Consider the following 137,614-nt stretch of genomic DNA (forward strand, 5'->3'; position numbering starts at 1 on the left):
GATTAGGGTAGCATCTTGACCTTGGATCCATCTATATTCCCATATATGAATTTTGTTGCCTTTACCAATCTTCCAGCTATAATATTTTTGGATATTAGTGATACCTTCAAGAATCCCTTTCCATATTCAAGAGTCATTTTATTTTGGTATAGTGTTCAATCTTATGACTTCTGTGTTGGGAAAATGAGCATCTTTCATAGAGAAACTCCATAGAGAATCAGGTTCAGTAATAATTCTCCAGACAATTTTTGTGATCATGGAATTGTTGAAGAATTCCATATTCTTGAAGCCTAATCCTCCTAGTTCCTTAGGTTTGTTGACATCATCCCAGAAAATATATTAAATACCTTTAGGCTTGTCTTTATCCTTGTTCCAGAAAGTCCCTTTGAATAGCATTTATTTCTTTCCAGGTGTCCTTTGGAAGTTTGAAGCAGTTCATTTGGTAGATACTGGAAGTAGAAGTGACAGATTGAATCATACACTACACCAAATTCCAGGATTAGTAACAGCCATTCGTAACGGCTTATGAGCCGTTACAAATTTCCCGTTACAAATGGCCGTTACGAAAAATTCGTAACAGGTGGAAGTCGTTACTAATTTCTTAAAAATTTGTAAACAGGGGTAAGCCGTTACGAAATTTTTTATACGCGTGCCAGTCACACTTGGGTGGTAACACCTTCAAATGTGCGTGTGCCATTCACATGTGTGGCATTATGTTTCCACCCACGATGAGTTATACCAGAGGATATTTCCTCCCATGTGTATGCGATTCACATGCGTGCTTTTGAGGATATCTCGGCACTTAGCCAAATCGAGATTTCATTTTCAGTTTTTTCTTTTCTCTCTTTTTCTCATGTTCTTTCTTCTCATCTCCTCTCCTCTCGTCTCCACACTCGTTAATCTTCTGACCTTTGAAGAACTGTGTAAGATTAACGAGTTTAGGTTTCGATTTTAGTTTCGATCTGCATAAGTCATCATCAATTTTTCGAATTTAGGGTTTTATCATCTATTAATCAGATTTTTGGGTATCATCTGATACCAATTTTTTTTCCATTTTATTTTAGGGTTCGTCGGGTTGGAGCTTTCAAGAACTGATCTTGAATCTCAGCTTTAGGTATATGTTTCTTCTTTTTGTCTGTTATATTTTCTCTTCCTTATATTTTTGTCTTCTTCCCTGTAGAATCACATCTGTTAATCAAGTTCAGAATTTCAATTTCATCATCTATTAATCGAGTTTAGGGTTTCGATTTCGATTTCATCATTTGTATTTCATCTGTGTAAGTCTTTCGTCATATGTTTTAGGATTTGGGTTATTTCGATTTTAGGGTTTCAGTTTGTTAATCAGATTTAAGGGTTTCAGTTTGTTAATCAGTTTTAAGGGTTTCAATTTGTTAATCCGTTGGAGGGAGTTTCACTTGTAAATAAGGTTTGTTTATAGGTACTGATTGGTTTCGGTTTTGTTATACCAGGGTTGGAAATGATATTCCTAAAATTGAAGTGCGATTTGAGAATTTTTCGGTGGAAGGGGATGCGTTTGTGAAAAATAGAGCACTTCTTACTTTGTTCAATGCTTTGTTGAATGCTATGAAGGTAATTTTATTTCAATTTCTGCCCATTATCGATGCTTAATTGTTGCACTTCCACTTATTAGTATTAGCCAAATATGAGCCTGCCTTTATTTATAGAAAAAGAAAATGAGTTTCTCTTTATATATTTGTATGCAACTCACTTAGGAAAGAACTCGACTTAATGTGACAGGTCATTAAGGAGTGTGTGGAAGCAGAAGCATGGTTGAGAGAGAAACAGCAGCAGGAAGACTCTCTGCCTAAATATGCTAACCTAGTGTTGTTGTCTGCTGACGTTAATAGGAATGTAAAGGCCCTTGATAGGTATCAATTTACACTTGGTCAAGAATTAAAGTTAGCAGATGTTGTTGTATTAACTTATGCATGTGATAGACCAGCCACTCTTGATGGTTTAAGTACGTTTTGGTTACCAGAACTTCGTAAATTGGAGGTTTGTGTTTTCTTTTCTATTATTTTGATTTGATTGTTCTGGAATTACTGTGTTGAGTTGGATTTCATTTCTAGAATCATTCCATACACTGTTCTTATGGCTAAATTTCTATGTTAATTGTGACAGGTCATTGATTACTGTACTCTTCCTCTGGAACACCCAGTTGTTCATGGACGGCGTGCCATTATTCGTAATATGTGGACTGAACGTATACAAGGAACACAATAGAATGTAGAGGTGGATAAGATTTTATTTTCCTCTCTGTTTTATGATTATCTTTTCTCCATTTCAAAGATTTATTGTTCTGAAGATGTGAAATTGTTTGAAACTCTTGTAGTTTGGTAATCTGCGATTGGTACTGCACTTGACGAGTCTCGTGATTCGTTGAGGTCCGCCATTTTATTGGATTGGTATTTGTTTGAAACTCTTGTAAGCAAGTTTGGCTTCGTGATTGATTGCCTCATCCACTTTCTCCTGAGTGATGAATATATTTTGTTTGTTTCGTTGGAACAGGTTTTGCAGGCCAGTGATGACGAAACCCAAGCCAGCAGCGCCAAAGCCACCTACTCCGGCAGAATCACCATCACCTCCACCACAAAGCACAGCCGAACCCCAAACTGATGGTGCTTACGTCGATGCGAGCGCAGGGAGGGTGAATTCGCTGCAGGCGAGCCGATGGACACAGACAAATCTGGACTTGCTCCTAGTCCTGCATAAGTTTTACATATAGTCCTGGGTTTTTACAAACTGGACAAGGTCTTGATTCAATCTCCACTACATTTGAAAAGGTTTGCAAACTCTTAATTATTTTAATTTTTGATGTGGGCAATCATGAACTGATTTCAAAATCTTATAATAAGTTTAATTTATGTATTGACAGCCTGATGTGATTGTGAACTGTGCTGCGTTGTCTCTACCTCGTGTATGCGAAACAGATCCAACAACAGTCATGGATATAAATGTACCATCTTCTGTAGTGAAATAGTTATCAAACTTTGGTCCTACAAAAGGAGACCAAGTATGCACATCTAATAACCTTGGTCCTTGTTTGAGTAGTTTCAGGGGTTTTAGTCTTGAGTACAGTTATTGCAATAGTTGGACTTATTTTTATTTTTAGTAGTCTGATTATTTTTTGTGTGTATGTCACCTTAAGGGGATGTTCCTCAACGTTATGTTGATGCTGGTCCGCGCCAAAGGGCTCAGCTAGATTATGGGGAAGGTGGCAGTGCTTCTCATTACGGGGAATCTTACAATGACAGGTTTGTGAGTTCCATCTTACTGCTAGTAGCTGTAGTTGGTTTATGTTAAGCACCTATTTATAATACCCCGCTATGATTTAGGCTTGGGAGATCTCACCTGGGTATGGTGCTAGCAGTAGAAGTTCTCTCTTTTCTCAGGACTCGCATGGGATTTATGGCAGTCGTCAGAGTCTAGGTTATAGTGGAGGTAGGGGGTTTAATTATTTATTTTTGGTGTTGTTTCGAGTTCGAGTCTTTTCTGGGTGGCCTGAGTGTTTACCAATTGTGTGTATGATTACTATTTACATGAATGATATGGTGTCAGGTTCTTATGGCAGCAATGATGTCGGTCGAATGTACACCAGCTACACTGGTGATTATATCTCTCGTGGACCTGATATATGCATTAAATCTTTTACCGGTTCTGTAGTTTAAAGCTTTTCTCTTGACAACTTATATTTACTTGTGTTTTGGTGGAAGGTTGGCAATAGCTCTTACTCGTCATCACTATATTCCAGTCGCAGCTTGGGTGGTAGCAGTTACCTTGGAGGTGGTGGTAGTAGTAGTGGTTCTGGATCATATTATTAAGGTAAGTCGATCCATTCCGCATTATCAGTAGTTTGTTTTGTGGATTGGTACCTAAACCTTAGCCGATTTAGTAACATTGGAAAAGAAACCTAAGAGCTCAAGATTTTTCCTTGTCTTATATATTTCGTGATGATTATGTATGGTGGTATAAGACGGTGCTCCTTTGTAGCAGTCCGACTGATCACGGCAATATAGAAGAGCTATTTGGTCACGTGAATTTGTGTATGGCAACAAATTTTTACAAGAGGACGATGTAGGGCGTAGGCTTTTCAGTTATTTGAAGTTTGTGCGTATGAGACCAAAGTTATTTTTTATCCTACAGTTTTTGACAAAAGTAAATCTTGTTTTTGTCTTTATAATGGTTTAACATATCCTATATCTTATTCCAATTCATTGCTTGCTGATTCAGAGTACTTTGAGGAAGTTTTCCGTATTTATAGACAACATCATGGGTTTTATTTTAATTTTTCATTTTACTTCTGAGGTCCATAGGGCAGCGTATAAAGGTTTCTGGATGCGTACAGAGGACGGCAAGACAAAGAGGGTATAATCTTCTTTATTATTTTTATCGTTTTTTTCCAATTATAGTTTAGGAATCACTGTGATTATTGCATTATATATTTTAGGCAGTCCTGATTATAGCATGTCTGAGGTTTAGTAACCAGATTTCTAGAATTCTTGTTATCATTTTACCTTGATTGTCTGTAAAACTTTGTTGTCAAGCTGTTGATGGCATTTCTTCCCTGCCATCTTTTCTGTTGGATTAAGATGCATTGATCACTCAGCTCTCTTTGTAGGCTGCATTATCCTCTACCATGCATAACCATGGGCTGTTAACTTGTTGGTTTGGCTCAGAAAGTGTTTGTGAACTGTTTTTCATTGAATTTGTCTAACTGATATCATTTGAAATCGTTGGCACCAGTTGGACGTAACTTTGTTCTCTTTTTTTAATTGGCTTAGGTACCAACTCATTTCCTCTAGGTGTTGAGTCGTATTGTTGGAGCAGGTGAGGCGAAGTGCTACAGATTTGCGATAGATACATTATGCAAGAGAAGGCGACTGTTATGTGAGTTCTGCATTTGTTAGTTTTATCTTATATGCTCTTAAGTTGTGAACAAATGTGTATGAGCTTTAGGACGCACATAACTTAGGCATTCAATTAAGTTTCTAAGCAGATGATGGATTCCCTCGAAACTTAGGAATTCTCTTAAGTTGTTGAAAGAATAGAAAAAGTTATTATTATTATAAAATGCGGACTTATGCAGCTAATTGAATTTAGAATTCCGGCTTATTTCAGGCAGAAAATTAACTGTCAGTCAATGTTGACCTATTTTGACCAGGTCAAGGTTGACTGACAGTAATTTTTTTGCTGTTACAAAAAAGATCGTAACGGCTTCAAGCTGTTACGACAGCGTTGTACAAAAGAAATTCGTAACGGCCTGGAGTTGTTACCTGGTGGCAATTTCGTAACGGCTCAGAGCTGCTACGAGGGCCGTTACAATAAAAATTTGTAACGGCCACAAATCCGTTACAAAAAAATGTAACACCCACATTTGCAACAGGAAGAAACCGTTACAACCAATTTTAGTAACGGCTTAGTTCTGTTTCTAATCCCAGAATTTGGCGTAGTGATAGTAACTATCCTTGTTGTCGATAGTTTTTTTTTCCGTCCTGCTAACTTGAATTTTTAACTTCTCAATGCATGGTTTAAAAGATTGAATTTTACTTTTGTCGGTGAAGAGTGGAGAGCCCATATACTTTTCCTTGATATCAATTTTTTGAACTTTCATTGTGTTGCTGATTCTGTCAACTAAATCAACATCAGTGTTTTTGCTTAAGAAGATACCAGACTTGTCAAAGTTGATCATTTGTCCAGAGAAAAGGTTGAAGTCTTGCAGAATGCTCATAAGGTTGATGGACTCCTCCATGTTTGCATTGCAAAAGATCATACAATCATTAGCAGAGAGAAGATGGTTGATAGAGGGAGCTTCCTTGTGTAGCTTAATACCATGTATAAGATTCTGGGATTCATTTTGAGAGAGGTATGTGGAGAGAGCTTTCATACATAAAAGAAAAAGATATGGATATTTTTACTTTGGGTCACAACAAAAGTGATCAGAGATGCGTTTGGGTCACGAATAATATTTAATTAGAGTTTGGATCACAGGACCGTCTTGACAAGTAGGAAAATAATAATTTTTTTAATTAATTTGTATTTAGTTAACCCCGTTAGTGACCGTTTGCATCTAACGGCCTGAATTAATCAATAAATCACATCTAACTGGCGTGGTGGTAGAGCGAAAGTCTTATTCAGGCCTCTCCCCAAGCACCTTGTGTGCAAAAAAACTGATGATCCAGTTATGAGCTTGCTATTAATTTCCTAAACCCATTTTACCTCCTTCCTTACACCAGATTCAAATCGATTACAAACCAAACATTTTTGACCATTCACGATCCCTAGACACTCCATTAACTACCATCTTTTGTCTCCTAAATGAATATCAACAGTACCATGTAGGTATTTATTTTGTTTTAAAATTCCCCATATTTGATGAACCCTAAATTTAATTTTGAGTTATCATGTTTTAAAACCAAATTCAAATGGACCTTAGCTTCGTATTCTCTTTTTAGATATTCAAAACGAATTACTTCAATGTTGCAGTCAATTTCTATGATTTATATAGTGGCCTTGAAAATGCTCAAAGGAGAAGATTATGAAGATGAGAAGGAGGAAGTCTAAATCACAGGTTAGAGCTCGTGTAATGGGTAGACATTATGAAGCTCGGGTGGGTTCCATGTGCTTACTGCTTTCCACGAACCATTGGTTAGTCTTCCTAACTTCGAAACCTTCCTGGAAGATTAACTCAAATTAATAACTCAAATACACATAAAACCTTATACATTCAGTCATTCCTCGCCATGAAGAGATACTGCAAATGTTTCCTCACTAAAACTTGATTTTCTCTCAGTTTGCTTTTATTACTTTCTAATGGAGAATGAGATGCCCGGAATACAGAACGAGCTGATGATGTGGCGTTTAATAGAGTATAAAAGGGTAGAGTTAGTAAATAGATTGATGACATTCATCCCTAGGTTTTAATCGGCCATTTCCTTATTTAACTGAATTTCCTAACTGTCAACGCAGTCAATGACAGTCTTGTGACCCAACTCTAACTAAAATTTATTGGTGATCCAAACGCAACTCAGGTTGCTTTGTTGTGACCCAAAGTCAAAATATCCCAAAAAGATAAGGGCATAGAGGTTCTCCTTGTATGATGCCTCTAGAGGGTTTGAAAAATTTGCCAGGGAATCCATTAACCAGCACTGCAAGATTTGTAGTAGAGATACACTGGAGAATCGGGTTGCACCATTGTTGGCTGAATACCATTTGAAGCATTATTTGTATAACAAATTCCCAGCTTACTCTGTCAAAAGCTTTAGCCATATCTATCTTGATTCCCATAATACTATTGCTACCTTTCCTTCATTTTTTGGTGTTTATATAATAGATTAGTTCATCAGCAATGGCTATGTTGTCAGATATTTGTCTTACATGAATGAAAGCAGATTGAAATGGGAAATGAGTTTGGGTAAAAGAGGTTTGATTCTTTGAGCTATGAGTTTTGAAATAATTTTGTAAGTGGTATTGCAAAGAGATATGGGTTTGAAATGAGAGGGGGTAGTAGGATTATCAATTTTTGGGATAAGGGAAATAAATGTGGAGTTCATTTCCTTGAGGATATGACCAGTAGTGAAGGATTTCTGCACCATTATAGTAATATCATTATCAATAGTATCCCGGTTGGCCTGAAAGAAATTAGGAGGAAAACCATTTAGGCCAGGAGCTTTATCCCCTACCATGCTGAATAAAATGGATTTGATCTCAGCAGTATCAGGGATATTTAGGAGTTGAGAATTTTCAGAGCTAGTGATAATTGAGGGTATAAGATTAATGATAGACTGGTTTATGGTTATTGGTTCAATAGAAGCCATAGCAGAAAAATGAGAAGTGGAGCAAGTAGCTGCTTCAGCACTGTTATGGAGCCAATTACCATCCTCCTGTTGGATGGAAACAATCTTATTCCTCCTGTATCTCTTCTTAGCAGCATTATTTTGTCTCCTAACTTGATGAACTGATCTGTGCTCTTAGTTTTCCAAAAACTTTCTTGCACATTCTGCCAATGTTCAACATTTTTCTTGGTTGTCTGTATGTCTCTTCCTCTATGCATGTCAAATTTATTTTTAGTGATCCAATCCAACTTCTGTAAACTTTCCTCTATATTAGTTTTAATGTTACCATAGACTTCCGTATTCCATATTTTAATCTTAAACTTAACATCTCTAAGTTTCCTAGCTATTTTTATAGCATGGGGCCACTTATGATTTGTTTTCCAATACTCAGCAATAATGTTTTTACAATCTTGATAGTTAAGACAAGGTCCAAAGAATTTGAAAGGGATATGACCTTGTTTCCAGTTAGGATTGGTATTGAGAAAGATTGGATTATGATCAGAGCCAATGGCTGGGAGGTTAGAAATGTTATAATTGGGAAAAGTGTCCAACCAGGGATCATTTTCTAAACCTCCATGTAGTCTCTCCTCAGTGAGATGTATTCCTTGTCTTCTATTGGTCCAAGTGAAGGGGAATTCAGTATATCCTAAGTCTGTTAGATTGTCTTCCTCAAATTTATTTATAAAAATATCAGCTTATGAGGTATTTATGTGGTATTGACTAAATTTTTCATTTTCAAATAATACTAAGTTTAAATCCCCCATAACAAGCCAAGGGAGAGTATTATTTCTGCTAGTAGTTTCAATCATTTTCCAAGAGTGATTTTGTTAGAGGTAGTATAGGGCTACCATAATAACCTGTGAATAACCAAGGATCTCCACTAATGGGATAACCAATAACACTAATATTATTATTGGAGAAATCTTGTATATTAATTCTAAGGTTAGTCTTCCAAGCTAAAGCTAGACCACCTGCAGTATTAATCTTACCATGTGGTTCAACAAACCAGAAATTAGTGACTCATATATGGCTAAGGATTTTATTAAGATTTCTACATCGTTATTTAGTTTCTGACAGAAAAAATATATCAGGATTATGTTTATTTAGCAGGTTATTTAGGTGTATTTTGGTGTGATGTTTCCCTATGCCTTGGCAGTTCCAAGCTAAAGCTGTGAAAAACTTCCAAAAATAGGAGACACTAGGGTACATGAAGATTAATATAAAGTAAGCACCGTTGGTCTGAGTGGATCTAATAATCAAGATGTGTAAGTACTAATGAGTAATAAAATTATGTAATTTATCATTCTTTAAAGATTGAGAGATTAAGATAGTGTGAAGATGGATGAAAAATGATACCTCATGGTTGCAAAAAGGATTAGCACCCACCAGAGGACTAGTAGTCATATTCATTGAGTGCTTCACCTCCATATGCATGTCTTTGTAGATACTTTTCTTAGGTGGTGGCAATTGATCCCATATGTAAACTTTTTGGTCAGAAGGGATAGAAGTCAGCTAATTCTTCCTCTTAGTTTCGAATTGAATATTTGGTCTAAGTTCAGTGACTGATTTGTCTTTAGATTCCTTCCTCCTCCTGTCCCATAAAAGCTTCTTTTGATTGTTAAATTCTTCATTGATTTGTTCCTGAATATCAGATAAGGATGGTGTTGAGCGATATGGGTTAGGGATAATGGGAATAACTTGTGGAAAAACGTTGATAGGATTCATAGGTTGGTCTTCCTTTGTCCCTCCCTCTTGTTTTGCATTCTGGATACAACTTTGATGTTTGTACTTCTCTTCTTATTCTGTTGTGGATCCTTGCTCTTGTAGGTCTCCGGGATCTTCCTATGCTTCGTCTGATAAGCCAAAGCATCAGGATTTTTAGTTTAAATGTTCCCAGTCGTTGGATCTTGGAGGTTAGCTTTGAATATGACATAATCAGGGAGACCATCAATCTCTTTAGTACTATTATGGATGAGAATCTGTCTTTGAGATTTCCTCATTTTGATGGAAAATTCCTCAGCAACATGTTTATCAGAGTAGTATCTCTTTCTGATTATGGGGGTAGTGATTTTGGGAGAAGAGTTGTTACTTTTGGGAATAGTAGGATGTGATTGTTGCTAGTTATGAATAATACTTTCTTTTTTTTCTTCATATAGAGCGCCTGGGTGGTCAAGGATTCTGCAAACTATATAGAATGATATACCATTTAGAGCATATGCAAACTTCATCCGGGTGAGAATTTGTTGGGGTTTCATAAGCATCTATGCCAAATTTGAGAGCTCTATTAATATCTATATTCAGAAGAACTTTCAAATTCTTTTTTTCATCATCTATGCCATATGCTCTTTTAGCATCTTGAAAGATACCAGCTGGTCTGAGTATGTTACTAATATATAGGATGATGTGTCTAGGAACCTTTTAACAAGAACCCAAATCATAACTGAGTAAAAGTTGGCTTCATCAATATATTCAGGACCAAGTGGTGGAATTTCAGTTAACACTATTAGCTTGTCGAATATACCTCTTGTGCCTCCTTGTATAAATACTTTATAGTCTTCAATGATTCCAAGTCTGATTGAATTGTAGTTTCTCTTTTTGTTCCATAGACTGACTTTAACATCAATTTTTAGCTTCCAATTTGTGTTGATGAATCTAGATATAGTTCTAGTTTCATGGGAGATTTTGTTGCGATATCTTCCAATGTGAACCCATTTCCAGATGACTGGTTTCTTTGGAAGAATTTTTCAGAGTTGATGACAACCTTTTGGAAAACGTCCTCAGAAATATTGAGAAAAGAGTTCATCTGATCAAATAAATTATCAACAGATTCATCTTTTTTAGTTCCATTGGAAGATTCCATATATGGGAAGAGGAGGATCAATGTGAAGGTATAATTTGGTAGTGTTGATGATGGGTTTATATTTGGATGTTATTTTTTTAAGACTCAATTTGATATGCATGGATTCTTTGTTTTTGCAGTTTATGGTTGGGAGGTGATAAACATGGTTTGATATATGGTGAGGGTTATGCTGAGAATTCAAATTCCAAGTAGAGATGAAGTACAAGTCTCATGTGATGTCTGATGGAAGCTTGAGAGAAGTTAGCAGGATTCCTCTGGCTAGTTGGTGTTGTTTGACTACTAGTACCTCTTGTGTGAGAGATCTGTCAATAAGCCAAAAGAATGAAAAACAGAAGTAGCACAGGATAGCCAAAAAATTATGTTGTCCGTGAGTTTTACTTAAGGTAAGGGTTGCACTAAGAATTGTTATCTATGTTTTGTTAGAAGTATACTCTATGGTCATTCTATCGTCAATGAAGTTTGATTTTAAATTAAAGTGAGTAAAATATTTCAGCGCTATATAGGGGATAAATAACATGATAAATTACTTGTGAGTGAGAGTACGGATTACCATTTTGCTTTAAAGAATTGAGAAGGACATAGCTATAGCAGGTACCCATTTTTGTCTTGAGGTGGTTCCAATCTTTGGTTTTTTGTGCTATCTTTAGAAGGCTCAAGATGAATCATCAGTCCAATCAGCAACATAATAAGTTGCAGTTAGTCTATTCAGATTCTGAATTGTTGGCGTGTGGGAGCAGCGTGTGGATTCCCTGTCATAAATGCATGTCGAATACCTTCTTATGCCAAGTGTATCCTCACCCAGAGTTCCTCCACCGTCTGGCAACAATGTTATGCAGTTAGTAGATTGAGTATACGAAAAGGATTTTCTCTTGAGAGCTAGGCAATGAAAGACTAGTTGCAGGAAAAATTGAAACGGCAGAGTATGGGGAGAGATGTTAGATATGTAGAGGTTTTCTCTTCGGGATTCGATGTTATTTATTGGTGAAACGACCCAATACCAAAGAATGAAAACTCCTATAAGAACTCATTTAATCGCCGATGAGACTTCTAATTTTCCTTCCTCTGTTACTGCTTTCCTCTCCTTTCTTGAGAAGTTGCTGAAATTTATTTTGGTTCCATGGATGATGATAGGAAAAACATTGATTGGAAAGGCAAGCAAAAGGTATCAGAGGTTGATATTGAGCCTCGGATTCATTGGTATCCCTATGAGTATGATGTACCTCGATTATCTTATGATATTGCGTTTCCTCAGGGGTGTGAGTCTCCATACTTCTAGGAGAGTTTTGGTTGGTATTTGGATGATTTGCAGCACAATGTATCCGTGAAGATCGAGGAATGTTTGCAGCAAGATGCACCGCCTGGGATTGTGCACGAGTTGTTGTTTGATTCTCCAATTGAACGTTTGGTTCAGTATTTCAGTCAGCCAAAGCCTGCTCCAATCAATCAGGACACAAGTAACCCTTTTCTAAGACAAGGTGACGAGTTTGAGAGAGGTGGAAGTAGTAGGCCTGCTAATGCAACTGTTGATGGGAAAAGCAATTTTTCTGAGCCTGAGGTGCAAGAAGATGTTGAGATGAGATGAACCAGATAGACCATCCCCCTTTGTGAAACCTCGTCGGTCCGGTTTCGACGATGATGATTGGGTATTTTATGCATATCATCAAAGATATGGGATTTTTCCAAGTGCACGAGGGTGTTTCCATTGTTGCAGATCGATTTATTTTTCGGGCTTGAGTAAGGTTGGCTTTCAGTCTATCACTCTTCATGCAGAGGCTAGGTATATGGTTCGCCAGTTGGCTGCACGACCTTGGCGACATGATGAACCGATTCATTTACAGTGATGGATTCCCTTTTTCCTGTAACAGGTAAGATTTGTCGAACCATTTTTGCCGGAATTCCACCTCCTGCAACCGATCCTTCTTCTGATCCAAATCAGCCACGGTGTAGCTCTGACCATGGGGTTCCAACAACTGTTGTACCAGAGGAAGCTGAGCAGGATATAACAGGTGAACCAGAACTCGATGATCCTAATGGTGTACAACATCCTCCACCACAGGTGAAGCGAACTCCAATTCCTTTTGCACGATTGACTCGGAATCAGACTCGGATGAAGACTCGTCAACAGAAGTAAGTAGTTCTATATGTCCTCAATTTCCAAATTCCTTTGCAATCTTATGAGTGGGACATTCTTTTTGAATTTGAAACAAGAATATTGAAATGTTTGGAGTTTTATATGGTTTCTCTGTTAAACATATTCTGGGTATTTTGTTGATTGTTGGATTTTGAAAGGATAAGTGTGATTTATGTTTCTGGTATTAAGTACGTTTATTGAATTATAAAGGTCTTGAATGAATTGGTGATGCAATTGTTTAGAAATATGCTGATTAGCTTTCATCTGAGTGTTGATTTGATCATCCAATCCAATAATACCCGAGATAGAGGTGAAATAAGATATTAGCTGGATAGGTAGGTGATAGTAATGTACAACACTGAGAAAGTTGGGTTGATTATTAAAGTATTACTCAGGGTCACTAGAAATACCAATGAAGTACTCCCTCCGTTCCTTTTTAATAGGCTGGTTTTGTTTTTAGAGAAAATTAAGAAAATTAAGAGAACCGATCATTGAAAGTGGTCCTCATGACACTTGTCAATGAAAGAAGTGAAGTGAAATGCCCTATGACACTTGTCATCAAAAGAAGTAAAGTGAAATGGTCCACATGACACTTGTCATCAAAAGAAGTTAAGAGAAAAGTGGTCCCACAAAACCAAAGTAACATTTGACTTTCCCAATTAGGAAACCAACCTATTTTTTTGAAACATTTATTTATAGAAACCAGCGTATTAAAAAGGAACGGAGGGAGTAGATGGGAGTTGTATTAGATTGAGTAGTTCTATCAATTAGATAGGGATAATCATTCAGAGAACTTCTTAGGTTGAAATTGAAACTTGTAGAGATGGAAATATTGATTTCTATGGGGATTGAGGGGTATTTCTGTTCAATAGTCTCTGTAATCTCTGTGTAATTTGTGATTCTTGTGATTCCCGATGAGTCTGTGATTGTTAGGATACCTGTGAAATTTCCTAATGATGAGTTGAGATAGTTGCAGTAAGAATGGTGATTTAAGTTAGTGTGATCCATAACATACTAGAAAAGGAGATTAGTAGGAAATAGAGATTTCGGAAATCATGAAAATAGACAAAGAGGAGAAGTGGTGGTATTTTCCGGCTTATGGAGCAGAAAATTCCGGTGAAAAATAAGACCGTTAGACATTAAAGGACAGACCTAACGGCTAGAAGTCGCTAGAGAATGAGGAAAAAAGCTGGCCGGACCGAAGGAATCAGGTACTAATTTATTTGTTGAAATTTTGATTAGGTGCAATCAACTAACGTTGTCCCCTGGAATAACCCTCAATATATTGTACAAGCCATGTGTAAACAATCCTCCTTTTATTTTTGTCGACAAATGTTTTCTTGATGTCGTGTATCGAAGAACAGAAAAAGAATTTATTGTGGTCATTGGAGTGTTACTATTTCTAGCCATTTATATTCTGGTGGCCTTAATCCAAATTACTGGTGTTTATATCACAAAGACATAACGAATAAGTTCATTTCCAGGTGGTTAGTCCTCGAGTGATTTGTGGGGAGTTGAGTGTAGTTGGGTTTTACCCGTTAGTCATTAGGGAATTTCAGGGAGTCACTCAAAGTTCGCGTTAGTCGTGGGAGATGATGGCCAAACAGGGTGAACAGAAAGTCTCAAATGGGTCGGATTGTAGTTGTGCAGATATTTATGCTTATCTCCTAACTCACAATGAATTAAGGTTAGTACTTTTAACCGAGTCTAGAAGACATACTGATAATAATCTCCACAAAATTCAGAATTTTTGGAGTGACTGAAGTATTTTTTTTGAGATTTTACAAAGTTCAGTCACGTTGCTGAATTTTTCTGTAGACACAATTATTGTAGTTGTGCATGGATTTATGTTTATCTCCCAACTGACAATGAATTTGGGTGAGTACTTTTAACCGAGTCTAGAAGAAATGCTGATAATCATCTCCACAAAGATTCAGAATTTTTGGAGTGACTGAAGTATTTTTTTACAAAGTTCGGTCACGTTGCTGAATTTTTCTGAGACTCTATAATTACTACCGGTACAGGTATTTTGATCCAGTACCGTGATGAACTTGAATGATAAATATATGCATATATGTTGACTTATGTAGACTTAGTAGTATTGGTATATGATTGATTATCTAATGAAAAGAGTGATCCAGAGAGATGCATATGTTAGTTTAAAGATTCTACCCAGGAACCTATTAGTTCTTTGATTTAAAAGGCATTGTTCAACTTGCATCCACTTACAAGTTTGTATTTCAGTACCTTGTCATTACTTTCTTTCTTGCTTTGATAAGTTCTAGTCTCAGTCTAAGTACTAATGTAGCTAACATGTCACACCATAGAATGGACAGTTCCATCCAACCTGCTGAAAACAACAAGAAGAAAAAGAATGTTAGGAAGAATAAGAATACGGAACCGGATACGGATATGAATACGAGTTACAAACAATGGACAACACGAGATACTGAGAAACTATTGGAACTGTTAGTAAAGCTACACTTGAGAAGAAGAAAGACACTAATGGATGTTGTAGCGCCCCCTAAGCTAGCAGCTGACTAATCCATTAAATTAGCTAAATAAGAGGCACTAAAAATCTAAATCATTTACTTAAACATTTAATTAAGATATCTGCTACAAAACTTAACCCAAAACTAGCCCCGCTCAGAAATATACATATACAAGAACTTCTCTCAAATGATACATATACAATAGTCATTTGGTTTGCAAACATAATAAATATAGCAAAAGTTAACTAATTAACGAAGTCAACTCCTCGAAGCTTCCGCTGCGCAACTCTGATCTGTCTCTGAAACTAAAAGTGGGAATCGGTGAGCACATCATCCCTAAAAGGGGTACCCCGTAGGAATAACATTAACTTTCAAGTAATCATTGGCATGATTTGGAAAACAGTACATGTTTTCCCAAACATTAGAAGACAACCAAACCACTGAAATAAACAATCATGTATATGGACCTAAACTCCTTCTTTAGTTTCTGCGGTGAGATTTACACACCTGATAACTTTCTGTGGCGACATTTACACGCCGTAACATTGATGGCCGTACCACCTACATAGTCTGTGGGTGGATGTACACACCTGTAATATTGATGCAAATTCCACACCGAATAAAGCATAAAAGTAAAATAACGAAGGAGCGTATCCGATACACCAAAGTTGGAAATTCTCATTTACAATCATAAAGACCAACAAATCCTTACAATTTATTTCCAGGCAATGGAAAGATTAAAAGAATCAACAGTACTTCCGGAATTTAAAATAAACAGTGCATAGATTACACAATCAGGAAATGCATGAGTTTGTTAAACAATGACTTTTATAAAAGAAACAACAACAATGGTCGCAAAAGAGTTAAAGTATTCCCACCTATTTTGATGACAAGCCTCGCTTACCTTGAGATCCTCAATCCACCGGTTCAACCTTTGATTCGATCGTTGTTAATAAAGACTAACTGTTAATCACACAAGAAGTCTAAGAATCTAGCCAAAATGGCTCACACAAGAATCATACAATTCTAATTAAAGATTCTAAGCCCACTTATGGTTCCATAATCCATTAACCAAGTCTAATGGCTATTTACAACTTTGTAGAAGAATCCCAAAGACTAATTCGGACTACAAGTGCTCTAACTCATCAACAAAGAACTATAATTTTGGGCATACCAAAATCTTCCAAGGCATACTGAATGAAGATAAAAAAGGTTGTGAAATAGCAAAATCAGATAACCCCTTAACCCAAAAAAAATTTAATGGAAAATCTGCCCTTTACGTATTAGTGTTAATAATCTTGATTAGTGATTAAATATTTTGTTTAGTGATTAAAATAATTTTCAGAATTATAAGAGTTGTTTAGATGAAAAATTTGAGGAAAAAAAATCAAAGTTTTGGTTTGGTTAAGAAGGAGAGAAAGAGAAGGAGAAAGTGAGAAAATTCTAATTCTTGATTCAAGGAGGATGAGGAGGGTCATCATTCATCTAAAAAACCTAGGAAAATACATATCAACTACAACAATGATCCAGAAATGGTTGATTTCTTAGATTATGAGAATTATTTTACACCCACTCAAACTCAAGCTCAAACTCAAACACAAACTCAAGATGATGATTTTTATGAGCCAAATCCTGATGATGAAGACATTGATGAGGAACCCAATGCTTCTAATACACAGGTACACTTATATCATATACTTAATCTCACTTCTATAGCTCTCAATTATCAAAAGTTAGGTTTTTTGAATCATGGTTCGGCGAAATAGGTTGAGGTTCGGCTCACATCTATGAGCCGAATCTACCAATTGATGAACGGTTCGGCTTACTGAATCTGTTTACTGCATGTGCCGAACTGTTTGCTAGACACTAGTTCGGCTTATATGAAAGTTTCATAGTAAGCCGAACAACATCCTGAATAGCTCGGAAAAAAAATAATTACCGGTTCGGCTTATATTTCGAAAATCGTATGAGCCGAACATCAATTTGTTATTTTTTGGGTTAAAATATTGTTATTGGTTCGGCACATATTGAGAATATCGTAATAGCCGAACCTCGTTAATGTGCTAGGTTCGGCACATATTATGATTATCGAATACGCCGAACCCCCATGCATCTCTATCTGTGACTAGGTTCGGCTTGAAATTTCATGAAATTTCATACCGAACTGTTCATATACACTTACAGGAAGCTTTTGTGAAGAACATTTCGGCTAAAAACGCAACTCAATTTTGAGCCGAACCCAACACTGTAACCGTCATTTAATCGATGAAAAACAGCAAAATAGGAGATTGGGTTTGTAAAACTTGCTTTCTTATCCTCATTTCCTGAGTTGGAGATGCAGTTGGTTCAATTGGTGGTTGATTTTCAGTTTCTACACCTTCATCTTCAATTGGTTCTTCTTCTTCAATTGATGGATTAGAAGACGATTTGGTTTGCCTAGTCCCTGCTTTTCTTTGTACGAGTCATTATGTGGTTGAGTTTAATCGACGATCAAATTTTTACGAATCGACAATTAATCACGATGATGAATTTTTTTTTTCGCAGGAGGGGGAAGAGTTCGGCTAGAGGAGGAGGAGGAAGAAGAGATGGTAAGGGAAACTGATTTTGATTTTTTAGAAAACTGATTTTAGATTTTTGTATTAAGGGTATATAGGTAATTGAACTACCCATAGGTACCCCTTATAAGGTCACCCAAGATGGGACTATTGTTTTGTATGCCTAGAAAGATTTTGGTATGCCCAAAATCAGGGTTCTTTTTGAGGTCACGCAGGTCCAGTCACTCGGGAAACTTAGGGGCAGGCCCAGAATATTTTTTTTCTTACCCTCAGGCCCACAATTAATTTCTGCTACAGTCGCATCCAGTATTATTTGAAATTATTTTTAACGTGCGGAAAGACGTTAACACCCTCAGCCGTTCCTACAGTTATATTAACTCCCAGAAACAGTCCGCACATTTATTCCCCACCAGTTTCTTACCGTTCTTCTTTATCTATTCCTCTACTCCTCCATTAAATCTTTCATCCATTAACTCTGTAACGGATCTGCATAGATTTTCTTCTCCATCATTCAAAGAAAACAATCATCTGTTAGTTTATCAAACCCTATAAATCAATTTCAAATAATAAAAAAATCCTAGAACTACTTACTGTTTAACCCTAGAATTCAGTTTCAACAAAAATGGATGAAACACCTTCGAATATGCGTCTTCAGAAGAAGAACCAAAAGAAATCAGATATTGAAACTATTTTTCATCGATGTATTATTGCATGCATTCAGGTATTGAAACTAGATTTGATTTTTTCTTTCGATTTTAACTTTTGTTCTTGATGTTGAAGACGAAGAAGGAGAAATTCAGTCGAAGAAAAAGAAAAAAAATGGTGAGATTTAGCATTTACTTCATCTGTTAGTGTTTTGATTTTGTTTTTACCATATTTTTTTTTTAAATTTTAAGTTTTGTTGTACCAGAAGCCGATGATGAACCAGAAGCCGGAAATCCCCAAAAGAAGAACAAATCTAAGAACAAAAACGTTTCTAGTGAAATTTTCATCCTAAATATGTTTACCCATAATTTATTTTTCTCTATAACTTACCCACTCTTTGATTTTAACATCAATTTTACCTGATGATGTTGAAGATGAAAAAGGAGAAAGTGATAGTGACCGACCACTGGTGAATATGAAAAAGAAGGCAAAGAAAGATGTTGTGAAGAGAAAGGAAATCTCTGGTATGCATGCTCACTAATTGATGTATGATTCTACATAAAAAAAAACTGCATAAAAAGTTGTTTGAGTGCATAATAGGTTATGCATGACAGGGTATGCAGCATCAAAACTAGTTATGCATTATGCATGACAGGTTATGCAGCATCAAAATAAATGTGCATAACTTGTTTTGCAGATGCATGACAGATTATGATTTAAAAAAATACTGCATAACACCCACTTTTAAGTGTTACTTTTTCATTTTAATCTATTTAAGTGTTAACATCATTGTTACCTGCTAATGATGATAACCTAGAAGAGGGAAAAGCGGAAACTGATGGTGAACAACAGCAAAAGGAGACGAGAACCAACGTAAAGTCCGGCGCTGCCAAGAAGAAAAACAAAGTCTCTGGTATGCATTTATATTCCTTCATGTGTCTGTGATTCATGTTTGCATAACATTTTATGCAACAAAACAAATCTGAATAATATGTTATGCAGAATAAAAAAAATGTGCATGACTTGTTATGAAGAAGCATAACTTGTTATGCTTACCAAAATTACTGCATAACCTGATATGAATAACTTACTTATTTCTGTGTCAATAAGATCCTGAAGCAACCACTCCATCAAGGAAGTCGCAGAGATTGAAATATAAGGAATCACCTAGTTCACCTAATCCTGAAGCTGAAAAGAAAACAAAGACTAAAAAGAAAGCTGCACCAAAGGAAATTTTGGGTGATGATGATACAGAGAATGAAGATGATAACACAGATGATGAGAAGGAAGTAGATGATCACAAGGAAGTAGATGATGAGAAGGAAGTAGATGGTAAGATTTTCTTGTGATATCTTTTGTGTGATATATTGTTTCTTTAGTGTAATTGATTTGTTTCAATATTGATTTGGTCCGTTTCAGTTAGGAAAGATGTTGATCAGAAGAAGAAAAGAAAAAGACATGAACCCAAACAATCAGAAGACCTGAAAAATATGAAGAAGAAGAAGAAGCAATCTGAAACATCCGAAAGTGAAAGGGAAGAAGAAGAAGAAGAATCTAATAAGCAATGTGTTGTCTATAAACAAGGTGCGTTGAATTCCTGTTATGCATCAGTTAATAAAATTCTCTTATCATTTACATGCTTATTATATTACGTACGCATGATATGTTATGCACTCAACTGTGTGTTTATGTCATTTTAAGAAGTAGTGCATTATAGGTTATGCATGGTACACATAACCCTGCTTAACACTTTGTCATTTTTACATAAGGCATAACTAGTTATGCAATTATTTATAAAGGTGCATAACATATTATGCACTCATATTTCACCAATTATTTATATTGCATAATTGTTTATGAAGATGATTGAGAAGTAGGCATGAGTAGTAATGCAGTTCTAAACAGCAGTTCTAAAAATGCGTTTTTTTTTGTTCTTTTGTTTACGCAGTAAAAATCTGCAATTCAAGTAGGTAATTATAGAGCAGGTTTTCTAAGGGTAGGTCACTTGTTTGACAAGATAAGAGAAAGAGGTGGTTTGACTCCGTTGCAGGCTAACATGATGAATGTGTGTCCATTTGGGAAATTCTATTACTGGTTATATGCTGCAAACATGGCGTACTTGGATGGGAAGAGCAATCAGCTGATGGATGAAGTCCTTCTATCATATGACCATGATAATTTGAATCAACATTCATTCAAGGTGTCCGAAAACACGTCGATACAGTCAACGTCTAGTGAGCTTGCAGTTACTTTTCTGATTCCAAGAATTAAGGAATGCAAAGGAAATGATATTCTGACTTCAAAGAAGGAGATGGACCTGACTCAGTCACATGCCCTCGTCAAGCAATTCCCATTCAAAACAAAGGCAGGTTATATCAGTACAGATCCCAAAGCACAGGTGACAAAAGTGTGGATAGATGATATTGAAAGGATGGTGTTGGAAAAACTTGATAAGAAAGGTCATGAAGAGGAAGTTGTCTGCCTTTACATGTTATTCGTATTGTTCTTTTGTAGTTTAATGGGAGACAACTTGGACGTCTCGTATGTTGGTTTGGTCAAGGATTTGGAAACCATGGACTCTGTATCTTTTCCTGATCTTATTCATGGACACCTGATGAATGGCATAAAGACTGTCAAAAGAAAGAATCATCGTATCAGGAATTGCAATTGATGCACTATATATTCTCTTGTGAGTTAGTTTTTTTTTTACTCTCTTAATAAACTTGCATTGTATATTAATTTACAGAATATCTTATTAGTTACTGTTTTTCGCAGCTTTGGTTGGCTGAGCACTCCAACATGGATGAGATATCATCCAACATCGTCAAGGTCAGTCCCAATGCTACACCAAGAGCTGCAAAGTGGGACTTTGCAGCATGAAGAAAGCAATGCTCAAGAAGCATATTACAAGATTAGAGGTACTTGTTTATGAACTTAAAAAATGAATGCATAATAAGTTATGTTAGCAAAACCTGAAAGTGCATAATAAGTTATGCACCTTAAGAAAATAATGGATAACGTCTTATGCAGCTCAATTATGAATGCAGGAGTAGTTATTCATTGTTAATCAGGGTTGTGTTTTTCAAAAACTATGAATGCATAATAAGTTATGCACCTTAATAAATCAATGCATAACATCTTATGCATCTCAATTATGAATGCAGGAGCACTTATGCATTGCTTAGAAATGAAAAAGTGTTAATCAGGGTTGTGTTTTTCAAAAATTATGAACGCATAATAAGTTATGCACCTTTATAACTCAATGCATAACATCTTATGCAGCTCAATTATGAATGCAGGAGTAGTTATGCATTGTTTAGAAATGAATAAGTGTTAATCAGGGTTGTATTTTTAAAAATCTATGAATGCATAATAAGTTATGCGCCTTTATAACTCAATGCATAACATCTTATGCAGCCTAATAAAAATTCATGACTAATTATGCATTGTTTAAACTAGCTGCATCACATGTTATGCATATAAAAAATGTTGTTATATTATTTTTGCATTCCCTTTATGAGTGTTATAATCATGTCGCAGTTTCATGAGAACTTTAGAGATGAGTACAGTGCAATGGAGTTGGAACTCTGTGAACCAAGAGAACCAAGGAAAAGGTCAGTGATACTTGAACTCGTTGCAATAAATCTTGAAGAGAACGGGAACAAGTATGAAGAAGCATTTCAGGATGCAATGAAGATAATTGAATAAGAAAATTATCCCGCCGAGAGCGCAGAAGCAAGATTGCAGATCATTCAAGCAAAGCTGAAATACATGAAGCAGACTCAGGAGAGGAACAGACAGATTGGAGGAGACTTCAATGAAAAGTTGTATGATTACGTGAAGGAATAGCTTGCTGATTGTGGGAACGAAGAGGTGAAGGTGGATTCATCAGTTGGCCCTAGCGTTGATGTATCATCAGCTGATTCAAGCGTCCCACTGAGCCAAAACTTGCCAGGGAATGAGACTCTTGTTGAAATGGTATCTTCAACTGAACAACCTACACAAGAATCGGTGCCAGAATTCATCAGACTTGATATCCAAGACCAAACAGCTAGTCAAGGAATCCAATCTTCACCTTTCAAGTTCATGGACTTGGAAAAAGATGTTAATCTCTCCAGCGACGACAAGGAAACAGAAACTCAATAGGAATTGGAGACAACACCCAATATACAAATAACACAAGAAAGAAATGAAGCACATGAAAAAGATTTTCTGGCCGGCGGTGATGATGACATTCTTCCAGAAACTCGGAAGAAAGCAGAAGAATTTGAAGTGCCCACATTTAACCTGCTGTTGATGGTGGTTTTTAGCTTAGGGTTAAAATCGTAAAACCTTACATCTGACATGACGTCACTACAACCACTAGCGCATTTATTGAATCATTCAACATACCGATGTAAGAATTACCAGGGTACCTTTTTTTATATACATGTGTCATGTTCCACGACAGAACCCTTAGTATTGACCGACATCATCTTCGTACATACCAAACCCTAATTCGCATGCTACCGCGCCAAGGCATGCCAACCATGCCAGCCGCACCACTATGCCAATGGAAAACCATGCCAGCCACATCTCCGCGCCAAGGCATGCCAACCATGCCAGACGCACCACTGTGCCAATGGCAAACCATGCCAGCCACGTCTACCGCGCCAAGGCATGCCAACCATGCTATCCGCACCATGCGCCAATGGCATGCCAAACCCTTGGCCCCACCATGCCAAGCCAACCGTACCTTGCCTTGGCCCCACCATGCCAAGCCGTCTGTACCAAACCCTTGGCCCCACTATGCCAAGCCATCCGCGTCATTGGCCTTGGCCCCACCATGCCGGCCTTCCCTATGCGGATACCAAAACGAAGGTGTGCGACGATCAACGGACACCCTTCCATCCTAGATGCAAATCCTAGCCGTCCAAGGTCTCCAAACAACTCATGGTAACCTTTGGCCCAAAACCCTAGTTTTGGCCACGCCAAACCGCGCCAAGGCATGCCATGCCACATGTGCCAATGACATGCCAACCACATTTCCGCGACATACCATGTCGGCCTTCCCATGCGGCTAACAAAACGAAGACGTGCGACGATCAACGACCACCCTTCCATCCTTGATGCAAATCCTAGACGTCCAAGGTCTCCAAACAACGCATGGTAACCTTTGTCCCAAAACCCTAGTTTTGGCCACGCCAAACCGCGCCAAGGCATGCCATGCCACATGTGCCAATGGCATGCCAACCACCTTGTCGTGCCATACCATTCCGGCCTTCCCCATGCGGCTACCAAAATGAAGGCGTGCGACGATCAATGGCCACCCTTCCATCCTAGATGCAAATCCTAGCCGTCCAAGGTCGCCAAACAACGCATGGTATCCTTTGGCCCAAAGCCCTAGTTTTGGCCACACCAAACCGCGCCAAGGAATGTCATGCCACATGTGCCAATGGAATGCCAACCACCTTGCCGCGCCATACCATGCCGGCCTTCCCTATGCGGCTACCAAAACGAAGGCTTGCAACAATCAATGACCACTTTTTCATCTAAGATGCAGATCTTAGCCGTCCAAGGTTACCATCTAACGCATGGAAACCTTTGGTCCTAGTTTGGTCGCGCCTAAACAAAGTCAAAACCCTAAATTTTGGCCGCGCTTAAACTGGGACATATTAAAGCCATATTGATCATACTTTCATGCCACTGGCTACCAAACGAAAGGTTTCAATAATCAACAGCTACCTTCTTCTTAAGATGTAAAATCTCGACCGTTGAAGGTCACCACCGAGCCAGAAAGTCTCACAAGCTCAACTTTCCAGACAACAATAACATGCTACATGTTTTCCACGAAAACACTTGAGACATCAACACATGTCACAAATTTGGGGATGCTCATTGGGTATTGGTTTGGCGGTTTACAGCGTGCAGCGTACACTGCGCTCGTTATTAGAAAGTGTCATACGGATGAGGCGGTTAGTTAATACAGGGAGTAATGGTGAAATGCTTTCTTTTATGGAACATCAATTCCAAGCGTTACCGTTTACCACCTCCTCTCATTTACTCACCCGTTTTCCATTTCTTAGTGAGACCAGAGTACGTTTCACTTCGACTTGAATAAATAGGCATTACCTATTTCCACCGAACAACAAGTTCTGGTCAAGAGCATACAACAATCAGAAAACGTTTGCTAGCTTTCCCATTTTTTAGCTTCTCACTTTCTGATACAAGTCACAAAACAACTACTCTTCCAGAATCAACTATTCTGGTCTCAACACTCTCTTCGCTTCCCTCCCCAAAACCAACCCTTCTCCTCCACTTTGTGACCGAAGCAAGTCTGGAACGGCCATTTATTGGTTTAGGCCGGACTTGTACACATTGATCTCTCGAATATAAAGTACTGTACATTGTTTAGGGTTTAGATTTTTTTCTCACCCACATCACACGAAATTACCGAAACCAGCAAAAATTGTTTTCACCCTCAAACAATTGGCGACCACAGTGGGTGCTTGGTCTTTCAGTTAAAATGTCAATTTTCAATCCTCGATCTCATACTTCGACAGGGATGTCAGGATGGTAGAGGAAAACGATCCGCTCAGGGATCGACGACTCATCTACCAGACGGCCCGATACGATCCGCTCAGGGATCGACGACTCAGTTACCAAACGACCCGATTACTAGTCATGACATGGCAAGGGGCGACTGGGGACTTCCCATAGGTTAAAAGCAAACGATCCGCCCATGGATTAGCGACTCGATTATCAAGTGACTCAGGGACGATTGGGGACTTTCCACAATTACGGTGCTTCTCACAAAACTCGGACTTGCACCTGACTCATTTTTCGTTAGAAGATCCAAAAAACCGAGTAAGTCTTGCTAGACAAAATACATGGTTTATTATTTCAAGTTTTCACAAGAATGATAAAACTGATAGCCATGTTGTGTTTCATCCCATGTCATCTACCGACACGCAACGTTCACGGTTCCATATCTTCCCTGGGTTGTTTGTGTCACTTACAATCATAACCAAAAACGACATCATCCTAAAACAGTTCATCCTGAATAATAATCCGAAACCCTCATAGGTAACACTTGTCTATCAACCCAAAAATCCAGAAAATAAAAACCATAAAGCAAGGTGTTTCATTTGCCTTTCAAAAAAAAAAACGAAACAGAAGAATTTCAGAAGACAGAAGTGCATTCAAAGGAAGCCATTCAACGGTGTTTTGCTTTTCTTGAAGAAGGCGTCCTTCGTCATTTGGAGGACCGCCTGTTTCAGCTCCAACTCTTTGGACAACCTTTAGACCTCCGCTTATTGTTGTTTGACCACGTCTGAAGAAGGACCTTCGGTCACCTTGTCCTGCAAATTTGGATCTCAGAGAAACCCTAACGCCCAGTTCCTCGTGGAATCAGTCACCTACCCGTACGTACTTACTTTGCATAATAACGATTACCAGTCACTATTCATGAGGTAGCCGACGCTACTACAGTGATATTCGAAGAGAAGAACAATATTTCTACAGATTCATGGAAGGCATACCTATGGCTAGGATTTGCCCCAAAACAAGAAAACAAATTGAACGAGAAACGTTGGAGTACATAGCTGGAATACGCTTTCCCACTTTACTGCTACCGCTAACACCAGGACGTGAGAACAAAGATACGAGATAAAAAGGAGAGCCAACCCCTTTCATACGCATAACACTTTTGGAATTTGAATAAGGAAATGATTTCCTGTTTGAGCTACGTATGGAAAGAGGCAACTAGGCCCGCAAGAACAAGTGCGCATCGTTCCAAGCCAACAGTCCGCGCCATGCCCTGCCAACAGTCCGCACCATACCAAATCCAAGCCCGCGTCCACGCCAATACAACGCCCATTCCAAGCCGATCTAGCGCTAACAATTTGCATCTTTCCAGCGCCAACAGCTTGCATCCTTCCAGCGCTAACAGCTTGCATCTTTCCAGCGCCATCAGCTTGCATCCTTCCAGCGTTGCCTTTTGAACGCCTAGTAGAAGGGAATCAGCAATCTAATTTCATCACACGTAAAGATCAGGAACGACTTCTCCAAAATTGAAGCAAATAAAATCAGCAACCCCCCTGAGTTCACAAAGACTCTCTTCCTGTCAGGAGCTGCATGATTTCCCGGGACTTCGCCCACAAAATTGTGCAGTCTATGATGAAACACTTATGTGAGATTCTGCAGGCGCAGCGTCAAGACATATTCGCAGCCCTCAACCGCACTCATCAGGGAAGCAACTGTTTCCAACCAGAGAAGCCGTTCCCAAACCCCAACCTCTCCTGGAAATCACGATTGATATATGGAACTGGGGACTAATAACCATTGTTCGCTTGAAGGGTGTCCAGTTTGACAGCACACTAATTAACGTAGACGCTCCGCTTCAACGTTCGCTCCAACAGCCGTTTCACTTCAACGTCCTCCAGCAGCGGCTCCGCTTCAACGTTCGCTCTGATAGCTGCTCCGCTTCAACGTTCGCTCCAATAGCCGCTTCACTTCAACGTCCTCCAGCAGCGGCTCCAATTCAACGTTCGCTCCGACAGCCACTCTGCTTCAACGCTCGCTCAAGCAGCCACTCCGCTTCAGCGTTCTCTCCATAAGCTGCTCCAGAATCCGAAGTCGAAGCTTCAGCGTTTGGCTCCTTAAGTTTCAATATCCTTTCCAAGAGCCGAAGTTGCTTCAACGTCGTTTCTTTCTGCAAAGGGTCGTACCATCACGCTCCCCATGTCAAGGATCATGATCACAGCCAGCCAACCTTCGTAGTCATGACCGCCTTTTGATCCATCTCGCCAAAACTCGTGATCATGGACAGTTTGTTCGCTTACGCGTCCAACCAATCCTTTTACTTCCATGGATGCCCATACAATTCCAGCCAACCTACTTTGTTACCATGACAATGTAGTCTCTTCTGATTACATCTGCTATCAAGAACTGTTGCCGCTCATTTGTTGATATCATCCAGAGCTTCACCACAGCAGTAATCACTACAAAAGTAACCTGTACTCCTCCATATTTTAAGTTCCACGTGGAAGAAGTAACAAAATCACCAGTACGAACGCACGATGGTGATATCTTTATCATGGTCAACCCACTGACCATACAAGATGGAAACATGTAAACCATACTTTGGGACTGAGGATATACACGGAATCCCTTCACTGTCAAAGCTTAGAAGACACGTTCAACCAAAAGGTCATAGACACAACAAGGTCATCTACTCTTCAAGGGTGCAGCGCAAGAAAATCATCACCTATCTGTCCAGAAGATGCCTTCAACACTTTACAACGCCGCGGAGGATCCCAAGCCTACTCAGAGGAAAACAACTTTAGGAACTGAAGAAAAATGCGACTGGGGACTGCTCATCGCAGTCCATCCCGACGACCATCAAAGACTCATGAGATAACTCCAGAGACGCGGCTGAAACATTTTCTTGAAGAAACAGAGGGATCCATGATAAACAACATAACTCTCTCATTCCCACCATTTCACTATCCAGGATATTTTATTATGTGATATTCTGATCACCCCAGCGTCACATCCAGAAGAGTACGATAAAGCTTATGTCAAATCCTGTGGATGTGGATTCAAGGCGATACAATGAAAGTAGGCTACACATGGGGACTACCAACATGGGACGCTTTCACTCCCCTCAATCAGGTTATTTCTGATTTCAACATCATCACTGTCGAAGTTTTACGAGCCGCAGGAATTTCTCAACATGTAGCCGTACATCAATAGTGGTGCGACAAATCACATTTGTTGCTCCATATCACTTTTTACTTCTTATGCTAAGGCACCATTAGGAATTAATGTTCAACTTCCTGATGGTAGGTTATCTAAAGTTGAGTTCATTGGAATTGTTACATATGCTCATTTGTTGGTTGCACTCAATCCAATGATTCTCAAATAACTAATTATGTATCTTTTTATGCATTTTTTAATTGTCATCGAGTTTTCCTAACTAATGTTATCACTAACAATGAGCCTACCTCTTTCAAAGCTACAGTAAAAATTCTTGTTTGGCATACTACAATGCAAAAGGAACATCGTGATTTAGAACCAAATGACACTTAGTCTAAGACAAATCTACCTCCTAATAAGACTGTTATCCGTTGAAAATGGGTTTATAAAATAAAATACAAATTCGATGACTCTATTGAACGCTATAAAGCTCGCCTCGCAGCTAAAGGTTATACCAAGCAAGAAGGTGTTGATTTCCACGACACTTTTGCTCGTGCATTATTATGTATTGCTTCAATCAATGGCTGGACTATTTTCAAATGGACGTTAACAATTCTTTTCTTCAGGGTGATTTATTAGAAGAAGTATATATGCAATTACCACCAGGCTTCTCTGATCCTGGTGACAAGCGTGTATGTCGTCTTCATAAATCTATTTATGGTATGAAATAGGACTCTCGTTAATGGTTCACTAAATTTTCCGCTGCTTTACTCGGTGAGGGAGTTCCTCAATCTATGTCGATTACTCACTTTTTACTTATCATCGTGGACCTGTTTCTCTTTTCGTTCTTGTCTACGTCGTCGTCGATGATATTATTATTACTGGAAATTGTAACTCTTCGATTTCTTCTGTAGTTGCAGGAAATCCTACAACTAACACCCCATTAACAATTTCTAGATCTAAACTTATTTAACATGAAAATGAAGATAAAAATGATGGAAATGTAAAATAAGACACAAGATTTACGTGGTTCGATCAATGTGATCCACATCCACGGGGTTAGGGTTCACTATGATTGTTGATGTACCCAGGATAAAACAGCCGAGAAAAACTCTCTTTCGATCTCTCACGCACACAATGAGAAATCGATCACTTTTACTCTCTCTATTCTTGCTCAGTATTTTTGGTCTCTTGGTTCTCAGAAAAACAATAGTGTAAAAATTTGTACCTTCTTTCTGTTCTCAAAACTGTTTTTATAACCAGGCACTCAATGCAGATTAATGGAGAATAAATTGGATTAATTGCTGCAATTAAAATGCCATTAGAAACAATCAAAAAACGGGAAAATAAATCATGCCATAATTAGCGCAATTAAAACATAATTAAGTGCATTAAAAAAAGGTTTGAAAAAATCTTTTAAAAACAGCAAAAATACTTTCCAAATTCAAGAGACCTCCCAAGACCCCACTCCCGGACTAATGTTATATATATATATATAATAATATATATGCACAATTAGTAGGGGGAGGGATTCGATCCTGAGACCTAACCCTTCAGGCCCAAAATGCTTAACCACTGGGCCAAGCTCGAATTGTTGATATAAATGTATAAAAGAATGATTTTGAAACATATATCCCAACAATCCTCCACTTATATTTTTAAAATCATTGAGCAAGATTCGTATAGTTATGTGCATAACCAAAGGTATCTTTCGATTTTGAACCTTTACATAGTATTAAATCCTCTGAACTCTGTCACAGAGTGAACACATGTCATCGAACTCTATGGAGAGAACAGATTACTTAACACACACACAACTATACTAAGAGTAAAGTCTTAAATGCCAGCATATTACGGCCCTGTGCTTATCCTGTTTCAATGAATGTTCTAGAGAACTGCCCATGTTCTCAATGAAGTAAGATCATTCGAAGGAATGAAACCACTCCCAGCTGCTTGAGGAGCGGCAGGTAAACCTAGAAAGATTTTAGTTGCTGGGATTAGTGTAGTCCATTGCTTCCATGCGTCTTCGAGATTAGCAACATTACCAGAAGCATAATTGCAAGGTGGGTTATTAAAGAATTGAACCCAAACATTATCAAACATGCATGTGTTTAGTGCATCTCCAATCCAAGCGTCAGGGAAAGGGCATTGTGGTGCCGCAGTTAAGTATACATTCTTACCTTTCCTACTGTAAGCCTTAAGATATTTTGCGAGCTCACCGTAATGCTGATTGCTTCCTCCTTCGATATCAAAATCTATTCCATCTAATATGGCACCTCCTAGTGGACGAGAACTAGATTTCCCTCCTAAAAAGTTATTCCATAGATATATCGCAACTTGTCTAGCATCCTCAGATGAAGCAAGACCATAACTTCCTGAAGCCCCTCCAATTGAAAGGATAACTTTAATACCTTTTGCTTGACATGACTTTATGTCATCACTTAGAGTAACACAACCGTTTGAATATGGATCACAATGACCGGCTAGGTTGAACATTGGATTTCGTCCATCGCCAAATATGGGCAAAAAAGCTAAAATCACAAAGGCGTAATTACCCGTTGAACATGTCTCAGATAATGTGCCTTCGTTTCCTCTTTGACCCCAGTAAATTGCAATACCTACTGCATTAGAGCCTACCACGAACATAAACATGAGTCCCAATTTTCTAAATTTTTAGTTTTTGTTGATTTGTGACGCCAATCATTTTAGACATTAGATTGAGGGGGCTTCCGAAACAAAGAGTTTTCTTTCTTTTTTTATGCCTATCTTGATGTTAACAATTTTGTATTACTTTGTGCCCGAATAAGTAGTTGATCTTTTGGCGCTGGGAGACAGTGGGCACTTGGGTATACTAGTAGGATACAGAAAACAACAGGTAGGATACAGAAGAGAGTGTTGTGCCATAACCGAACCGAACCATACAACTTCGTTCAGATGGCTGGATGCCTTTCTAGCTGGTATGCTCACATCTTAATTTGATGTTGAGAAAAACGAAAATACATAAGGTTCGTCATGGTCTTATTCAATACTATTACGACCCTTTAATGTATTTCCGCCATTAATAACTCTGCAAAGATAATAACGACTCTTTTATATGTCTTAACGACTTTTTAGAGTCGTCATTGTTTCAATGACGACTCTTGAGGGTCGTTTTTCAATCATTAACGACTCTTGAGGGTCGTCAATGAAACAATGACGACTCTAAAAAGTCGTTTTTGAAATAGTAACGACTCTTGAGGGTCGTCAATGAAACACTTCACCTCCATGACGATTTTTCATACAAATCTCGGCAAAAAAGAAAAAAGAAAAAAAATTGCAAACAAAAAATTTGAAAACAAAAAGAAGTTAAAATCGGATTAAGTAAGATTAACAACTAATCAACTCAATTAACACTAATGATTTGGGGTAGTTTAGCCATTTTAAAAAAAAATGGGATAAGGAATAACCCCAAATACTATTCCATGACCTTTTTTGTCCTGTAGCTAGGGGCCCCTAATTATTTTCCAGGACCCCCAATTTAGCGGTGTTTTTTTGTGTTTGAAGATGGCGCTGATAGGTTTTTAGGTTTTCCAATTTTGGAATTAGGGTTCTTCAATTTAGTTTTTCCTAGTGAAGTTTTTTTTTTTTTTTTTTTTACAGATTTGGCTTTATCAATTTCATACTTTCTTTCAAATCTATAAAGATAACATTATTTTTTCTCAATCTCTTTACGTGCCGTATACAGGGAATGCTCGGAAAACGCAATGGCGTAGTGGTGCCGGAGAAGGGGGAGAACTTGTGGTGGTATTCTCATAGAGTATTTTGGGAAGATTATGAAACACGTGTACAATTTATGCCACGTATGCACAGGTGCTGACTCAACTAACTGAGCAATGGATGGAAAAACTAACGATGGGAAGAAACACTAATTTCAATCTTTTTGGGGAGGAAACGCTAATTAGCGATCTTGGCAGGAGAGGAAACGCAAAATAGCTCTAAATTAAGATTGTTATCTATGTACGTGGCTATTAGTTAAAACAAACGTTTAGGCAAAAATAAGAATATTTCGTGAAAACAAAGCTCCTTTTACAATATTAATTTAATTTTGTTGAATCATGAGTACATGTGAGGTATTGAAGAAGAAGAACCAATTGAAGATGAAGGTGTAGAAACTGAAAATCAACCACCAATTGAACCAGAAATTGAACCAACTGCATCTCCAACTCCGGAAATGAGGATAAGAAAGCAAGTTTTACAAACCCAATCTCCTATTTGCTGTTTTTCATCGATTAAATGACGGTAACAGTGTTGGGTTCGGCTCAAAATTGAGTTGCGTTTTTAGCCGAAATGTTCTTCACAAAAGCTTCCTGTAAGTGTATATGAACAGTTCGGTATGAAATTTCAAGCCGAACCTAGCCACAGGTAGAGATGCATAGGGGTTCGGCGTATTCGATAATCATAATATGTGCCGAACCTAGCACATTAACGAGGTTCGACTATTACGATATTCTCAATATGTGCCGAACCAATAACAATATTTTAACCCAAAAAATAACAAATTGATGTTCGGCTCATACAATTTTCGAAATATAAGCCGAACCGATAATTTTTTTTTCCGAGCTATTCAGGATGTTGTTCGGCTTACTATGAAACTTTCATATAAGCCGAACTAGTGTCTAGCAAACAGTTCGGCACATGCAGTAAACAGATTCAGTAAGCCGAACCGTTCATCAATTGGTAGATTCGGCTCATAGATGTGAGCCGAACCTCAACCTGTTTCGCCGAACCATGATTCAAAAAACCTAACTTTTGATAATTGAGAGCTATAGAAGTGAGATTAAGTATAGGATATAAGTGTACCTGTGTATTAGAAGCATTGGGTTCCTCATCAATGTCTTCATCATCAGGATTTGGCTCATAAAAATCATCATCTTGAGTTTGTGTTTGAGTTTGAGCTTGAGTTTGAGTGGGTGTAAAATCATTCTCATAATCTAAGAAATCAACCATTTCTGGATCATTGTTGTAGTTGATATGTATTTTCCTAGGTTTTTTAGATGAATGATGACCCTCCTCATCCTCCAATGAATCAAGAATTAGAATTTTCTCACTTTCTCCTTCTCTTTCTCTCCTTCTTAACCAAACCAAAACTTTGATTTTTTTTTCCTCAAATTTTTCATCTAAACAACTCTTATAATTCTGAAAATTATTTTAATCACTAAACAAAATATTTAATCACTAATCAAGATTATTAACATTAATACGTAAAGGGCAGATTTGCCATTAAAAAATTTTGGGTTAAGGGATTATCTGATTTTGCTATTTCATAACCTTTTTTATCTTCATTCAGTATGCCTTGGAAGATTTTGGTATGCCCAAAATTATAGTTCCTCAAAAAGGTTGGAGGCCCAGAAAAGTACTCTTCTTCAACCTTTCGACTACACTGTTTTTTCAGTTAGAGGGTCTCAATAAAAAATCCTCTCCAGATTCGAAAAAAACCCAAAAGAAAGCTGCAGACAATCCTAATTAGGTTTTCCCTAAACCACGGAGGGTTTTAGAGGAGTGGAGGAAAGTATGGAAATAGCCACAGATTCAGGTAATAAAAATCTTCATCAAGAAAACCTAATTTTGAAAGAACAGTTTCTCTGAACCCTAATTATATTTGTCAGATTTTTTTCTTCTTCTAATTTCTAGATAATTTGATGAATGACATGATTCGTGATTTCCTGATTATGATTTAGTTATTTTTGTTATGGATATGTGTTTAGGTCCTAAAGATCTGGATCATGAAGATGATCAGTTATCATCGCCTCCAGTTCATATTGTAACAGAAGCATCACAGCTTCCAGTTGAGTTCTTGGAGCCCTCCCCTGAAAACCAGCTGATTATTGGTTTTGATTGTGAGGGAGTTGATCTTTGTCGAAATGGAAAACTCTGTATTATGCAGGTACAATTTTAGTACATTTTCTTTGAACTCTCTTTATATGAATTGTATTTTTATCTACATGGGTTCAAATGAAAGGCCTCTTTTGTGAAAATTAGGCAATTGATTTTTACATCACATGAGACACTTATGTACGCCAACTATACTCGCATTTTGTGATTTCTAATAATGGTTGTAAGCAATGAATGGAAGAAAGATTGTTGGCATAAGTTAGAGTTAGTCTTTGTAAATGATTATAGAAATTTTGGAACTGATATCTTTTAACCGATATGAAATATGATGAGTCGAGAAATTGATGCATGAAATGAAGTTATAAGGGAGGTTTCGTCAACTCTGGATGTTCTAGACGTGCTTCTACAGTAACAACATGCAGGTGTCAATTCAGTGAACCCAAAACCAATACCAGAACCAGATATTTGAAGACTGTGTTTACTACTTATATTAGAAATAAAATTATATGTTGTTTGGCCATTTGTACTTTCTTGTTCATCTTTACTCTCGACATTGTGTGTGCAGAACAAGCTTCCATAGTTGTTTTGTCCTTCTGACTGCTGTAAGTTTTGCTTAATTTTGTCAGCTTGCCTTCCCAGATGCCATATATTTGGTTGATGCTATTGAAGGTGGGGATACGCTTATGACAGCCTGTAAGCCTGCACTTGAATCTAGTTACATCACAAAAGTCATTCACGATTGCAAACGAGATAGCGAGGTCTCTAGTTATTTTGGTTCTGCATGTTAGCATTTTCGAGTAAGAAGTTGGATCACATGTTAATGATTCTTATTTTGCAGGCATTATATTTCCAATATGGCATCAAGTTGAATAATGTGGTAGATACCCAGGTAAGACAATTATATCTTTGACAATTTGTAAAATGTTAGCATTTTATCGTGTGAATGGAATATTGTAAAATGGCCTCTAGACACTGCTGCCTCATAAATTTCATAGAAGTACCCCTACGACAGCTTAGTCGGTTTTGCTCTTGCTCATCAGTGGCTAAATTCTAGGCTGTAGCTTCATGAAAACTCCATCACCTCTACTTAATGATCTGAAACGAGTAACTGAAGTGATAACCTGGTTTTAATCCTATTTTGACAGTTAACTTGATCTGCACAGGATAATTTTAGTAACTTTCATGCTTTTGCTTTTTAGTGCACTGATATTGGAGTTTTAGGTCTACCGTACTTTAAAGTCAAATTGACATGTAAATGAATCTTTTACAATTGATTTGATGTGTGAGTTTGGTTATTTAAAAGGTGGACTGGTGGAGTGCTTGAAACAAAATTTTGAAAAGTTAGGTGAAGTAAAGATATTGAATAAAAAAAACAACGATCCATTTCATCTAGTAAAACATACATGTATTGTGTCTGTGACTTTAGTTAAGATTGATTGAGATTGAAACTGGAGCATCCATACAATTTTCTCTCGACGCAGTTTTGTTCTTAACCTCTTGACTGGTTGTGTAAGGGATTCCTATGCTTTTAAACTGACATTACTTTTGATCTTCTCATTCAGATAGCTTATTCTCTGATTGAAGAGCAAGAGGGGAAGGCGAGGACACCTGATGACTACATATCATTTGTAACCCTCCTTGCAGATCCACGTTATTGTGGTAATATATCAGTTATATGCTAGTAGTTGTATCCTTATTGGTTTTTAGGTTTTCCTCTAGGGCTGATAGCTTTCATTTTGGTTTTAAATTTCTGTATGTAATTACAGGCGTGTCGTATCTTGAGAAGGAAGAAGTGCGAGTTCTATTACGGAAGGTCGGTGTTAATTGTCAACTGTCTTTTAATTTTGATTGTGTAGTTACCTCTCTTTCTTTCAACCAAATACTTAAGTAGAATGCCTTGATTTTCTCTAGGATCCTAAATTTTGGATATACAGACCATTTACCGAACAAATGGTACGAGCTGCTGCTGCTGATGTTCGCTTCCTTCTCCATATCTACCACAAGATGATGAAAAATCTGAATGAAAAATCTCTGTGGCATCTGTCAGTTAGGGGAGCACTATACTGTCGGTGTTTCTGTGTTAATGATAATGAGTGTGTAGATTGGCCGCCTGTCCCTCCCATTCCAGGTACTTATGCTTTTTGATAAGCCTGTAGACTTTAATTATATATGTTTGATTAAGTAAGTACCGCATTTGGATATTTGGTTTAAGATTACGCTTCAAGTTGTATAAACAGAACAATGATTGTCTATCTCTGACTTCTTAAAAAGCGAAAATGCTTTGATAAGAAATTGTTCCGATTTCTTGGGTTGTTTCAAACGATAGCTGATGACTTCACCTGCCACTTAAGTGCTTGATGAAATGTCATCTTTTCTGCAGATAATACATTCAAGGAAGGGGATATTCCTGAGGAAGAGATTCTGTCTGTGTTGCATGTTCCTCCTGGAAAAATGGGACTTGTTATTGGAAGAAGAGGGGCAACTATCATGTCAGTCAAAGAATCTTGCAAGTAAGATCTTCGTCCCTCCCTTCTTCCCTCTCTGCTCTTGGTTATTGAGGGTAGTAACTGTTTTTTGTTTTTGTGTTTTACTTTGAATGTGCAGTGCGGAAATTCTCATGGGAGGCTCTAAGGGGCCACCAGACAAGGTCAGTTAACATTTTATGGAACTTTGAGTTCGCATGGATAAAGTCGACCTACAGTATTAACTTTTAAATCCTCAAATTATTTGCAATAAGTTCATAAGCCGTGGTTTTATGTAGGTATTCATCATTGGACCTGTGAGGCAAGTTAGGAAAGCAGAAGCCCTTCTAAGAGGGAGGATGTTAGACATACGTTGATCAAGCTTGCCATTTTTTTTGTTGCCATTTCTTCCCTTGCATCTAACATGATTTTGAAACTATAACAACATACTGGGGGTGTCCAATGTGGCATTTTCTTTTGTTACAAGTGTATACATAGTGGTGTGGGCTTTGCTGGTTGTATCCCCAGAAATTTTCCTTATGAAAGTCCTATGGGGGCATTCAGTGAGGTTATTGCAGGTTGGAGTTTTTTTGTCAGATCTCATAACTTGTCACCTGTTTTAACTTTGACTGCCAACCCAGTTCACTATACAGAAAACCTGAATCGAACTACTTTGATTCTACTCTTCTAAGGCCTCTAACAAAGAATCGAACTACTTTGATTCTACTATCTTGATTAATGAAATGGTAGCTTCATTGAATACTGTGTGCATGTCTCAGTAATTTTGATTGGCTCTTAGCTACTAAAATCCAGATTTTAGCCTTGGCAGATCCGAAATTTAGCTCATTTAAGATGCCATGTGCAAGTCTCATGTCATTTTGATCGCCTGAGCAACTAAAATCCAGCTTTTAGCCTCCATAAGAACCAAATCTAGCACAGTTGAAGCTCTAGTAGTCGAACTTCTGCAGTTTTTTTTTTCTTTCTTTTTTTCCCCAAATCGCACTACCAACTGTTCACGAGGTTAAAATCTGGGTGCATGAATGGAAATGTAGAGAATATGATGGTACAGAAAGAAAGGGATAAAGAAGATAGAGAAAGAAGCTAAAAGGTCCCCCCATCCATAGAAGGGAGGTTGGGGATTGTTGTTGGGGGCTAAATGCCATTGAATGAGACGAATCAAAACCATTGTCTATAATGTAGTACTACATTCATGAACAAACACATGAGAAACAGTGTCGCCTCGTTTAGGAAATGAGCATATGAACAGTTCCCCTCTATTCACTCTGAGGCGTCACTGTACTGTTCACGTTTGCTATTAAAATCTTGCCTTATAATACGACAACATCGGGTTATGTCTTAGAACCATGAAAATGACCACGGTACGTGGGTGCTTGGCGTTTCTACTTTTATATCTGTGGGTTCTTCTCCAGTGTTCCCAATTGGTCATGTAACTTAAATGATCTATCCCCCAAATGTCGTCATAGGTTACTAATGTATCTAAGATTAAACAAAAAAGTTAACTAGTTAAAGAAAACAAGACTTGGCATTTTACCCTCTAGTGCTTACCAAAACCTATTAAACTGCACTGATGAAAGTCATGTACTAGTAGAGTCGGATTGTTACAATGGGATCGAGCTGATATCCACACTTCTTGGTTGGCTGTAAAAGTCATGTACCAGTAGAACCCGACCGCAGAACTCTTCTACAAAGAAAAGTTTGATACCTAATATAGGATGCGTATGTATGTCGGCCGTTATAATCTTACAGTCAAGTTGTGGATGCGAGTTGCCTAGTTGCATTGCATCAGATTATATGGTCAAAATTCTAAACTCCCACTTGAAGAGATTCTCCTACTCCGGCATCCCTTGAGTCCCTTCCTTCCATTCCAAGTGGACTTAATATTAATACTAATGTCGCAGGGAAGACAAAAACAATTGTACCCCAGATAAATAATTAAGATGATACGATATGATTGATATCCCAAAAATTCCAATCAAAATAATTAACAAAACTAAATATATATACTAGTATATAATAAATGTGATTGAAGAACTAATGTTTTTTTTTATGATCAGATCTTCCAAAGAATGAAATAATATTTACGACAGTTGACAATGATTCTGCGAGACAGAATTCTTTTGTTTGTGTGAAGATAATACAGTAAGATTTTCAGATGAGATGGTCCCTAAAGAAATCCAGCTCTACGCAGAGGAGTTGATTACTGTACATGTCATCGGATAGTCCCATGGGGAGACGGTTAGATCAACCAACTACAGACAGCCACGTATGGGTGATAACGTTTACTTCACGTGTGCCCTTTGATTACACTCACCCAAGTACATTTATTCATTCACTCGTTATGTTGATTTTGATTTCGATTTGGTTGAATCGCAACAACAACAGTTGGAGTTTGGGGGAAGATTGAATCGTGGGGCCCACCTCACTTGCATATTCTGAAATGAATTTGGCAAAAATGCAATACAAAAATGGGACCACGATCATCATGATCATGATCATCGTAATCTAAGTTGATAGCTAGATATATAGATAGCATTGCATATAGGCTCGAAGTCTTTAATTCGTTTTTGTTTTTAGCTCTTTTGACCTTCAGCCGTGAAGAAACAAACCCACTATCCAACTGTCCATGCACCAACAAGTTAATATGGAGTGAATACTAATACTAAAACCGGGGGAGGTTAAAATAAATGGACTGAGGCTCGAACCAGAGAGTCTGCCTATCCCCTCTCAGGTTGAACCGATCGAAGACGACCCGTCTAGGTAAAGTTGAGCCGGTTTCTGGTTGAGACGATAACGATTAGTTCCATCCAGCGATTCTAATTTCATTCAATAAACATATTTTTTGATAAATCTCATAAAAATTTCATTTACGATATGATAGAGATTACATGGACTTGAAGAACATCAAGATAAAAGATCGAAATACAATTGAAAGGTACTGGCAAAAACGAACTACCAACAAGAGTACCAAGCAATCTGAAGATTGAAAGAATGGTTTTGGGATTATAATCCAACAATTTTGATAGGTTTTTTCTTCTTAAAATGGAGATGTTTCCATAAATATATGAGAGTAACATGTCCAAAGTCTCAAATCTTGATCTCTATAGTTGAAACTCCACCTAAAATCTCCATTAAGATCACAAAGAAATTCCATGAGAGCGCATAGAGCATCTCCATAAAGGAGAAGACATAAACAAAAAGATCAAAACGCCCACAACAACCCATAAAAATCTCCTAAAATGACGAAGATTGAAACAAAAACTTAAACAAATCTAACCTAAATGACTAGATATCTAAGAAAACAAGAAAAAGATATGGGTTTTGTGAAGATTTTTGTGATCTCATTTATTAATGCATAAGTACAACTTCCTTTTCTGTGATGCTCAATGGATCTCCTTGTGAAGAATTTCATCCTACAAGAGGAATAAACAAGGTGATCGCCTTCCATCTTATCGTTTTATTCTGGTAGTGGAGTTTCTTTCTAGACATCTCATTTCTACTCAACAAAATAACACCATCAAAGCTATTAAAGTGGTTGCTCATTCTCCAGCCATTAATCATTTGTTTTTTGCAGATGATTGTTTGATATTCACTCAGGCAACAATCTTCTTGAACTCTTGCAGGACTTCAGTTCTCAATTTGGTCAAGTTATCAACTTTGAAAAATCTTGAAGTTGTTCATTTCATCAAATATACTAATTCTGAAGTTACTGAAACTCTAATTCAAATTATGGGAGTTAAAAAGAATATCTTATAAAGAAATTTATCTTTGTTCTCCACTCACTCTGGGTTACTCTAAACAGGAAGCTTTCAAAACCATTGAAGAAAATTTCTTGAGTAGATACTCCACATGGTCCTCTATTTCACTACTCAAGCTGGAAGGGCTACTATGATCAAGCATGTCCAAAATTTTGTTCCTATTTCTCAGATAGGTACTTTCAAACTACCAACCCAACTTACTGACAAACTCACTTCTATTCAAAGAAAAAAAATTGGGGTCATAATTCTAATAGAGGTGTTAATCCAATTGGTGGGCAAAAAGTATGGAAACCAAAAAAAATGGGAGGGTTGGCTTTTAGAAATTTGAAAATGTTGAATCTCACATTCATCACAAAATTAGCTTGGAGATGCACTGAATCTGATTCTCTTTGGGCTTAAATTACAGACAACAAATACTTTAAAATTAGAGACATTCTTCATTAAAATCATAAAGTTTAATTAAACTTGAGGTTTAAGCAAATATTTTCTCAATTTAGATGGAATTTTTCATTTAAGCATGTGGGAAGTTTGTCTTGAAATTACATAGAAGATATACACTATGTTTTCAGGGTACTGGAACCGTGTATAATGATGGGTTTTGACAAATATGTCATATGAACTTATACGCATCATCGTGTTCATTAACACTCAAGACTTAAACCTATTAGGAAAGAAAAGTTGACTATAAGAGACATTGGTTCTGAAATCCACTCTAAAGTTTAATTAAACTTTGAAACTCATCTTTGCCTTAATGATGATTTGAAAAAGGTTCTGATGGATCAACTCGATCCTCCAATTTTTACCATGAAGCTGTCGATTATGTTAACCTAACTAGAATTTAATTTAGTATTCAAGTCATAAATCAAAATGACTTTAGAAGTCAATATAATATTATTTATAATATAAAATATTATCACTTTTAATAATATTTATTAGAATTAAAATTTTCAATTAGAATTAGAATTTTCAAAATATATTGTTAACGCGTGTGTCATTTTTAAAACATGTACCTATATGTATATAGTAAATATTTCGACCGAGCTATGGAGAAAAAATCTCGGCAATATAAAGAATGTTTTTCTCACTCCATGTGCACACTTTGTGAACATATTTCTTGGTTGAGAAAAACCAACTAGAGTTGTGACCTAATGAAGTAAAGTAATAGCATTACAGTTTTTTATCAAGGAATTGAAAGTTACTGTTGAAGATAATATTTCTCAAGAAAATTTCAGTTTATATCTGGAACACTAAAAGACGAGTGGCTAATATACACATCTTGAAGGAAAAGTGGCTTCCTACACTAAGAAATATGGTTGTTAAAATAAACGAGACATATACAGAAATTTCCAAGAGATGACATTTGCAGGAGAAGTTTTGTTAAATGATCTTGGATTGTATTTCGATAAATATGGGATACTTCTCAAAGTAAAGATATTGAATTTCATACAGCAAATTAAATAGGCCAAACATGGAACAAATATTGAATTTCTTACCTTTTATATCATGCCCATCATACCTTGAATCCTTTACCGAACCTTTGTGTGAATCATCTCTTGCTCCTGTTGAGTCAATGACTCAATGCCTATATACACAATTTATACCTCTTATACTGTCAGTTAGAAGTTACACAATACAAATACAATATATATGTATATATATATATGTATGTGTGTGTGTTTGTGGGGTTTTTTTATTTTAGGTTTATGAAAAAGTAATTACCCATGTCTTATGAGATTTAAACATATGATATTTGTAACTATGATGTCCTAAGAACTTCGCCTCACAAAAATAGCAAGTTCCAATAACCTTCCAAAAAAAACTATCTTCAGAGTACACAATCTACTGCCAAAGATAACCTACAGAATTAACTATTTTATTAACAAACATGTGCCTAACAATCCTACTGTCGCCAGAGGTCCATATCTCAGAAACTTCAAATGGATGATGCTCTATGAGTGGAACATCACTCTGCGAATCGACAAGTTGAACACTGAGCATCTCCATCCAGTCACCAACTAAAGCATCCGTTATTTAACAATTTCAGCACCCACAGTGGCAACTCTCACTGAAAATATTCCATCTATCACCAAATCCGTCAAATCTGCAATGAAAGAAATTTTACACCAAATAACAAACAAAGTCCTGCGAAAACAAGGACGAGAAAAACGGGTCTCCCGCATCTCTTCCATTGTTATAAGATGTAGTTAAAATTTTGATTTCAACCACCATAAAGGGTCTATACTATTTAAAAATTCGATGCAGATCAGCGATTTTGGAGATGAAACATATAGCATTGTAACTTCCTGGTGTTGGAACTTGGAACAGTTTTGATCCTCTTACATAACAAATTTGAATTTATTGTTAAATCAATTGAAACTGACAATCATTTAGATTACATAATTTGAAGACAATATTGAGCTTCACAGACTAACTAACGAAATTTCATGTGCAACAGTATATAACTTATGTGGAAGTGTACAAAAACTGAGGACAACCATCTCATACAACCACACATCTTTTTTGTTCATTAAGTTTCATATCTTTCTCAATCTTTGCGAGAAGAGAAATTTTACCAAGATGAGACCTCATTTACAAAATGAAATCAAAATTTATTATAAGAAATTAAAATCTACCCTAATAGACTTGATTTTCTCTCTTATGAGAAAATTTGAATCATATTATTGAAAGTTAGTTTAAAATCCCCAGCGTCTTTATCAGCTATTTTATTAAGTGGTATAAAATTTGAAAAAAAAAAAGATTAGGTTATTAATTACTCGTTGAGGTTGCATAGTTTGCAATCCATGAGTTTAAACGGTTTCATGATGGAGAAAAAGAAACTTCTACCACTAAACCAGGAAACAGTAATTGGAGCCTAAATGACTTACTTTTGGATTGCAGATGTGTGTGTGCACTTTTTATTTTTCTTTTGAAGCATTGTAAATGTGTATATGCAAATTAAATGGGGATTTTCAGAGATTTCTGCTAAACAACGTAGTTTTGGAGATGCAAATTACTTGATTTCCTTTGATGAAAACGTTTTCTTAGTGCATTTACAACTCCCCATAGGAAAATCGATTGGTTATTTTGAGAATACTACACATTGGCTTGAAATTTCTCTTTAGTTGAAGTCTTTGTAGTTTACTGTTCCAACACTTTGTTTTTACACATTGACAATATTTCTTTTTCATTTTTTTTTGAAGAAAAAGGTAATCCTCTCAATTTAATTGATATAATAAGATTGTTTACATCATTTTAAGATACATCATTGAAATACATAATAAGATACAGATTTCTTGTGTAGGAAGTAAATAGTAATACAAATGTATTAATTACATGAATTTCAAAAAGAAATTTGATGGTACTTGAGAGATGGCCTCTGAATTAAAATTCTGCCATTTTGGTTTGAAGAATTTATTTTCTTCTTTATTAAAATGAAATTATCCGAAAAGGGAGTAAAAATACAAAATACCATTATCTCAATCAAATCCAGTAGCCATTGATCTTCATGAAATTGTAGAATCATGTCGCGCCGGAAGATATAGTCCTTGATGTATTTGAACCAATTGTAACAATCATCAGAAAAGTCTATAAGGCTATGAAAAATCTTTGATCGGTTACCATTAGATAGTTAATGAAATTGAAAATGCAAAACCCTATAAATCGCATAATAACGATGTTTTATTTAATTAAACTACTAATAAATATATTTACTTATTGTATCCAAAACTGTTTGGAAAATCTGAACACCTCAGATAATGTCCAATATATTTGGAGTACTATAATTAATTGATAATCAAATATTTAAAAAAAAATTTGAAGACTTTTTTTTTTTTTGAAAAAAAACGATAATGTAGGATTTTTTCAGATGTAATATACATGGTACCAACTATTCATAATTTTATACAATTCATGGTAGCAAATAGTAAAGGTGTAAGACTCTTGAAAGATAATGGCTGGATAGAAGTTTCTTGCAAGACTTATCTAATGTGATATACAAAATTGTTAAAGAGAAGGTTGTTACTGTTGCTGAGATGGTAGACAAAAATGGGTGGAGATATACTTTCAAGAAGGATCTAAATACAAATTAACAACTTCAATGAGACTTGCTCAGAAGGGGCCTTTCAAACATTCCTGAATTAGTGGAAGAAAAGGACAATGTGAAAATCATATAGAATTCCAACACTCACAAATGTTATAAGATGTTGGCCGGTGACTTGGGTGTCTGTATAACTTTGAGAAACATGTCTGGAAGAATTATATTCCTCATAAGGTAATTTTTATTCTTTAAGCAATCTTTCAAAATTCTCTCCCTACAAGAGACATGTGGAGACATAGTGGAATTACCATTCATAGTGAACTGTGTGTTCTGTGTAATTCCGATGCGAAAGTTCGATGTTATTTGTAGGCCATATCGTTGTCTAAGTGTTAGATCATCGCTCTGTCAAACTCACAAGTTTTGGTATGTCAAGCTTGTTGTCAAACTATGTCTTGAGTTATATATATATATATATATATTCTACAAAAGTCAGTATCGGACTAGGATTAATGCATGGTTGTTGAGTACCATAGTTCACATGTGATCTCATTTATCGATGCATAAGTACAACTTCCCTTTCTGTGATGCTCAATGGATCTCCTTGTGAAGAATTTCATCCTACAAGAGGAATAAGACAAGGTGATCACCTTTAACCTTATCTTTTTATTCTGGTAATGGATTTTCTTTCTAGACATCTCATTTCAGCTCAACAAAATAACAACATCAAAGGTGTTAAAGTGGCTGCTCATTCTCCATTCATTAATCATTTTCTTTCTTTTTGCAAATGATTGCTTGATATTCACTCAGGAAAATCTTACTTCTATAAACAATCTTCTTGAACTCTTGCGGGACTTCAGTTCTCAATCTGGTCAAGTTATCAACTTTGAAAAATCTTGAAGTTGTTTATTTCAGCAAATATACTAATCCTAAAGTTACTGAAACTCTAATTCAAATTATGGGAGTTAAAAGAATGTCTTATAATAAAGAAATATATCTTTGTTCTTCACTCATTCGGGGTCACTCTACACACGAAGCTTTCAAAGTCATTTAAGAAAATTGCTTGAATAGATACTCCACATGGTCCTCTATTTCACTCACTCAAGATGGAAGGGCTACTATGATCAAGCATGTCCAGAATTTTGTTCTTATTTATCAGATAGGAACTTTCAATTACCAACTCAACTTACTGATAAACTCACTTCTATTAAAAGAAAAAAAAATTGGGGGTCATAATTCTAATAAAGGATCTAATCCAATTGGTGGGAAAAAAGTATGAAAACCAAAAAAAAATGGAAGGTTGGCTTTAGAGATTTGGAAATGCTGAATCTAGCATTACTTACAAAATTAGCGTGGAGATGCGTTGAATCTGATTCTCTTTAGGCTCAAATTACGGACAACAAATACTTTAAAATTGGAGACATTCTTCATTAAAATATAGAGGATAAAAACTATTCATACACTTGGAATGGTATCACCAGAGGTCTCAAGATTGTTCGGAAAATTTTCTTTATGAAGGTCAACAATTGTAGAAAGAAAAAAAAAATATGGCTTGATAGATGGATTTCAGGTCTTACTGAGCCACCTGTTCCAATGAGTGATATTCTTAAATTCTACCAGGAAGTGGTGAAAATTCTCATTCCCAACACTAACTCATGGAACATTAGTCCACTAGACCAACTCTTTGATCCAAATACTTCTCTTAATATTCAGAACATTTATATGGATATCTCCAAAGAAGATGTTATGATATGGATGTCAGCCAAGGATGAAAAATTCTCTGTCAAAAGCACCTATAACATGCTTACTAAAAGCAACATGGATACTCAGGTTAATAGCAGAATCATTCAAGCTAATGTGTGGAAATTTTTATAGCAGAGTAATACTGCTCACACGATTCAACTTTTTGCTTGGAAATGCATTCATGGTATTCAGTCGACTAGATCTAGGATGGCCATCCACAATAATAATATTTATACTCGTTGTGGAATCTGGGAATGCTGAAGAAACTATGGAATATCTGATGTTCGAGGTATGGCAATCTAGAGCTGTCTAGAGAGCAATGAACATCAACATTGATGTTATTTCAAATATCTATAGTAGTGTCTCTGAATGAGTGGAAAGTTGGTTCACAATTAATTCTATTAATACTGATGAGAAAGGATTATACACTCTTATAATATGGGTCTGGGCCTTATTGAAGGATAGGTATGACTCAGTGTTTCAGGGAGTCTATCTTAACCCTTTTACTTTGCTCATAGAATTAAGTATTACTTAAATTCTCATTTTCATAATAATGACATGCATGCACCTAATCCTAGTGTTGTTAAAATATCTCATTGGAAACCTCATCTGCAAGATTTTTATAAACTAAATGTTGATGCTTCTTTTAATCATAATACTAAACAACTTGGTATGGGCTCCGTGATCATGCAGGTACTAGTGAAGGAATCAAGGAAAGCTATCCTTATGTATTTCTAAGTCCAGAAGCTATAGAATGCATGTCTATATGCGAAGCATTATTATGGGCTAAGGAGTTACAACTTCCCAATATACATATTGAGACAGATGCTAAGCTAGTCATTCAATCAATAATACAGAATAGTCTTCTCATTCAGTGGAAGAACATAAACATCCTAAAGGACATCAAACATTTAAGTTTAAGTTTTGTTGTTTTACTTTTGTGAGTCGAGATGATAATCAGGTTGCAGATAGCGTTGCAAAATATGTTAGAGAAACAACATCATCTGTAATCCATCGTGATAATTTTCATGCTCATATCTGTATTCTCCAAGCAAGATACCTAAACAGTACTCTTACTTAATAATAAAACCATTATTTTATCCAAAAAAAACAAGAAAAAGGGAAGAAAAAAAAAACTGCTCAGATCAAGCCCAAAATGGACAAGATCTGAGCGGCAAGTTTTAATGGTTGTAAGAGTTTTTTAGGTTTTGAGAAGGAGATAGAGAGGAGAGAGAAACTTAAAAGATATCATTTTCAACTCTAAAATTACACTTTCTACACCCAAAATTTCTTATAATCTTAAATAAACTCTTAATATCTAAATCAGAAAGAAACAAATTCCAAAAAAATGGCAGGTTCATCACATACACAAAAATACTCCAACAAAAAATGTTTCATCATCAAAAGTTCGCGGTCCAACGTATATTCTAGGTGAAGATAACGCTATTTGCAGAGGTTGTGTAACATTTATACATGATAATATCAATCGTACTTAACAACAACATAATACGCTTTGGGGGAATATTCATAAGCATTTTTAGTCAGTAAACTCGGAATATCCGTATGCTACCGCATTGTCAGCCATTTTAATATAAACAACAAAGACATGAATAGTGGGTTCGCTTTGGTGATGGAAATGAATTGTCAAAGAGAGAACGGTGATACTGAAGTCGATGTGGTAAGTCGCATATCAAATTGATTAATTGATTTTTAAACTTTTTTTTTATTATAGTAACTAATTTATGAATATTTAAACTGCAAAAACGAAAAAATCGAGAGGAATGAAAAATAACAAGAACTTCGAGTTTCAAGCAAGAAGCTTGTTTCCACATTATCAGAAAGCTGAATCTATATAACCTTGATATGTCTAATGGATATCAACTACCGAAGGAGTCACCTTGCTAGACTATAAATGCTTTTCAAGGATCTCCTTATTCTTCACTAGAAATAAACTCAAACCCTCAACCCAACACTAACAAATCAATTCTACCTCATAAAAAAATTTAAACAAATCAAACCAGAAGAGATATAAATATTTGTCTTGTGGATCACAAAGTATGAGATGAAGAGAATTTTGTGGTTTCTATCAATCAAGTTTATGATTTAAATTTTTGAAAACTTAGAAAACCAATAATAACAAGATCCAGATAACAAGAACTATCAGTAAAAGATAGTCTGGGCGGGCTTCATGAATCCCTTAGTGAAGTCTTTCAAAGTCGTAACCTAATACAGTTTCTTAGAGGAAACCTAGGTTTTTAGAGGAAGACTCTATTTTTCAACTAGGACACAGAAGTACCGAGATTGAGTTTCTAGTGTGCAGAAAATCCTCTATTTATTTGATGAATAATGCTAAACAAAAAGAAGGTTTGTGAACTAGTTTTCTTGTTTACGAATTGCTTTGTATTCAAGCAAGCTAAACTTATCCATATTGATCATGTATGAAAGCATGTGAGAAATTTGATTTAAATTACAAAGAAGATGTGTGCAAAAATAATGCACCAAGAAGTTTGCCAGACCTTCCAAAAGAAAGCAATTTTCTTAAATTACAAGACCGAATCAGTTCGTGAACTGCCAAAATCAGAAACCTTGATTTGAACAAGTTCGCGAACTATCAAAACAATTTGTGTACTTGGAAATAAAAGGTGTACAGGAAACATTCAAAATCATCTACTTCGCGAACTGTCAAAACAGTTCATGTACCTTTGAATTAAATAGTGTCCAGTGCTATCTCAAATTCAACTAGTTAGTGAACTGACCAATTCAGTTCTTGTGCTAGATTAAATATCAAGTCTTTATATCTTAAAAGTTTAAGTTCGTGAACTGATATTTGAACTTTAAGAACTAACATGACTTACTCCTTACCTTGCATTCTTCTTTGTAAACATTTATCATAATATTAAAGTCACACGACACGTCTCAGTAGATAATATGAGTAAATAGGATAGTCAGGCTTCACATACCTTTGTTGATGAATCTCTCGTTGATGATGGCTTCAGTCTCCAAGGTCGATTGGTGGATATTGATACTCAACTAACATGCTTTATTCCTAGTCTGAGATGTCTTTAATAGACTATAAATCAAGACATAGTTTTGGTCAACTAAAAGTGAATACAAGCTTGACATACCAAAACTAGTGAGTTTGACCAAGCGATGCTCGAACAACATCATTGAGAATGGCAGAGATTTGAGAGATGTCCCCCACTGATGGGCATTATGCTGAACAACATACTTGTCGGGATTGTGAACATCCTAATTAGATTCTCGCGAAACAAAATTGAATTGCACATCAGACAAGGAAGTTTGCAGGTCTTGAATCCTTTCAATAATGCGTAGAATCTTTTTGGTTATTGTAGCAGTCTGGCCACTGTGAATGTTGATCACTCTCCTACATTACCTTCAACAATTATATGATTATAACGTTCTTTTCCTGTCAACTGCATAATAATAAAGAATTTATGAGTTTCAGCTATGAGAGGGATCTATATCAGAATATGCCATCCTCCACTTAAACAAGAATCATTTGAATCAGAAGAAACTCTTGCACAAAAAGAGAGATTGTCTTTAACAGATTAATCAACAATAATCTTGGAGAAGTTATGCGTTGGAGAGATCCATTGACTTAAGTGAGTTTGTCTCGAAGATTTTGAATTAAGTGGGAAATTTTAACTATAAAAAAGAATTGAATTATATGCCATTTTTCGAGAAATAATCCATTTTAGCTAAAAATAAAATAAAATTGGATCATGATGTAGATTTTAAATTACGTTGTAGATTAGGAAACCATCAAATTTAGGTCATGTAGGTAGATTTTAGGTCGCTAGACAAATTTTATCAACTGATGCAAATTTGAGTCATATGATAATTCTTGAGTAGATTTTGCGTCACGCTGTAGATTATGATCCAATCAAATTTAGGTCATAGAGGTAGATTTTATGTCAGTAGAAAAATTTTAGCAGATTAGGCAAATTTGGGTCACATGGCAATTCTCGGGTTAATTTTTTTTTGAATCACCAGGTAAATTTTGAATTACGTTTGTACATTAGGATCCCATCAAATGTAGGTAGATTTTAGGTCACTGTACAAATTTTAGCATTTCAGGAAAATTTGATTCACATGGTAATTCTTGGGTTATTTTTTTTTAGATGACGAGGTAGAGTTTGAGTCACGTTATAAATTAGGGTCCCATTAGATTTAGGTTATGAAGGTAGATTTGAGGTTAATAGACAAATTTTTGCATATGAGGTAAATTTAGGACACATGGTAATTCTTGGATTACATTTTTTTTTTTGAATAACGAGGTAACTTTTGAGTTATATTGTAGATTAGTATCCCATCAAATTTAGGTCATGGTAGTAGATTTGAGCCAATTTTTAGCTTATGAGGTAAATTTAAGTCACAACAGCTCAAATGATTGATCATGGATAAATTATAAGATAGTTCCAAGATCACAATGCAGAATTTAAATCACAGTTTCTGGTTCACAATGCCGAGTACTAATGACATCTTTATCTATGAATCTTTTTATTTTCGTCTCATTATACATTGCTTTGATTACGTTTTTTTCTTATTGATAAATTTTTTAATATTGACAAGTTTCAAACTCATATGACAGTGATCTTGACAGTTACACAATAACTTATGAAAGAGATTTTAACTGGACTGGTTAAAAGTTACACAATAATTTATGAGAGAGATTTTAACTGGAGTGGTTAAAAGTAACAATGCCTTTGGCAGGGTGGGTTTCTAAACTAGTCTTTGGTTATCAACAAAGGCAATAATTCTTCTCTTCTCCGTTGACAGGGGAAATTGTTGACCGGGGTCAAATGAGCACAGACATAAAGCCATTGTTACATTTATTCATGAACAATCTATGGAGAAGTTCAATAAAGTGTTTGATTCAAACCACAAGACAATTTACCTTAAAACTCCAAGTTACAGATGGAAACCTGTAAAGGAAAAGAAAATCGCATTCAAGTCAAACCTAAAACGAGTGGATGGAAATCCACAGCCGACATCTCACATCAGATTTGGAGAAGTAACGGTTATCGTTATTGATGGTGTGGAAGAGAAAAAAAAAAAAAAAAAAAAAGGTAGAAATGAACCCCCACCCATCCACGAGAGCAAAGCCAACAAACCATTAAATCTTGTCAGAGAGATAGATAGAGATTGGGTTATCTAATTTGTCGTTCTTCAAACATTTTACACCCCACACTCTCTGATTAACTTGCTGTTCGGTAGTGCTAAGGTTATATCCCTGTACCATGTAGGCCAAATGTTGGCAAACTATAGTGGTACTGCTAGAGTCGTGCATGCACATATCTTTTCTCCAAAATTTCACCTCTCATTTAATGCCGGGTGAGGAGGAACTATGTCGAGCAGAGCAAAGAGTAAATATCAACTCCTCACAATTTGGTACTATGTCTAGCTATCAATTCTACAAGATTGTAAATTATGAATAGTTGTACTAGTTAGAATTGCCTTTGCCACATGGTTATACCCTTGCATAATCTTTTTTTTTAATAGAAAAACATAGGCAAGTCTAAAGAGCTGTCACTGCTCCTAAGGGAGTACAAGTTGGAGCTAGCGGCTAAAGAGCTGTCACTGCTCCTAAGTTTAAAGTTTCAACATGGCAAAGCTAAATAGAAACACAAAATTGGTTAAAAAAACTAAAATTAATAATTTTTTGGGTGAAACAGACGGGTAAGTTTTGATACTGTTTAAACGGACAGGAATAAAAAAAATATACTTTTCAATTATCCATTTTGGATATTTCACCCAGAAAAATAAAAATAAATAAAATATCAATCACCTAAAATACCCCTTAACCTATTAAACCCTTTTGTTTCTTTTCTCAGACGCGAATTTTCAGAACTCTTCTATACCAATAGTGGACATGCAACTCACATTCTCTTTCAAATACAAGCATACTGAGTACATTTCAGCCTTGCACTTGTAGTTCCCACCTGCAACTACATTCATACACAAACAACATCTGCAGCTAACATTAAACACCATTTCATCTTTGCACTTGTAGTTCCCACCCAAACTGTACTCTAATCAAACTCAGCACCACCAGAGCATCCCTGCATCGTTCAGCTCAACTGCAACCACTTGAACCATCATCTCATACCAACCAGTAAAGCTTCACAACACCAAGCTGTTGCAAACAACCACATTCACTTTCTTGTTTACCTGAGTCAATTAGCAGTAACAATACACTCAATTAGCAGTTCTCCATCTCGGGTATGAGTACTGACCTAACCGTTCATGATGTAACTGTGCAAGCTGCGCTTCAGCAGAACCTAATGTGTCAAGGCAATCATCGAAGGCAGTACTGCTAGCTGGTCTAGAAGGATGTGCAGAGACAGAGGGCGCACACCCAACATCATCCTGCACCAAAACCCTTCTTAATTTAATAGAAGCCACGAACGTAATAACTCAAATTTTTAAATTCACAATGAGAAAGAAAGTAGTAGCCCACATGGAAAGTAGAGAAAGCAAAACAATATGAAGATAACAACCCAGCAAAAAAAAACATCATGAAACGCCAAAAAGATGAGACATTTTCATGTCCAACAACAGTCCACCTACTTCAACAACCACCATTACTTCATGTCCAAAAACATCAGAAACTTATACACAAGATATATCAACAATTTATTACTCTAAAGCACTGTCATCCATCTCAAATAATCCATACCACAAGCAGTTGCAATCTAAACAATTTACATCATCACAATTATCTCGAAGAGTTAGTAGAGAAGCAATTCTAATCATTCATTTATACACATTTCCCACAACTACTAATACAACATTATTAATCTTCTCATGTACTTAAGAAGTTGTATTGGCGCACTTGGTTCATTTGCAGGAAGTACCTAGTTTCATTGTGCATATTGTGACGAAAATCTAGGTATATCGCAGTTTAAAACTAGATGAAACTGATTTCATCCTGCATATTCTGATGAAAATAGAGTTATATCATAGTCTAAAACTAGATGAAATTGGTTTCCTCCTGCATACATTGAAGAAAATACAATTATATTACAGTCTACAACTAGATGAAATTGGTTTCATCCTGAGTATTCTGACAAAATTAAGGTATATCAATATGTAAGTTATATGAAACTGGTTTCATCATGCATATTTTAACAAAAATACGGTTATATCAAAGTCTACAAATAGATGAATTTGGTTTCTAGCTGAGTATTCTGACGAAATTTAAGATATATCAGTGTATAAACTATATGAAACTAGTTTCATCCTGTATATTTTGACGAAAACACAGTTATATTACAGTATACACTAGATGAAATTGGTTTCACTCTGAGTATTCTGAAAAAAAATTTAAGGTATATCAACGTGTAAACTAGATGAAACTGATTTCATCCTTCCCACCAAATACAACCCAAAAAACCAGTTTCATCCATGTTAAAACTTTGATGAAAACAATTCCAATTCTATCCAAAACAGGATGAAACCAGTTTCGTACAAACAAAATTCAATCAATTTCAATCTAGATTTTACACAAGCTTAACCCAGATGAAACTAGTTACATACAAACAAAATTCAATGAATTTTAAACTGGATTTTACAAAAGTCAAACCAATATGAAACCAGTTTAATCCAAACCAATTTTAATCATGTTTTAAGCTAGATTTACACATGCCAATGCAATTCGTTCATAAAATAGAATTAAAACAAAATTAGGGTTAGGAGACTTACGTGGATTATCAAGAACTAATCCATATTTCGATTCCCCATGTTGTGAATTGGCCGATGTCGACGATGGTAACAGTGGTTTCGATGGTTTTTGGAGATGGATGAGTTTCAGAGATGGCGGAGAAAAGTGGAGATAATATCGAGTTTCTTTGTGATGTGTAGAAGAAAGAAGAATCAGGGTATAGTGGTCAGTTTCAAGTTAACTTATTTTCCCGTCCATTTGACCCAAACAAAATCTTACTCATCCATATTAACCTGGTTTTGAGTGTTTCTGGTCAAATGACCCATTTTCTGAGATAGAAAGTACCTAGTCTTTGGGTAAATTCACTCCTTCCGTCCTAAATTATTAATCTGTTTTGACTAAGTCAAGATACTAAGGAGACTGGAGGAGTATACAAAATTACCCTATTAAATGCTATGTTATTACCAAAATTAAAAAAACTATATGGATTATTGAATATGTAAGAAGAATATATATTCAATAATTTTATTATTTATAGAAATATTTAAATAAAAGATAAAAAATAATAATTATGGACTGATTTAAGATTTATTTCCTATTCAGAAAGATATATTTAAGATTATAGATTTGATTATACTTAAAAATAATTTTATAATTATAAAAAACTGAAGGATATATTTGAAAGTTTGACTAAAAAATATGACTATAAATAGAAGTTGGTCAGTATTTTAGGACTGACGAAAATAGAATAGAGGACATAAATTTTAAGATAGAGGGAGTAACATTAATGTTTGTTGCGTTGTCCTCTTTAAATTTTTTTTTACTTATCTCATGGTAGCGTGAAACTGAACCTTCAGTCGCACCTTAAATCTGATAAAAAAAAATAAAAAAATAAAAACCTTTGAGAATGATATATCAAACAAATAAAAATCTATTGGAAAAACAAAACACAACTTGTTTGTTTCTAAGAGCTCAAAAGTTGGAAGAAACATGCTCTTGTTTAATGCGCATCAACTATCAAGTGCACTACCCTGATGATAATTTCAGAAGAGATCTGGCTTTTGAATTTAGAATTAGGGAACACATTGAACCCGTATGAAAATTTAGAATTAGGGGACACACTGAACCCATATGAATAGTGAAAGTTGATATGATTATTGGCTGATGAGACAATTTTGGTGAAAAGATTTTTTGTTGTTCAGCTTTAGGGCATCATATTGTGGTCATAGCCAATGAAAGGGCAATTTTATTTTATTTTCTTGTTTTTTTTTCTGTTCTTGTTTTTTTTTTTATATTTAGGAGGTGACAAATTAAGAAGCAGCAAAAGCAATGGCAACCCATTCGCTGACCTGTACGCAGTATCCCCAATAATAATGGGGGTGGTGGGCATGTGCTAAAGAAAGTCATCTTCATCCCCAACTCACTCTTTTGCACATCTACTAAAAATGGAGAGATGATGATAGGGATATATGTATACAAACCATTTAGATGTGCAATAATAAACAAGACAATATCTATAGCCTCTTCCTAGGAACAACTTGCATATTATCTTCCTATCTCTGACTATTCTTGCCTGCCAACTCCTTTTGTTTCTTTTTTGTTTCACAACTTTCCTTTTTCCTTAAAAAACCCCAACACCCCACCGTAATATATGAAAGATATGATTATCAATACTTAGACTAATAATTTATACATCATCATAATCTCGTTCTCATATTCAGTTCTGATTTAATTAATTTAGGGTTAGTTTAATATAATTATATTAACCTTGTACTTCGATCATACATTCAGTTCAGAGCGCATTCAGTTCAGAGTGCATCCAGTTCAGTGCACACGTTTTGCTATTTTTATTGTTTCCTACACTACACATACTATCTACAATATTTGTTTTGATTTCAGTTGGCCATGCATTTACATATCCGTCTACTAAAAAAAATTCCTTAATTTTGGGTCGCAAAGTAGGGAGCTGCAACTGCAATCCGGAATAAGGCTGTCTTAGCTCCTCATTCGTTCCCAAGAAACGCTCATCTAAGATTGCTTCTCCCTATTCCAGTATTCCTCCATCCCCTTGCACTCGTATTGGACGTAGGTATATTCTCGGTCCTTTGTTTTTCTAGCGATTTGCATTTACGGATATTCTCCGTACCTTGATGATTCGGATATCACGTGGATATGCACCAAAATGAGCGTGCATTCTCTTCACCAATAGGCTCTATTTACTCAGAAAGTAATCGGACTTGCTTTGCCCTTCTCTTGCCTTGCCACTGGTCCGTCAGAGTACCCTTTGTATTTGTTGTACTTGTATGGAGAGATGGTCCGCCGTAATAAATTAGTGTGTTGTTCCCTTAAAACAGTAAAAGTTTTCTAGTATAATTACCATCTTTGGCCTTCTATGTTGTACCCGAAAAACAGTAAAACCTTTTCTAAAGTAATTACCATCTGGGCGTTCTCAATTTGCAGGCACGTTATAGCATGGGAAAATATTAAATGTAGCTTAAGAAACTGAACTCAAACTGAACTGAACACAACACTGAACTAATGACTGAACTCAAACTGAACTGAAATCATAATTAATAGTGAAAAGGTTAATATAATTATAGAATGATTAAAACTATCATTTTCTTGATGGTGGTGATTCAAAACTATGATTAACTTATGATCAACTTGTATACTGTCAAAAACATAAATACTGCAAATGTTTTACTCAAAATCCTCCTCCTGGAAATTTTACAGAGCTTGCAGACCCAAAGACAAGGGAGGGCATAACTTATATCCCCCACTTATAATTAAAAAGATTTGATAATTTATTTTAAATTAAATTTTTAAAAATGCGTATTATTGTAGTATTCAGAAACTGCCTTTTCTGAACTCTCATGCTCCCCATCTGCAAATATACTTCCACACTTCCGCCCATGTCACCTAAAATGCTTCTTTTCTTTGTTATTTAATGTAATAGATAATTAATAAATAACATATCCCAAATCCTATTTATTTTAATATGTAGAAGAATAATATCAAATAAGCTAGTGAATTTTGTCTTTGTCTTTGAAGGAAGAAGAATATTTCTTACAATGTATCATTCTAAAATCATTAAAATCAAAAACATAAAATCTGGTAATCCCTACCCAACAAGAAGTTACAAAGGAGTATACTATATCCTTCGCACAACAATTACTATTTACTTTATAGATATCATGTGCTCTTAGTGTTAATGTTTACGCTGTTAACAGTGTTTTATGTTGTCAATAGCTTTATCAGATTTCCATTCATTTACGACATATTAAACATTTTAAGTTCCCCTGAAACACTTTCACCACCAAACTAAGCAAAATAAAAAGTAAAAATGGAGAGGAAGAAGAAAACCTTTTTTCTGTTTTCCTGCCACATTATTATGCGGAGTTCAATAATTGTTTACATGTAACAGTGTTTATTTGAAGGTACTACAGCTAGCTGTTTTGTAAGACTGCAACACTCCAACTCTGGTCCCAATTCTAGCACACCCATCATGGGCTCTAGACAGTTATAAACCAATGGCCCATGTCTAGATACAAGATTGTCCACGTGGCACACAGTGGAGACTTTGATTTTGATTACAATCCAATTCCTAGCCAAGAGGAACACATGTACTCCTCAACTCATCCTACATATGACTCCTCTCTCTGTCTTTCTATCTATATATAAAGGACATCTTTGAAGAAGTACTGTGCTAGTAAAATATTGCTCTCCGTTCCATTATCATTCAGAAAAGCATATAAATGGAAGAAAAAGCTGTTTCTTAATCTTCAATCATCACACCCTTTTTCTTCTTCTTTTAGTCTGGAAAATAATTACATAATTATATCACATTTCAACTTCCAACAAGAATATCAACACAAAGTTGTTTTCCTTTTTCTTACTGCTTTTGAGTTTTCTTTGTGGAGACTAGTCCTTGATTCTTCTTCTTTCATTGATACATAATCGAAGCTTTTCTCCATCCAACATCTTTTGTAAGGTAATTATTTGAACTATTAATTATTTCTACATTTATCATAGTTGTTGAGAGTTGCATTCACAAGTTGGATCTACACTAGTACTGTTATATTGAATCTGAATTCATGTTTTTGAGTTTAACGAGTTTCTCTCTTCATTTGGATATGCAGGTTGTAATTGTCTTCAGCATTGATCTAATGGATATTCTAGCTGGTTGGGATAATCTGCCAAGACCAGTCACGAATGCATCGAACGTGCAACCGCGGTTTTGGAGCAGTCAACAACATGATATAGGAGGAAATAACTCTATGGTTTCATCCAACAACATTGTAGGTGGTGGAAATATGATGAATAATCAAGGTGATGGATTTTTCCATCCAAATCATCCTCATCATCATGAGTTACTCCAAGGAATGAAAACAAGCGCAAGTAGTTTGCATTCAAATAGAGTGGTGCAACAATTAGCTCCAGAATTGGATTCGGTTAATGTTGTTGGTTTGAATTCGTCGAATAACTTAATGATGAATAAGCAACAAGAACTGAGTAATGTTGAGTTATGTTCTTCTCCAATGATGAACAGACCTTACAATGTTATCAGTCCGTATAATGGTGTGTTCACTGCAACCAAGGTCGGGTCTTTAATGGAATCACTTGATTGTTTAATGTCCGTTACCAAAAATACTGGAACCGAAAGAATAACATCCGTAGAAGATTTATGGGATTTTGGTTCTGGATCTAGTGTTGTTTCGTCAGGAGAATCTCAAAATAACAAAGCAAATGAAGAGAGCAAATGGCAAGTAAACGAACTTGATGAAACAGTGTCTCAAGGTTCTTCAAATCCTAATTGTGTTAACATTAATGGTGTAATATCTTCAAATACTAATAAGTCTAATTCTTTGAAGAGAAAACAAGGAGATGGTGTTCGAGATAACGGGAGTTACCCGTTATTTGATATTAAGTCAGATTGTTTTACAACGGAGGCAGGTTTTCAACTTGTGACGGAGAACCTACAGAAGTCGAAAAGATCAAGATTAGAGCAGTCATCCAATATTAATTTTCAGCATCCGGATTCATCAGTGTCTTTCACTGATGAGCCTGACACAGAAGCCATTGCACAAATGAAAGAAATGATTTACAGAGCTGCAGCATTCAGGCCGGTGAACTTAGGATTGGAAGTGGTGGACAAGCCTAGAAGAAAGAATGTTAAAATCTCATGTGATCCACAAACAGTAGCTGCAAGGCAAAGAAGAGAAAGGATAAGCGAAAGAATCAGGGTGTTGCAAAAGTTAGTTCCCGGTGGAAGCAAAATGGACACTGCATCAATGCTCGATGAAGCTGCAAACTATCTCAAGTTTCTCAAGTCGCAGGTCAAAGCCCTTGAAACCATAGGTCAAAAGCTGCAGTCTACGAATCCTACTACACTATCATCACCACAATTCGATATCAACAGTGTCTTTTCCATGCAAGCCCTTTTCCAATTTCCAAAACCATAACCATATTCCCACCCTAAAGTTAGAAAGGAAAAAGAACAATTCATACACAAATCAAAGGAGCGAAACTCAGACAGACCACGTGAGATTTTAAATATGTGGATGTGTAACGTCAATGTATTTATCGATAGTTTTCGGTCTTTTTTAGTCTCTATTTCTTTGGATTCATATTTTTGTGTTAAAAGATTTTACTGACCCTAGTGATCAACAAAAATCATTTTCTTCATCATTACTGAAAATCAAAAGGCCATGATCATAGTCCCATCATTTCACCATCCACATGATCAAATCCAAAAAGAAAAATACTCAAGTTAAAAATATTGACCCTAATCCCAAACAGTAGAAACTTTTCATTTTGATCTTAATTAGGGTTTCAAAAAGTTTTTAAGTGTACTAATGGGAGCATCACTAGGCATCACTTAATCATCACTACATTAGTACACCCATTATAAGCCAAAGTAGAATATACAAGAAACAAAAAACCACACTAGTTAAAAATTTTAAACTTTTTTTTAAACCAAAAAAAGTTTAAAAATTCATTAGAGTCCTATGATTGAGATTGTTAGGACTAGAAAGTGTTGATTATCACTTTCTCTTGTTTGTTTGTTTATTGTAATATCTTGGGTTTAGTGTTTTGTAGTACTTGATCAGCATGTTTTATTGCTTTGGAGATCTGTCTGGGGTTTTCCTAAATCCAGAGACATTCTTCTTTGGGCCTGTGAAGCTCTAGTCAGTGCTCTAGTCAGTGTGTTTTGTCTCCTTGGTTTTACCCAAAGCGTGCTCTTGATATCTACTCCACTGTCAGTGATTTGCACGTTTTGCCTCTTTTGTTTATTTAGTCTTTGACAGCTTGGTGGTCTTCCTGCTAATGGTGTTGTAAAACTACGTGTTAACATCATACAGATTTCTTGCTTGGTCTTATGTTAACAGTTTTCTTGAACCCTATTTTGTACTATTGATTAGTTTCTTTTGATGATTATATGGATTGGTCAATCTTGTTGTTGCATTTTCCAAGCTGACGACAATCTCACTGGAATCCCATCGAACTAATCTGTTTGGCACTTGACGTGTAGTCCTATGATGTCAATACTACTTCTTCATAGTAGTATTTATCACACAACCTTAGGCTAGCTCTAATATGACTAATTTTGGCAAACCTACGTAATAACCCAACGCAACAATATTTTTAGGTACATTGTTGTTGCATGGAATGCAATTCCATTTGCCAAAACAGTGTCTGCAATTTGGCTAAGCAAAACTCAGACGATCTGTCAAAACAAGACCAAGAACAGCCCAACAATGTGCACGCGCATCTGTTCGACCTGGTCAATTAGTGGCCTTATCAATATAGTGCAAGGCCTATCAAAACTTCGAAAATGTTTTGCCCGGCACCAGAAGTTCCTCCTCCATTGAAAATCTAGAAAAAGTTGATGATGAAACATCACAGAAATAAAAAATTCCATTGCCGGGATTTCAACCCGGGTCGCCTGGGTGAAAGCCAGGTATCCTAACCGGGCTGGACTAGAATGGAAGGGTGACAATGTTTAATCCCCAACTAATTAGGACACTATTTTGTTATGTTTTCCTACCCGCATTTCCCCTCTCGCCATGTTTGGATGGTAAGGACCATTTCCATGAATCATATTCCCGATTAGTTGGGTCTAAATCAACCATCCTTTGTGAAATTTAAATTCTCTTAGTTTCGAAGAATTTTCAAAGATATGTTATTATATCAACTAATCTTGATATAAACAAAATCTCTAGTTACTCTTCTCCTAGTTATTTCCTAAGAAACAAAAGAAATACAAGCGAGTTTTGAGTAGTCTAAAACTCTCTCTCTAGTCATGAAACTTTTTTACGCGGATAACAGGATACTTTAAATTTTTTTTCATTTTAAAACAAATAAATAAATAAATTCATACTCCTTTTTAATAAGGTTTCCCGGTAGACACGTTACACAGCGGAACCGATATGGATGTAGGGACATGCAACGGATGCGGATTAGGAGTCACCCGCGTCTAATCCGTCAAAATTACGGATTTGGAAAATCCAACCGCCTCTAGTCCAATTATCTGCGGATTTGACATCGACGGATTAACGAGTGATGCGGACCTGATACGGATTAACCGCGAAAAAAATAAAATAAAAAATAGCATGTCTTTAGCTATATATATACTTTTCATGTATTGTTTTAACATCGTGTGATATTTTAACACGTGGCACCAGTTCAATGACCAGAGCCTTAAACGATGACCCAGCCGTGCCTACATACAACGCAAAAGCCTCCTCTCCTAAGACAATACCAGAATTGTTACGTTTAAAATGAAGCACGGTAAGTCAGTTACTAAACTTCCTACTAATAACTAATTTATCAGGGTAAGGCTAATGAAAGAAGTGTGGGAAAAAGTGGAACATGGTTCCGTTTTATTATTATTACTGGGTACTTCAAAGTGCACTTTACATTAACCTGGGAAGGCTATTTATCATGGATAAATTGGGGCCTATGTCCATTAATTTGGGCTTATGACTACATGACAAAAAAGGTTATTGAAAAATAAAAAAACTCACCCCTTATCCAATTATTTTAAAAATGACTAATTTATCCTTTGATTAATTAGCGTTAATCGGGTGATTAATTGATGTTTAATCAAATTAAGTTAAAAATTAACTAATCTTGATTCTTCATCGAAACGTGAATTTTTTCTTTTTTTGAAAAAAATCAAACCAGAATCGGTATACGTTCGTGTTCTCATAAACCGATTCTGGGTTGATTTTTTCAATTCACAAAAAAAAAACAGAATCTGTTTTTACAAATGTACACAAAAAACCGATTATGGGAAAGAAAAAAAATTAAACATAATTTAAATCATACTCGATCTGAAAATGAGTATGATTTCATACTCGATTTCAGTTCGCGTATAAATTTCATACTCATTTTGAGATCGAGTATGAAATCATACTCGTTTTGAAATTGTGTAAAATCATACTAATACTCATTTTTAATTCAGGTATAAGCAGAGTCGGTTTACACGATGCACATATAAAAGTCGATTATTGACATTGCATAACAGGAATCGGTTTATAAAAGTGCTCATGTAATCCGATTATAACAAAAAAAAAAGATATAGAAAAATTAAGAATTTTTTCTTACAACAATCGGTTTACTCGACACACATCTAAAATCTGATTCTAGCATTATACATCAACAATCGGTTTTTATAAGTGCTAATGTAATCCGATTCTGGTTCAAACTTCTCGAACCAGAAAAGATATCAAGGACAATCGGTCTTTGTGGGCATGAACATAAACCGTTTCTATGTGCAATCGGATCACATATACATTAACGTTGACCGATTCTGATAAACCAGGAAAAATTTGATTTCAAAATTTTCAATTTTTGAGCGATTTTATGTTACTAAAACCTAGTTTATAGGATTGAGTTGAGAAGAAAGAAGAAGAATCAGTTGAAGTGGAGCGATTTTATGTTACTAAAACCTAGTTTATAGGATTGGGTTGAGAAGAAAGAAGAAGAATCAGTTGAAATGGAGATGAAAATGAATTTGATTTTGTTTTTAATTTTATGATTTTAGTTTTTAATTTTTATGATTAGAATTTGATAGGGACAAATTAGTAGTATTAATATTTGATAGATGGTAAATTGGTAGTTTTGAATTTTTTTGTCCTGTAGTCATAGGCCCAAATTAATGGGCATAGGCCCCAATTTTTTTGTCATGTAGTATTAATATTTCATCCTTCAAGGTTATTTTTGAAACAGAACTTCATTTAACTAGGATTAAGTACATAACTTCAGATGAGCTATATCTTCCCTTATAGCTATACTAGGATATGACCCATACCGTGACGGCACGGCCTGTTGTTATTTTCTTAAAATGTAAATAAAAAATTAGCCACCTACACTGGTGTAAAAGGAAAGAAAAAAAGAAAAAAACCTTACAAATCTTACGAACTAAATAAACTAAACTAAAATGAAAAGAAAAAAACAAACAAAACCAAACACCCAAGTGTGGAATAAATTTTCATAAAAAGAAAAGAAGAAGAATTTTTATTAATATAAACTATGTTTTGTGTCAAATAAAAAAATATTACATCTGTAATCTTCTTGCAATCCCGAAAAAATATTACATTTACAATCTTCTTGCAACCTATAAAAAAAATTAGAAAAGAAAAATTGTATCAGGATCCAATTATACCAAAATAATTGGCATTACTTGGGAGGGAGAATCATTTTGGAAATAAATTACAGAAAACCTACATAAGCACATAGATATGGAAGATGAAATGATGGAGTTTGTACGTACATAACATGCGTCTTTTTCCAAACTCTTTCAAGGGTTTTTCTACTTTATTTGTGAAATCCATAGCCCCATAGAGAAAAAAAATACAAACATGATTATAATCTCGAAACCATTCTGGCAATCTTCGGATTACGTGGTATTCTTGTTGGTAGTTTGTTACTTCTTTTCACGAATTACTCTTTTGTTAGTACCTTTTAATTATATTTCGATCTTTGATTTTGATGTTCTTGAAGTCCATATAATATTTTAATTTTTTATGAATGAAACTTTATGAGATTTATCAGAAAAAAAAAGGTTTGACCCACATCACTGAGATTATAGTTTGGCTATCAAAAATATAATCTAAATGAACAATTATATGGTGTTGTTGAACAAAAAATCCTTTGTGCGACAGACTAATATTTTTGAGCATGTCGTATCACATTTAAACCAAATGTTGGCCACTTCTTTATCAAAGATTCAAAGTATTGTTTCTCAATTCTATTCATGGTTTTCAACACTTCCTTAGGATTTTCGGTTGATAACGAAGAATTAATGGATTGCACAGTCGTTGGAATCAAACTAAAAAGTGTACCATATGTTCATGTTTATTGTCTAAGTAGTCAACCGTTGAACCATATTTTTTTATTTGTTTGAATTTTCAGTTTGTTTCTTGTATCCCTTTTCTTGAGCTTACACTTTTCGGGTTCTACTTGTTTGTCACATCCATTCGCTAATTTTCTCATATTTTCCGAATAAGATTTGAGTGCTTTCGTTTTGCTTTCCATTTCCTCAACATTGTCGTTTTAGAAAAGTCATTCGAGTGTTTCTTTTTAGGAGTAAAAGGTCTCCCGGTGAGGATCACATTAAAACTAAGACATAGTTTTTCTCTCAAATGGCTCCTTTCGAAATAGTATTCTCTTGAAGGTAGTTCAAATGTATTCAATACCCGTTCCTCTGTGATAATTCAATCTTTTGATAAAATTTTGCAGTTATCTAGTGCCTTATGAAAACGCGGGAGTACCATAATACACCACCACTTTTTCTTAGGCAATCTGTATGGACAAACTCAATACAAGCTCGAGAGTTAAACTCAACCAAGGAATAGTATATTAGAGTTACATCTCTATCTCTTGTGATTAGAACGTTTACAGAATTAAATCCGTGAACCTAATCACAGAGAGATAACTTGGACGGTACCAAAGACCAATGTCCAAGAATCAATCAAGTCGTATCCAACAAACTAGGTCGGATGTCTCTACTATAATTGATCAACGCACAACCATTGATATTTCAATTATAGAGATAAACAATATAATGCGGAAAGAGAAATAACACAGACACCACAAGTTTTGTTAACGAGAAAACCGCAAATGTAGAGAAACCCCGTACCTAGTCCAGATTGAACACCAAACTGTGTTAAGCTGCTACAGACAGTAGCCTGCTACCAATAACTTCAGACTGGAATGTAGTTGATCCCTAAAAGGTATCCCACCGATTAAGGTACAGTCGCGCTCCTTACGCCTCTTGAATCCCAGCAGGACTCCGCACAATTGATTCCCTTAGATGACGTCACACCAACTAAGAGTTGCTTCAACTCAATTGAAGACTTTAAACCAAATCTTCCTCCCACAGATTAAGCCTATATAATTAATTTCCTGATTACGATCGAAACATATGATCAAAATCAAACGTATGAGATGAAAACCGATAGCAATTTGACAAAGTCTATATATCCTCAAAATCCGGACTTATGCAACCCGAAGTGCATCCTAGATTATTATTCACCTCACAAGTATAAAACTTGTTGAATCAACAAAGTCTGAGACGAAGAGAACTTCGATGATTACTATCTATCTTGATCGTTGGATCAAGCTCTACAAACAATCAAGATCATGATAATCGAGTTATCAAGGAAAGATAACTGGACTCGGCTTCACGAATCCCAATGAAGTCTTTATAGTCGCTAAACCCTGAAGGGGTTTATTGAGAAGATGACTCTAGATACAACTAGTACTGGACAAAAAGTAGTGTTAGGATTCAAAAATCCCAGTTGCTTGGAGTTCCCATTTTATAGACATTCAAATCATAGGTTGCTTTAGGTTTAAGCTAAGATAGCTTTGGAACCAAGCAAACAATATCCACCGTTAGATGAATCTTTGAATCTAATTTACATAGAAAAGATATACACTCTGGTTAAGTGAGACCATAACCGAACCATGTACAAAGGACTATGTTCAACATGGTTATCCAAAACTAGCCGATTTGAACTTAAAAGCTTAATCTTCATTTTCATGAACACATAAGACATTAACTCTAAGTCACAGACATGTGATCAAATAAGTCTAATGTTTATAAAGAATTAATAAAATTCTAATTATCTCGTAGAAATAATTTAAACACACTTGAAAATATAGTCGACATGATTGGTAGATGTACGAGTACAAATACATAGTAGTTCGTGAGTCGGTTCAGCCACAGTACGCAAACTGGTTTGGAAACTTTAAACCAAAACGAGTTCCGGAGTTCATGGAACTTTTTAGGTTTGCATACCAGTTTGCAGGCATTCCACCAAACCTAAGTTCCGGAGTTCACAGAACTTTTAAGGTTTGCGTACCGGTTTGGAAACTCAAATATAGTCGCCGGTTCCAGAGTTCACAGAACTAAATCGGTTAGCGTAACGTTTTGGAAACGCCACCGAGTTCAGGAACACATAAATTTTTAAGTTTGCGTACCGGTTTGGATACTCATCCCTGGTTTTGTAACCACGGTTCAAGAATGGTTTGCATACGAGTATGCATACCGATCCGGTTCACGAGTCACACAGATTTTCATATGGTATATATAAGAATTTGTTTACCACTAATCCGTAAGTCGATATATGTATATAACTACTCCGCTATTTGTACGAATACATGTAATATGGGTTTAGACTTATAACAATTTTCCTAGTAAAACTGATACCACTGTCTTGTATCCGAATGAATAGTAGTTCTGCATTTCTCTAAATCGATTCCAAACATTCTTGAATAACAACAATGACACATATCACTGTTTCAGGCTATTTATGAATGATAAACTTGAATCACGCTTTTGATTCTGAACAATAAATTGTCCTTAACCGAAATTCATCAAGTATGAACAAATGTTCATTAAGCTTAGCCATTATATTTCGAGAAATTATCAAGATAAACTTGACTCGAAATTCTTGTTTATGCATAATAGTCTAATTAGTTATGCGACATCGTCTCGAATGATAGAAAGTGAATATAACTTGAGATATAGGTGGTTTCCAAAAGCTTGGGTTGATATTCTCCTTCAAACGGTAGAACGCAGTGATGACTGTCGTGATCCTCTGTTTCTCAACCACATTTTTATCCTAGTCCGAGACTTAACTAATTGTATACTAGAAATCAAGATATATTTTTGACAACTAAATTTGACAACAAGCTTGGGACAGCAACACTTGTGAGTTTGACCGAGCAATGCTCTAACACCTTCATTATATAATGTTTCACTTGAATTCTCTGGCGCGGTGTCATCTATTGAACGAACATCTATTTTCTAAGCTGGAACGACAAGGTTCACTTTTGTTTTTTATTTTTTAAATTATCGATAAGGTTCATCGACAAGGTTCACTTTTGTTTCGAATTTCTAAATTATTTAGCGTACTACAAAATTGACTTTGTTTCAACGGTGATTTCTTCAATAGAACCTCGAAAAATGGCTTTCATGTTTCTTGGTCCATTAGGTTATTTTCTACCTACGCATAATGTTATGGGTTACTAATCTACCCACGAAGGGATCATTTCTCTCTCTTAGTTCTCGTTTTTAACACAGAAAGGGGGCCATTTCTGTCTCCCTTTTTTCTCTGATATCAGAAACGAGACCAAAAACAAATTACGAAAAAATATGGAAAATTGGTTACAATGATTAGTTTTTTTAATTTTCGTGCAAACCAAACGACCATATTTTTTTAGAAACGGAGGGGTATAAATTCGGACTTTCTTTTTTCAAACCTTGGCGTTTTAGTACATCCTAGTGTACTAGACTCCTCAACTTATGAGTTTTGAAGCTGAGAGAATTTTATTAAAATGGGCATATTTTAAGATGAGATTTCCCCGCTCATATTCTCAACCTTTGCTAATGTTATGTACTGGTGGTCTTTATTAAACGTTGAAATGTTTTGAAATTCTTTGTTAAAACGTTTCATTTTGGTTGACAATGGCTTATTGTCAGCAGGTTTTCAAGGAAGTTATCTAATCAACTCCATTTTACTATAAACGAAATTGAGAAAAGATGAAGCATGAGATAGGATAAATAGATTCAGACTTCATTGCAGGTAAAAAGTCTACCGCGGCACAGAGAATACCAATAACACCCCTCCGTGTTTTAAGCTGTTACCAGTTTTTTCGTTGATTTGAAAGGGGTAAAGTGTAAACACGTATTTTCCATTCTATTATCGCCCCCAAATCATCTTCATCTTCGTCAGTTCGTCTAACCCCAATCCAGTTCGAAAAATTGTCGACAATATTTTTTTTTCTTTTTCATTGATTTCAGATTCCCAATTCTTTCATCGTCCCCAAATCGGCACAATCTAAACCCAAAGTAACGAACAGAAGAGGAAGTACAGGTTAGTAAGTTAGTTTCAATTGATTGTCATGGAATGAATTTTGAATGGGTTTTTGTTAAACTTCGCCCTTTAATTTTTGAATAGCTTTGGATGAACTGAAGATTTAGTTGATCAATTTCGATACGAAGCTTCGATAGTGTCAATTTTTCAGCTACACGAATTCTAACAACCCAACCCTAAAATCTACTATTGAGTAACTTTATGATATAGGGTTTATCTGATTCTAAAGTTTAGCTGTATGCGAGTAAGTTAGGTCTCAGTTGACAGAAATTGAAATCTCAAATCAAGTTGAAGTATATAAATTTGGGTATCATCTGGTCCATCTGTTCTGTTCCATTTCTTATTCTTGACTAGTATACATGACAACTGCTATTAATGTACCTAGGTCTCTAGCATTATGATTTACAATTTTCTACCAGAAAAAGTTGAAATCGGTTTCAAGTTTCCTAGAACGAGATTTCATTTTTTCCATATTTTCTCCCATTCTTCCATCGTCCTCAACAGAGTTCACACAATTGCTATATAAAAAAAATGGTTTCAGTTTTTTTCAGCCTTACATATTTGGTTCCCTTCTCTCTTCCTAATCAGATTCTCTAACCTAACTTATCAACTTCAGCTTCAACACATTCTGGAAGAAATTTGCAAGCTAACTGGATATTCATTCCTCTAAAGACTTGGTAACAAAATGCTTCATATGTTTTGATCTTCTCATCACAATTTATGAGCTTTAGTTGTTTGTGAAAATGTCTAACAGATTGTAATTCAAATGTCAAACAAATTATAATTCAATTTAATGGATTTTATTTCCTTCGACATCCCAGACTAATTTAGCAGGGCAGCAACTTAGTTGTATATAGTTTTAAACACACGTAACCTTGATTAAGCTGTTTGAGGTAAGAATTGTATTGAACATTTGTTGGTCATCTTTGATTGAGTAGTCTTTGTATATCTTTATGTTTTGTAGCAGGGATCTGTGTCCTTATTATAGGAGCTGCTCAAGGTCCTATTCGCTGGGGATCATATTAGCAAATTCTCTAACCTAACTCTATCAGATTCAACTTCAGCGCATTCTGGGACAGTTTTGCATTCTAACTGGATATTGGTTCCTCTAAAGACTTGGTAAGAAAATGCTACACGAATTTTGATCTTCTCATCATGGTTTATGAGCTTTAGCTGCATGTATTTTGGTCTTCTTAAATTTGTATAATTTAATGAACTGCCATTTGATTTTTTTTCAAGTTCCCATTTAATGAACCGCCAGTGACATGCATCTTTTTTGATCAATTGACTGGTGGATCCGAGTAACCACAAAATCTTGGACACATCCTAACTAAATTCAGTCTCAAACAATGTCTCACTAAGTTCAATCTTTGAATACTAAATTCTAGATCCCCGTATTTGAATGCAGCATGGGTTTTTTAGTCTCTTTTCCTTGGAACAAATAGCAATAACTATAAATTGAATTTGTATACATTAGCTATTGGCGGATCAGAAGTAATTGTGAGACCAGCGCCATTAAAATAGCAACCCAAGTATGTTTGCTAGCAACTCTCTCATGAAGATTCATGACCACTGATGCATGAGCTTATTGCCTACGTAATGTTAGGGTAAAAAATGACCCTTCTCAAGCTCTAGGATTGCAATGAATCAACTATGTGCTACCAGAATTAATATTATTGCATAGGTATCTCTCTTCTGTTGATGGATTAGCATTACACCATCTGTCAACATCTGAATTTCTATCTGTATTTACATCAATTAGTAACTGTACATAAACACTGCCAGGAATTACAAGAAAAATAAAGTACTGTCAATGCTAAATATGGTGCTACATTTTTATGTCGCCAATATGCAACTTTAATCAATATCAGAGTCATTTGTAAGAATACATATTGTTTTTCGTCCTGTTTGGAAGATTATATATATCCTTTCAAAGCTCATAAGACAAATATTTCTTCTGTAAGAGTGTATCCAGACAAAAGAGAAGTCATATTACATTCCTTCAATGGTATCTGACAATGCCTCGAGGAAGACATCATGTGAAAGTTGGGCACTTATTGATGCTTCAGGAGGGAAACCAGGCCTCCAAAATCCCAAGACTTATTGACTAGACATATATCCCCTTAATTTGTCTGTCTATTAGGCTACTCCCGTGAAAGTCTGTATTGGTGAACCGATTGCAAGTTGCAACTTTTGATGTTACAGATTAAGGTACAATTGAAGTGCAGAAACGAAGATACGTTATTGGAGGTTAATTGGCAGGGTCATCGCACATGCGTCTTTGCTAGTCTTGATCCCTCCAACATAAAAGAAATATGGCGAGTGATGGTTCGACTTCTTCACAATTCACGTATTCAAATGGTTCATATTTCCCTCTTCCTTTTCATCTTCAACAGTAGCAACAACAACAACCTGATCCAATGGCTGCCTATCAATACCCTAATTCACATATCCCTCCAACACCTACTTATCAAATCCCTGCTCCGGCACCATCTAAAATTCTAATGCCTCCACCTATGCATCCTTCTGTTTATGCTACTCCTGCCCCAGCAACCACTGGTTATACTTTGCCACAATATCAACAGGCTAGTGAAACGTTCAATTTTTATGTCCCTTGCTGTATCTTATGTTGTTTCAGGATTTTCTTTATTTGATGGATGGAAGTATAATACTAATTCAATCTGTATTTTCCTGTGAATTCACAGGCTCAACAATTGTTCCAGAGAGATGCACTGTCAATTACACCAGAAGCACTAGAAAGTGTAAAAGCTGCATTAGCAAGCAGTGAAATTGAACACAAAGCAGAGACGAAAAAGAGAGCAATTCCTCGTAAAGCTGCTGGACAGACTTGGGAGGATCCAACACTTGCTGAGTGGCCAGAAAGTATGATCTCTACCTTTTCCATTTCACTTTTATTAGCTCATAGAGATGGTAATGAAATTAATTATTAGTGTTCTTTGCGTGTAGAAATAATGGGTTGATGACACATGAATGGATGACTAAATAATCTGACTGTATGTATTTTGGAAAGGATACCCACTTTTGATGCCAAATATATTGTCTTTTGCTGATCAAATATTGTCATCCGTGTATCTACTCATGAATGGATAGATAACCTAATGTTATGTCTTTTGGATAGAATCAAGGCGCACTTCATTTTTGATGTAAAAATATATTCTGGTTGGTCATATTATGTCTATGTTTAACTGGTTGAAAGTGATTTGCAGATGATTATCGCTTATTTTGTGGGGATCTCGGGAATGAAGTGAATGATGAGGTGCTTTCGAAAGCCTTTACAAGATTTCCTACCTTTAACATGGCAAGAGTAAGTTTCAAAACTAAGTCCTTGACTCTCATATTCTGTTGTTTTTTGTTTCTTTCTCGACTGCACAGTTTTTTCAGGTGTGTGGTTAAGGCTCGTCAACTCTTATATTAGTTGAATTTAGAGAAGGCTCTCTGCATCAAGCCACCCAAAGTATATACTCTAGCTATCCATGAGACATAAAAGGTGTATGTAGGACAAAATGAGATATCTAACAATGTTTAAGTAATTTATTGGTTGATTTTGCAGAGTATTGTCATATGGGATGTGCTCTTGCATACAAAATAAAGAATTTAGGCAAGTAACATGAGATAGATTTTGAACAATTGGGTTTTGTTTTCCTTGATTTTCACCAATATGTTGTCTCCTAAGTGTCACAAACATCTGTATGGATGAACTTTTTATCTTCACTCCATTGTTCGCGTAATTTTCCCATGCTTATGTCTATCACTTTCACGTTGAATTTTTCAAGGTTAACGACTCGCAACATCATTTCTGATGTCCTTCGTCTAAAAGCAGTCTTGTTAGAGGGATTAATCTATATTCTCTTTCTCTGTCCGTCCACTCGTTTAGTCTCCACCAGCCACACTTAATACTTCTTGTCAATTTCAAGTTTGGCATTTGCAATTTGTCTTCTGTACTTCTTGTTCTAGTCAATTATTACTTGATGGCTTACCAATACTGGTTAACAATGTTCCAGGTTGTCAGAGATAAGAGGACCGGAAAGACTCGTGGTTTTGGATTTGTTAGTTTTGGCAATCCTTTAGACCTTGCCGCTGCCTTGAAAGAAATGAATGGTAAGTGAACACATGCTGGCCTTTTTATTTAATTTTTTGGTGTTGATTTGTCGTGATTATCTTTCGGAATGGTGTTTTAGTTTTTTTCTTCCTGTTGTCTCTGAATTGAAGTATTTGACTCGGGGTGTCGTCAATTATGAACTGTCCGTTCAGTATGTAATTAGGAAACAGTTATCTGATGGTTGGTATTTGGCTCAGGGTGTCATCAGTTAGGAATTACCTTTTTAGTTCTAATTAGGAAGCAGTTATCCGATGGTTTATGAATGTTGCATTCAAAATCTGTACTAATTATTTCAGACTAAGATTTTATGCAACAGTGGGTCTACTGCACCACAATTCTCTTGTTAATTACCCATCTTTGGTATGGATTGAAACATAAACACTGTCATGCCAATAAAATGACAGTAGAACAAAATCTCGTTATTAAGTTAAGACTTATTGTTCACCTAGCTTTTATCCTTGAATCTGACACAATTTTGCAGGCAAGTATGTCGGAAATCGTCCTATAAAATTGCGGAAGAGCAGCTGGAAGGAGAGGACAGATATGGAGGCCTTGGAAAAACAGAAGGTAATACGGATTCGACTCTGAAGGATTTTCTTTTCATTTTTTCATTACAGTATAATCTTTAGCGTACTCACATTATAGATTCTATTCCATTGCAGCACCAATCTTACAAGAAGCAAAAGCAATCAAAGAAGAGTGTCCTACACAAGTGAATCTGCAACAAGTAGACCACTGTTTCAAACTTCCTCTTCAATTTTCTTGAAGCTCTTTTGTTCCTATCGCATTATGTATCCCGTTTTGAACATTAATCCCACATGGGACTAACATGATTAACGTGTATATTGTAAGGTTTACAGTAACCCGAGTTTAATTCTACTGGTACCCAGATAGGTGGGGCATTTTCTACACATAAGAAGAACAGTAGTTATTTGACATTTTTCCTTGTATTCCTAGTATGGGACAATGTTTATTTCATGATGATTGTTGGGCATGCACGATGTGGGCGCTAACATCGTCGCCTGAGCTATCAGGAGAAATAGGTGTAATGCGACTACATCTGGAGAGAGATAGTCCGGATTAGATCAATGTCATGAATGGAAAAGCTGGTCTGTTAAAGTGACAACAGGCAACTTAATCAATTACTCTTTAAATGTTTTGTCATCTATATGTTCCTAGGGAAAGCAAACAGTATTCTGATGATATTTCTAAATCTGCGAGAAGCTAAATTTAGAAGGTGATATAACCAACTTCGGCATAAGAAATAACAGAGAGGGATAAAGGGGTTTTTTCTTTAAGAAAACCAGAAACAATTTGGCTGATTCTCATAGCAACATAAGCCATCAGCATGAGCCAAACCTCACACAGTTATGTATATGGCACGATATGGAAGCTCAAAAAGGGGGGCATTGGTGATTCTTATAGGTGCCGGCGGGGGATGCCTGCAATAACTCGATTTACCTACAGCAGTGCAATGTTTCTAGCATGAGTTCCAACAATTCAACCAAAGCCAAATGGGAGACAAACACTTGAATCTAAAAAGGAATCTCTGACATCTAAGGTCATCAATTTTGTTCAAGATCTGACCAAGGCAAGGGTGCACATCATATAGAGTACGAAGCAACCTCACAAAATAAAATGACCCGCAGAGCCCTTTTGGACAAGTTTTGAACTATGATTTTGGGCATACTGAAATTTTTCTGGGCATATTGAATAAAGACAAAAAAGGTTGTGAAATAGCAAATTCAGATAATCCCTTAATCCAAAGTTTTTTAATGACAAATCTGCCCTTTACGTATTAGTGTTAGTAATATTGATTAGTGATTAAATATTTTGTTTAGTGATTAAGATAATTTTCAGAATTATAAAGGTTGTTTAGATGAAAAATTTTGGAGAAAAGAAATCAAAGTTTTTATTGAGAAGGAGAGAAAGAGAAGAAGAAAGTGAGAAAATTTTAATTCTTGATTCAATGGAGGATGAGGAGGGTCATAATTCATCTAAAAAACCTAGGAAAATACACATCAACTACACCAATGATTCCCAAATGGCTGATTTCTTAGATTATGAGAATGATTTTACACCCACTCAAACTCAAGCTCAAACTCAAGATGATGATTTTTATGAGCCAAATCCTGATGATGAAGACATTGATGAGGAACCCAATGCTTTTGATACATATGTACACTTCTATTCTATGCTTAATCTCACTTCTATAACTCTTAATTATCAAAAGTTAGGTTTTTTGGATCATGGTTCGGCGAAACATGTTGAGGTTCGGCTCACATCTATGAGCCGAATCTACCAATTGATGAACGGTTCGGCTTATATGAAAGTTTCATAGTAAGCCGAACAACATCCTGAATAGCCCGGAAAAAAAACAATTACTGGTTCGGCTTATATTTCGCAAATAGTATGAGCCGAACATCAATTTGTTATTTTTTGGGTTAAAATATTGTTATTGGTTCGGGACATATTGAGAATATCCTATAAGCTGAAACCTCTAAATGTTCATAGTTCGGCATATAATATGATTATCGTATGAGCCGAACATAAATTTTTAATTTTTGGGTTGAAATATTTTTATTGGTTCGACACATATTGAGAACATCGTATAAGTCGAAACCTTTAAATGTTCAGGGTTCGGCACATACTATGATTATCGTATGAGCTGAATATTTCTATTATTTGAACCTTGTGATATTCTTTGTAGATCGTACCCATGAAAGATCAACCTGATCCAGTAGACATAATTCACGAGGATACCAAGGATCACTTCCAAAATGATTTGGTATGTAAGAACATTTTGTTTAACTTAATGTTGTCGGAATGTTGTCGGAATATTCCAAAGTTTTGGAATGAACCTTTCTAATTACTTGTTTTGGAATGAACACAGAGATGGAAAACTAAACCCGAAGTTCTGGATTGGCTTGAGGAACACGCGATGAAGATAAATTGTGTACTAGTTAAAGGACAACGAAGCCGATGGGATCGGTTTGAAATGATTTGTGAGCGTAGTGGAACCGGCGCTAGCAACGTTAAAAAGGGTACTGTATACGTTGAGAAGACCGGGAGAAAGAATAGGACGAAGACGAAGAAAAGAAATTGCCCTTTCAAGATCATTTTCAACCTCAAGAATAAGTCCTTGAACAAAGAAGATCAATATTGGATAATGAATAAAGATATGGATTGTCGTCATAACCACCCACGTCCCAAAGACCTGCATGGACATGCGAAAGTAGCGCGACGTGAGATGCTAGAAGTGGATAAAATGACACGAGCACGTTTGCCACCGTCTAGGATTCTTAGAAACTTGAAGGCGGACAACAAGTATAACAAGTCGACTATGCAAATTATCTACAATGCAAGACAAAATATTAGAAGACTCAATCTGCAAGGTAGGATGGTGATGCAACAAGTAATGTGGTTAGGGGTGAAGAATAACCACGCTTGCCAAAATAAGTTGGATGAGTTCGGTCAAGTCACACACCTTTTCCTTGCCCACCCGGAATGTGTCCAATTGGCTCTATGATTCCCACAAGTTATTATATTGGATTGCACGTACAAGACTAATAAATATGAGATGTTGTTGATGAACATTGTGGGGCATACTTCGACAAAGGCACCGTTCACCGTGGCTTTTTTTTCTTGAAAAACGAGAAGAAAGAGAGTTATGTTTGGGCGTTAGAACAATTGAAGTTAATCTTCCGGGAGGGTGCTCTTCCTAAAGTGTTCATTTCCGATCAAGATTCATCGTTGATGTATGGTATTAAGAAGGTATTTCCGGATGCATTCAATTTTCTTTGTACGTTTCACATATGGTGCAATGTGAGGAAAAAATGGCAATCGAAAATTCAACCACTTAAGTTGAAGGAATTAGAGAATATTACTAAAATCCAACCGGAGGAGACACTAGTAAAGAAAAAGAAGGAATTCTTGAAAGAATATGAACATAATGAGATGTTGTGGGATTCTTTCCAAGGCGAATGGGAAGCTTTGGTATGGTCAATCACCGAGGATGTCTACGAAGAAAATTTTAAAATGCTTATTAAGCACTGGAAGACCGGCTACCCCGATGTCATTACTTACTTGGTCAAAGATGTGTTGGAACCTAATAAAGAAAGGTTCGTGTTTTGTTTCACAAATCGGCACAAACACTTCGGCAACCAAGCCACAAGTATGGTAGAGTCGGCTCATTATTGGTTAAAGAAGAACCTTTTTGGATGTGTTGACACTTTTGTCACGGTTTTTGATGCAATTGATAAATATTTCAAAAGTGATGTTGTGAGAATTAAAGCCGCCTTCGAGCATAACCTTATGTTCAGACACAAGAATTATGGTAGTAAATGGCTACGGGAATTAACTTATAGAGTCTCACATCTATGCATCGACTTGTTGATGGAAGAAGTGGATTTGATTAAGACATTAGGCGCCAACTTGGAGGAAGAGTGTGTTTGTAAATGAAGACATTTATTGGACTTCCATGCCGCCACGACCTACTTCGGTACAAGGATGGTATCATACCATTTGAGGATATTGATCATTTTTGGAAACAATTAAGCTTCGATCCTATCCCAACCGAAGACGACGAAGATGATCTAGAGATATGGGACACGACAAATGTCAAAAAGTTGGCGGAGATGTATAGGAATATGGGCCGAGGTCAAAAGAAATTCCTATGGGACAACATGATGCCGGTCATGTATCCTTTCACCCAAGAAAATATTTTGGAGCCGGAGAAGAGTGAACCGAAAGGTAGGAAGAGTAAGAAAATGAATAATTTTCAAACTAGACAAGCCAACAAGGAACTATTGGGTAATAAGAGGGATCCATCCAGCGCTGACTACCATGATGCAAGGATTGAAAAGGCAAAAAAGGAAATTGAGAAGTTGATGAAGGAGGAAGAAGTCAAAGTTCCAAAAAAATGAGGTCGTCCAAGTATTCAAAAAGACGAAACAAGTAACAAAGAGGTGAATAATAATGATTGTTCGGCACAAGCAAAGGATAGTAAAGAGGATGTCAAGAGGAAGGCTAAGATGTATCCTTCACAAACTAAGATAAAGGAGAAAAGGACCGTACATGAAATTGGTAGGATGAGAGGACCTAGAAGAGATAAGTCCGGTAAGTATTTGAGGCCTATCAATTTTATATACGATAACTACTTGGAAGATATATCGCCAATAATTCATGAGCATATTGTAGCAATGGACGACGTGCAAGGTGATGGAAATTGTGGATATCACGTCACGGCGGAACAACTTGGTACTTTTAAGGAAGAGAACAATCCCGTGCCCCCCTGAAAATGAAGTTAACTATATTCGGCAACGAATGTTACAAACCCTACGTAAAAACAAAGATTTCTATAAGACAATGATGAGAACAGGTGCAAGAGGAGATGCAGGGGTGGCAGCGGAGTACATTGCATTCGAACGTCGTTTGCATGGGGATTTTATCATTACCGAAGAACATTGGATGTCAATGCCCATTTGTGGGTTTTTAATAGCGGACACATTCGATTGCGTCGTACATTGTTTCTCATGGACGAGTAGTATCTTTACTTACGCGCCTCCAATAAAACCTTGCAATGAAGGTGTAAAGGATAGAAGACTTGTTCTTGGATTTGTTCAAAATTGTCATTTTATCGGCCTCAAACTTAGACCCGCTTGCCCATTACCACCCTTGATGAGTGCAGCCTTTTGGCCTAGATTTGAAAATAATTTTGTGATGGATTGGTGTGCAAATTATGCGACGGAAATGGATCTTTGGATATCTTTGAATGTGCAGCCTCCAAGTGGACAAGTAATTACGTTTTCAAGTGATGAGGATGAAGATGATAAGCAAGAGGTCAGTGAAGATGATGAGAATGAGGTCAGTGAAGAGGATGAGAAAGAGGTCAGTGAAGAGGATGAGATTCGTTTAGGATCTCCATAAAAATGTTTCATGGATTTATCCGCGTATTTTGTGTCTTTTGATTTTCGTGTATGATGAGGATGATATTTTGACTAGAATTGCAATTACATGTACCCATCAAAACGAAATACTTGAATGATTTACTTTTTGGTTATGGAACGTGTTGTTTTCAAGAAACTGGAACCATGAACACAGGAGATGGTTCGGCTTGTAACTTTAGTTCAAGGAAAGCCGAACCCGACAGAGTGATGAAAATCCAGAGTTTTTCTGTCAGGTTCGGCTTAGAGTATTATTTTGATGAAAGTCGAACCTGAAAAAAAAAAAACCAGAGTTTTTTTGTCAGGTTCGGCTTATAATATTATTTCACTGCAAGCCGAACCTGACCAAAAAAAAACATGAGTTACTCGGCTAGGTTCGGTTTGTATTATATTTTTTAAGAAAGCCGAACAATGGATTTCAACATTCGGCGCATAACTGGAATTACAGGATAAGCCGAACCTTTCATGATTCATGAACACAAAAAATATTATATCATTCCAAATATACTTTTCAAATTCATAATAGCGTTACAATAAATTTCTAATCGAATTCTTCTAATATCCTAAACGGGTAATGAGAAACCTTCTAAGAATGTAGTAGTGATCTTTGTATTCGAAATTCTTTCCTTTCCATCTTCGCCATTCCTCTAGAGATCGATCTTCAATCTCAGAGTTTGTTTCACTCTTGAGACGATATAGGCTCACTATCCGAACTAAAGCTATAAAGTCTTTCACCGTTTCTTTAATAGTTCCAATTCGGCAAAACAAGGCCGCACTATCCCGGTTGTGAGAATTACCCGTTTCGGTGCTGAAGGCTTCATGAATTCTAAGCAAGTAGTACATACTCATCAATCCCTTCACTCGTCGTTGATAGTATGCTACGTAATTAGTGCAAAGATACAAATCTTCTTCTAAAGTAAACTCATGAGTTGAGGGTGCCATTTTTTTAGTATATTCTCTGAAGATTATGAAAAACCATGTATGCCTATATATAATACAGGTTACAACGGCTATATATTTCAGAAAAGAGTCGTTCATAGATTTTTGTGCAAAAGTAGACAATGTTCGGCTCATAAGAAGGTTTGAACATAAGCCGAATCCATTTATGTAACGACTAGAATTTCAAATTTTGAAACTTCTTACAGATTCGGCTTATACGAGTTTGAAGATCTTAGCCGAACCTGAAGGACAAAGGATTCGGCGCGTAACTAATATTACAAGATACGCCGAACCAGAGTTAAAACATGAAATTCAAGGTGTCCATAACACAATCCCAACACCATTAAAAACAAAGTTCAGCACCTAAAACCAAAGGTGTTTGCAACACCATAAAAGTGTACTTAAAACTTAAGAAAACATTAAAAGGAACTTGGAAACATAAAAGGGCATTTAACCACGACCCCTCTTCTTAGTTGCACGACCACCTTTTCTTCCACCTTGGTCTTCATCTTCCGACGCATCATTACCGGGTTGGCCGGTAGCACCATGTTGGTTTGTACCTTCACCAACTTGTCGAGACCTCTTAGTGGTAGGATTTTGTGTGGGTTCCTCGGGTCCTTCTCCTTTGTTGATGATTGCATCCCACCTTTTGTAGAGGTATTTTTGTTCTTCCACGGTCATTGGTGTTTTGCAACCAAGTTTGGCCTTCATTTTTTTCAACATCTCCCTACCCGCGGCAACCTATTTTTTCATTTGTCAACAACTTATAACCGTGAGGTTGAAGACATTTTTACCATAACTAATATATGAAAATAGTATAAAGTGTATCATTATCTTGAAAGCGTTGATTACATCTTCGGAAGTAGACTTGTTGGTGATCTTGATTGCCTTCGCCTTCCCCTTATCAGCTACCTTTTGACGTTTCTTATTGATAATGAAGGGATGAGAAATTTGGTTATACCAATCCATATAGCTCGGATCCTCTTCACATGGATCATCAAGTAAAGGTGCTAACTTGGACGCATCTAATGTGTGATCTTCTAAGTTATTCCACAACTCAAGGGTGGGATCAGGATCATACTTTGGTTCCCAAGATGAAGTGGTGCTTTTAGTTCCAGTAGCACTCTTTGGTAACAACCTGAATTTCTCATCAAACAAAGGAACCTTTTGCACGCATCCTAATTGACGGAGTACTCGCCGAGGATCGTATATAACATAACCACCGGGAAACCACAATGGCCCATGATACATACCTACCGGCATATCCTCATCTTCAACAACTTCATCTTCTTCATCTTCCTTCTCATATGGTTGAAGAGTGACATCATCAACACCCAGTAGGTCTAACGTCTCTCTCAAACTTGCCACCAAGTGTTTTTTGTTCCTTTTCTTCGAGTCCTCGTACTCGTACCGTGCTGCAGTTGGCTCTGTATCAACATAATCGACATCCTTCTCAAATACTTTGGCCAAGTTCAAAATTAGGAAATGGTCATATATCCACACCTACATCCAAAGAACCACATTCAAAAATCAAAGGAATTGAAGTGATATAAACAATTTTTACTTGGAAACATCAAAGTAAGAATAAAGTTTGCAAGCTGAGAGAACTGTTCGGCTTATATGGATCAAGTATTACAACCCGAACAAAATAAAGTTTGCAAACTCAGAGAACTGTTCGGCTTATACGATTTTATGGTTATAAGCCGAACCATACTCTGAACTCCCAAAAGTTACCTGGAGCAAAGTGAAGTTCCCTCCGATGTTTGTACTTGTCAACCTAGACGCGGTGGCAAGTTGTTCCATCAGGTAAGTGTTGTAGTAATTCGATTTGCGGTAAATACGGATTCGTTGCTCGGACTTGAATAGATTTAAAAAAAATATATATACACTATTTGTCACAGGATCAAGAGATACTAGGACTCAGGATTCCACCAATTCTTATACTCATCTGAATCAACTATTAATTCTAGACAATTATAGCTTATAATGATAACAAATATCGACTCTTTTCTTTGCCAAAAATAGATTTTGTAAAGTATTAGATGTAAATCATAAGCATGATGCATCAAGAGTTCCTAGACTAAGCATACATCATCAGATAAAATCACAAATAATCAAGAAAAATCATAAAACAACTCATAATAGTGCAAATAGTCATAAAAGAATTAAATAGAATTATTCATGCATAAAGAATGGTTTCCTCCATCATCCCAGTAATGGGGTTTAGCTATTCATATCAATCACACACTCAACATAATAATTCAAAGCTCAAAGTGTGATTAAAAGAGTCAAAAGTTATAAAATAGTAGTTCTGAGACTCACAAAACACGTCCAGAAAAGAACGACAACAGAAAACTGCAGCGAACTGCGACACCTCTCTTCTGTTGTTGAGCTGCTGAAAATAAGACTGTTCTGGAGCTGCTTAAAATAAGACTGTCCTGGAGAGTCTGTTCTTCGTGTTCTTGAAGCTTTGTTAATGGCAGCAGCAGCAGCAGGTGAACATTGCTGCTACTCCTTCTTCTTCGCTCCTCCTGGCTCTGGATCGACCCCAAACTCTTGATAAAAACTTTCTCTCACTTCCCACCAGCCTTTATATACCAATAGGGTCCAAATAACTCGATTAAATCCGAGTTTATCTCCCTTTTTTCTTCACGTGCAGTTGAGAGAGAAATCTCTTTTCTGTTGCTTTGTACGCGTCTTCTGGCAATTTCTTACGCTCCAAACTTCTCCTAATCCTTAAACAATACTAGATACACTTTAATTCAACGTAAAACTCTCCCAGAATCTCTAAAAATATATTTGAAAACTTCACAGAGAACACGTATTCTGTTTGGACTTTGATCGCTTCACCCGGCCATTCCAGCCCAATTCGATCAGCCCAATCACTTGCATAGGGTCTTTTTAGGTCTAACAGGGTTATCCCAACTGATTTCCGGTGTTTAATCGCATTAAAACTCCTCCAATAATCGAACCAAAATCTGCCAGACGCTGCATGCATTTTCCCGCCAAATTCTAATATTTGAATTTGAGAAGGAACGCCCCCTATCCTGTGTTGTTCCCCCTTTAGCAGCTGCTTGGAAATATGTCACCCCTTAGTAATTAGGTTACCCCTTATCCAAAATCAAGGGTACGTATAGCAAGTGTCCTCCGGGGCATTTTTCGCACTTTTCGGGGTTCCTCCGGGGTATTTCTGGGGTACTTCCGGTACACTTCTGGGGAGGTCCAAACGCCGCATTTTCAGCCAATTTCGCCGCAAATCCTTATTCTTCTAAAAACACCTACAAATAAATAAAATAACCAAATAAGTACAAAATTGAGCACTAACAATATATACAAATGAGCTATATTAGACACATAAATGCGTCTATCAGTAAGCGAGCGTAGCCGTTCCCCAAGCATACTTGTTACAAGTTTCAAGATTCTTTACCAATTGGAGATAATTAGCATTTACCTTGTTTCCGGTTGTGTCGGGAAAGATGTCTCTACCAAGAGTATAAAGCAAGTAAGCAGTTCCGGCTTGCTTCACTTTGACGGGATCCATTACTCTGTGCTTTGTGTTCTCAAACTCCCTTTTCAAGTTAGTCGGCTTAATCTTCTTATTCTTCTTATTTCTTCCATTGGGAGTGCATACGGAATTGACATCTTTAACGGATCGACAAAACTCCAACTCAGTTTTGTTTGAATCCCAACCAAGACTTTCCTCGAACAAATTGTAGAGCTCATCCCAATTCATGCGATAAAAATCAGAATCCACATTTCCACCCCTTGCTTTAAGGCATGTAATCTTTCTAGCCTCATCAGGAGTGATTGCCATCTCTCCAAAAGGTAATTGAAATGTGTAAATTTCTGGACAAAAGCGCTCGGTAAAGGCAGAGATCGACACACTATCATATTCCTTATGTCCATAATTGATAGCAGGCCATAAAGCACTGGCTTGTACGTAAGCAATCACCTCATGAACCTCTTCAGAAAGTTTCCATGTCGCTGCCCTCTGGTGTCTCAATACTCGGACTGCACGGTTGTGATCAGGAGTCTCATAAATTCTCTTCGCCCAAGATTCGGCATAACCAATCAACACATTTCCTCCATCTTCCGGAAGACCATGAGGCAAACCATCTGATCGAGGTGTAATTACGTCATCTTCAGCAGGAATGTGTAAACCAGTGATCCGTCGATCAGCATCGTCCTTCTCTTTCTCGGGTTCTGCCACCTTCTTACCTTTCTTTTCTTTCTTGGGTTTTCCTTGGGGTTGTGTTTCTTGATGAACTTCTTGATTATCATCTCCAGCTATTACTTCTAGTTTTTCATCTTCAGCTATTCCTTCTTCTTGTCTTTCAACTCTTACTTGTTCAGCTTCTTCTTCTAAAATGCCTCCTCTACCTCCCGCTCCCAATTTTTTCTTACCTCCTCCTCGAGGATCGGGAGTTTTAGAAGTAGAAGGTGTTACCTCCATCTTCTTCCTCTTTTTAGCTACATCGGTCCTGACACAAGTATGAAAGTTATAAGACTACTTCGAACAAGAAAGGGATACAAACTATACGAAATATGGATTTCAAATGCCAAAAACTTGTCAACAAATAAGAAGGCTCGGCTTACCCGAAATAACACATATGAGCCGAACCATGTCTTAGAATTTTCAATAGCTTACACAGAGAGTGGTTCGGCTCATACCACAAACTATTTATAAGCCGATCTCATTTGTTCGTCTCACAACCAATACTATCGAATAAGCCGAACCTAAAATTATGAATTCAAACATTTATTCGGCGCAAAACTAGTACTACCATATGAGCCGATCCTATTCACATGCAAAACTTATGAAATTGAAACAACATTTATTCGGCGCAAAACTAGTACTACCATATGAGCCGATCCTATACACATGCAAAACTTATGAAATTGAAACAACATTTATTCGGCGCAAAACTAGTACTACCATACAAGTCGATCCCATACACATGCAAAATTTTATGAAATTTCCACAACACAAATTCGGCGCAAATCTAATGCCATCGAATAATCCGATCCTAAATACAAGGCTCTATGTCACTAGGTTCGGCGCAAAATTGATATGCATTTTAAGCCGAATCGTTCATATGCAGTTTCAGGGTTGAGTTTGAAGAACAGTTCGGCGCAAATCTAAACTTGATTTTACGCCGAATCCAACCCTGTAACCGCTGCACAAACCATGTTTTTGACGAATTAAACCAATCATACAAACCAAAAACATCAAATACGAGGTGGGTTTGTAGAACTAACCTTCTTATTCTCATTTCAGGAGTTGGTTCTTCTTCAATCTCTTCCTCCGGTTGGATTTGTGGTTGATTTTCAGTTTCTTCTTCACTCTCTAAATTTTCTTCTTCTTCTTCTTGTTCAACAGGTTGTTCAATTGATCGATTAGAACGAGATACTTGCTTACGACGACCCATTATATAGATGAGTTTAATCGTCAATTAACTTTTCACGAATTGACGATCAAATTTCGCCGATGATGCGATGAACATTTTTTTGGAGAAGATGAACGGGTTTGGCTGCTGTGGAGAGGAAGAAGAAGGTGAATGAAATTGATTTTAGATTTATTGATTATAGGTTTTTGTATTAGGGTTGGGGATAGATTAGTAATTTAAAAGATTTAAGGGCATATAGGTAATTGAACTACCCATAGGGTACCCCTTATAAGGTCACCCAAGTTAGGACTATTGCTTTGTATGCCTAGAAAGATTTAGGTATGCCCAAAATCAGGGTTCCAAGTTTTTCCTGTTACAGTCCCACTTTCCCATCAAGCCCATTATCTCTACCTGATCCTCCACTGTCAAAAACACAAATCTTTAGACTCCAAGCGGGAAAATAGAAAGTTAAAAAACTATCAAATACAGGTTGACGAAAGCTAACAGACATACGTTTAAAATTGTACATACTTCGTACACTTGCTAGCAGCTGATACTCATCTCCAGCAGAAATGTCAGACTAATAAAAATGAACCCTTCCACCACCTCCACTCCCACCACCATCACAACTGACATGTCCCCCAACACTGGAAAGAACGGCAACATCATTGAGTGTGAGCGTATGCAAAAACAAGAGAACAGTTCCACCAGGACCACCCCCTAGACCTCTTTTGAACAGCTTGCATTCCCATAATCTTGGTTTCTGTTATTCTTGCCAGAACGTTCGCCGTCTGCTCTGGGCGTGCCATAAACAGACGAACTTGGACAATGAATGCAACAGTGAACCCATAGCTGTTGCCTGTTGGAGAAGAAAATGTTGAGAATTAACTGAAAGCAAATTGGTGGACCGTTTCACCTGATAAATTGCATCACAATTTTGAAGAAACTTAAAATGATAAATTTCTTCAGATCCTTATAGTAAAAATACACCAAGGGACCAGAGAAAATTACATCTAAATCATTCTTATCTATTCATATTTTGGATTGTCACCTGAGTTCTGAGAATAAACCATCTCCATAGGCTTACCAATAATACCGCAACCACTAGTAGATAAATTGAACCTAGCATTCCCACTTCCAATACCAAGTTCACAAGGCAAATCAGCCTTTCCATATGCAACACCGACGTCAGCAAAAGTGCCATCAGAATATCCATCACCACCTTTACCACCATGACCACCACCACCACCGATAACTCCGCTACTCAAAACATGACTCAACCCACACCTCCTGTGCAACCTGCATTACACTCAAATCAAATTAGTTTATCTACTCCTAAGATATCTCTTCCAGAAAACATTGGATTTTTGTGCATTCAGGATTGCCATGTATGATTTATGCATCAAGGATTGCCAGGTGAGGCTTATGAAACTTATTTGAGCTCATGAGGAACAAAGCTGGCATGTTATTTTTTAAAAAGGTCCATACTCAGCTCATTACTTATACCTTTAATGTCATTTTTTTTGCAGTATGCACGCAAAAGCAATGTTGCAATGCGGCATTCTGTTACTGTTTCAAATTTCTTTATAACTGAATAATAATATATAAAGTAATAGAAATCCACAACAGACTACCCAAAGGCAACTTGGCCCAAAAGTAAATTGATCAAATAAATGCTTTCGCTGAATAACTTGTTTCTCATTCCATTATTATGTTCCTTAGAAAACAAACATAGAACAGATGGAGAAGAGGAAGAAAAAAAAATGCTCTTTATAATGGATACTTTTTATAACAGTGATGCTATGAAACAATAAGACGTTGTGCTTCAATCGGATCTCGTAGTCCAGTAAAATTTAGTCAACGTTATCCATGAACTACCAGATTTGCCATTGGAGTGTACCAGAAGAGTTCTGGGAGATACGGTTTAGCACGTCAGAAACCGTACAAACACCAAGGATTCAAGATGAAATGGTTAATAATGCGTGGAGTCATACCCTGAAAACAAGCAAGTTGCTAGCCTCGAGAAAAGATGTTGCAACGATGCATCTCCACCACCATCAATAAGCAATTCTTATTTCGATACCAGATGCACTTTCACAGACATGCGCAGAGCACCAAGAACCTGATTAGCAGCATAAGTTAATTTCTGATTAACAAATTGTAACAGTGAAATATTTATGAAAGATGTGAAAATGTCAGAATCATGGCTACATCGGCGGAAACGAAAACTAAACCAAGGAGATGTGTTTATGAGTAACAACATTCAGGTGGGATATTAAAAACCAATAGCAGCACTGAACAAATAAGATAAGTTAATCAACTCCGAAGATATCTCTTTCAGAAAGCAGTGGACTTTTGTACATTAATGGATACTTTTTATACTGTCAATCCCTTCTCTATCCTGTTTACAGTTGTTATTCCTTCTAAAGAATAAAAAAAGAAAACTTACAGTTTGGAATAATAAGATTCGAGATGAGGAAACTTAAATGAAGAAACTACAGTGAGGTGGCAGAAAGTGGCGCATCATATCACCCGCTTGGAGTAGAAACTACAAGGAATCACAAAATGCATAGGCAACAAGTAATGCCATAACTAACCTGGATCTTAGAGTTACTCATCAGAAGTTCGTCTGCCATGAGTTCGAACTCCAGAATATAAGCTAACCCAAAGACCAACACTCAATATACATCATATCAAACTGGGATGTTCAAAGCAGAGCCAGTGCTCTTCCTTCAGCCCCTCCTTAGTCAGTGGACCACAGTGCATGTACTTAAAGAATGTAGACCACATTATCATTGCAAAACAAATTCAAACCATTAGACCAATATCACCAAAACCCAGTATAATTTACAACAATATCAATGCATAAGATAAAATTTAAATACATTTTTTCCATAAAGAGAAATTTAAGCACCTGTTCAATATAGTACAGTGAGACCCAAAGAAATTTACCCCAAAGCACCTGTGCAGCCAGTCTGGTTCCACCATAAATACATAAGCCTAGTATACACTTTTGTACTAGAAGTTACGAGATGCAACTACTACTGGCTTTTAGATGCTAAGTGGCAGCCTGGTTCCACCATAGTTCAGGCTCTTGATTAGGACTTGCCTAAGACCATCTAGGCTCAACCCAAGTGCAGTTTGATCTTTCCTTCGTATTATGAAAATCTTGCGAAGAATGTTGATTACCCCCTACAAAATGATACCTGCATGTATCAAGAGAATAGTATAAAATTCTTTCGCCTTTTAATCTAGGGAAGTAGATATTGTTCTCCATGCAACTACGTGGAGCCACTGCTGAAAAACTGGATGTATTGCTGATGAACAATGAATGCTTTCCCAAACTGTTCAGTCTAACCCAGACCTCCGAATCATCCAATCTATAAATATCAACCGATTTTCCACTCTGTCCCAAATGCACTAGTAAAAGCTTTTTATCACACTCCGCCAGATAACTAGGATAAAAACCACTGAATTGTTTCAAGGACTTTGACAGTACTTTCCAACTGGAATCACCCTTCATATTAAAAACTCCTAATATTCCATTATAATCTAAGCAGTAGAAAGCTCCTTTATAGAAAACCGGGCTGTTAATACACGGCATAAAGTTGTACATACACGCCATAATATTGTTCACAGTGGAGCTATCTTCATAATCAAATTTATGAACAGTCCAACCAGTTGCACTTTTCGCCGGTTCAGTGACCAAAAAGGATATCTCATTGTCACCTCCTATTTCCCACCAATTGGAGATGGCAATCACCACACAATCGCGAGAAGTAGGTACCGACGAGAATGACATTCCACCAAGTGCATAATAATCAGGTACATCTGGAAGACAGATCATTGCTCTTGTGAAGGGATTGTAGCAGAATACAGTTTTTTTCCCTTTAGACAAGAGAAACCACCCATCTTTTGAAAAACGGATTATAGCACCAACAAGCAAAGGATTGGATAGTTTCATGAGGTACTTTTCATTGTTATGCATCGGGTCTACAATATTGCAGATGGTCTCTTCATTATCTTCAAAGATAGAAATCAGCCATGGAGATAAATATGTATTTGCTGTGGTCTTTGTAGAAGCCGATATTTGGTTCAATCCGGGGAGAAAAATAGAATTTCGTTTACAGGCTACACGAAAATGAATGTAATCAACAGGATGGAGAAATCTCGCTATCTCCTCTGTACTGTCATAATCATCAAGAAAATCCCACTGTTTTAATGCTTCTAATTCTCTGCTGCTATAATTTACCTTGCCAATGTTCTCCTCCTCTATGCTGGTTTCTGTCGTATCTTGGCTCACAAGAAGATCTGTTATGCTTCTCCTTCTTCCAGCAACTTGCCTGCCAACACAAAAAATACATAATTAGAAAAGCTAACGGATAAGAATGTATTGTAAACAAAATGTAGTAGTTGTGGTTGCACCGATGCTATATTTACTTGTTCACTGTGGTGGGCATCATTACCCAAGTAGGTAGAAACCATGGCGTTGGAAGCTTCAAACACGGCATGATAACCGTGGTAGCATTGTCTTCTGGTTCAAATGTATACAAGGTTTGATCTTCGGGTAATGTATAAAACAAGCAACCCCTATCAAGACCCATATCAGCTGCTGAGCAATACGCACTGGAAGTTGAATAACACTTTCTAGAGGTTAAGCCTAACGCGTCCATGTTTGTGCACAAAAAGAGAACATGATCACCCAAAGACTTCAACAAAACCCAAGTCATTGATGAGAAATCCAACTTGAATATATGTGTCGAGGCAACTTTTCTATAACCTCTTGGGCTGCAATTTAAAACAATTTTAAAGATATCATTTCCAGATTCAACCCAATCTTCCATGTGACGACGGAACTCCAACTCCTCACCTCCTCCTATTATTGGGAAATGAGGTACCTCTACCTTGAATTTTCTAAGAAATTGGGTTTCTTTATCAAATACAACATGATGCCATAGATTTTGTATTTCGATCTCCATAACCCAATTCTCAGCATCACCGAATGCGAATAATTTACCTTGAAAGCAAAGCAAGGAATCAATGAATTTGGAAAAATCGCCTTCGGGGTCAGACTGGTCATTCAATTCCATTGTTCTCCATTGTTCGTCCCCAGGTCGACAAAATACTAGAATGTGCTTATCATGACTAACTTCATCATTCATACCTCTAAAAATGAGGAATACCGTGCAGCTGTCTTCATTGCCAGGATTATTACAAGTACTTGGAAGAGGTGGTGAGGATAATACCAAGTCGAACATAAAGTAATTTTTTGATTCGGTACTGAAAGACAGACGATCGAGATTAGGTAACTGTATAGTTTCAGATGATACAGGGTTCCACAGGAAACAATCATCTAAATTTATAGCATCAGCCACAGAATACTCAGCATTATCCTTAACATTACCAATAACAATTAGCCATCCTCGATGACAAGTTTTATGATAATATACTTTTCCACGCATCTGGAATAGACTTAATACAATTTCTGTAATTAGGTTCGCATGGATTATAAAAGCTCTGAAATTTCCTACCTTTTCCGTGCGGAAAAACAAGCCAAGGTGCTGCCTTTGGAATCGGCGGGCGCTGTCTTTCACTCCTCTCAGCTGGAACTGCTCCTGATGCTAATTGCTTGTCCATGGAAATACTTTATAATGAAAATAAGTTAATCGGAGAAGAGAGGAACCAATGGAATTCTGCTGAAAATATGTATTTATAAACAACCGAGCTTCTATGCTCAGATTTCTGTGTGCTTGAAACAGGAAAGGAAATTGTTTTCAGATCCACAACAGAAGAAGAAGACGGAGCAGCTTTTTTTTAGTTTTTTATTGGTTCCTGGGGCCCCACGGTAGGGCCTGTTAAGAGTTAAGTTGGGAAATAATGTCAAAAGACTTTAAGAGTGGTATTGTGACGAGGTCACTCCGGTGACACCTTTCGTAAGGGTGCACCTAAAAACGGTTGGATATTATATCATAGATATGCGCATATCCCTAAAGCTTATATTATTTATTCTAAAGTCCTTCAAATAAATCGCTAGTTTTTATCTCGTGAATGAACTTATTTTCACTTGTTTCGTGAAAACCTACCACAACAGCGTTTGTTTTACCCTCATGGAAGGAGTCTCGATCAACTTTGATCATGATAACTTCCAGGGGATTAACCAAGGGGAGAACACATATAAAGTTAACGATACAGACATCGTATTTCTTTACTTTATGTATATTAAATATCCTTGTTTATGTTATTAGGTTTTAGTGTATCGGTTAATCAATAATCTAATCTAATATCACCAGCTAATTAATGACTATATGGTTGGCATATGTTTCAGACATCTGGACTAACCCTTAAATTATCTTTTTAATCTATATTTAGATCATCTGAAGAAAGAATATAATTGTCATACTGTCAAGATCTACTGCCATGGATGAACGTAACAATCGTGATGACAAGATAGACGAAGTCGATTGCAAAAGTTTGCCTATATGTAGGTATGGAGTTTGACTCGCAAGATAATGCATATTCCTTTTATAATCGTTATGCAGCGAAAATTGGGTTTAGCGTCCGGAAAGCTTTTACTAGTTTATCACGTAAAGATAAGAAGGAAGTAATAGGGCGTACTTATTGTTGCTCACTTGAAGGAAATTATGATCCTAGATCTAGCCCGTTGAAGAACAAAAGATAAAACAAGTTGATACTAGAACAGGATGTAAGGCACACATGATTATAAGGAAAAAGACGAATAAATGGGTTGTGACAGTGGTCATCGAAGAACATAACCATATCCTTGTATCTCCGAAGAAGAGGCATAAACTTATATCTCAAAGACACATTAGTGAAGATCATGAAAAGATTATTGATAACATAAGATTGGCAGGAATCAAGACAAATCTTGTGATGAATTTTTTCGGTCTCGAATCCGGAGGAGTTCAAAATATTGGGTTTACAACAAAAGATGTTAGAAATTATTTAAGTGTGAAGAGATCATTAGAGCTCAAAAATGGAGATGCACAAGCTGTACTCGACTACTTTGAGCACCAACAAGCAGATAACCCATCGTTCTTCTATTATATCCAAGTTGACTCAGAAGGCCAGATGACAAATTTCTTTTGGGCTGATGCCAAATCACGAATGGATTATTTTCACTTTGGTGATGTTGTGTGTTTCGATCCTACTTACTGTACAAACAGGTACGGCATGCCATTTGTTCCTATTGTAGGAATCAATCATCATTACCAAACTATTTTGTTTGGCGGTGCCTTACTTCATAAGGAAACAAAAGAATCGTTCGATTGGGTTAGAAAAACGTGGATGAGGGCAATGCATGGTAAGCAACCAAAAAGGTTATACTAACGGATCAAGAATCGGTTATAGCATGCAGTATCCGCAACATTTTTCCAGGTACTCGTCATCGTTATTGTTTGTGGCATATATGTAAACTAGCGGCTAAGCATTTATCTCACATTATTAATGCACATGCTGATTTTACTTCTGATTTTAATAAATGTTTATATGGTAATGAGACAATTGAGGAGTTTGAATCTGCTTGGGCATCGATGCTTAGAACATATGAATTAGAGGATAACAAATGGTTGCTGGATTTGTACAAAAGAAAAGAAAAGTGGGCATCAGTTTATACACGCGATATATTTTGTGCGGATATGTATACAACTCAGAGAAGCGAAAGTATAAATGCGTATTTTAATCATTTTATGAAAAGAGATATGCCACTATGTGAGTTCATTAGGCAATTTGACAGGGCAATATTAGCTAGACGAGAAGCTGAAAACGATCAAGATTACGAAACGAAATATAGAAAACCCATGTTAAAGTTTTCCGTGAATATTTACACAAAGTCAGTCTTCCGCAAGTTCCAAGAACAACTAGCTCAAGAACTTCACTATAATCATGATCAAGTTGAACAAAATGGGACAAAATTCACTTTTCGTGTTTGGTGGTTTGGGCACGAGAAGAAAAACCGAAAAGTTGTATACGATTCTGATGACAAGGGCGTCAAATGTAGTTGCCAGTTATATGAGTTTGCGGGCTACCTTTGTAGACATATCTTAAAGATTTTCTCTGTTATGAATGTTCAAGGTATTCCACCTCGATATATACTATAGAGGTGGACGTCTGATGCAAAATCTGGTTCTGTGATTTATGATCAAGGTGAAGAAATTACAAATATCTGTCGTGATAGTACTAGTGTTCAATACAGTTACCTTTGTCAAGAAGCTATTAACATTGTGATTAAAGGTTCAACAACCACTGAAATATACAATGTGACAAAGTGCATTCTTGATAAAGCACTGAAAGAAGTTGACGATGCTATGAGAAATTTGTCGATTAAGTCTAAGGATCAGACCATGCAAACAAGAGACGAAGAATGTCTAGAGAATACATCCATGGCTAAAAAGCAGTTGATACGTGATCCCACTATCGCCAAAACTAAAGGAAGGACAGGTAGGATGAAGGCGTGTATTGATAAACGAGTTAACAAGAAGCAAAAAGCCACCAGTCCAGCTACAGATAAAACATCAAAATCTTCTGCTAGGTATGTCTTGTTATGTCTTACATTGATCATTCAATATATATATATATACGTCGCCATTAACTAGTTACTTCGATAAGCCTGCAGTAGATGCGGTAAATCTAAGAAAAGTATGACATCTCAAAAACCAAGTCCTACACCAGGAAAAAAAAGTATGTATATTTACATTTTGTTATGTAACGACTTGGTTAACTTTGTCTTATTATGCCTTACATTTATGCTTTTCTTACGCATAAGCGACGCAGAGCAGTCAGGCAAATAATCATCTGGAAGAAAACTTTGTTCCCAAGTATGTTTCTAATGTATATATACCATATTTTATTTACACGTTGAGTTTTAGTGTATTAACACCTACATATGTATCTGTCTGCAACATCTTTTGTATAGCCTTAGCAGTGAGTGCGAGTCTGAAGACTATCACCTCCCGCGTGATAATATTATGGATTTTGATCAAAATTCGGATGATTTTAACTTTATATAGGTAAATAACTCAACTTAAGTCAAGATTGGATTGTTTTAGTTTTTTAGTTACTAACTTATATTTTTTTTTTATCTTTGGCAGGGAGGAAACAAACTTAGCTAGAAGTTTTGTGGGCCGAAGTTATGAGCATTATTGGTTTTAGAGTATTTTCTTTTTATTGGACATATATATTTAGATCGTTGGGAATAAGATTTTTGAAGTTTTCTGAGATTGAAGTACAGATTTTTTGTTTAAGTTAATTCCTCTCTTGAAATGAATAATACACTTTCCGTATGTGATTGTTTGTTTTTTCTAATGTCTTGTACAAAAGAGTGAATGTTGCAGGTGCTAAAGACTGAGATTATGTTGCAGGTGCTAATACCAAGACCTTTGTGATTTGTGGGTACTCCACTTTTATGGTTATTGATCGCTGCATAGAACTAAACTACTATATTGCATCCTATGACAACGAACTTGTCCTCTACCGTGTAGTTTGGATTGCCTTGTTCATGTTCTGTTGTGTACCATTTCAGCTCGTTTTCAAATACTGCGACGTTAAATCTCCCCGCAAACCATTTCTGACAATGTCAAGTAAAAATGCTCGGCAAGTGACTAATTAAGTTCCATAATACAACTATACAATTTGTAGTTGCCCCGTACGGTACCGTTGAAATTCCTCCGGTACATGATTTGAAGAATGTCTACATTTACTTGGAGCCTCCATTGCTGAATCGCCGAATCTGGGCAATATACTTGTGATGAAGGTGTGTGTACGACCAGTTTCTTCTTCTTCTTCATTAATTATTATCCAAGCTCCCGTTACCTAAATGCCAGCCAAAATAACCTATACATAAATAAGGATCTCGGTATCGCCAGCCAAAATAAATTCTCTAATTTGCTGGAGGGATTTTAGAATAAATAATATAAGCTTTAGGGATTTATAAGATAATAAAAATAACAAAAATAATTTTATTTTCTGAAAACTGCCTCGAGATGTGCACATATCTATGATACGATATCCAACAGTTGTTAGGTGCATCCTTATGGAAGCTGTCACGGGGTGACCTCGTCACAGTAGGACTCGGGACTTTAAAGCCTACTACAAATGTACGGACGGTCTGGATGTGTTTTTGAGTTTGGACTAGTTAGATTTGCAAACAGAGCCAAGAGAGAGAAACTACTTTCTTCCTTTTTTTTCTCTTTCTTCAACCTTCTGGAGGAAGGGAAGAGAGATATGCCGGAATAACTTTGAAACCCAGAAAATCTTTTCTGTGAACCATCTATCAATCCAGATTCATAGAAAAGGTTTTCTGGGTCATTATCAAATCGAAGCAGTTAAGGTTTTTAGCCTGAATCCTAAGGTTTGTTAAGCTTTTAATTTTTTAAGTTGATTCATCTTCTAATTTTAAGATCAATTGTACAATAGAAAAGGCCTGATTTTTATGTTGATACATCCTCTGTTTTTGAGAAATTAACAGCATATCTATGTTAATCCATCATCTTTTCTGGATAATCAAACTACATTATTGATTGATTTTGTGCTAATTCATCATCTTTCTCTGGAGAAATCAACTGAGTTGCAGTCAGGTTTTGACTTTTAAGTTGATTCATCTTTTAATTTTAATTTTGAGAAAGGCCTGATTTTTATGTTGATTCATTTTAAAATCAACAAGCAATTATATAAACTGACTGTTGATGTTTGGGTAAGGTTCCATTTTGTTGTATAAATTTCCTTCTACTAAAATTTTGATCTTTCTTGAATCTAGTCCACGCCTCATACTTTGCTTCCTTCTCATAGATCACAATCTCCCCATATTGTTTGCTTGATTGGAATCCCCCCTTTCCCTCTCTTTACCATTTTTCTATTCTGTGTTTGTAATTCAATTGATTCACCAGTCTCTTGTTGTTCCATTTCTGATGGAGATCTCTCTTTTCTGACTGTAGAGGTCCAGCACAACTTTAATGACTTCAACGAGGATGATAAAGTAGGGGTTGAGAGAATTATGCGAATTGTTCCAAAGGAACAAACTTTTGGAAATGAATGATTGTTCACAAGTCAGCTGAGATTATTCTTCAAATGTTGATGAATGTAAGGGAAAAGTTATGCAGGTAACAAATTTCATTCAGTACCACACCATGAAATTTATGAAAATGAATAGTTTTTCATTTAGTAACTTTGAGTTCATGTGTTTTTTGTAGGTTTCTCACGAATGTATCGGATTGCAAATATGCTGGAAAATGGTCAATGGAAAATGAATTGATGAAACCAGAGACAACTTCTTATCCTCACATCCCTCTGAAGACAGATTCTGAAATAACTTGAAACCCAAATAACCTTGTTTGTGAATTTGTGAATCGTAGATCATCAATGAATCCAGATTCACAGAGAAGGTTTTTGGGTGATCATTAGATCAAGCTTGTGCACAGGATACCCCAATGTTTGATTTGTTATTCTCATTGATGAGTCCAGATTCTAGACTCAAGTTTTGTTATTCTTGAGTACTTGGTGTATTTTTTCGTTATCAACTTATTATTTCTTATGATATGCTTATTCTTGCATTAATAGAGAGCTCATCTTTCTTATTTTAAGGGGTCAGTCTCGCCTTTGGGGATGATGGCTTCCTCTGGCAAGCCATGAAGAAAGAGTAAAAGAGATTGAAAGCAATTGTTTGTTGGATAAATAACTGTTCGATAAAGTGTGATAGACTGATAGTATATCTCACAGCCAAATAGAGAGAGGTTGAACAACTTTCGTTTTAAATGTCCCGAAGACACAAACAGTTCTTAGCATATCAAGATTGAATAGATCATATCAACGTCGATGAAAGTAATCAAGGAAGTTGGGGAGGAAGTTCTTATGCAAGTACGAATTTTTATACTACCATGCAAACTGCTTGTGGTGCAGTTTGTGACTTGCTGTTGAAAGATTTTTTTTCTATCCGACACTGTATTTCTGGTTGTATTCAGTCTATTGTAATTAACTACTCATTTTTGTGCTTGATGGACAGGCTTATTTTTCCTTGGTTTAGATGAAGTTTGTTCCATCTTTCTTGGAGGGTAGGTATTTATGGTCTGTATAATTTTAATCCAATATCATGTACTTGGTCTTTCCGTTGTATTGCATAGGTTCATATTACATGTGATGGAGAACAATTTTATATCACATGTGATCATTGTCTGTTGCAATAGTTCATTTTAGTTTATTAGATCTTCTTATTATATTTTTTTATTTTTGAAATTAGCATGTGCTGTCCATATATATCTTCTCAAGTTAAATCGTGTTTTAGTTAAACTTGTTTCTTGTCTCATTTGTGTTAAAATTTTAGAGATGGCAACTTTCAGGTCCCACAAGGAGAACCGCTCATCATATGCTCCAGAAAATGGCGTTCAATGTGATGGAGCTTATAGAATAAAGAAATGTTGGCGAAAATAGGGATTCAGCTGTGGTGGTTTCTTGTCTTCTAACTTTACACTCCAGGCACATGTCTTTACTTCCCTGCCAGTCTGGAATGATCTAATGAGAAAGTGTCATTTACAGGGCCATAAAGTCTGCAGGTATCTGTGTAGGTATCTCCTTGTACAAGGTTCTTTACTTTTTATTTTCATTTTGGTTTGGTTCTTCCTCTCTTCCTAATTACAGAAATCCATGGCTACACAGTAATAACTTAATGCTCTGCATCGTCCACTGTAGTGATGAGCATGGGGACAGCCCGAGACCTCTGCCAGCTGGAGTTTAGCGTGCCAACTGATGGTACAGATAGAAAGGACAGTTCATCTTGGGATTATGACGTGAGTTTCAGAGTTGTTTTCCAGTTATTCTTTACCGAGTTTTTTTTGTCGTTTTTAGTCTTGGTATCCCTTCGGATATTGCTATTTTCCTTTCAGCTTTATTATCTAAGAGCAAGACTAATCAAAAGTCAACAACTTAACTAAGATCAGCAGTTGGATCTCCCCTCTCCTCAAAGTTAGACCCTTGGATGACAGGAATTTTCCACAAAAGATTCCTGTCATAGACAAAATTTCCATGTGGCTTTTCTTGGTTACTTGATGAAAATGCCCCCCGATCTTCTTTCCCAAAACACAGCTTTTTCTTTTTCTCTTCAGTTCCATCACCACCCATGGTTACCATCACCACCAGCAATACCATCAGCCTCACCACTATCATCATCTCCAGCAACACCGCCATTATCATCTAAACCAGCAACAACGCTAAATTATGCAGACATGGTTACTTCATCTTGCTCTCAGGAAATCCTTTCATCGCAATTTCTCAAGCTGTGCATGAAAGGAATCGCCTCAATTTCATGTTTGCTAAATCTATGCAGACATGGTTACTTCCCCTTGATCTTTCTATTATCATAAGAAATTTACTTCAGGTATGTTATATCTATCCCAATATCGGTTATAGATTTCAAGTTGTATCTACTATGTCGCAAATCCAAAGAAAAATTCTTGATTTATCTTTTTCATGATACATACGCTGCGTAATTACTTTGATCTACAGAGAATTGAATCGAGACCAAACTCAAATCGGTTCTCCAAAGTTACTCAAAATCAAATCAGGGTCCAATTACTCAATTCAACCTATGTTCAACAAAGTTTACTACCTTGATTCATTTTGGCTGATGAAGGTATGCAATAAATTTCCCAATTTCAATCTTTTATAATACAACAATACTGGGTGCTATGTATGGTTTTGAATGAGATTGAATATTGAATTTCCCAATTTCAATCTTTTACTTGATGATTAACAACCATGATGTCATGCTTGCACTGGTTTCGTAATTCTTAAGTTTGATACAGATGTTAAGATGTTAACACGTTTGGAACATCGTAGGTATCCAAATGAAGAAGCTGATGAAGTACCCATAATATTTGTTGCGAGTAAACCTCACATTTCAAAGGGTATTATTACTCCTGTCTTACATGGTACAGTACTAGAAAAGATGGGCAGAACTGTGAAACACATGTCTTACATTTCATAGTTTGGTTCATATGGTGTTGTAGGATAAATCAACCTCGGAAAAGCTATGGGTAGAGGTGGTTGAACTATCGACAACCAAATATTAAAACATGGGAGTATTAGAACCTGAAGAAGTGGGTAGTAACAAGTGATTTTAGTAACAGCCCATCAATATTGAGGTTAATTTACTGCTCTTTTACCTCCTTTTTATTGTCTAGCAGGCTTACCACTTGCAGCTTTTTACAATTTATCTTATGACCATACCCAACTATGTATGTGTGAAGCTTAAAGTTAGAGCGATAAGCTTTTTAGTTGGCTTCACCCAGAAATGATTTATTCATATGATATGCATGTACCATTTCATTTACAGCTTCAGTGAATATGTGAGAATCTTTCATTTTCATCCAAATGGTATAGAATAGCTTTCCCAAACAGCTGACTCAATATGCAAACAGATAGGAACTTTGAATCCAGTTTAGTAGTATAAACTGCCTTCGATTATTATCGGAAATATTTGGATCATCTAGAAATTCATACGACTCTTCCTGTTTTTGGAAGACATACTTGCAACTTTGAGCCTATAAAATACCAGTTATTGGTTATGTTATGTGCCACAGGCATCCTGTTTTCATCGTTGTTCTTTTGTTCTTCCCCCCTGCTCTCCTTTGTAACATGACCTGTTTAAAAAGTTGTATCTGTGGGTAATCGATAGGTACAATATGAAGAGACTGATCTAAATAACAATCTGTGTTTCTTGTCAATGGTTCCCGGTAATACTGAATCTTGATTATGTTGATCTCATTAGAAGCTTAGAACCATCCCTTTAATCATCTGGGGCCTCCGTTGATATGACTGACTACAGTTTAACATTTAGGAATTCTTTCTGCAACCAAACCAACTCCAACCTCATTAAGTATTATTTTCTTCCATGAAGTTGGAGCTGGTTGCAATGACTCAAGAATTGAATTGCTCCTTACTCAGATAAGGACGTAACTGAACTTCTTGCGTCTGGAAGGAAAATGTTTACCTCAGTGCCCTTGGGAAGTAGTGCTCCAATGGCTGTTTCTGCATCTGGTGGTGGTGGCAGAGCAGAAGAAGGAAGAGAAGGTCGATAAGAAACAAGAATCTGATGACGCAACGTAAGTATCTCTACACCAGTGAGATGAGTTAATGATGCTAAGAATTTTGTACTTTATTTTGACCGAGGAATTTGGGTACTCTTATCCAGATGTAGACTCATCTTCTGAAGTTCCAAATTTTACATATTTGTTTGCTTCCCATTGTTTTTGTTCTTTTATAAGTGGTTTCTACAATTTAACATTCCCCTGTTCTATTAATTTTGCTTTTGGTTAATGTAACTTTGAGAGAAAAGATGTCAAGAATGATTAACTAATGATTGAAAAAGGAAAGTGTGTTTGTTCTATTGCTGTTTGATGATATGTTATTTTGGTTCAGCGTGTCATTGTTTTGCGAAAGTAGGAATTACGAATTCGCCGACCTGCATTCCACTTGTCATTGTAACATGTTAACATTTTCTTTCTCCAATTTTCTTACTTTTCAGTCCTTTTTAGATACATTTAAGTAGGAAACGAGTGTCTGCTATTGTTATGTTTGAGCAGTTCTATTTTAAAGTATTTATGCATTGTTTTATAAAAATAGATTAACTGGGAGTTTCTTTGTTTTTCAGGAAGAAGAAAGTTGCTTGAAAAAACCTTCACCTCTTAGGGAAAAACCCATGCGGACACAAAATCCCTTGGATGCCGAAGATATCTCTAAGATGCTGAAGATTTTAAGAGAGAAAGGAAACCATGGAAAAAGGCATAGAATAAGTCCCTTACAGACCAGTATTGAAAGGTTGATCTCTCTCTCTCTCTCTCTCTCTCTCTCTCTCTCTCTCTCTTATTTTAGGGGTCAATCTCGACTTCGGGGATGAATAAATAGGGCACAAATGGCATCTCTTGTCAAATAAAGAGGATGAAGAGGTTGATCAACAACTCCCATTTAAATTGTCTCTTTGGAAATTATTTCACAGTTCTCTCAGCAAATCAAGATTGTTCAAATTGTTTTCTCGATGTGGATGAAGGTAATCAAGAAAAACTTCCCCCATTAGAAGTTATATTTCCTAATTAAAAACTTAACAATGAAAATTTAAAACCATGCTTGGATACTAGTAAAAGTTTTTCCTTAAAAAGAAAGATTATTCCCTACTTCGATCTTCATGTGCAACATCATTCCCTACTCCAATCTTCACTGCAACTAGCTCAATTTGTCAATTTAGTCCTGAAAAAAGATACGGAATTGGGTTAGATTCAGAAGAAAGTAGAGTGTGTACACATACTCAAGTTGAAGTATAAAACATATTTGTAACGATTATGCAGGTATATCAGTAAATTCACACATGATAGAATTCATCCAGATCAACAGAGGCTAATAAAGAGCTTGAAGCTCATGCCGATGACGACATTCAGAAAATCTACTCCTATGGCCTCATGGTGGTATACAGATCTTTGTTAATAACCTGCCTGGTAAGATTGTCACTCCTTGAGGTTAAGAGTCCGACACTGTTGGACACTCTTCGTTAAAACCTTAACTGTTAAAGATCTTTGATAATCCAGGACAAGGAATTCCCTCCTCAGAGGGTTTATTTTTGCTGGAAAACAACTCGAAGATGGTTGTAATCCTGCAGACCACAACATCTAGAAGGAAACAACCCTTCCTTCACCTTGTTCTTCTTCTGTGGCTGTATGCTGATTTTTGACAAGGCCCGTACTGGGAAAACAATTATCGTTGAAACCGAGAATTCAGACACTATTGATCCTGTGAAGACAATGAAGGAATTCCCCCTGGCCAGAAGGAATGATTTTTCAGTTTATGTTGCGTCTCAGGGAACTTGGCTAAGACTAATAAGAGAGACAGACTATTGCACTCGATGTGGAAAGTTTTGACAAATTGTTAAGCTGAGATTTCAGGACACAATGGAGGTATTTCTCCAGACCAGCAGGGAAAGCAATTGGAAGATGGAAGAACCTTAGCTGATATCATTTTTCGGAAATAGTTCATGGTTTATTTTCATATGGCAGATGGGCAAAAAATGGAGAAGTAATAATATTGGGTTTCTTACCATTTACGCCATGCCTAATTGCCCATCATTTCCTGAATTCTTGCCCTAACATTTGTCAATTTGTCAATTAGGGTTATGTGATAGAATACAAATTAGTACTCCCTCTGTTTCACAAAGACAGTCCGCTTTGACTTTCTCAAAATATTAAGAAGACCATACTATTTTACTTGACTATCCTTAGTTACTTAGGTATTTTATTTTAATAAAAATAAAAATGGTAGCAATAAAGACTATCCAAAATTGGTGTGAGAATTATAAATACGAAATTTAAAAGATTTTGAATTTAAGAAGTATAAATTTTATAAGGAATCTAATTTTTAGAGTTAAATGTATATTTTTTTAAAAGGAATGAAGGATATATTTGTTTCCTCAATTATACTAATTTCTTTAATATTTTAGATTGGATCACGTTAAAAATGGATTTATGAATATAAAAAATTCAAGGATATATTAGAGAGTTCATTGAAAAAGTATGACTATAAACAGAAGCTGGACACAATTTTAAAACCGACGAAAAATGAATAGAGGACGGTATTTCAGAAACATAGGGAGTATATCATAAGTTTGAGGTGGGGTTTTGTGTTCTTCTTTTTCGATTAAAGAATTTACCCTACCCTTGTCTTGTGACATTTGATCATATGAGATTGGTAACTGTGACTTCCAATCAACTTCGCCCCACAAATACAGCAAGTTCCAAAAACGTTCCAGAATTTCTTTTTCTTAGTCTCCTACAAAAAAATTATGAACCCTAAATTGGTAAATAAACTCTTAAATTGGACAATTATCATGAGTAAAAATTAACTATAGATTAATTATGGCTTGAGGAGAAGATGATGATTAAGGATCACCTGCTTGAATGTATTGATTTTCCATTATTATGTTGATTCACGACGAAATCTCATTAGTTAGTAGCGTTGATGAAGTTTGGACGAAATAAAGATCTCGGTAGAAGAGTAGATTTGGGCGTTGCTGATTGGGGTTTGTTTGGCAAGCCAAAAGGGAATAATATACCTAGCTTACCAGTGTTTGTCCCACATCGGCCAATACGCACCTGGTTTCCGTTTTGCGTACTGGGAGACAACTAATGTGAATGTCAAGGTGCTCTGACGGCGGTCCAGGTGCAAAATTTATTTTTCGTTTTTTTTAATTAATAAAATCACAATTCTTAACGAACTGCGCCGCAAGTTATTTTTAAGTTTGGCCAAATTGGGGTATACGGAATTAAGTGTGGTATACCAAAATTTAAATGGAGTAGTGCCCTTACTAAGAGGAGGCCAGCCAGACATGGGTGAAGTTACTTTAGTACCCCTGCACTAATTAACCTAAAAATTAAACTCTAAACTTAAAAACTTAATATTCTTCTAATCTATCTTCTTTAATCCCCTGCTCTTCTCCTTCCTTCATCTTATTCCATCAACCAAAAATTTCAATTTTGATTTTCTATAAAAAATGGTTGATTCTGAACGATCAAGTAGCAATAGAGATTCAACAGGTAACATCAAAATATCCAAATCAGAGGAAAAGGGTAAGGGAAAAGTTGGAACAAGTAAACCCAAGAATGCAATCCCTGAAGATGCTGAATAGAAACCTCTACCGGCGAAAAGAAGACTGTAAGTGATTTCTAAACTCAAACCCATTATTATTTTGTGTTTTTTGATTGTTATATTAGATTAGAAATCGAAAATGATGATTTTCAGGGTCTTTATTCGGCAAGGTTTTTTGAAAAATAGGATGCCGGCCTTAGGATTTTAATTATAGTCGTCAGGGTCGTAACATGAAGATCATGCCGGCTTTTCATAACAGCCATGGCGATTGTGAAACATAGCCAGGGCCGGCAAGGTATTCAATAACCAACCGTGCCGACTTTTCTTTAGTCGGCGTTTTCTTAGACTTGTACCGTTTCGGCTTTATATCACAGAAACTTGATTCTTTTGAGTTAATAGCCGGCATCCTTCTTGAATGCGCATCCACACTTATTTGACTTCGTCTTGTACACCCTAGTCGTCTTCTTATCATACACATAACCCTTTCTCTCGTGACTTGCATCCGGCGACCCACTACACTCGCATACCATTTCAAACCGCGTACCTCTTTGTTGGGTGTTTTTCACTAGAACGCACATCTTCTCTTTTGCTTTCTCAACAATCCAATTGACCGCATCGTCTTTTTCCTTCCATTCCAAATCATTAGCATAATGTGCGGAAGTATCAGGACCCCTAACATTGTGAGCTTGAGGCTGGTCCTCATCGGTACCAATGCAATCTACAAAACATCACAAGTTAGTTGATATGTACTACAATAATCGGCAGGGTCGATATAAGAAACAACACCGACTAAAGAAAAACCGGCATGGTCGAAGATTAACACAGTGCCGACCAAACTATAGTCGGCAGGGTCGACGTAGTCCCAACACTGCCGGCTTAAACATTTTCAAATCACGTCTCCTATGTTGCAAAAAAATCTTATAGTCGGCAGGGTTCAAATTTTCGACCTTGCCGACTAAACATTGCTCATGAGAAGTCGTAGCATTATGCAATGAAGGACACGTCGGCGCTAATAGTCGGCATGATCAACAAGCGTCGACCTTGCCGATACTGGGTAACCAAAGTGAAAAAAAAACCAAAATCGATCACTTGCATGGAAAAATCACAATCTTAACAAAGTCTGAATTGAAAAACTGTAAGAGGAGATGGAGAGATTTTCTTTTAGGGTTTTTGACATTGGTTTCTGTCTCTAGAAGTACTGGGAGAATATAAAAGAGAAGTGCCTCGTTTCATGAGACGGGGTGGACACATGTCGAAGGAGGAAAAACGGTGATTAAACACGTTATTACGAAATCATCCCGATCATGATTTCCTAGAACTTGTAGATAAGATTACATACCTTCTAGACTAATTTAGACTTTAGACTAAAGAGAAGTGTCGAGCTTGTAACCCAAGCGGGGACATTAAGATAGTTGGACGCTGAGTTTGATTCTTCACTCGGTAGGCTCCTGTGCACAATTTATTGACTTGCCCTTTCCAAGTTGGGAGTTGGTTTCACGATCCTGGCGTATGCCTGGGGTTGTCCGATCACTAAAGCGGAGGGCACCGTGTCAGGCTGGCTTCACAGAGCAGCGAACACTTCCCTCTCTTGACAGTGGAAGGATAACGAGTTGATGTGCACTGGTTCCAACTCAGCCTGGTGAGCTGACTCTGTTGAACAACTATCCTTTTTGGCCTTCTTATTCTCTCTTTGTGCTTGATCGCAGTATTCTGGGTACTTATGCTGAACCCTGATCCGGCTTTCTGTCCCATTGTTAATTTAACCCTGATGCTGTAATAGCATAATAGGAAGTAATATCTGTTACAGTATTACTTTCAATTACCCATACTATATTCTGTACATGGTATTTATGTGGTTGGGTGATGTATCATGTATCACCATCAAACCAAATCAATTGCTTGTGGGAGATATATAGATTAACTTTACTGGGTGCTGATCCCAGTTACTCATTTTCTGGATGTTTTTATTTGCTAACTATTTATAAATGTGCCGTGATTTTTCTTTTGACGCCTATTTATCCGTTTTTCCTAATTTTAGGTATTTCAGTTATCCGATGATGAGGCTGACAGCGAGGATAATGATGAAGGTGAAGGCAACGGTGATACTGAAGACAATACATCTTCCCTCTGGCACTGGTAAGGGTGAAAACAACAATGACAATGGAAACAATGCTTGAAGATTGATACGGTGGCTGCCAGATGTGTTTTTCTACGCCTCAAGTCAGTTAGCTTTAAAAACTTTGCTGGCTAACAAAGGGAGATTAGATGAGCGAAATTAATTTGAAAATGCCAGAACTCTGGAGAAAATGTTTATTTATGGTGATCAGTCTTGATATGGAAAGCGAAAAAGTAATCATGGTTGTTCTCACTTGAGTTATCGAGTCTTTCAAGTGCCCCTGCAAGTTGTATGCCCAAATTGTATTCTCACTTGGGTTAGGAGGTCAGTCCTCTTTACATTTCTCTATTTGAAATGGTATATAATTTCAAGCATCGTTTCATTTCGGTGTTTTACTATGCTGCTAGTGTGTCCTTATCTTAATGTGCAGTGCAAGCCGTGGCGTTTTAATTGTAAAACAATTTATTGTTTACTCTTGTCCCACTGTGAAAGAAAGCCTTAACATACTCATGTTGCAATTTTGTTCGAATGTGTTTGCAGATGTGGATCTCCAATGGTGGGTACGATGAATATGGTCCATCCATTGTCCACCGGCAGTGCTTTTAATCTAAGTTGGTGTATAAGGAGAAACTACTGGTGATGATGGTTGGTTACTACTTTTTGGTTGGGTTTCTGAGGCCATCTTGTGTCGTTTGGAGTTCATGCTTCTCAGTTTCTAGTGTTCTAGAGCCTAAAACAAAAGGTCAGTGTGCTAGCTATTGCTGCTGCTAAACTTCACAACAGATAAATAAACATGGTACTGTTCTTGGTGTTTCTTGTTTATATTTCTCATGATACGTTATGCAGTCCAGAAAACGGTTGGTTGATGCAGTGTGCAATTGGTGTTGGTTGGATGTATTGTGTGCAGTATTGCGAAAATGGAGATGCGAATAGTGATGCATAGCAGGTTATGCATCTACAAAATTTGTTGCATAACTTGTTATGCATTCACGGATGGTTGCGTAACACGTTCTGCAGTTTTTTTTTTTTGCATAATTTGGTATGCAGTCCAGAAAACGGTTGCATAACATGTTGTGCAGCTACTTTTTTCTTAGTATTGAAACCAAAAAAAAGTAAGGCTGCATAACTTGTCATGCACCTACGATAATATCTACATAACATGTTATGCAGTCGTGAAAATAGATGCATGACCTGTTATGCATCCGAAAATATGACTGCATAATGCATTATGCATCGAGAAAATTGTTGCACAATCTTTTATGCATCGAGAAAATAGATGCATAACCTGATATGCATCCGTAAATATGGGATGCATACTGCATTATGCATCAATTTTTTTATGGACGCACTAAAATCAACCAAAACAATGGTTACATAACTTGTTATAGATGCATACTTTTATTATCCAAATGCATAATTTGTTATGCAGTGGAGAAAATGGTAGCATAATTCGTTATGCGTCTGCAGAATGTGTTATTCATCCTTTTTGGTGGCTGCATAATAGTTATGTATCAAGTTTTCGAAAAATTTTCCTAAATTGATGATCATCTCCGATTTTTTCGTGAAAAACAAAAATTGGATATTCTTGTTTGTACTCGTTGCGTAGCTCTCTTAAAAAGATTGTCAACGGTATAAAATCTGTAAAATTCCAAGGCGCGGATTTTTATATATGTTATATCCAAGTTGCGCTTCCAATTATACTCCTGAAAAATTAGGCTGCATAAGTTATGTCTGAAAAAATAGTATGCATAACGAGTTATGTATTGATTCTTAATAATTTCATATAATTATGGGTGTCAAAGAAATAATTATGGGTGTCACGGTACCCAAAATTAATTATGGGCCTGACAATGATAATATTTTTTTTTTGGGTCTCCCCCTAATTTCCCCATTCGCTAAACTAGAATTTCACTAGTGAAAAGACAACTCTAAAGAACCAGGCGATCATACAAGGGAAATGCTGATTTAATCCCCTAGGATCATAATTCTAATTAGCCTTTCTACGTTTTCCATGATTACTGATTTATTTCTTAGCTTTGTTTCTATTATCAAAATGCTCTGTTGGCTGTGATATTCATCTAGCTAGGATTCATGCATTCATACTCTTTATGACTTGAACATTAATCTTCTACCATTCTCTAGGACTATCACTTCACAGTGTTCAAGTAAAGCATACGAAACTTTTGATCAATAGCTAATTTGTCAATTCTGTATTAGGTTTAATTTCCTTTCTTATATACTTACTTTACAGGGGCGGTGAAGGTTATCTCAGAGTCTAGGAGCGGTGAAGGTCTCTTAAAGAGTTCCTTCCGTGGAATTTTGTGGTGTACAGAAGAATATGGTGATTGAGAACATTTAACAATAGCTAAATTCTTTTCTTTCGCAGATAACTTGTGTTTGTAAAGGCACTACCCAAACTCAGCCTGAAACCTTGGTTTCAAATTTCTCAGTTTCTAATAAAAATCTTGAGCCAATCCTTGTTGTTGCAAGTTTCGAAGTTTACATAAAGAATTCAACCAAAACCAATTATGCTCACAACCCAGTCTGTTGAATAAATTAGTTAAAAGCTTCTGAGAATTAGTTAAAAGCTTTGTTTCCTCCTTGAGGCCTGAGGTCATAAACTTAAGCTGTCTCAAGCTTTGTGCTTACCGCTAAGCACATATCCGTTGCCAACTCTTATTTTGGTACGTTCCAATGAAGCTGTGAGAAGATAGAAAATTATAAGGTTTCCTACTACCATCAATCAAGCCAGTTGGATACGAAAACATCGGCACCTAGCGGCAGCAAACCAGAGATTTAGTCCCACATAGACTAGTTAAAGCCGAGGAATGGAAACAAGAGAATATAAAACCAGAAGCTTAAACTGAGAACAAGCATACCTTTCTCGGCCTTTTGGCTAAGATCAAGTGTAGTATCTGTTCTTATCAGTTTAATATCTGATATGTGAGCCATCGGCTCACACGATATTAAATTAATTTTTTTCATGGGGGAGTTCCCATCACAGTAGCTTACTGCTGGGGTTCTCATGCGTCGCCCTTGCGTTGCACTATTGCAAAGGCCTGGCGCACCCCCACCAATCCATTAAAACTAAAATTTTAGGCTATCTTGTTCGGAGGAATGCTCAACTCTATAGCAAACCATTTTTGAGCTTCAGTGGACTGTAGATACTTGCTCCCCTTGGTCCGTTGAAAAGCACCAGTGCAAGAGAGGGAATAGCTGTAGTTGGAGCTTCTTGTCAGGATAAGTAGAATGACCACCAGAAATAAACTGTGTTGGTAAATGAGTGAACCATTATTGATCTTGCATTACAGATTTTATTGCAGTCCGTGAACAGAAAAAAATCACTTACTTCTAGTTGCTTTCTCTCCACTCCTCTTCCATTCAGTCGAGTCTAGCCGAGCCAGTTTCCAATGAATAAAGGGACCAAGCACCTGATATAGCGTGTAGATGTTCTTCCTCCTACCTGACGAAGATTGACCAACAGATTGGACTAAACAAAGGAAGCTAAGATAACTATTGGCAGATTTTTGTAAGATTTGGTTGTATTGAACGCCAATCTTGATTTTGAAATATCAAACTCTACTGGAGACTTGATACCGACGGTAAGAATAATATATTTTTTTTAATTTCTGGCCTTCTTCTACCATATCTTTATTTTTGACTCATCTACAGTCCTTAGCTTCTGAGCACAAACCCCTATCCAATTTATCATATGTGACGCCATTCTGGATGATCCCATCTATTGTCATTACGCGTTAACATCAATTAGGAAGGTAACCTTTCCTTTCCATCTCCTTTAGAAGCGGAATGAGTACAATCTATAAGTTTTGAATCCCACTATCCTTCCTTTGGATAAAATCCTAGAAATAAATCTGGACTATCTAATAACTTTAGAATGATTAGTCCCACAGAGGCTAGGAAGCACACCTCTACTCGAAATGCTTTGTATAAAATAAGCACTTGACTGTAGCTATTAATTCACGCAGCCGTGCGGTAAGCACAAAGCGAACTATTCTTTCGCCTTTTACTAAAGAATACCGTGTGCTTGCCGTTTATAAGCGGCATACGCCTATTTTTGGAGGGTTTCTCTTTCTAAGAGGAACCCAACAATATTGAACTCCAAACTTTGTCGTCTCCAGCCTTGGTAAGCTCTGCCAGTTCAGTCAGCACTGTGTATGGTTCCTCTGCACCATTTAGTCTCCTGGACTTGGCTAACTTCTGCTAGTTCAGGCAGCATATTGTATGGTTCCTCTGCACTTAATCTGGCAAAAAGATGGAACCACCTGCAGAAACACCGAACACTTAAATAACAGATGCTCATATTATGTTCAACTAGCAACTGATGAAGGATACTAGGAGTGGATGGAATTAGGAGTGCACAGAAAGGCCTTACTTGAAGCTCTACTTGAGGAATTGCCGACTGATATGGTCCGTTTTCTCCGAAGCTTCTCAGAAACAATGTCAAGATAACGATTCATTCGGGGTGATCATACAAGAAGGCACAACAATTCATACCAAGGCATGAATTAGATTTGCTGTCTCTCAATGTTTTCTGGGACTCGGAACATTCAATTGAAACATCATGTTATTTTGTAGACGCAGAAATGGCTAAAGGAGACACAAAAGACAATGTTAGATAGTGTGTCTGGCTCCCCGGAGGTAGTAAAGGATGTAATACAACAATCTGACATGAAAAGTTTATCTTGTGTGAAAGAGAGAAATCATAAGAATCCCATTCCTGATCTGAAAATCATTTTAGGATTCCAAAAAAAAAAAGAAAAAAAATGGAGAAGTGGGGCATCGATCCCCATACCTCTCGCATGCTAAGCGAGCGCTCTACCATCTGAGCTACATCCCCAACGTGTAGGATCCACAGCTTAACCATTTCAGATTTCTGCAGTCTCTTTCTTTTGGGTTCTACCTTAACGAAAGATTTCAATGCTGCACCACCACTAGGACCAAGGTGCATTACATCACCACTATTTATCAAGTGTTTGCTCTTACCATGCTGCAGTTTGGATCATTGGCTTTGAACGTACTTTGTGGTAGACTAATCTGCAAATCCATATGCGTGCAAGGAGAGACCAAACTTTGGCCAATTGCTGCATCTTCTGCATAAACACATGCTAGATACGACCTATCTCCGTTTTTGGAGCACTACTCTATCTGTTATGAAGTGTGTTGTCATTTTCTACCAAAAGCAAGCTTCAGTTGGTGCTCCCCTTCGAACCTCTTTCAGCTAATTTGGTGGTGGTGGACTCATGTGGGAAAGTTCACACATGAGTATGCCAGTTCAAGCTGCATCGTTTTAGAATTTTTTGCCCAGAACACTCTTGACTTTTGAGACTCTTCTGCAGACAAGAATCTATTGCCATACACACCTAGGATACCTTCTAATACTAAGATTCTAGGAGAATAGTTTTGGAAAATATCCTTGATGGCAAGTTTTATGTTAATAAGCTCTACCAGAAGTTTCTAGTTTTTCCCTGTCATGCAAAAACGAAAGAAGTTTCTAGTTCTCTAATCTTTACTGAAGAGAGCAACACGGAATTCTATTAAGTACTAAGTTGATGGTGAGGAAAGCTAAAGTTACATTTGGAAAAATCCAATGACAAGGAAACTTCAAGGTTTCAGCTCAGATGTTTGTTTGAGGAAACAAGAGAAACGCTATTGCAAGTTGAGCATAGGCAAGCTAAATACATTATTTGGCATATCCTTAATTGACACTCAAGCTGAAACTGGAGAATTGATTCTAGCTTCTTATGAGCTTTTAATGAACGGAAAACACAAAGAACGTGAGTGTTGGAACGAGATTTGAGCCTCATATCCTTAATTGAGTACCGTTTCACACACTAAGAGCTGGTGACCGCATTGCAATTTGATTATAATGATAACAAGAATGCACCATTTCAATTGGTGCGCAGGGAGGGCAACATGCAAAAAACTACATTGAAAAAACTGTTAGTCCCACATTACTTGTGTTAAAAGGAGACGGGAAACGATGGACTATAAACAGAAGAGAAGTAGAATGTAAAAACATACTTACCTGGACGGGGTCTATGGATGATCATCAAGGTCCATGGCCTAGGCTAGTGACCTCCATTGCACATTCAGGAGGGGTGCTCGCCTAAGATCTCCCCACGAGGGAGAGTCTACGTCATAATTTGTTTCTGAGGGGGTACGCGTCCGCGCGGCCCCTGCCAAATCTTAAAGCTAAACTTTGCAAATGCATCAGAAGCTGCTCCTGCTGAGCTGACAAGTGTTTCAACAGGATCCTATTATGGCTGGTATATTTGTTTTAGAAGCAGAATTGGTACATTTTAGAAGCTTTGCAGAGCATCATTCCTCTTACATCAGAAGCAAAATGGGTACATTTTATAGAGTGGTTCAATGCACAAAAATCTGACAAGGTCTGAGTAACAGATATCTTATATTAGCTCTTGGGCGTTTATCTAAATGTTGTTTTAATACACCAGAGGCTAGAGTTCTATTCCCAAAGTGTCCATTTTATGGGGAGAATATATAATGCTCCAGCATCACATCCAACTCCAATACTATTATCTCCTCCGACTCTGAAATCTCCATTGAGTTCAACTACCTGCAACTTAGACACAGAAACAAAGCAACTATAAACCAACGGCAACTTAGATACATGAAGTATACTTAGAACCCACCCATTTTCAGATGAGATAATTCTATTGAAAAACCTTCCCCACATATTCAGACATGTTTTAATTTCACATCTTCTTCGTTTTTGAAAAATTAAAAATTTAGTTGCTTGGCTGTTTTAGGAAATGAGATTAAAAAAATTAAAAATTTAGTCCCACATTATTCAAGTCTGAGTTAGGGATATGAATCAAGGTATCATAAAAAGCAGTTGATGCAAGCCTTAAAACTCATCTTTGCGCTTGGGGCAATGACGCAGCTAATGAGGTAATAACCGAGGCGCGTCAATTGCTGGTTGAAAACTATTTCCAAACCCCCTCCTCGGCCTTGGGTCTCCTAGGGCCGTCGAGAATTTCTGGAAGGGCTCCCTCTAATCAAGGGTAAAGCCCTACAAAACTTGAAGCTAAATTTTATATTCCTTCAATATGGACTAGTCCTGGTCGTGTTTAGGTCTCCTTTTTCTTGTACAGCATTGACATAAACAAACGAAACTTGAGGACAGAGTAAAATCTATCGAAAACCAACAAACAATGTATAGCATAATTTGGGAGAGGCTCGGTAACCAATGGTGCACTCATTGGATGTATTTAGGGATTTCCCCTTTTCTTAAGCGGGAAAGAGCGTACTCTCCAGTATCAATGAGTCCCTCAATGTTGTGAAGGGATTCCTCTTCTGCCCCTAGCATGAAGATAGCACGAGCCTCTGCTTTCTTGGCCAATCTTGTTGCTAAGTTCATGGGAAGTTTTGGAGAATCGAGGCTTCTTAGCATCTGACGGTATAGAGAAAGGACCCGTCCTCCATTCCTTGTCAGCCTGCATCTGATGTTTAATTTATGTCTAAAGTTCACATATTTCCAGAGTTTGGTGTAACCTGCAGTTGGATCCTAAAGCTGACACATCAAAATCTCCAAGGAACTAAACATGATCATATAGCAGGATTTAATGCAAACGAAGTAAGCTAAGTTGAATAATTCTGCATCGGTTTATTCACTACTAATTAAGTAAGATGCGGATCATTGTTCTTCCATATTTTTCCCGTGAATTAGAAATAAAAGAGAAACGCCTCATACAACTTCTGCAAAATCTAAGTCCAAAATAAGAGCATACAGAAACATAACTACAGCCCTGACTAAGGCTTTGACAAACGATGTATCATTGTCAAAGACAAGCAAGCAAATAAAACATGGCAAAGGCAAACAGTTAAGTTGTCGACTAACGAGGTACAAAGATTCACTCAAGCAACTCACACTCAACTAGCACATGATGAGGGTCAGCAACCTAAAACTACATTTACCCTCATGAAAAATTTGTTTCAATTACATAAAATTTTCAAAAATTGCATAAAATAATTTCTTGTTTTGATAGATCTGCAAGCATATAAGGAAGTGTGTATAATTCCAATGATGGCAGTATTTTAAAAGACATGAAGATTCAATGAGACCCAATTTCTCCCAAACTGCTTAAAAACAAAAAATAAAAAGACACTAATCAAAACAGGCTGTATCAGTATCTAATCATCATCTCAAAAAAACTACGAGGATTAGAAAATGAATGGAGTACCTATCAATAGAGGAGATCCACCAAATATATTTTCAAGCTCCTCCCTTCAGTCTTTTTCTATCTTTCTACTGATGAGATAAGAAAAAGAAGAACCAGAATTTCACTTCAGTGGAAGAAAATTTAAGAACAAAAAAAAACTTATATTACAGCCATTACTTTCCAATTAAAATTAAGCTTTTCATTTTAAATATCTGTGTTGCAACGATACGGATACGGTATGCGATACAGGATACCAATACGTTACTAGGATACACCAACAAAAAAATGGTAATACGGCGATACAGAATGCCCTCAAAACTATCAGGATCTAGGCCCTCACATATCTTAACACCTTGTCCTTCTATACGAAGAAGATGGGCTTTCACCCGAGTATAAGAACCAAAGAATATATAGTTACATATTGTGCACTGGATTTTATTGTTTCCACCACCTTCGTCACTTTTTCCTTGTTTTTCAACATAATTCCAAAGGGGGTGTTGAGATTTGCGTCTTTTCTTTTCTTGCTCATAGTTGTATATCAGTATCTGGGATAAATAGGGTTTGGGTATTCTACTGGTTTTGGAGGAGATAAAACAGAAAGAGTTAGAGGTAATCAGATAAGTGTTGAGATTAAGAGGAGGAGGAGAAAGTTTGGGATAAGTATTGACTGGAGGGGGTGATGATAGCTGGTGATAAATATCTAACTTTTATTAGTATTAAAGAAATATATGGACAACTGTTGCTTCTTATCCAACTTTTAGTATTTTAACTGAAAAAAAGGATTATACAGTTGGTATTGGTCGTATTGGATACACGTATCCATACAACACGTATTGATACGCCAAAAAAAGAAGTTTTGACGCATTGTTGCAACACATTCTTCAATCATAAATTCCCATTTACACAAACGGTTGGTTTAACAATTTTCTCTTGTTTTTTTTTTCAGTCAAATTCTCTTGCTGTGGTGACCATTATGTTAAGTAAGAAATTAAGAAGTATTTTGCAGCAGATAAACAAACTGTCATGGGGATAACCGGTAGTTTCCATAAGAACACCCCATTCAGGAAATGCACCCAATTAAGAGTAGTGCTTGTAAAATTAGGAGACATACATCAAACAATAACCAAAAGATTATGAAGTAGAGTACTCGAGCTAAACTTAAAAGAAACACCACAAATTCATACTTTCTTGAACTGTTTGCTAAGAATCAATGAGTTTGAGAACCAGTCTTTGTTACCACTCCATTAAGATATTCAACTGCGATTTTCTTCGATTTCACACTACACAAATCAAGGTACCAACTGAGATGCCCAAATCAATTGTTTGCATTGGGATATTTTGTCAAACAGTTGCAGTTCATACAATTGACGTTCAACATACAGCCAAAGTTTCATGAAAGCTTCATTCATGAGAACCATTACATCTAAACCCATTCAAAATGTCATGAAAAATCATTCAAATATTGGGACCGTTACCCTCAATGGAATGCTAACTATAAAGGAAAACAAATCAAAAATGTAGCACAACCTGTATTAGCTTGCCAACTACTCACAATAAATGAGCATCAAGGAAGCAGAAAATTGTATCTTGGCGACTAAAGCTTTGTGCTTACGGCTAAGCACATATTCGTTGCCAACTCTTATTTTAGTATGTTGCAATGAAGCTGTGAGAGGATAGAAAAATATAAGGTTCCTACCATCAAGCCAGTTAGATACTAAAACATCGGCACATAGTGGCAGCAAACTAAATATTTAGTCCCACATAGACTAATCTAGAGCAGAGGAATCGAAACAAGACAATATAAAACCAGAAGCTTAAACTGAGAATAAGCGTACCTTTCTCGGCCTTTTGGCTAAGATCAAGTGTAGTATCCGTTCTTATCTGATATGTATATTAAATTAATTAATTTTTTTCATGGGGGAGTTCTCATCGCACGTCGCCTTTGCGTTGCACTATTGCAAAGGCCTGGCGCACCCCCACCAAAACTAAAGAAAAACATCTTGTGCTGTTAAGATTACAGAAGCAACTTTTAACATATCCTGGAGGCTTTCCAGCAGCAGACTTTGTAAATACTTTGGCCTACATCCTGTCCAATTATCCTGCTATTTGACTACAAAGTGTTATTTGAGTTCTCATCAATAGGTAATGTTTCGATGTTGCAAGTTTCGAAGTTACATAAAGAACTCAACTCAAAGGTCCCAAACCAGTTATGCTCACAACCCGTCTGTTGAAAACACACGCGTATAAAATTCGCTGGTTTGACATGGATTTGGACAGTTCATAGTGCGATACTACATATGAAGAGAACATGTCAGATGGAGTTTGAATAAGAAATTCATGACATTCAAAGAGGACTGCACACGAAGCTAATGACATTAGAATTTACAGCTAATGACGTTACTCAAGTGGGTTTATCACAGCTGGGAAAGTTCACATTGCCCAGAAATGGAGGCCAACCGGCACAAAAGGTTCGCTTCTGAAAAAGTTTGACAGTTGGAGGGGATCACCAAAACAAAAATGATTAATACACCGTGATTTTACACCACCGGGCGCACCGGAACATTGCATGTGAGAGGGAATGGTGGGACCATTTCTGCCCGATGCTAAGCACGCGCATCGGGACCGTCCATTGCTCTAGATGTGCATTTCACGATGTAAAACCGTTGTGTGTATGACAGCTGTTAACAAAAAAGCCTTAATAGCAGCAGATCAAAACTAAACTGAAGTTCGGGGCTCTTCTTGAGGCATTATCATGAGCTAAAGAAATAGGTGCAAGTGCTTGCAAAATGAGGGATAAAAAAAAAGTTCATGATCTGCACACTCGATTGGCTGCGGCAACAGGCACGCGGGCAGGGGATGAACTAACATCACAGCTCCTGTATATGCGGTTCACAACCAAGGTCTGAACATTGGAGGTTTATAAACGAAACAAAAGTATTCATTTTCCCGGTGTGGGACAAAATATATTAAGCTAAATTAAAATTTGACCAACCCAACGGCCAACACTATAAGCCTTCTTTTATTCCAGTTCGAATACGCAAGAAAGACCATTTTCTAAAGAAAAAACAACTCATTCCACTTTTCTTTTTAAGCAACAGAAACTCTCACTCTGTCTGTTTATCTCAAATATTTCAAGTAACCGAGAAAATGAAACTGGGTCCAACATTACCGCAGCTTCACACAAGACTAATCTTCAGTTATTATCATTCGTTTCTGCAACATCATATAATTGTGAGAAGTTTAAATAGAGTAGAAACACAACTGGAGAGTTTTAAAAGCTTGATGATGGTTTGAAATACTTATTCTGTTGATTGGATGTTATTCAGATGGTACATTATGTCAATTAGAAAAAGTTGATCATGGGTTTTGCTTGCTTGGATAGATTATAAAGAGAGTTTATCACCCTGATTCCGTCACTATCAATACACTGATTAAAGTGTTGTGTATCAAGGATGAGATTGAAACAGCCTTTCAACTGTTTGCTAAAATGACTCACAAAGGTATTCAACCTACTGCCGTTATTTGAAATACTCTTATACACGGGCTCTCTAGAATTGGTAAAGTGGGGCGTGCATTTCAACTGTCATAATCTCCTTGGAATTTGTAATTTGAAATTTTAAACTTGCAGGCGGGTGGAGGACAGATGACTGCTGATGGAAAGCATCCTGAAGAAACGTGACCCTTATAGTGTATTTTTTTTCTCCAGGCTTGTACGTGTTTGAAACTTTAGTACGTGTCATGTCTTTCTCTAATGAGAGGCAATTCAAACAACAAGCGCGAAGGAGTTAAACCCGTCTCTGCAAAAGACTGCGCAACCCTCTCTAAAGAAGCGCGAAGGAATTAAACCCGTCTGTTGTAGGTTCCTCTAGCAGAAGCATGTTTTTTCTTTTTCTTTTTGGATGCCACAAATTTGACACTGAAAAAACTAGTAAAGGACCAGTGGTATTAGTTTAGATGCATGTGCTTGTCGACGAGGAATCAACAAAAAATGACAAAAAAACACTAAGCAGCTTAAGAGGCAATGAAATAAAAAAAAAACACCAAAACCAAACCAGGGAAGCAAGCAAGCCGGAAAAGCTACAGCGGCCTGCGCATGCATGGCAGGACAGATTACGTCGAGAGCACTCACCATCTCCTCGAAGAGGGAGCTACAAAGTTACACTACAGAGCCTGTACACTTAACCCGATGTTAGTTGGTACGATCTTGGGGTATATATACAAAATCCAGGTATCTATTTTGGCCGATATGGGACTAAATGTTTGTAAGCTAAATAAAAGCACACCAAAAAATTTTAAACTTCGTATCTGTCTGTTTTAACTCTCCTCCCGGGTAGGGGATAAGTGAAATTTTGGAACTCTGAGATTTCTCTTACTCAGATTTGGAAGACGGGAAATGTTTGATCGGAGGGGGGTTTTGTTTCTAGAAAACTTAATTAATATTGTCTAAAAGAGGGATGTGAATTCCCAGAGTGATGTAGAAGATTGTTGATTCGAAAACAGAAAAGAGAGCTTCAATGGAAGATTAGTATTCAGCTGTTGTTGATTTACAAGGGGAATCTAATGGAATGTAAGTTTGATTTATTTATTTTTTATGGAATTTGTTTGAGGATTGTGGTTTGTTACAGTTTTCCTGATTTCCCTAGGGTTTCTTTGATTTTTTTTCAATTTCTCTAAGTTGTATAGAATTGCCTTATAATGTTACTAATGATTAAGGTTCCGTAGTAACCATGGTTTTTGATGATGATGAGGAAGAGTGTTAGATTTCAGTAGCAGCAGTTTGACGAAATCCTGGTGTATGTCTTGTGTAGGTTGTGGTAGCTCTGGTGTATATATCAAATGGTCCCCAAGAGTATCCTGAAAGTGTTATTTTACTGTTAATAAGAGGGTCATGACACAAGAAGCTGTTCATGATATCCGGAAGTTGCTAAGGAATTTTTAACCAGTAATTTAACGTTTCAAGAGGCTTACGACATGACGGGTAGAGCCTCCCAGATGTCTTAACTACTTAACATCTCCCCATGTTGTTAAATGGAGTGTCATGACTGCTTCTTGCGCGTTTCCTGGGTCGTTCGAGGGCTCAAGAATTGATGGCCAGAGATAGAAGTAGTGAAATTGTTCCTTATCATCCTCCTTACACCTAGGACCCGATGAGCCTTCGAGCCTTACTGTTAGAAAGTGGAGGAATGGTAGTTTGTAAAGCGATTTACCCATGATACAGATCAAGGAATTGTTTAATGTCAATCATTTCATTGTTAGTCAGGCCAACCCTTCTATTGCACCATTCTTGAGGCTGAAAAGAGATTGTGAGAGCTTATAGAGGAAATTGCGCTGCTAAGGTAAATATTCAGAATTATGTTAAATTGGGTGATGATTAACTAATGAAGTAGAAGGGGTGGTTTATAATAACATTTCTGATTTTGGAAAATTTGGTTGCTAGTCTCTTGCTTCGTTTTGATCCACCGGTACACATGATAAGGCTTTGTACGGGTGAGCGACGATATATCCCACATTCGGATTTAGGAATGATATTGATGACGACGAGGATCCACCATAATACTGACATTTCCGTCAATGCGAGTAAGCCACGTGGACGACGAGACAACGTCGCTGTTCCGAGAAGACCTAACGAATTCTGAAGTTTTTTTCGAAAAGACACCAAATCATTACGTTAGTTCTGATTACGGAGAGACACTAATGTTAAACTTTAGGAAATTGCGCTGCTAAGGTAAATTACACCCAAATTAGGGGAAAGAAAGAACCATTTAGAATCTTAGTTTTGCACTCACACTGGCTCTCTTCTTCATAAGAGTTAAAAAATTTACAAAAATCTAGGGTTTCTCACTATCTCTTCAGCTTCCATGGAGAAATCCGAGCTTCACAGAAGAGGTGAGCGCAGACTTCCACCATCACCAAAGGTTGCTCCATGGCTTGTTTTCCCACATGGTAAAGATGGTAAGTTCCAAACTTTCTATAACATTTGTGATGATGATTACCGATTAAACAAGGAGAAATTCAAACAAATTTATACCAGAAATTAAAAATTAAACTCTAAACTTACGCGATTCAAATTAATAAATTTTTTCAAGTATCAACCTAAAAATTAAACTCTAAACTTATGGTGAGTTTGTTTGCAGAATTCATAGTTTACAGGAATTTATAATCACATGGGATTACAAATTCTGGAATTCATGTAAATTCCTTTTGTGTTTGGTAACTCAATTAAAATTCCTAGGATTTATAGAGTTTTCTTATATTAAAGTCTTTGTACCGTTTGACATCACCCTCAAATCTTAAAATTGCATATATATATATATATATGGGATTTAGAGTTAAAAGAAAGTGGATCCATAAATCCCTTGATAAGTTTCCCAGCAAATCTTAGGGGGGAGGGGTCGGACTCCATATGGAGGATTTGCTGGAAAACTAAATCCCATAGGAAACATGATTCCAAGGATTCGGGCAACCAAACATACAAATGGAAATGTAATTCTACCAAATCCCCTAGACTCATAAATTCCTCCTTTCAAATTCTACATCCAAACTCACCATTAAAAACTTAATCTTCTTCTAATCTATCTTCTTTAATCCCCTGTTCTTCTCCTTCCTTCATCTTATTCCATCAACCTAAAATCCACCAAAAATTTCAATTTTGATTTTCTACAAAAAATGGTTGATTCTGAAAGATCAAGTAGCAATAGAGATTCAACAAGTAACATCAAAAGATCCAAATCATAGGAAAAGGGTAAGGGAAAAGTTGGCACAAGTAAACCGCGTACCTCTTTGTTGGGTGTTTTTCACTAGAACACACATCTTCTCTTTTGCTTTCTCAACAATCCAATTGACCGCATCGTCTTTTCCCTTCCATTCCAAATCATTAGCATAATGTGTCGAAGTATCAGGACCCTTAACATTGTGAGCTTGAGGCTGGTCCTCATCGGTACCAATGCAATCTACAAAACATCACAAGTTAGTTGATATGTACTACAATAATCGGCAGGGTCGATATAAAAAACAACACCGACTAAAGAAAAACCGGCATGGTCGAAGATTAACACAGTGCCGACCAAATTATAGTCGGCAGGGTCGACGTAGTCCCAACACTGCCGGCTTAAACATTTTCAAATCACGTCTCCTATGTTGCAAAAAAATCTTATAGTCGGCAGGGTTCAAATTTTCGACCTTGCCGACTAAACATTGCTCATGAAAAGTCGTAGCATTATGCAATGAAGGACACGTCGGCGCTAATAGTCGGCATGATCAACAAGCGTCGACCTTGCCGATACTGGGCAACCAAAGTGAAAAAAAAAAAACAAAATCGATCACTTGCATGGAAAAATCACAATCTTAACAAAGTTTGAATTGAAAAACTGTAAGAGGAGATGGAGAGATTTTCTTTTAGGGTTTTTGACATTGGTTTCTGTCTCTAGAAGTACTGGGAGAATATAAAAGAGAAGTGCCTCGTTTCATGAGACGGGGTGGACACATGTCGAAGGAGGAAAAACGGTGATTAAACACGGTATTACGAAATCACCCCGATCATGATTTCCTAGAACTTGTAGATAAGATTACATACCTTCTAGACTAATTTAGACTTTAGACTAAAGAGAAGTGTCGAGCTTGTAACCCAAGCGGGGACATTAAGATAGTTGGACGCTGAGTTTGATTCTTCACTCGGTAGGCTCCTGTGCACAATTTATTGACTTGCCCTTTCCAAGTTGGGAGTTGGTTTCACGATCCTGGCGTATGCCTGGGGTTGTCCGATCACTAAAGCGGAGGGCACCGTGTCAGGCTGGCTTCACAGAGCAGCGAACACTTCCCTCTCTTGACAGTGGAAGGATAACGAGTTGATGTGCACTGGTTCCAACTCAGCCTGGTGAGCTGACTCTGTTGAACAACTATCCTTTTTGGCCTTCTTATTCTCTCTTTGTGCTTGATCGCAGTATTCTGGGTACTTATGCTGAACCCTGATCCGGCTTTCTGTCCCATTGTTAATTTAACCCTGATGCTGTAATAGCATAATAGGAAGTAATATCTGTTACAGTATTACTTTCAATTACCCATACTATATTCTGTACATGGTATTTATGTGGTTGGGTGATGTATCATGTATCACCATCAAACCAAATCAATTGCTTGTGGGAGATATATAGATTAACTTTACTGGGTGCTGATCCCAGTTACTCATTTTCTGGATGTTTTTATTTGCTAACTATTTATAAATGTGCCGTGATTTTTCTTTTGACGCCTATTTATCCGTTTTTCCTAATTTTAGGTATTTCAGTTATCCGATGATGAGGCTGACAGCGAGGATAATGATGAAGGTGAAGGCAACGGTGATACTGAAGACAATACATCTTCCCTCTGGCACTGGTAAGGGTGAAAACAACAATGACAATGGAAACAATGCTTGAAGATTGATACGGTGGCTGCCAGATGTGTTTTTCTACGCCTCAAGTCAGTTAGCTTTAAAAACTTTGCTGGCGACCAAAGGGAGATTAGATGAGCGAAATTAATTTGAAAATGCCAGAACTCTGGAGAAAATGTTTATTTATGGTGATCAGTCTTGATATGGAAAGCGAAAAAGTAATCATGGTTGTTCTCACTTGAGTTATCGAGTCTTTCAAGTGCCCCTGCAAGTTGTATGCCCAAATTGTATTCTCACTTGGGTTAGGAGGTCAGTCCTCTTTACATTTCTCTATTTGAAATGGTATATAATTTCAAGCATCGTTTCATTTCGGTGTTTTACTATGCTGCTAGTGTGTCCTTATCTTAATGTGCAGTGCAAGCCGTGGCGTTTTAACTGTAAAACAATTTATTGTTTACTCTTGTCCCACTGTGAAAGAAAGCCTTAACATACTCATGTTGCAATTTTGTTCGAATGTGTTTGCAGATGTGGATCTCCAATGGTGGGTACGATGAATATGGTCCATCCATTGTCCACCGGCAGTGCTTTTAATCTAAGTTGGTGTATAAGGAGAAACTACTGGTGATGATGGTTGGTTACTACTTTTTGGTTGGGTTTCTGAGGCCATCTTGTGTCGTTTGGAGTTCATGCTTCTCAGTTTCTAGTGTTCTAGAGCCTAAAACAAAAGGTCAGTGTGCTAGCTATTGCTGCTGCTAAACTTCACAACAGATAAATAAACCTGGTACTGTTCTTGGTGTTTCTTGTTTATATTTCTCATGATAAGTTATGCAGTCCAGAAAACGGTTGGTTGATGCAGTGTGCAATTGGTGTTGGTTGGATGTATTGTGTGCAGTATTGCGAAAATGGAGATGCGAATAGTGATGCATAGCAGGTTATGCATCTACAAAATTTGTTGCATAACTTGTTATGCATTCACGGAACTGGTTGCGTAACACGTTCTGCAGTTTTTTTTTTTGCATAATTTGGTATGCAGTCCAGAAAACGGTTGCATAACATGTTGTGCAGCTACTTTTTTCTTAGTATTGAAACCAAAAAAAAGTAAGGCTGCATAACTTGTCATGCACCTACGATAATATCTACATAACATGTTATGCAGTCGTGAAAATGGATGCATGACCTGTTATGCATCCGAAAATATGACTGCATAATGCATTATGCATCGAGAAAATTGTTGCACAATCTTTTATGCATCGAGAAAATAGATGCATAACCTGATATGCATCCGTAAATATGGGATGCATACTGCATTATGCATCAATTTTTTTATGGACGCACTAAAATCAACCAAAACAATGGTTACATAACTTGTTATAGATGCATACTTTTATTATCCAAATGCATAATTTGTTATGCAGTGGAGAAAATGGTAGCATAATTCGTTATGCGTCTGCAGAATGTGTTATTCATCCTTTTTGGTGGCTGCATAATAGTTATGTATCAAGTTTTCGAAAAATTTTCCTAAATTGATGATCATCTCCGATTTTTTCGTGAAAAACAAAAATTGGATATTCTTGTTTGTACTCGTTGCGTAGCTCTCTTAAAAAGATTGCCAACGGTATAAAATCTGTAAAATTCCAAGGCGCGGATTTTTATATATGTTATGTCCAAGTTGCGCTTCCAATTATACTCCTGAAAAATTAGGCTGCATAAGTTATGTCTGAAAAAATAGTATGCATAACGAGTTATGTATTGATTCTTAATAATTTCATATAATTATGGGTGTCAAAGAAATAATTATGGGTGTCACGGTACCCAAAATTAATTATGGGCCTGACAATGATAATATTTTTTTTTTGGGTCTCCCCCTAATTTCCCCATTCGCTAAACTAGAATTTCACTAGTGAAAAGACAACTCTAAAGAACCAGGCGATCATACAAGGGAAATGCTGATTTAATCCCCTAGGATCATAATTCTAATTAGCCTTTCTACGTTTTCCATGATTACTGATTTATTTCTTAGCTTTGTTTCTATTATCAAAATGCTCTGTTGGCTGTGATATTCATCTAGCTAGGATTCATGCATTCATACTCTTTATGACTTGAACATTAATCTTCTACCATTCTCTAGGACTATCACTTCACAGTGTTCAAGTAAAGCATACGAAACTTTTGATCAATAGCTAATTTGTCAATTCTGTATTAGGTTTAATTTCCTTTCTTATATACTTACTTTACAGGGGCGGTGAAGGTTATCTCAGAGTCTAGGAGCGGTGAAGGTCTCTTAAAGAGTTCCTTCCGTGGAATTTTGTGGTGTACAGAAGAATATGGTGATTGAGAACATTTAACAATAGCTAAATTCTTTTCTTTCGCAGATAACTTGTGTTTGTAAAGGCACTACCCAAACTCAGCCTGAAACCTTGGTTTCAAATTTCTCAGTTTCTAATAAAAATCTTGAGCCAATCCTTGTTGTTGCAAGTTTCGAAGTTTACATAAAGAATTCAACCAAAACCAATTATGCTCACAACCCAGTCTGTTGAATAAATTAGTTAAAAGCTTCTGAGAATTAGTTAAAAGCTTTGTTTCCTCCTTGAGGCCTGAGGTCATAAACTTAAGCTGTCTCAAGCTTTGTGCTTACCGCTAAGCACATATCCGTTGCCAACTCTTATTTTGGTACGTTCCAGTGAAGCTGTGAGAAGATAGAAAATTATAAGGTTTCCTACTACCATCAATCAAGCCAGTTGGATACGAAAACATCGGCACCTAGCGGCAGCAAACCAGAGATTTAGTCCCACATAGACTAGTTAAAGCCGAGGAATGGAAACAAGAGAATATAAAACCAGAAGCTTAAACTGAGAACAAGCATACCTTTCTCGGCCTTTTGGCTAAGATCAAGTGTAGTATCTGTTCTTATCAGTTTAATATCTGATATGTGAGCCATCGGCTCACACGATATTAAATTAATTTTTTTCATGGGGGAGTTCCCATCACAGTAGCTTGCTGCTCTGGGGTTCTCATGCGTCGCCCTTGCGTTGCACTATTGCAAAGGCCTGGCGCACCCCCACCAATCCATTAAAACTAAAATTTTAGGCTATCTTGTTCGGAGGAATGCTCAACTCTATAGCAAACCATTTTTGAGCTTCCGTGGACTGTATATACTTGCTCCCCTTGGTCCGTTGAAAAGCACCAGTGCAAGAGAGGGAATAGCTGTAGTTGGAGCTTCTTGTCAGGATAAGTAGAATGACCACCAGAACTTCGTATTTGGGTAAAGTGGAACTGAACCCACTCTTATGGACCAAATAAACTGTGTTGGTAAATGAGTGAACCATTATTGATCTTGCATTACAGATTTTATTGCAGTCCGTGAACAGAAAAAAATCACTTACTTCTAGTTGCTTTCTCTCCACTCCTCTTCCATTCAGTCGAGTCTAGCCGAGCCAGTTTCCAATGAATAAAGGGACCAAGCACCTGATATAGCGTGTAGATGTTCTTCCTCCTACCTGACGAAGATTGACCAACAGATTGGACTAAACAAAGGAAGCTAAGATAACTATTGGCAGATTTTTGTAAGATTTGGTTGTATTGAACGCCAATCTTGATTTTGAAATATCAAACTCTACTGGAGACTTGATACCGACGGTAAGAATAATATATTTTTTTTTAATTTCTGGCCTTCTTCTACCATATCTTTATTTTTGACTCATCTACAGTCCTTAGCTTCTGAGCACAAACCCCTATCCAATTTATCATATGTGACGCCATTCTGGATGATCCCATCTATTGTCATTACGCGTTAACATCAATTAGGAAGGTAACCTTTCCTTTCCATCTCCTTTAGAAGCGGAATGAGTACAATCTATAAGTTTTGAATCCCACTATCCTTCCTTTGGATAAAATCCTAGAAATAAATCTGGACTATCTAATAACTTTAGAATGATTAGTCCCACAGAGGCTAGGAAGCACACCTCTACTCGAAATGCTTTGTATAAAATAAGCACTTGACTGTAGCTATTAATTCACGCAGCCGTGCGGTAAGCACAAAGCGAACTATTCTTTCGCCTTTTACTAAAGAATACCGTGTGCTTGCCGTTTATAAGCGGCATACGCCTATTTTTGGAGGGTTTCTCTTTCTAAGAGGAACCCAACAATATTGAACTCCAAACTTTGTCGTCTCCAGCCTTGGTAAGCTCTGCCAGTTCAGTCAGCACTGTGTATGGTTCCTCTGCACCATTTAGTCTCCTGGACTTGGCTAACTTCTGCTAGTTCAGGCAGCATATTGTATGGTTCCTCTGCACTTAATCTGGCAAAAAGATGGAACCACCTGCAGAAACACCGAACACTTAAATAACAGATGCTCATATTATGTTCAACTAGCAACTGATGAAGGATACTAGGAGTGGATGGAATTAGGAGTGCACAGAAAGGCCTTACTTGAAGCTCTACTTGAGGAATTGCCGACTGATATGGTCCGTTTTCTCCGAAGCTTCTCAGAAACAATGTCAAGATAACGATTCATTCGGGGTGATCATACAAGAAGGCACAACAATTCATACCAAGGCATGAATTAGATTTGCTGTCTCTCAATGTTTTCTGGGACTCGGAACATTCAATTGAAACATCATGTTATTTTGTAGACGCAGAAATGGCTAAAGGAGACACAAAAGACAATGTTAGATAGTGTGTCTGGCTCCCCGGAGGTAGTAAAGGATGTAATACAACAATCTGACATGAAAAGTTTATCTTGTGTGAAAGAGAGAAATCATAAGAATCCCATTCCTGATCTGAAAATCATTTTAGGATTCCAAAAAAAAAAAGAAAAAAAATGGAGAAGTGGGGCATCGATCCCCATACCTCTCGCATGCTAAGCGAGCGCTCTACCATCTGAGCTACATCCCCAACGTGTAGGACATTGCAATTTGATTATAATGATAACAAGAATGCACCATTTCAATTGGTGCGCAGGGAGGGCAACATGCAAAAAACTACATTGAAAAAACTGTTAGTCCCACATTACTTGTGTTAAAAGGAGACGGGAAACGATGGACTATAAACAGAAGAGAAGTAGAATGTAAAAACATACTTACCTGGACGGGGTCTATGGATGATCATCAAGGTCCATGGCCTAGGCTAGTGACCTCCATTGCACATTCAGGAGGGGTGCTCGCCTAAGATCTCCCCACGAGGGAGAGTCTACGTCATAATTTGTTTCTGAGGGGGTACGCGTCCGCGCGGCCCCTGCCAAATCTTAAAGCTAAACTTTGCAAATGCATCAGAAGCTGCTCCTGCTGAGCTGACAAGTGTTTCAACAGGATCCTATTATGGCTGGTATATTTGTTTTAGAAGCAGAATTGGTACATTTTAGAAGCTTTGCAGAGCATCATTCCTCTTACATCAGAAGCAAAATGGGTACATTTTATAGAGTGGTTCACTGCACACAAAATCTGACACCAAGTGTCTGTAACAGATATCTTATATTAGCTCTTGGGCGTTTATCTAAATGTTGTTTTAATACACCAGAGGCTAGAGTTCTATTCCCAAAGTGTCCATTTTATGGGGAGAATATATAATGCTCCAGCATCACATCCAACTCCAATACTATTATCTCCTCCGACTCTGAAATCTCCATTGAGTTCAACTACCTGCAACTTAGACACAGAAACAAAGCAACTATAAACCAACGGCAACTTAGATACATGAAGTATACTTAGAACCCACCCATTTTCAGATGAGATAATTCTATTGAAAAACCTTCCCCACATATTCAGACATGTTTTAATTTCACATCTTCTTCGTTTTTGAAAAATTAAAAATTTAGTTGCTTGGCTGTTTTAGGAAATGAGATTAAAAAAATTAAAAATTTAGTCCCACATTATTCAAGTCTGAGTTAGGGATATGAATCAAGGTATCATAAAAAGCAGTTGATGCAAGCCTTAAAACTCATCTTTGCGCTTGGGGCAATGACGCAGCTAATGAGGTAATAACCGAGGCGCGTCAATTGCTGGTTGAAAACTATTTCCAAACCCCCTCCTCGGCCTTGGGTCTCCTAGGGCCGTCGAGAATTTCTGGAAGGGCTCCCTCTAATCAAGGGTAAAGCCCTACAAAACTTGAAGCTAAATTTTATATTCCTTCAATATGGACTAGTCCTGGTCGTGTTTAGGTCTCCTGTTTTTCTTGTACAGCATTGACATAAACAAACGAAACTTGAGGACAGAGTAAAATCTATCGAAAACCAACAAACAATGTATAGCATAATTTGGGAGAGGCTCGGTAACCAATGGTGCACTCATTGGATGTATTTAGGGATTTCCCCTTTTCTTAAGCGGGAAAGAGCGTACTCTCCAGTATCAATGAGTCCCTCAATGTTGTGAAGGGATTCCTCTTCTGCCCCTAGCATGAAGATAGCACGAGCCTCTGCTTTCTTGGCCAATCTTGTTGCTAAGTTCATGGGAAGTTTTGGAGAATCGAGGCTTCTTAGCATCTGACGGTATAGAGAAAGGACCCGTCCTCCATTCCTTGTCAGCCTGCATCTGATGTTTAATTTATGTCTAAAGTTCACATATTTCCAGAGTTTGGTGTAACCTGCAGTTGGATCCTAAAGCTGACACATCAAAATCTCCAAGGAACTAAACATGATCATATAGCAGGATTTAATGCAAACGAAGTAAGCTAAGTTGAATAATTCTGCATCGGTTTATTCACTACTAATTAAGTAAGATGCGGATCATTGTTCTTCCATATTTTTCCCGTGAATTAGAAATAAAAGAGAAACGCCTCATACAACTTCTGCAAAATCTAAGTCCAAAATAAGAGCATACAGAAACATAACTACAGCCCTGACTAAGGCTTTGACAAACGATGTAAAGACAAGCAAGCAAATAAAACATGGCAAAGGCAAACAGTTAAGTTGTCGACTAACGAGGTACAAAGATTCACTCAAGCAACTCACACTCAACTAGCACATGATGAGGGTCAGCAACCTAAAACTACATTTACCCTCATGAAAAATTTGTTTCAATTACATAAAATTTTCAAAAATTGCATAAAATAATTTCTTGTTTTGATAGATCTGCAAGCATATAAGGAAGTGTGTATAATTCCAATGATGGCAGTATTTTAAAAGACATGAAGATTCAATGAGACCCAATTTCTCCCAAACTGCTTAAAAACAAAAAATAAAAAGACACTAATCAAAACAGGCTGTATCAGTATCTAATCATCATCTCAAAAAAACTACGAGGATTAGAAAATGAATGGAGTACCTATCAATAGAGGAGATCCACCAAATATATTTTCAAGCTCCTCCCTTCAGTCTTTTTCTATCTTTCTACTGATGAGATAAGAAAAAGAAGAACCAGAATTTCACTTCAGTGGAAGAAAATTTAAGAACAAAAAAAAACTTATATTACAGCCATTACTTTCCAATTAAAATTAAGCTTTTCATTTTAAATATCTGTGTTGCAACGATACGGATACGGTATGCGATACAGGATACCAATACGTTACTAGGATACACCAACAAAAAAATGGTAATACGGCGATACAGAATGCCCTCAAAACTATCAGGATCTAGGCCCTCACATATCTTAACACCTTGTCCTTCTATACGAAGAAGATGGGCTTTCACCCGAGTATAAGAACCAAAGAATATATAGTTACATATTGTGCACTGGATTTTATTGTTTCCACCACCTTCGTCACTTTTTCCTTGTTTTTCAACATAATTCCAAAGGGGGTGTTGAGATTTGCGTCTTTTCTTTTCTTGCTCATAGTTGTATATCAGTATCTGGGATAAATAGGGTTTGGGTATTCTACTGGTTTTGGAGGAGATAAAACAGAAAGAGTTAGAGGTAATCAGATAAGTGTTGAGATTAAGAGGAGAAGGAGAAAGTTTGGGATAAGTATTGACTGGAGGGGGTGATGATAGCTGGTGATAAATATCTAACTTTTATTACTATTAAAGAAATATATGGACAGCTGTTGCTTCTTATCCAACTTTTAGTATTTTAACTGAAAAAAAGGATTATACAATTGGTATTGGTCGTATTGGATACACGTATCCATACAACACGTATTGATACGCCAAAAAAAGAAGTTTTGACGCATTGTTGCAACACATTCTTCAATCATAAATTCCCATTTACACAAACGGTTGGTTTAACAATTTTCTCTTGTTTTTTTTTCAGTCAAATTCTCTTGCTGTGGTGACCATTATGTTAAGTAAGAAATTAAGAAGTATTTTGCAGCAGATAAACAAACTGTCATGGGGATAACCGGTAGTTTCCATAAGAACACCCCATTCAGGAAATGCACCCAATTAAGAGTAGTGCTTGTAAAATTAGGAGACATACATCAAACAATAACCAAAAGATTATGAAGTAGAGTACTCGAGCTAAACTTAAAAGAAACACCACAAATTCATACTTTCTTGAACTGTTTGCTAAGAATCAATGAGTTTGAGAACCAGTCTTTGTTACCACTCCATTAAGATATTCAACTGCGATTTTCTTCGATTTCACACTACACAAATCAAGGTACCAACTGAGATGCCCAAATCAATTGTTTGCATTGGGATATTTTGTCAAACAGTTGCAGTTCATACAATTGACGTTCAACATACATCCAAAGTTTCATGAAAGCTTCATTCATGAGAACCATTACATCTAAACCCATTCAAAATGTCATGAAAAATCATTCAAATATTGGGACCGTTACCCTCAATGGAATGCTAACTATAAAGGAAAACAAATCAAAAATGTAGCACAACCTGTATTAGCTTGCCAACTACTCACAATAAATGAGCATCAAGGAAGCAGAAAATTGTATCTTGGCGACTAAAGCTTTGTGCTTACGGCTAAGCACATATTCGTTGCCAACTCTTATTTTAGTATGTTGCAATGAAGCTGTGAGAGGATAGAAAAATATAAGGTTCCTACCATCAAGCCAGTTAGATACTAAAACATCGGCACATAGTGGCAGCAAACTAAATATTTAGTCCCACATAGACTAATCTAGAGCAGAGGAATCGAAACAAGACAATATAAAACCAGAAGCTTAAACTGAGAATAAGCGTACCTTTCTCGGCCTTTTGGCTAAGATCAAGTGTAGTATCCGTTCTTATCTGATATGTATATTAAATTAATTAATTTTTTTCATGGGGGAGTTCTCATCGCACGTCGTCTTTGCGTTGCACTATTGCAAAGGCCTGGCGCACCCCCACCAAAACTAAAGAAAAACATCTTGTGCTGTTAAGATTACAGAAGCAACTTTTAACATATCCTGGAGGCTTTCCAGCAGCAGACTTTGTAAATACTTTGGCCTACATCCTGTCCAATTATCCTGCTATTTGACTACAAAGTGTTATTTGAGTTCTCATCAATAGGTAATGTTTCGATGTTGCAAGTTTCGAAGTTACATAAAGAACTCAACTCAAAGGTCCCAAACCAGTTATGCTCACAACCCGTCTGTTGAAAACACACGCGTATAAAATTCGCTGGTTTGACATGGATTTGGACAGTTCATAGTGCGATACTACATATGAAGAGAACATGTCAGATGGAGTTTGAATAAGAAATTCATGACATTCAAAGAGGACTGCACACGAAGCTAATGACATTAGAATTTACAGCTAATGACGTTACTCAAGTGGGTTTATCAAAGCTGGGAAAGTTCACATTGCCCAGAAATGGAGGCCAACCGGCACAAAAGGTTCGCTTCTGAAAAAGTTTGACAGTTGGAGGGGATCACCAAAACAAAAATGATTAATACACCGTGATTTTACACCACCGGGCGCACCGGAACATTGCATGTGAGAGGGAATGGTGGGACCATTTCTGCCCGATGCTAAGCACGCGCATCGGGACCGTCCATTGCTCTAGATGTGCATTTCACGATGTAAAACCGTTGTGTGTATGACAGCTGTTAACAAAAAAGCCTTAATAGCAGCAGATCAAAACTAAACTGAAGTTCGGGGCTCTTCTTGAGGCATTATCATGAGCTAAAGAAATAGGTGCAAGTGCTTGCAAAATGAGGGATAAAAAAAAAGTTCATGATCTGCACACTCGATTGGCTGCGGCAACAGGCACGCGGGCAGGGGATGAACTAACATCACAGCTCCTGTATATGCTGTTCACAACCAAGGTCTGAACATTGGAGGTTTATAAACGAAACAAAAGTATTCATTTTCCCGGTGTGGGACAAAATATATTAAGCTAAATTAAAATTTGACCAACCCAACGGCCAACACTATAAGCCTTCTTTTATTCCAGTTCGAATACGCAAGAAAGACCATTTTCTAAAGAAAAAACAACTCATTCCACTTTTCTTTTTAAGCAACAGAAACTCTCACTCTGTCTGTTTATCTCAAATATTTCAAGTAACCGAGAAAATGAAACTGGGTCCAACATTACCGCAGCTTCACACAAGACTAATCTTCAGTTATTATCATTCGTTTCTGCAACATCATATAATTGTGAGAAGTTTAAATAGAGTAGAAACACAACTGGAGAGTTTTAAAAGCTTGATGATGGTTTGAAATACTTATTCTGTTGATTGGATGTTATTCAGATGGTACATTATGTCAATTAGAAAAAGTTGATCATGGGTTTTGCTTGCTTGGATAGATTATAAAGAGAGTTTATCACCCTGATTCCGTCACTATCAATACACTGATTAAAGTGTTGTGTATCAAGGATGAGATTGAAACAGCCTTTCAACTGTTTGCTAAAATGACTCACAAAGGTATTCAACCTACTGCCGTTATTTGAAATACTCTTATACACGGGCTCTCTAGAATTGGTAAAGTGGGGCGTGCATTTCAACTGTCATAATCTCCTTGGAATTTGTAATTTGAAATTTTAAACTTGCAGGCGGGTGGAGGACAGATGACTGCTGATGGAAAGCATCCTGAAGAAACGTGACCCTTATAGTGTATTTTTTTTCTCCAGGCTTGTACGTGTTTGAAACTTTAGTACGTGTCATGTCTTTCTCTAATGAGAGGCAATTCAAACAACAAGCGCGAAGGAGTTAAACCCGTCTCTGCAAAAGACTGCGCAACCCTCTCTAAAGAAGCGCGAAGGAATTAAACCCGTCTGTTGTAGGTTCCTCTAGCAGAAGCATGTTTTTTCTTTTTCTTTTTGGATGCCACAAATTTGACACTGAAAAAACTAGTAAAGGACCAGTGGTATTAGTTTAGATGCATGTGCTTGTCGACGAGGAATCAACAAAAAATGACAAAAAAACACTAAGCAGCTTAAGAGGCAATGAAATAAAAAAAAAAACACCAAAACCAAACCAGGGAAGCAAGCAAGCCGGAAAAGCTACAGCGGCCTGCGCATGCATGGCAGGACAGATTACGTCGAGAGCACTCACCATCTCCTCGAAGAGGGAGCTACAAAGTTACACTACAGAGCCTGTACACTTAACCCGATGTTAGTTGGTACGATCTTGGGGTATATATACAAAATCCAGGTATCTATTTTGGCCGATATGGGACTAAATGTTTGTAAGCTAAATAAAAGCACACCAAAAAATTTTAAACTTCGTATCTGTCTGTTTTAACTCTCCTCCCGGGTAGGGGATAAGTGAAATTTTGGAACTCTGAGATTTCTCTTACTCAGATTTGGAAGACGGGAAATGTTTGATCGGAGGGGGGTTTTGTTTCTAGAAAACTTAATTAATATTGTCTAAAAGAGGGATGTGAATTCCCAGAGTGATGTAGAAGATTGTTGATTCGAAAACAGAAAAGAGAGCTTCAATGGAAGATTAGTATTCAGCTGTTGTTGATTTACAAGGGGAATCTAATGGAATGTAAGTTTGATTTATTTATTTTTTATGGAATTTGTTTGAGGATTGTGGTTTGTTACAGTTTTCCTGATTTCCCTAGGGTTTCTTTGATTTTTTTTCAATTTCTCTAAGTTGTATAGAATTGCCTTATAATGTTACTAATGATTAAGGTTCCGTAGTAACCATGGTTTTTGATGATGATGAGGAAGAGTGTTAGATTTCAGTAGCAGCAGTTTGACGAAATCCTGGTGTATGTCTTGTGTAGGTTGTGGTAGCTCTGGTGTATATATCAAATGGTCCCCAAGAGTATCCTGAAAGTGTTATTTTACTGTTAATAAGAGGGTCATGACACAAGAAGCTGTTCATGATATCCGGAAGTTGCTAAGGAATTTTTAACCAGTAATTTAACGTTTCAAGAGGCTTACGACATGACGGGTAGAGCCTCCCAGATGTCTTAACTACTTAACATCTCCCCATGTTGTTAAATGGAGTGTCATGACTGCTTCTTGCGCGTTTCCTGGGTCGTTCGAGGGCTCAAGAATTGATGGCCAGAGATAGAAGTAGTGAAATTGTTCCTTATCATCCTCCTTACACCTAGGACCCGATGAGCCTTCGAGCCTTACTGTTAGAAAGTGGAGGAATGGTAGTTTGTAAAGCGATTTACCCATGATACAGATCAAGGAATTGTTTAATGTCAATCATTTCATTGTTAGTCAGGCCAACCCTTCTATTGCACCATTCTTGAGGCTGAAAAGAGATTGTGAGAGCTTATAGAGGAAATTGCGCTGCTAAGGTAAATATTCAGAATTATGTTAAATTGGGTGATGATTAACTAATGAAGTAGAAGGGGTGGTTTATAATAACATTTCTGATTTTGGAAAATTTGGTTGCTAGTCTCTTGCTTCGTTTTGATCCACCGGTACACATGATAAGGCTTTGTACGGGTGAGCGACGATATATCCCACATTCGGATTTAGGAATGATATTGATGACGACGAGGATCCACCATAATACTGACATTTCCGTCAATGCGAGTAAGCCACGTGGACGACGAGACAACGTCGCTGTTCCGAGAAGACCTAACGAATTCTGAAGTTTTTTTCGAAAAGACACCAAATCATTACGTTAGTTCTGATTACGGAGAGACACTAATGTTAAACTTTAGGAAATTGCGCTGCTAAGGTAAATTACACCCAAATTAGGGGAAAGAAAGAACCATTTAGAATCTTAGTTTTGCACTCACACTGGCTCTCTTCTTCATAAGAGTTAAAAAATTTACAAAAATCTAGGGTTTCTCACTATCTCTTCAGCTTCCATGGAGAAATCCGAGCTTCACAGAAGAGGTGAGCGCAGACTTCCACCATCACCAAAGGTTGCTCCATGGCTTGTTTTCCCACATGGTAAAGATGGTAAGTTCCAAACTTTCTATAACATTTGTGATGATGATTACCGATTAAACAAGGAGAAATTCAAACAAATTTATACCAGAAATTAAAAATTAAACTCTAAACTTAACGCGATTCAAATTAATAAATTTTTTCAAGTATCAACCTAAAAATTAAACTCTAAACTTATGGTGAGTTTGTTTGCAGAATTCATAGTTTACAGGAATTTATAATCACATGGGATTACAAATTCTGGAATTCATGTAAATTCCTTTTGTGTTTGGTAACTCAATTAAAATTCCTAGGATTTATAGAGTTTTCTTATATTAAAGTCTTTGTACCGTTTGACATCACCCTCAAATCTTAAAATTGCATATATATATATATATATATATATATATATATATATGGGATTTAGAGTTAAAAGAAAGTGGATCCATAAATCCCTTGATAAGTTTCCCAGCAAATCTTAGGGGGGAGGGGTCGGACTCCATATGGAGGATTTGCTGGAAAACTAAATCCCATAGGAAACATGATTCCAAGGATTCGGGCAACCAAACATACAAATGGAAATGTAATTCTACCAAATCCCCTAGACTCATAAATTCCTCCTTTCAAATTCTACATCCAAACTCACCATTAAAAACTTAATCTTCTTCTAATCTATCTTCTTTAATCCCCTGTTCTTCTCCTTCCTTCATCTTATTCCATCAACCTAAAATCCACCAAAAATTTCAATTTTGATTTTCTACAAAAAATGGTTGATTCTGAAAGATCAAGTAGCAATAGAGATTCAACAAGTAACATCAAAAGATCCAAATCATAGGAAAAGGGTAAGGGAAAAGTTGGCACAAGTAAACCGCGTACCTCTTTGTTGGGTGTTTTTCACTAGAACACACATCTTCTCTTTTGCTTTCTCAACAATCCAATTGACCGCATCGTCTTTTCCCTTCCATTCCAAATCATTAGCATAATGTGTCGAAGTATCAGGACCCTTAACATTGTGAGCTTGAGGCTGGTCCTCATCGGTACCAATGCAATCTACAAAACATCACAAGTTAGTTGATATGTACTACAATAATCGGCAGGGTCGATATAAAAAACAACACCGACTAAAGAAAAACCGGCATGGTCGAAGATTAACACAGTGCCGACGAAATTATAGTCGGCAGGGTCGACGTAGTCCCAACACTGCCGGCTTAAACATTTTCAAATCACGTCTCCTATGTTGCAAAAAAATCTTATAGTCGGCAGGGTTCAAATTTTCGACCTTGCCGACTAAACATTGCTCATGAAAAGTCGTAGCATTATGCAATGAAGGACACGTCGGCGCTAATAGTCGGCATGATCAACAAGCGTCGACCTTGCCGATACTGGGCAACCAAAGTGAAAAAAAAAAACAAAATCGATCACTTGCATGGAAAAATCACAATCTTAACAAAGTTTGAATTGAAAAACTGTAAGAGGAGATGGAGAGATTTTCTTTTAGGGTTTTTGACATTGGTTTCTGTCTCTAGAAGTACTGGGAGAATATAAAAGAGAAGTGCCTCGTTTCATGAGACGGGGTGGACACATGTCGAAGGAGGAAAAACGGTGATTAAACACGGTATTACGAAATCACCCCGATCATGATTTCCTAGAACTTGTAGATAAGATTACATACCTTCTAGACTAATTTAGACTTTAGACTAAAGAGAAGTGTCGAGCTTGTAACCCAAGCGGGGACATTAAGATAGTTGGACGCTGAGTTTGATTCTTCACTCGGTAGGCTCCTGTGCACAATTTATTGACTTGCCCTTTCCAAGTTGGGAGTTGGTTTCACGATCCTGGCGTATGCCTGGGGTTGTCCGATCACTAAAGCGGAGGGCACCGTGTCAGGCTGGCTTCACAGAGCAGCGAACACTTCCCTCTCTTGACAGTGGAAGGATAACGAGTTGATGTGCACTGGTTCCAACTCAGCCTGGTGAGCTGACTCTGTTGAACAACTATCCTTTTTGGCCTTCTTATTCTCTCTTTGTGCTTGATCGCAGTATTCTGGGTACTTATGCTGAACCCTGATCCGGCTTTCTATCCCATTGTTAATTTAACCCTGATGCTGTAATAGCATAATAGGAAGTAATATCTGTTACAGTATTACTTTCAATTACCCATACTATATTCTGTACATGGTATTTATGTGGTTGGGTGATGTATCATGTATCACCATCAAACCAAATCAATTGCTTGTGGGAGATATATAGATTAACTTTACTGGGTGCTGATCCCAGTTACTCATTTTCTGGATGTTTTTATTTGCTAACTATTTATAAATGTGCCGTGATTTTTCTTTTGACGCCTATTTATCCGTTTTTCCTAATTTTAGGTATTTCAGTTATCCGATGATGAGGCTGACAGCGAGGATAATGATGAAGGTGAAGGCAACGGTGATACTGAAGACAATACATCTTCCCTCTGGCACTGGTAAGGGTGAAAACAACAATGACAATGGAAACAATGCTTGAAGATTGATACGGTGGCTGCCAGATGTGTTTTTCTACGCCTCAAGTCAGTTAGCTTTAAAAACTTTGCTGGC

At 36.8% G+C, this 137,614-nt stretch overlaps 6 protein-coding genes, 1 long non-coding RNA gene, 11 other non-coding genes and 2 pseudogenes across 40 annotated transcripts; 15 read left to right on the forward strand and 5 right to left on the reverse strand.

Moving 5' to 3' along the window:
• Nucleotides 1-27,657: 27,657 nt before the first annotated feature.
• On the reverse strand, nucleotides 27,658-30,866 carry LOC113348045 (hevamine-A-like; the record flags this gene model as incomplete). Its single annotated transcript, XM_026591735.1, has 2 exons — nucleotides 30,130-30,866; nucleotides 27,658-27,694 (listed from the first exon to the last, which is right to left on the reverse strand). Coding segments are annotated over exons 1-2 (774 nt in total), but the record flags the coding sequence as incomplete, so codon positions are not given.
• Nucleotides 30,867-33,625: 2,759 nt separating this feature from the next.
• LOC113348044 (egalitarian protein homolog) lies at nucleotides 33,626-37,148 on the forward strand. The gene is made up of 10 exons (XM_026591734.1): nucleotides 33,626-33,786; nucleotides 33,959-34,137; nucleotides 34,712-34,843; nucleotides 34,924-34,974; nucleotides 35,648-35,744; nucleotides 35,852-35,898; nucleotides 35,997-36,213; nucleotides 36,466-36,595; nucleotides 36,690-36,732; nucleotides 36,847-37,148. The coding sequence occupies exons 1-10, from the start codon at nucleotides 33,765-33,767 to the stop codon at nucleotides 36,922-36,924; spliced, it is 996 nt and encodes a 331-aa protein (XP_026447519.1). The 5' UTR covers nucleotides 33,626-33,764; the 3' UTR covers nucleotides 36,925-37,148.
• Nucleotides 37,149-57,551: 20,403 nt separating this feature from the next.
• Nucleotides 57,552-59,372, forward strand: LOC113353538 (transcription factor bHLH87-like). Its single transcript, XM_026597109.1, has 2 exons — nucleotides 57,552-57,774; nucleotides 57,923-59,372. The coding sequence occupies exon 2, from the start codon at nucleotides 57,950-57,952 to the stop codon at nucleotides 59,243-59,245; it is 1,296 nt and encodes a 431-aa protein (XP_026452894.1). The 5' UTR covers nucleotides 57,552-57,774; nucleotides 57,923-57,949; the 3' UTR covers nucleotides 59,246-59,372.
• A 1,327-nt stretch (nucleotides 59,373-60,699) lies between these two features.
• Nucleotides 60,700-60,773, reverse strand: TRNAE-UUC. The gene has a single exon. It is a non-coding gene; the product is annotated as a tRNA-Glu (tRNA).
• A 7,214-nt stretch (nucleotides 60,774-67,987) lies between these two features.
• Nucleotides 67,988-73,228, forward strand: LOC113348046 (RNA-binding protein 42-like). Of its 5 annotated transcripts, none has more exons than XM_026591738.1 (8): nucleotides 67,988-68,170; nucleotides 69,138-69,289; nucleotides 70,135-70,755; nucleotides 70,876-71,053; nucleotides 71,398-71,495; nucleotides 72,193-72,289; nucleotides 72,772-72,857; nucleotides 72,953-73,228. In XM_026591738.1, exons 3-8 carry the CDS (start codon nucleotides 70,591-70,593, stop codon nucleotides 73,004-73,006), a joined length of 678 nt encoding a protein of 225 aa, XP_026447523.1. In that variant the 5' UTR covers nucleotides 67,988-68,170; nucleotides 69,138-69,289; nucleotides 70,135-70,590; the 3' UTR covers nucleotides 73,007-73,228. The 5 variants fall into 5 exon arrangements, with proteins under 5 accessions (XP_026447523.1, XP_026447524.1, XP_026447525.1 ...); XM_026591739.1 differs by having other exon boundaries at nucleotides 70,146-70,755; XM_026591740.1 differs by having other exon boundaries at nucleotides 70,399-70,755.
• Nucleotides 73,229-84,500: 11,272 nt separating this feature from the next.
• LOC113348049 lies at nucleotides 84,501-90,333 on the reverse strand. Of its 6 annotated transcripts, none has more exons than XM_026591745.1 (7): nucleotides 89,002-90,333; nucleotides 87,476-88,904; nucleotides 87,159-87,330; nucleotides 86,556-86,683; nucleotides 85,613-85,860; nucleotides 85,093-85,420; nucleotides 84,501-84,983 (listed from the first exon to the last, which is right to left on the reverse strand). In XM_026591745.1, the coding sequence occupies exons 1-2, from the start codon at nucleotides 90,021-90,023 to the stop codon at nucleotides 87,671-87,673; spliced, it is 2,256 nt and encodes a 751-aa protein (XP_026447530.1). In that variant the 5' UTR covers nucleotides 90,024-90,333; the 3' UTR covers nucleotides 84,501-84,983; nucleotides 85,093-85,420; nucleotides 85,613-85,860; nucleotides 86,556-86,683; nucleotides 87,159-87,330; nucleotides 87,476-87,670. The 6 variants fall into 6 exon arrangements, with proteins under 6 accessions (XP_026447530.1, XP_026447528.1, XP_026447532.1 ...); XM_026591743.1 differs by having other exon boundaries at nucleotides 84,795-84,983; nucleotides 85,075-85,420; XM_026591747.1 differs by lacking the exon at nucleotides 84,501-84,983 and having other exon boundaries at nucleotides 84,985-85,420; nucleotides 89,002-89,841; nucleotides 90,093-90,333.
• Nucleotides 90,334-91,275: 942 nt separating this feature from the next.
• LOC113351393 (protein FAR1-RELATED SEQUENCE 5-like) lies at nucleotides 91,276-93,729 on the forward strand. Its single transcript, XM_026595385.1, has 4 exons — nucleotides 91,276-91,882; nucleotides 91,999-92,652; nucleotides 92,725-93,109; nucleotides 93,669-93,729. Exons 1-4 carry the CDS (start codon nucleotides 91,276-91,278, stop codon nucleotides 93,727-93,729), a joined length of 1,707 nt encoding a protein of 568 aa, XP_026451170.1.
• Nucleotides 93,730-94,716: 987 nt separating this feature from the next.
• LOC113348050 lies at nucleotides 94,717-101,818 on the forward strand. Of its 14 annotated transcripts, none has more exons than XR_003359441.1 (14): nucleotides 94,717-94,927; nucleotides 95,511-95,675; nucleotides 95,766-96,429; nucleotides 96,575-96,623; nucleotides 96,909-97,133; nucleotides 97,258-97,355; nucleotides 97,452-97,942; nucleotides 98,071-98,197; nucleotides 98,404-98,471; nucleotides 98,574-98,708; nucleotides 99,464-99,668; nucleotides 100,217-100,612; nucleotides 100,908-101,054; nucleotides 101,145-101,818. It is a non-coding gene; the product is annotated as an uncharacterized LOC113348050 (long non-coding RNA). The 14 variants fall into 14 exon arrangements; XR_003359445.1 differs by having other exon boundaries at nucleotides 97,506-97,942; XR_003359440.1 differs by having other exon boundaries at nucleotides 96,909-97,129; nucleotides 97,258-97,942; nucleotides 100,217-100,383; nucleotides 100,562-100,612.
• Nucleotides 101,819-108,185: 6,367 nt separating this feature from the next.
• Nucleotides 108,186-108,383, forward strand: LOC113354712. The gene has a single exon (XR_003361981.1). It is a non-coding gene; the product is annotated as a U2 spliceosomal RNA (small nuclear RNA).
• A 910-nt stretch (nucleotides 108,384-109,293) lies between these two features.
• LOC113354838 lies at nucleotides 109,294-109,413 on the forward strand. Its single transcript, XR_003362047.1, has one exon. It is a non-coding gene; the product is annotated as a U5 spliceosomal RNA (small nuclear RNA).
• Nucleotides 109,414-110,095: 682 nt separating this feature from the next.
• TRNAA-AGC lies at nucleotides 110,096-110,168 on the reverse strand. The gene has a single exon. It is a non-coding gene; the product is annotated as a tRNA-Ala (tRNA).
• A 1,180-nt stretch (nucleotides 110,169-111,348) lies between these two features.
• Nucleotides 111,349-111,511, forward strand: LOC113354634. The gene has a single exon (XR_003361973.1). It is a non-coding gene; the product is annotated as a U1 spliceosomal RNA (small nuclear RNA).
• A 697-nt stretch (nucleotides 111,512-112,208) lies between these two features.
• On the forward strand, nucleotides 112,209-112,364 carry LOC113354804. The gene has a single exon (XR_003362018.1). It is a non-coding gene; the product is annotated as a U4 spliceosomal RNA (small nuclear RNA).
• A 2,981-nt stretch (nucleotides 112,365-115,345) lies between these two features.
• Nucleotides 115,346-115,493, forward strand: LOC113354747 (annotated as a pseudogene).
• Nucleotides 115,494-124,740: 9,247 nt separating this feature from the next.
• On the forward strand, nucleotides 124,741-124,940 carry LOC113354690. The gene has a single exon (XR_003361979.1). It is a non-coding gene; the product is annotated as a U2 spliceosomal RNA (small nuclear RNA).
• A 957-nt stretch (nucleotides 124,941-125,897) lies between these two features.
• On the forward strand, nucleotides 125,898-126,017 carry LOC113354849. Its single transcript, XR_003362056.1, has one exon. It is a non-coding gene; the product is annotated as a U5 spliceosomal RNA (small nuclear RNA).
• Nucleotides 126,018-126,699: 682 nt separating this feature from the next.
• TRNAA-AGC lies at nucleotides 126,700-126,772 on the reverse strand. The gene has a single exon. It is a non-coding gene; the product is annotated as a tRNA-Ala (tRNA).
• A 180-nt stretch (nucleotides 126,773-126,952) lies between these two features.
• Nucleotides 126,953-127,115, forward strand: LOC113354646. The gene has a single exon (XR_003361976.1). It is a non-coding gene; the product is annotated as a U1 spliceosomal RNA (small nuclear RNA).
• Nucleotides 127,116-127,815: 700 nt separating this feature from the next.
• On the forward strand, nucleotides 127,816-127,971 carry LOC113354816. The gene has a single exon (XR_003362028.1). It is a non-coding gene; the product is annotated as a U4 spliceosomal RNA (small nuclear RNA).
• Nucleotides 127,972-130,944: 2,973 nt separating this feature from the next.
• LOC113354736 lies at nucleotides 130,945-131,092 on the forward strand (annotated as a pseudogene).
• The last annotated feature ends 6,522 nt before the right edge of the window (nucleotides 131,093-137,614 follow it).

The sequence above is a fragment of the Papaver somniferum genome, chromosome 2 (assembly GCF_003573695.1).
Source record: "Papaver somniferum cultivar HN1 chromosome 2, ASM357369v1, whole genome shotgun sequence".
Classification (NCBI taxonomy): Eukaryota; Viridiplantae; Streptophyta; class Magnoliopsida; order Ranunculales; family Papaveraceae; genus Papaver; species Papaver somniferum.

Excerpts from the sequence above, each read along its gene's own strand:
- LOC113348044 (XM_026591734.1), top strand. The coding sequence starts at position 33,765 with ATGGAAATAGCCACAGATTCAG. Across the intron at positions 34,138-34,711 it reads GAAAACTCTGTATTATGCAG|CTTGCCTTCCCAGATGCCAT; the intron begins GTACAATTTTAG and ends TAATTTTGTCAG. Across the intron at positions 35,899-35,996 it reads TGCGAGTTCTATTACGGAAG|GATCCTAAATTTTGGATATA; the intron begins GTCGGTGTTAAT and ends GATTTTCTCTAG.
- LOC113353538 (XM_026597109.1), top strand. The coding sequence starts at position 57,950 with ATGGATATTCTAGCTGGTTGGGATAATCTGCCAAGACCAGTCACGAAT.
- LOC113348046 (XM_026591738.1), top strand. The coding sequence starts at position 70,591 with ATGGCTGCCTATCAATACCCTAATTCACATATCCCTCCAACACCTACT. Across the intron at positions 72,290-72,771 it reads TGCCTTGAAAGAAATGAATG|GCAAGTATGTCGGAAATCGT; the intron begins GTAAGTGAACAC and ends ACAATTTTGCAG. Across the intron at positions 72,858-72,952 it reads AGGCCTTGGAAAAACAGAAG|CACCAATCTTACAAGAAGCA; the intron begins GTAATACGGATT and ends ATTCCATTGCAG.
- LOC113348049 (XM_026591745.1), bottom strand. The coding sequence starts at position 90,023 with ATGCGTGGAAAAGTATATTATCATAAAACTTGTCATCGAGGATGGCTA. Across the intron at positions 88,905-89,001 it reads ATGCCCACCACAGTGAACAA|GCAAGTTGCTGGAAGAAGGA; the intron begins GTAAATATAGCA and ends TTGTGTTGGCAG.
- LOC113351393 (XM_026595385.1), top strand. The coding sequence starts at position 91,276 with ATGATTATAAGGAAAAAGACGAATAAATGGGTTGTGACAGTGGTCATC. Across the intron at positions 91,883-91,998 it reads GTGGATGAGGGCAATGCATG|CGGCTAAGCATTTATCTCAC; the intron begins GTAAGCAACCAA and ends TATGTAAACTAG. Across the intron at positions 93,110-93,668 it reads ACATCAAAATCTTCTGCTAG|GGAGGAAACAAACTTAGCTA; the intron begins GTATGTCTTGTT and ends TATCTTTGGCAG.